The 144,179-nt window shown below is 34.8% G+C and overlaps 1 protein-coding gene across 1 annotated transcript; it reads left to right on the top strand.

Moving 5' to 3' along the window:
* Positions 1-29,236: 29,236 nt before the first annotated feature.
* On the top strand, positions 29,237-135,003 carry LOC118188460 (cytochrome P450 4c3-like). Its single transcript, XM_035358891.2, has 11 exons — positions 29,237-30,226; positions 47,907-48,019; positions 59,359-59,444; positions 61,591-61,781; positions 65,531-65,600; positions 72,722-72,848; positions 96,931-97,119; positions 100,791-100,964; positions 102,403-102,469; positions 119,085-119,264; positions 134,639-135,003. Exons 1-11 carry the CDS (start codon positions 30,040-30,042, stop codon positions 134,797-134,799), a joined length of 1,545 nt encoding a protein of 514 aa, XP_035214782.2. The 5' UTR covers positions 29,237-30,039; the 3' UTR covers positions 134,800-135,003.
* The last annotated feature ends 9,176 nt before the right edge of the window (positions 135,004-144,179 follow it).

Raw genomic sequence — 144,179 nt, 5'->3', positions numbered from 1 at the left:
CCTTACATGCTTTTCTGTATTTATCACTCAAGTTCATTGTGTACCTTTCTTTCATCTAACTTGTGAAGTATTCCTCTTTGAATACTAACATTTGAATTTGTTTAACTGATTTTAAAGTACATATATATTTTGGTCAATGCGTGGGGAAATGAGGAGCTGTGGCCCTGAGTGTTCTAAGCATTCCATACTACATTTTTCTTAAGAGTACAGTTCAGTTAAAAGAGAAAGGTGTTTCGTACTTTGTGAAAATTTTATTTACTTATTATGTGTCATGCTCATGATAAATAAAGATGTTGTGCATGTGCGCAGGACTGCGTGGCTCCAATGTTTAATTAAAATAATGCTTTTCAAAAAAGTGTGGTCTTTCTTATGGCATATTAGAAATGCGTTAAAATTTTTAAAGTTGGTGACTATAGTAGATCATTATATGGACTTTCTGTCATTATTACCTATTTTGTATAATTATTTGTGTGTAATTTTATTTATTATCTATGAGAAGTTAAATGTCAAAAATGCTGTAAAAGTTCATTAGTAAGCAATGTCAGTTTGAAATTTCTATCTTAAAATTATTTGTGTTAGGTCTTTTATGTTAATTACTATGTTAGATCATTATTTGGAACTTTACTCAATATTTCGTGTAATGTATCATAACTATGTAGGAGTCATTTGTCAGGCATGATAAATTAAATTTCGTTCTCAAAAGGCTGTAAGAGTTCAGTGCTAAATAAATTATTGACAATGGGAAATATGGGTATTTTTCAGTTACGTTACAATGAATACGTTAAAAATATTCCAAGTTAACAAATTTTTATATTCCAAATTTGGAGAAAGGCGATAAAGTTTCATTTCCATGACTGAATATTAATTCCATGTGTATTACAGACTTTAAGTTCTCCTTCACAAAATGTGACTATAATTCAAATTTAAAATAATTCATTACAATGTGGATATTCTTCTCTGTAGTTAAAATATAATTCAATCTTCTGTACCTTGTTAAGAGAGTTAGGCTGTGATAAGTTCAAATAGAGTAGTGTTTATAAAGTTCTGCGGTAAATGGTGGAATCATATTAAGAATCCGAGCGACGTTTTTTCACATGAAGGAAAAATCAAGGTTCAGTGTATATTTGGTGATTTAAGTAGGATGTGTGCAAGAAAATACAAGATATTTTCGTAAACTATTTCAAAGAGTTAGCAAAATTTGTGTTAGTAGTATAAATGAATCTTACTGAATAAAAGGGAGTGTTCTGAATATATATGTATAAATGTCTGTAGAGTAAAATAAGAAGAAATGAAGTACTATTGGTATGTATCTAAACTTAACTGGGTAGAAATGCTCCATGCATTGGTTTGAGTGGGCTTCATACCATGAAAATTTATTGCTCCTTGTAAGATTTGTTTTAAAGTTAGTAAATCTTACAATAAAGAAACATGTGTAAGTCTGTATTTATTATGGGAAAAAGGAATGAGAAATACAGGATGAATATGTTTTATAAGTTAAATATAAGGGTAAATGTGTAAATGGAAAGTGTAAAAATTACATTTGTCAGACATAGTTTGGTGAATCCTTTGAATAAAAGTAAGACGTGTAAAAGGGAATCAACAAAGTTTTGTATAATTGGCCAAAAAAGTTAATACAATCATTAATAGTTAGTACAATGCATTAGAAGGAAAAGTTCTGAGTATCTCCAACTTAGTAGTAAAAAGTAAGAAATGTAGTATTCCAGTTAAACTATATAGAAAGAGCATTGTGTATATTGGCTTAATGTTACAGAAAATATTATCTAGTGAAGTTATATGCATGTAAATTCCAGCTTAAAATTTCAAAGACACAGAAATGTAGGTAAGTTTACTTTTGGAGAAATAGAAATGTAACATCGTATTGTATTTAAAACAAGGGAAAAAAGTTAAGAGTAAAATAAAAATGTAACAAAAAAAAAAAAAAAAAAAAACATTTGTGTAAACAAAAACTCAAAAAATTAAAATTATGAAACTAAATATTACTTTTGTAAAAAAAAGTTAAGTTAAAAATGTAGTAACACCTTTTTTAAAAATAAAATGCGGAAAGGAAAATTAAATTTGGAAAAATAAATATTTCTTTTGTAAAACCAAAAAAAAAAAAAAAGTTTAAACAAAAAATTAAAATAAAGTAAAGTGAAAACACGAAAAGGAATAAATTTTGGGAAAAAGAAAGAGGAAAACTTTTGCAAAATAAAAAAGTGAAAAGGAAAAATTCAATTCGTAAATAAAAATATTACTTTTGTAAAACCAAAAAGAAAGTTAAACAAAAAATTAAAATAAAGTAAAGTAAAAATACGAAAAGGAAAAAATTTTGGGAAAAAAAAAACTTTTGCAAAATAAAAAAGTGAAAAGGAAAAATTCAATTCGTAAAAATAAATATTCCTTTTGTAAAACCAAAAAGAAAATTAAATATAAAAAAAAAATAAACTTTGCAAGATAAAAAGTAAAAAGAAAATTTAAATTCACTTTTGTTGGAAGTAAACGTCAATTTGCGAAATTTAAAAATAAAATTTATGTTTGGGAAAGGGAAAAAAATGAAATAAAAATTAATAAATTAACTAATAACTTAAAAAAAAGTAAGAATGAGATGAAAAATGAAAACAATTAAAAATATCTTAATAATAAAAAAAATTAAACTGTGGGAAAATCTTACATTTAAAACAGCAATGAATAAAGTAATGATTAAGAAGCCAAAAGAAATCCTAGCCGTCGTGTAAAAACAAATGTGTGACGCGGTTTTCATGTCAAAGCGCATGCGAGGACTTTCAGCCTTATGTCATCAATGGTGCAAAAAGTCAAAGGGCCAAATAGAGTTTCAAATAACAAGTTTGATAAGAGGCCCGGGTAGACGAGCGGTAAAGCGCTAGACTCCCATCCCAGAGATAGCGAGTTCGAATCCCGGCGGTGGAGTTTATTTTAAAATTCATTAAAATGGATTAAAATATAATGGAATCAGTTAAAACTAGTTAAAAATAATGACGGATTAAATAATTAAAAAGGATGATTCATAATAAATAATGAAACATAATTAAAAAATAATGAATAAAAAAGATTAAATGACTAAAATAATAAAGAAAAAATTGGTAAATAAGGAAAATAATAAAGTTGACGTCACGTGGTTTAAGCGACCATTGCTACAAACATAAAAAATAGTGTCGTTGCCACAAAAAATAAAAAACTTTGAAAAGATCGTTGCCACAGAATCAAAACGAAACTCAACATGATTACGTCATTCCATCACGTGATACAAGATGGCGCTGGTGTCGTCACTTCCGGAGAAATTCAAAATGGCGGAGGCCACGCCCCTTTTCTGTGACGTCACTTCCGCCGCCCGAGTACCCCCGCTTACTACTAACGTGACTAATATGATTTTTGAGGGCTTTTTAAAGGAAAATATTATCTGAGGAAGCTTCCAGCCATAAACTTGTGTACCTTAATGCAGAAAACCCTTGGGAACTCAAATGCACAACAGGCAATAGACAACAGAAGAACTCCAATAATCTGGATCGTTGTTTTCTCTTTCAAAGCCTTTGCTCATTAAACCTAGTTTTAACTTACTTACGTATTTTTAACTTTTTTTGGTTGATTTTAATAACAAAAAATGATTGAACGAAACACTACACACTGTTAAGTGCTTTTAAATTGATTTGTATGAACTCTTATGACATTTTCATACATTTACAATAAGTAAATAATTAAAGGCATATCGTATACAATCAACCTTACTTAATTCAATAAAATGTGGTCACATACAACATACCGATAACATCACCCCAGATTACATAGCAAATATGCTTCTTAAAAATGTTTCTAAATAAATGCAAAAATATTTAAAAGATTTTAATGGTCACCCAAAAGGGCTCCTTTAAAATTTAATGTGATTCATAAGCAGAGATTATCAATAGAGACTACCCAAGTGGAATAGCGAAACATTTTATAGGATACTAATGAATATTTATTTAGACTACCATGGAAGCGTTGTAAATCTTTTTATCTCTGAAAAGTGAAAAAAAAATATATAACGTAATTAGATATATCATGAATAAAATGCATTTTTATTTAAATATGTCAGATTTAAAAGTAGAAAATAATATTTTTACGAACTACATCTACTGCTTTTAAATAGCTTAGTTCGTCAATTAGTAACAGAGAGATTAAGTTTGAAAGATAAATATCTTACATTTTACTGAGTAACAAATGAAGCTATCTTTCAAACTGAAACTCTACTCTAATGAAAAGTGAAGCAACATATTTTATAGTGAATCAAGGCAAGATCATGTTTCGAAATTAACAGCCTTTTTAAACTAAAAAGCACTTACATACTTTAAACAGATCAGTCCTTTATTTAAACACAGAATAGCCATAAGACGTTGTGTAAGCAAATGAATCATTCTTGTTTTATCATTGTTGAAAGCCATGTAAAATAGGAGTATTACCACTGATTTATTGTCTTAATGTTATCTTTTTTAATATTTCGACATTGTATTTCGTTGCTGAACATTCTTTGGATTGCAGGTAAAAAAAAAAAATTCTGTCAGTCTGCTTAAATCTGGTCATTCGTATTACCGGTAAAAGTTTAAAGCAAAAATCCTAAAAAGAATCTAAGGAAAAGAAAAATTGTAGAGCATATTTTCAGTGCCCATAGTACCCTACTGTAACTAGCTCTTCCAAGTAGACTATGGAATGAAGCATAATAGAAATTTTGGACCAGGCAATCATTTTGGCACTTTCTTGCGAAGAAACATTTACTTATAAAAAGATCATATACAATATTTGAAAAACTTGTGTAAATAAGTACCTATTTGCTTTGTGGTCACAGGCCCGTATCACTTGTGCTTGCTCGGAAGTATTTACGTATTATTCATATACGAATTACATATACGTATTTTCCCTTTTTTGCCAAAACATCTCAGGCTTTAATCTTTAGAGATGGTGTCTTCATAATCTGTGCCTGGATCGTGGTGGGTTACTTAAGCAGACGACTACTATGAGCTTTAACCTTAATGGGTTGGCTCAAAGGCCAATAGCGTTAATTTTAAAATCTACTCAAACGTGCCGCAAGAAATTAAATAATTTCAAGCGAAAAACAAACAGTGTCAGCCAGTGCCACGAGATGAACGAGGAATTATTATGTTCATTTGAGTCATATTTAAAGAAAGTATAAGATTTGAACCGCTTCATTCTCCTTTTATCTCGATCGAAGGAGGTAAGTTTCAAAATGCCTATTTTACGCTTCGTAAGCTGGCTCTTATTTGTGAGCCGCCAGATGTCATAGCTAGTGAAAAAATGGTCTGTCTAACATCCCTTAACAACCGTTACTAATATTAAATGATTACATATTGTAAGTTATATTCATTTATAACTGTTGGAATCAAAATAAGGAGGGTTTTTTTTATCAGTAGGTGAATTCATTAAGGCAGAGTTATATCTGATTAAGGTAGCTCAAGGTGAAACATTTAAGGAGGATCATTTTGCCCGTTAAAATGGTCCCTCGGTCGTATTGTAGAGGTTTCCACTGCAACGGAGGGCAAAATAAGAGTAGTCACTATTTTGTTATACTCTTTATTTAGTTATTTATACAAATGCCAGAATTTGAACACTAAGCCATTAGCCTTTATCACAGAAGAGTCTTAAAGTCGAATTTTAAAAATATAGGCATTCAGACAACCGTGCCCAGTCAAAAGACGAAATAATTCCACGGCTACGGGACGAGGAAAATGTGGGATAACTGGCTTTGAACTAGTTAGACACTCCCATGCCTTTCCCTTAGCTTCATTTGATAGGTAAGAGGCAAACCTCCTCTTAAATTTTAATTTAATTAGGAGTTTTGCAGAATTAAAAGTCATATGGTTATTAGTGGTTTGTAAAAGAGTCTCTACTTTTTTTGCCAAGAAATCGGCTCTTTCATTTCCCTCAATGCCACAATGAGCAGGAATCCAGTCCAACACAAGTGAGTCAGCCAGAGTGTTGAGAATCTTGCTAGATTCGTATTTTCGTTCGGAAGTGCAAAATTTATTGTTGGAGATAACCTGAAAATCGGCTTTGTTATCGGGCAAAATAACAGCCCGAGGGAAATTACTCTTCTGAGCGCTTAATTAATTCAGAGTAATAAATATAGCCTCAACTTCACCATCAAAACTAGTAGTATCTCTCCCACTGCCTTTACAGAATGCAAAATATCTACAATACATTCTTGCTTCAGCTCCAGTACCTCGCTCAGTCATGGTTAAACATGGGTCTAGAGGTTACATTGATATCTTCTCTCAACAGCAATGGCTCTCATCTGGGCAGTGGGTATCTCACATCAATTTTCTCGTCAAGTTCAAAGTATACACAGAAGTCATTCGTTGTTATAATCTGAAACGTTGCCTCGTTTGTTATAATTTGAATTGATTGTTTCGTTGAACGAAATTATTAAACAGGGTGCAGAGTGTTGCTGCCTTAACTGTATTTGCGCCAAACTTTCACTCCGCATTTGAACGCCGCCAATTGGACGGGAAATTTCCCTTGTGAATAAGAAATTTGTTAGTTGCTGGCCCCAAGTCGCATCGCTGTCAGTTGTCAAGAACTTAGATTCTAACTAATGTTCTATTTCCATATCGGTATCTTAAGGTAAATACCGACACAGAAACAGACAGGTGAAACCGTAACTAACTAAATACCGAATTGAAACTCTTAAGAGCTAGTAAATTTCAACATTTTTAGTGATCATACAAGTAGTAAAATTATTTGCGTTGTGTTTATATTTGCATCCGGGACCGTGCCGTGAGAGGATTGTATAAACAAGAGGTAAATACAATGTACATAAGGAAACACATAAATAGATATAAAGAAAATCATAATTATAGGTTTCCAGATTAAAAATACAAGTTTATTCAGATTCCTCAACATTTTAAATTAAATTTCACATCCTAGGTAATCAATACTCAATTCCTTATTTTAGTTATACATGTGAACTAATCAATTTATATCATTTACACATTCAAATTAAGGGTTTACAAATTTCATTTTCTTTTCAATTAACTTAATGAAATTAATCTCAGAATTCACTTTATGACCCATTTAATTTAACTTTAACACAGAAGTACTGCAGTAAATGGTAGTATGATCAAAAAGTACATTACTTTCTTCAGGTACATCTCTGATATTCAACATCTATGCTAAGGATAATTTCATAAAACAAACTATATTTTTACCATAATTAACTTATTAAGATTTTCCATTTTAGTCTGCAAAGAAAAGGGGAAGGGGAGAATTTTTCAGGCATTTAGAATTGAATAGGAGATTCAATAAGAAGTATAAAGTCCCCAAAAAAGTTCTGGAATGTCCTTAAAAGTTCATAGGAATAAATGAAAACACAGGAAAAAACTTATCTTTAAGTAGATATCTTGAAGTGGAGTGGAACATTTCTTTCAAACCATCTAGACAACACCTGGCCAGTCCACACCACAGGGACTCGAAACGGCACGGCGATAAATTGCATTACATTCAAAGAAAATCAGCTACACCGTCCAGGGAAAATTGGAGTATTCGAAGAAAGGGTGAACCATTAGAAGGCAGTGCCATAAGGAGCAGTCCTGGTCCATTCCCGTAAGAATATTTGCCAGCAGCTAAGTAACTGGCGTTGCTTCTGATCTGTATACAGTTCAATCAGATATCGAAATTCAATTCACAAGAGCTGGAGAGAGCATATTAGCAGCTCCCTGCTCTTTTCGCAGTTGACGACCAGTAATAAATGTCTAATTCAACCGGATGAGAAATGAAAAATATAAGATGACAGTCGATAATTCAAGTCTTTCATTCTCAGAAGATCTCGCCTTTTAACGAAACACGCGGCCGGGGAACATAATTGCCTTTTACCTTGGCAGTCCCAAAACTCAAGTTTCAAAAGAATTTGCATAGCTCATTCTCGCATTTTAGCGAAACACGCGGTCGGGGAACATATTGCCGCTCCCCGCCGGAAGCACGACTAGCCGGCGAATTACATCTATCTTTCTTTTCTCACCTCACAACACCACAAGTCTAAAATCTGAGTGTCAGTCAACAAGTGATTTAAACTCGAATTTTCTTCGTCTCCTTCAAAACACGGACTTTCATTTCCCTCAATGCCGGCATGCCTCAATTCATAATGGCTTCATTTATCGCCCCCTATTTGGGACTAAATTTGCGTTTCATCCCCCGAATGACAGAAATAGGGTGATCACTAATGCGCGCCTCTCTTCACTTAACCAACAACCGGACATCCCGATCGCCAAACAAGATGACTTAGATCGAAGGTGAAGTGACAACCTCTGGCCTTTCCGTCCCGTAAATCCTGTCCAAAAGGTCAATTGCACAAAAGGAATTTGTTCTCGAACTTTCTAAGTGACAAAAACAACCCGCGAAAATCATGACTTAGCAAAATCGCCTCCCTTCCCGAATTCTTTTCACAATGAATCGAATCTTGGACAAAAATTGTAAATAAAAGGAAAATAAATAATATTCATAGAAGCAAAATAATATTCTTAGAAGCATCTGTTTTCCCCAAAATTAAGGCATTAAAATAATAATTCAGAATTAAATAAAATAAAGATTTTCTTAAATCAGAAAAAATAATTCACCTGTTTTTTTTAATAACTCGATCAGACAATTAAGTACTCAACACTAATGTATCATAGTTTGTTATTGTGTTTTTGAATAAAAGCACTGCGAATCCTGGCAGCCTTCCCCAAAGCTAAACCAGAAATACGGATTTTTAAAATCAATACCAATTTCAGTATTGAAGTTATCTGCTGAGATCAGGGCCTCTAGAAAGGTGTTAGAGTCACGTGATTCTACTAGCCAATAATTGGTTTCTGGCTTGACAGGCTAGGAAGGTTTCATACTTGTAGAGTAAATAATTGTTATAAACACAATTCTGTGCCATTTCACCCCTAAACAAACTTACATGTTGTTATAGAATCATGTCCCCATAAATTTGCTCTCTTATGGTTCCGATCTGAACATGCACATCTGTTCTGGAGCTCAGTATAATTCCACCCCATACGAGCAATACTGAACCACCACAACGGTATGGTTCAGTGATACCTCGTTTGTAGCTGATACCTGGAGTTCTCCCTTTTGAAAGTCTGACGTGAATCAGAGTGCAAGCAAGGATTCGTTGGAAAACATCACACAAGCCCACCGTGACGATGTCCACATTGCATGTTTTTTACTCCAGGCTAACCGCTGGCGACAGTGAGTTGCCGTGAGTGGAACACATCTGACAGGCATGCGAGCATATAGACCGATCTATTCAAACGTCTGCACATGGTTTGCCTTGAAACTCTCGTGCCCGTGGCTGAAGACAGCTGACGAGACAGGTCTCATGTTGTGCTCTGTCTGCTTATTTTGGCAGTTACTGCTAAATACCGGTCTTCATTCGGCGTTGTAACTCAGGAGCGACTCAAAGTTAATCCAAACCGTATTAAGATTAATAATTTTGCTGCAGAATCAGATTCATCTGTGTGTGTGCGCTTTGTAAAAACGTTCATCCATTGTATAAATGTTCGTTATTTTTAAAAATGGAACCTAGAGAAATATTTGATGTTATGAAAAAGCATAAATTGTGTTTAAACTGTTTAGATATATGGCACAAACTGAATTCTCGTACTTATAAATATTCCTGCAATTTTTGTAAAGGCAAACATAATTCGCTTTTGCATGGCAATCAGAACAATTGTCGTACAATGAACCACATTTTTAGGCTTCGGAATGTTCACTTACTAATCATCCTCAGGAGCCAGCAGTACTTCAGGTGACGGAATTTCCAATAGAATTAAAGGACGTTACGAAATCACAAAATTTCTCGACTCGAAATGAGTACGAAAATAAAATTGTTCTCTTAGCAGTTGCCATAGTTTGGGTGTAGACCCATAAAAATGCATGCTATAGTAAAGGACGATGTTTGTTAGACTCATGCAATCAAGCGAACTTTATAACTTCCGATTTTTCAAATAAATTTGCAGTTGAGAAAGGAACCAATAAATATGCCTGCTAGTGGCTTGGGTAAACATCTAACAATATTAAATTTAAATCTAAGGCGCTTATTACCAGTGAAAATTACCAGTGTATGATCTTATTGGTTTTATAGGGACAGTCATCTGTAAAGCAAAAATATTCCTTCAAAAGCTATGGCCTCTAAAATTGAAGTGGTATGATGGATTAATTGAAACATTTGACAGTGAATGGAATCGTTTTGTTTCAAAGTTATAAGATTTAGAAAACTTTAAGATAGAAAAATATGCTTTGCACTCTACAACCGATGTATGGTACTCTACAATATACCTATGTTTGGTTTGGTTATGTTGATCACAGGAGAGCACACTACGGCTATCTGCCTATGGGGAGAGATGTCTTCGGGAAGGAATTACTAAGGAAAGCTGGTTCATATACACGTTGGAGAAAACCACGAAAACGCCCATACCATTCGCCTGAAATCAAACCCAGACTAGAATTACCAGTATTCAACGATTTTAACTCTCGGCCATTGCTGGGCATATATGACAAGGGAATATATTAGTTTATATTAAATGACAGGTCAAAAATGAAAATCGTTGTAATTTAGTAGTATTTCTTCTGGAACAGTAAAGCATATATTTTGTAAGGTATTATCGATTTGTGAGACATAAATGTTTACAGACTTGTCCTCTTTAAATGTTTGTGGGGCAAATGTAGTGAAATATCTTGTGAAGCAGTAGACTTTTCTTCATGAAGTGGCTTCTTGTTTTGCTTTGATGTACGTGTGAGTAACACGTGCATACGAAAATATCCCTAACATTAACTAGGAAAGCCGAAATCTTAGTTAAGATAGACATGTTACAATTAATAATCAAATTTAATAAGGAAAAGTAACAGTTGCCGGGTACATTATAACGGCTTAAGAAATTCAGAGCACAGTACAGATGCGAGTACACAAGATCACATATTTCGGCGAAGCAGAGACGCACACATTTGTTGAAGTAGTTCCACTTGACTGCCGGGGAAAAATCTTCTCTCTCCGTCAGCCTGTAGGTTTGCCAAACGGGTTTACTGTTTCGCCAATTGGCGCTTTTCTGTACAGTTTTTAAGTCCGTATCGCCTGTTTGGCGCTGCTGCTGCATACTCCCTCCGCAGTGTCAACGAAATGTGACATACCGATGCGGGGGTCGGATTAATCGTCCAGAACGGGTGATACAATTGTCCGAAGTTTTTTTCACACTCTTGGAAGCAACTTGAGAAGAGTCCATGGTTACAAAAGCGGGTTTTATCTACGTTTTATCTCGTCTTTCTAGCACCTTAAATGGTCCATCATAAGGAGTTTGAAGTGGTTTTCTAACTCCGTCGTGTCGAACAAACACATATGTGGACTTGTGAAGGCGTGGATGAATGAAACATGTTCGCTGGCCGTGGCTAGAAGTCGTGGTCGGGCGGACACTGGCAAAGTGAGATTTTAAATCCTCCACAAACTGTTTGGGGGACGCATCCGGAGGTGTCGGATTGAAAAATTCTCCTGGGAGACGGATAGTCTTTCCATACACCAGTTCAGAAGTGGTTGCTCCTATGTCCTCTTTGAGAGCGGCGCGGAAACCCATCAGCAGCGTTGGAAGGGCAGCCACCCAGTCACTGGTATCGTGCGCTTTTAAGGCAGCTTTCAAAGGACGGTGGAATTCCTCGATCAGTCCATTCGCCTGTGGGTGGTACGGAGACGTCCTGATCCTCTTGATTCCCAATAATTGGGAAAGGGCTCGAAATAAGCCGCTTTCAAACTGTCGCCCTTGGTCGGTAGTAATAACAGTCGGACAACCAAATCGAGTAATCCAGTGGTCATAGAAAGCCTGTGCTACTGTGCGTGCTGTTATGTCTGGTAAGGGTACTGCTTCGGGCCATCTAGTAAATCTATCTATCATAGTTAGACAGTAATAATTATTTTGAGAAGGAGGTAGGGGACCAACAAGGTCAAGGTGGACGTGATCAAACCTCTGTGATTGGTCTGGAAACTTCATTAACGGGGTTCTAGTATGCCTGCTTACTTTTGCTTTCTGGCACGGAATGCACTGCCGTGCCCATTTCGCGCAATCTTTGCGGATGGAAGACTAAACAAACCGTCAACATACTAACTTTGTTGATGCGCGAATGCCGGGGTGAGACAAATTGTGCAAGGTGGCAAAAACTTTCTCACGGAATGCCGGAGGAATGTAAGGGCGGGCGTTACCTGTTGACACATCACAATATATCGGTAAGCTACAATTCGGTAAGGTAAGTTTTTTGAGATGTAGAACTTTTGACTCTTTAAGCAATGTTTGTAATTCTGGGTCGATTTCTTGCATTTTAGCGATTTCCTCATAGTCGATAGGGTTAGGCATGCTTATTGCTTCTATACGCGAAAGTACGTCGGCAGCGATATTCTCCGAACCTTTTATATGGCGAATTTCAGTGGTGAATTGTGAGATAAAGTCTAACTGCCTAGCCTGACGAGGTGAACACTTATCCAAACGCTGTCGGAATGCATACGTGAGCGGTTTGTGATCGGTGATTAAAGAAAAGTTCCGTGCTTCCAACATATGCTTAAAATGCCTAATAGCAGCATAAGCTGCCAATAGCTCTCGATCATACGCACTATAGTTCCTTTCCGCCTGCGAAAGCTTTCGTGAGAAAAATGCGAGAGGCTGTAAATTTCTATCAACTATTTGTAATAGCGTTCCACCGATCGCGAAGTCTGACGCATCAACCTGTAAAACCAACTGATCATCTTTCTTCGGGTGTGCCAAAAGAACAGCATTAGCGATTAGCTGTTTGCACTTTTGAAATTCACTCCGCGCTTCCTCAGACAAAGTCAGGATTGTCTTATCATTTTTCTTAGCCCCTTTTAAATACGAAGTTAAATGTATTTGATTCTGGGCTACGTTGGGTAAAAATCGACGGTAAAAATTTAAAAATCCTAAAAATCTCTGCAAATCTTTTACCGTTTTAGGAAGTGGGTAGTTAAGTATCGGTTCCACTTTGTTCGTCAGAGGCTTGGTACCATCTTTATTGATTATATGGCCTAAAAAAGATATTTCCGGAACGCCGAAAACACATTTCGAAGCGTTAATTGTCAATCCATATGAAGTTAATCTTTCAAAAACAGTACGTAGGTGAGATTTATGCTCATCTTCCGTATCACTAAATATCAAAATATCATCTAAGTAGACGTAGGCGAATTTTAGATCTCCAAGAATTTCGTTCATAAACCTTTGAAAGGTTTGAGCTGCTCCGCACAGTCCGAAATTTAAAAACGGAAATTCGAAAAGACCAAATGGGGTGCAAACTGCAGTTTTCGGTATATGATCTGGATGGACTGGTATATGATGATATGCCCGAACGATATCAATTTTTGAAAAAATTGTCTTTCCGCTAAGCGTATTATTAAAGTCTTGTAAATGCGGGATAGGGTATCTGTCGGGTTCGGTGCACGCGTTTAGTTTTCGGTAGTCTCCTACTGGCCGTATGTCGCCCGAACTTTTAGAAACTACATGAAGAGGTGATGACCATGCTGATTTTGATGGTCTACAAATACCTTGATCTATCATAAATTGAAATTCTTTTTTTACTGCTTCGTATAACTTAGGGCTTAACCTACGCGGTTCACTGTGCACAGGAGGACCGTTTGTTTCGATGTAATGAACCGTACTATGCTTTACTCTACCCGAATCGGATTTTAACTTCAATACTTCCGGAAAGTCTTTCAAGATTCTGTGATATGGTGAATCACCAGATATTAACTTTACCGAAAAATAATTTTTAGAATCGGAAAGAGAACCAATACGAGTTAATTTCGTAGTATTATCGATAAGCCTACCTCGTTTTAAATCGATTAAAAGATCAAAATGCCTTAAAAAGTCGGCTCCTATTATAGGCACTGGTACATCGGCGATTAAAAACTTCCAAGAAAAGTTTCGTCTAAGTCCTAAATTCACAGTTAACAATTTTGTTCCATACGTAGAAATTCTGGAATTATTCGCGGCAAATAATTGAAGCGAATCAGGATGCAGTTTCTTAAACTTAGAAGTCGGTGTCACACATGAAACATCCGAGCCCGAATCAATCAAAAAGTTTAAATTTAATCTGTTATCGTAAACATGTAAACGACATGAATGCGCGACTGCCGATGAATTTCGATCGACAGCCGCTACTGCTAGTTTTCCTGGGCCGTAGTGTTCTGAGAAAAGGAACAAGGTGCTCGACATTTTCGTGCATTATTACCGAATCGCGAATGAAAACAACAATAATTGTTCACATGCTCTCGGGAATGCCCACGTGAAAAACTACGTGCTGTGTTATGTTGATACCGGGGGAAATTATTCCTCGTTTTTCCGCGGGAGAGTCGCTCGACTTGTTTACTTAGGGCAGAGATTTCACTCCTTAAGGCCTTAAGCTCCTCGAGGGGGGCACCAGAATCGTTAGGGTTTCTGGGGGAACTCGCCGAAGCTGCCTGGACCGCGAACACGCTGTTGTTCGTTGGCGTGCGCACTTCAGCTATGTTATCAGCCATTTTTGCTAAATTGTCTAAGGATTCCGAACTTATTGATAAAATGGCATGCACCTCGGAAGGTAACCTTTGCAGCCATAATGATTTTAAAAATTCGTCAGTTATACAGTTTCCACCTAATTCTCTCATTTTTCTCAATAAGTGAGATGGTTTGTTGTCCCCTAAATGCAATTCAGAAATAAGTCTGCGTATTTGCTCGCTTTCCGAATCTGAGAATTCTACTATTAACCTAGCTTTAAGGGCATCATATTTAGCCGTCGCTGGGGGATTAAATAAAATATCTGATACTGCGGAAAGAGTTGCAGGGTCTATCGAAGAAACCACGTGGTTGTATTTTGTACTATCGCTACTAATCTTCGCTAAAGCAAAGTTACTTTCAACTTGAATAAACCGAAGTTTAACATTTTTTTTCCATAAAGGGGGAATTTTAACTGCCACGTGTGAGATTTGTGGCTCCTGAACCGCCATATTCGATTCCTCGTTGGTTTGGCCTTCCGATCCTGGCATGGTTGCCAATTATAAATATATCGTAAATCGTAAACTTAATGTTTTGCACTATACCTTATCAAAACAGTATCAATTTAGAATAAAATAATGAAGACATTCAATATCTCAATAAAAGTTTGAGCACAAATATTACCCAAAGATCAATTTTAAACAATCAATAATTAAATTAAAACTATAATTTTAGAGCAAAACATATCACAAAAACATAATTAAGACCAATCACAGATAATTAAAAAAATTTGACCACATACCTGTAAATCCTCCTTAAGTGTGATAAACCACGTGTAATCCGTACGATAAAATGAGGAGGAAATAAATAGGGTTGAGCCTTTATCAGTCATAAGGAAGAGCATTGGCATCAAAATAAGGCATATTTTTAGTTTTTAAACAAAGATTGAGACAGATAGTCATTAGGGATCGAAACAGAAGGAGCGAGGGACAGGGTCACCAATGATGTACGTGTGAGTAACACGTGCATACGAAAATATCCCTAACATTAACTAGGAAAGCCGAAATCTTAGTTAAGATAGACATGTTACAATTAATAATCAAATTTAATAAGGAAAAGTAACAGTTGCCGGGTACATTATAACGGCTTAAGAAATTCAGAGCACAGTACAGATGCGAGTACACAAGATCACATATTTCGGCGAAGCAGAGACGCACACATTTGTTGAAGTAGTTCCACTTGACTGCCGGGGAAAAATCTTCTCTCTCCGTCAGCCTGTAGGTTTGCCAAACGGGTTTACTGTTTCGCCAATTGGCGCTTTTCTGTACAGTTTTTAAGTCCGTATCGCCTGTTTGGCGCTGCCGCTGCAGCTTCTTTGAGAACAGTCGTTCATTGAAGGGGTAAATATCAAATGTAGTGCTGTGCCATCAACTTGTGAAACAGTAGCAGAACTGATCATTTTCGCAGTTCCTCCGTTCTCTGGTATTTCCGTTCTTAGCCGTTTAACAAACTGTTGCAACATTGACTTGCATTTTTCTAATTTTAATTTCCTTATATTTTTCTTTTTCGAACTGGCAGTTGCTTAGGTATTTTTAAAATAAGAAAAAAAATTTTTTGAACATGTTGCATGCATATGTATAAAATTGTGCTACGAAGCTGTAAACTAATTGTTATTTATAGAACGAATGCAAGCCCGTGACGAAATACAATTTGCTTAGATATTCTCATTTCCCCCATTTCCATGTTTTTTCCCGTCAACAATTTTCCAGAAAATAATAAAAGCCTAAAAACTATTGCATATGCAATTGATTTTTAACATTTTACTGAAAAACTCAAATGGTACATTAGAAAGTACGAAATGAAATGCATAAAACTTAACATCGCAAATCACTTCACTATACAAGTATAAAAGTACAAAATTACTCAGACAAATAACAAAAACGCAGCATAACAAAACTGACAAGGTTATCGAAATGCATTCGTCACGAGTCTGTGAGTGAAATCTGGAAATATTCCATTCATATAACCTTAACATTATTATCTGCATTCTTACCTGTTTTGACTAACACATACACTGAAGTGACAAGAGTCATGGGATAGCAGTATGCAAATATACAGATGGCAGCAGTATCGCGTAGAAAATGTATAAATGCGAAGTGCTTTGGCAGGCTTTCATTTGTGTTCAAGTTATTCCTGTGAAGAGGCTTTGACGTGATTATGGCCGTACGACGGGAATTAACAGACTTTGAACGCGGAATGGTAGTTGGAGCTAGACGCATGGGTAATTCCATTTCGGATATCGTTAGGGAATTCAGCATTCCTAGATCCACAGTGTCAAGAGTGTGCCGAGAGTATTTGATTTCAGGCATAACATCCCACCATGGACAGCGCAGTGGCCGACAACCTGCACTTAACGACCGAGACCAGCGACGTCTGCGTAGAGTTGTCAGTGTTCACAGACAAGCAACACTGCGTCAAATAACTGCAGAAATCAATGTGGGACGTACGAGGGACGTGTCCGATAGGACAGTGCGGCGAAATTTGTCTTCCTTGGGCTATGCCAGCAGAAGGAAGGCCAGCAGAAGGGAATGCTGGCATTCCTTGGGAATGCCAGCAGACTCGAGTGCCTTTACTGACAGCACGACATAGCCTGCAGCGACTCTCGTGGGCTCGTGAGCATATCGGTTGGTCCCTAAACGTATGGAAAACCGTGGCTTGGTCAGATGAGTCACGATTTCAGTTGGTAAGAGCTGATGGTAGGGTTCGAGCGTGGCGCAGACCCCAAGAAGCCATGGACCCAAGTTGTCAACAAGGCACTGTTCAAGCTGGTAGTGGTTCCATAATGGTCTGGGCTGTTTTTACATGGCATGGACTCGGTCCTCTGGTGCAACTGAACCGATCATTGACTGGAGATGGATACCTTCAGCTACTTGGAGATCACTTACAGCCATTCATGGAATTCACGTACTCAAACAACGATGGGATTTTTATGGATGACAATGCGCCATGTCACCAGGCCACAATTGTTCGCGATTGGTTAGAAGAACATTCTGGACAATTCCAGCGAATGATCTGGCCACCTAGATCGCCCGACATGAATCCCATCGAACATTTATGGGACATCGTCGAGAGGTCAGTTCGTGCCCAAAACCCTGCACCGTCAACACTTTCTTAATTTGTAGGGTTTATATTTATTTTAACTAACATTTATTTTAAGTTTAAACTATCTTTCCTGTCAAGCCTTACTTTCCCCTGGAACTGCCAATGCCAGAATATGTAAATTTGAGTAGAACGCGCAAGCATTCAAATTATCAGCGGAAGTAGTATGATTTAAATAGAAGGAAACGAGTTCGGTGAGAGAATTCTTCTTACTTCGCGAGCGCGGAGGTAGAAATCGAGAATTAAAGAACCCCGCGTTGCGGCCTATGTGCTTGGCGGGAAGTAGTTGCAATTGTTCCAGTGAGCTTCAAGTCTGCTGAATTAGCTGCGGTATTTGTAAAACGCGGTGAGTTAGTTATTTTAGAGAGCCTCGTAGTTAGAATCTTGTCTTTATTTTCTTTTCAGGTTATTATTTTATTTTGACTGCCTAGTTGGCAAAGTTTGTAAGCGTCAAGAGGACGCAATTGTAAATTAGTACGTTGAATAAAAAGGGACTTAAACCCTTTATAAGACTCTGTGGTTTATACAAGCTTTCACAGTCACATCTAGGTTGCGTGCTAGTTAGAGGCGCGCAACGTTATATTGGCGCCCGAACACTTATCGAACTGAAATGGCCGAAAATTGGATGGAAGCCGCTGGACAACACCAAGAAATGACAACGCAGTTAGAAGGATTTGGATACCTGGTCCAGACTTTGAGAGCATCAATCAAGCCAAACGTCTATTTCGACGGAAAAAATTCGGTGGCGGTATTTCTCGAAGGTATAGAAAACCACTTTCAGCTCTATCCTGTGCCTGAAAGACAAAAAGTCGCCATCGCCACATCAGCACTAAGAGGACAGGCCGCGCTATGGTGGAAAAATATAGGAAAATTTCTACTAGGTGAATTTGGAAGCCCGACGTATACATTTGAAAATTTCAAAAAATCGTTAGTAAAGGCCTTCCCCATAGTGAAAGATCGCGCACGGCTGGAAGCCGAGCTATATAGTTTCTATCAACGGGATACAGCACAATTGACGGACTTTATTTTACGAAAAATCAAACTAACGGATATGTTGTATGGGAAAAAACCCGATGCGGAGATAATTGAAATAATATTACCAAGATTGTTACCCGCTGTCCAAGACTACTTTGAAATTAGAAACCCAACCACATTGCAGGAACGTTTCGAATTGGCGGTGAAATTTTAAAATCGCAGAATAGCGGAAAGAGCGAGAGGGGAAACATATTCTCAAAGTACCAGAAGGAAGGAGGAAACAAGAAATGGAAATCGCTCATATGGGGGAAAGAACTATCAAGCTAACGCATCGAAACTTGAAGGGCAAGGCCCAAAAAAAAATTTGAAAATAAGCATCCGCGTACCCAGAAGACACAGATTGAAAGGAAAGCTTTAAACGACTAGAGGGGCCTGTGAAAGGGAGGGTCCAGACCCCGGAAGTTTTAGAAAAACCCTCAAATAGACATCTAAATACAGTCATCGTAAAAAACTCACAGCTACCAATTATACAAGTCCTGGTTGGCGATGTACCAGTAGAAGCCCTCATCGATACAGGGGCAGAAGGCAATTTCATGAGTGAAAAGTTCTTCAAAAAGAATTTTTATAGGATACGACTCTTTAAAACCAGAAATACGGAAATTATAGCGGTGCAAGGAAAAACATGTCACTGCATCGGGAAAGTAGCATTAAACGTACAGGTAAAAGAGGAAAATCTCAAAGTATTAATTTTTGTGGTGAAACACCTCCAACACTCTCTTATTTTAGGTATGGACTTTTTAAGGGCCGCGAGAGCCAAATTAAATTTTCAAGATAGTTCCGTGGTGCTGGAGATGGACCAGAGGGTGGTGGAACCTGCGGAGACACCTGAATTGGACCTTAGCCATTTGAATGACCAGGAAAGTAAAGCAATACAGCAAGTGGTGAGTAATTTTTCTCATTTGTTTTCAGAAAAACCGGGAAACTGTCAGATCGTGACTCACAAGATTCAATTAAATGCCGAAAAACCTTGTAGGACTAAACCTTACCGCTATGACAAACAAAAAGACGTAATCATCGAAGAACATATTCAGGAGATGTTAAAGAATAAAATAATAACGCCCATAAATAGTGAATATGCGAGTCCAGTCGTACTATGTAGGAAAAAGAACGAGTTTCCTCCTTCGGATAAAAGGGCTTGGAGGTTTGCTATCGATTATAGAAAACTAAATAGCATAACTAAATTCCCAGTTTACCCTTTGCCGGTTATAGACGAGATCATTAGACAGATCAAATCGACGAGATATATGTCTACTTTGGACTTAAAGTCTGGCTACTATCAAATAGCTATGAGACCCGAAGATATACATAAAACCGCGTTTATAACAAAATCGGACACTTATGCATTTTTACGCATGCCTTTTGGGTTGTGTGGGGCCCCATCAACATTCCAGAGAGCTATGGACATTGTTCTAAAGCCTGTCCTAGGAAAATCAACTTTAATTTATCTAGATGATATAATTATAACGAGTAGTACGTTGGAACAACACGTCAATGACCTCGAACAAGTTTTTAAATTATTAAAAGAGGCCGGTCTTACAATTAACGCCTCAAAATGCAAGTTCGCAACTAAAGAACTTAAATATCTCGGTTATAAAATTTCGCAAAAGGGTATAGAAACGCAAGATTCAAAAATAAAAGCTATTAAGAATTTCCCATCGCCCAACACCGCCAAGAAACTTTCGTCTTTCCATGGACTATGTTCTTACTATCGATCTTTCATAAAAGATTTCGCTAATATTGTTGAACCACTCTTAGTAATCAAAAGAAAAAAGAGTAAATTTACGTGGACAGCGGAAGCTAACACGGCTTTTGAAAGATTAAAAGAAGCGCTTATTAATGCCCCTGTTTTAAAATTCCCTGAGGGGGATGAAAACCTGGAAATTGCGGCAGATGCATCAGACTATGCGGTGGGTGCGGTTCTTATGCAAAATAACCATCCGCTGGCATTTTTTAGTAAAACATTGAATCAAACACAAAGGAATTATACAGCTACAGAAAGAGAAACATTAGCCGTATTAATGGCTGTACACAAATTTCGAGTTTATTTCGGCAAATCGCCAGTAACAGTCTTTTCGGATCATGCGGCGGTTGGTAGACTTTACTCGGGAAAAAACCTAACGCCCAGGTTAATAAGATGGGCTTTAAAACTCCAAGAATATAATATCACAATAAAATATAAACCGGGTAAGGAAAACAATGTAGCTGACGCACTTTCTCGTATAAAACTGGACGATGAAGGTAATGAACTTAAATGTGCTGTGTTGACTTCAAAAATTTTAGATTCTAGAGATACGGTTATTACTGAACTGAAAGCTGATCCTGAATTTGGAAATATCTATGCTTATTTGAAAGACCCCGAAAGCTTTGAGCACACAGATATCGATGCGATAAGAAATAGAGCAAAACACTATGAAATAATAGATAATTTATTATTCTATACGAAAACAACGAACGAAAATCTTGAGTATAAGCCAGTCATCCCAGCCTCGCTTCGATTAAGCATTTTGAAGCAGTTGCACGAAAAAAAAACAGCGGGCCACCTCGGGGTCAGAAAGACTTTAAAAAGGGTACGCGAGGCGGTATATTTCCCGCAATTATACAAAATAGTAACGGCGTATGTCAGGTCCTGCAATCAATGTCAGTTAATAAATGATATTAATTACAGCCCGGCCGCGTACTTAAATAGCATTCGCGCTACATTTCGAATGAAATTTTAGGCATAGATCTCCTTGGTCTCTTCCCCCAGAGCGAGTTAAATAAAAATCGTTTTCTTTTAGTAATAGTAGATCATTTTTCAAAATGGATAGAAATTGTTCCACTTAAACGCGCGTCAGCTAAAACAGTCGCAGATGCATTCTTACACAGATACATTTTAAAATACGGTGCACCGATAAAAGTCATTAGCGATAACGGAAAACAATTCATTAGTCAAATATTTGAAAACATATGCAATGGACTTGATATACGCCATATCAAAATGGTTCCGTATAGACCACAGGCTAACATAGCAGAAAGAGTTAATAAAAACATTGTAAAAATAATTCGCAGTTACGTTAGCACACATCACAAGCGCTGGGATGGCTACATAAATGAATTAGCTTATGCTTTAAGAACGGCACATCATGATACTACGGGAAAAACTCCAGCAGAATTATTTTTAGGCAGAAAGTTAATTACGCCTTTAGATAAATTATTCTTTGTGCAACAAAGAGAGCAGGAATTTAGACAAAAGGACGGGCAAAAACTAATTGATCAGGCGCTTAAAACTTCGGATACGGCAAGAAATAGACAAAAGTTATATTACGATAGAAAACGCCGTGAAGCAGATTTTAAAGTTGGGGATAAAGTATTGAAACGGAAATTTTCTTTATCAAGTGCCCCAGACAATTTTATGGCAAAGCTAGCTCCAAAGTTTGAAGGCCCCTATGTAATTCAGGAAATCAAAGGAGTAGTCTTATATCTTAAAAACGAGAGAGGGGAAATCTGTAAAGCAAGTCCCGACCAGGTGAAAAAATACTATAATCCAAATGATTTTGAAATCCTTAAAAGTTTCTTGCAGGACTCAAGTCTAAACGAAATAGAAGGGCCAGAGACTGCAACAACTATTCCACCACCCAAGAAACGGAGAACTGAAGAGAGACCTAGCACTTCTACAACCCGGACGTCGGTATCAAAAAGAAAAAATGAGTTTCAAACTCCGGCGTTTAAGAAAAACAAAAATACAGATGAACCGGGTAAAGAAACCGTGGTAAAGACGAAAACACCACCTACAAAAGATGGCAGGAGAAATTACACATCAAGGAGAACGCGCACACGGCCACAGAGTCAGGTGCCAGCAAGGCCGCCGTTCCGGAAACTGAAACGCCAACAGGAGGCACAGAAGTACGAGGAACAGAAGAAATTCAAGGACTCCAGACCGGAGGACGTCAAGACCAGCCGTCCCAGGCAGAAACGCAAAGGACAACAACAAGACGATTACTCCGTCAAGAGGCCAGCATGTAGAGGACGCAAAAGAAAGATCAACGGGGACGACACGCGGAGATCAACAAGGAGAAGATTGACATCCATGACACCTCTAACTTGGGATCAATTTTGTCAAAAACGGATGACGGAGTTTCAAGCATCGAAAACTCAAAGATAAGTTAAAACCTTCTATAATTTTTTTTTCTCTTTTGTTCCGAAATGTTATGCATAAGTACGAAGTTCTATGTTTTGACGAAAGTCAATATGTCTCGGTTGAGACTTAGTTTTGTTTTACTTTATTTAGCTAAGGCAAAAGTATTATTTTCTTTAAGTGTAAAAGCTAAAAACAAGCATTTTCTGTTGGTCGAAAGACTAATTCTGTTATGTTAAAGCCAAAATTTGGCCGGAGATAAAAATAACTTCGTATTCTTGTACTAATAAGAATTTTAGTTTCAGTGCCGCCAGCTTGGCGAAGAATGAGTAAAGTAAAAATTTATTTTCTCTTATTCATTTTATGGTAAATTGTAAAAAGCATATGTAGTAAACTTTTGTAAATGTATGTAAATACTTGCATGTTATGTAAAAGTAGAATTTAGTCTAGAAGCATAAAATTGTTGATGCTAAAAGTGAATGCTTAAAAGCAATGAAGTCAAAATTTAAGTATTAAACTGTAAAGTCATGCTTTAGAGCGAAAGCCTGCATGTTTAAAGATGAATGAGGGGGAAGCTAGAATGAATGTGTTTTGTAGGGTTCTCCACCTACATTTGAATTTTTAAGACTGTTAAAGTAGCTCATTGAGTTGTAGAATGTCGAGTAAGGTGTGTCTATTTGGTTGTTGAATTCTAACAAATCATGGTGGTTAGGGGAAGTGTTGTAAGACTAAAACACGAATATTCCCGTTTGACACCACACACGGTGGAGAGCCAGGGTAAAGTTAAATTAATGCTTGAAAAATTGAATGAATGTGAAGTAAGCAATAACTAAGAAAAACGAAACGTTAAAAACAAAAATTTATTGTGTCAAGAAAGTGTAAATTATAATGTATGTAGAAAGATACTGATACTTATTCCTTCCAGATGCTGGAAGGAAAGACCAAGATTGATTGATGAAGTCCAGGAAAAGTTGCTGTAAGAAGAAAGCTTTGTAACGACTAACAGAATTTTAATATATGATTACTACATAAGATTTTTTTTTGTGTAAACGAGGCTTTCGCCAGTTAGTTCAGAATTAGATAAACTTACAACAGGTCGTTTGTAGGACCTGCTTCCAAGTTTTCCAAATTCTGGCAGCGGCAAATGTAGGGTTTATATTTATTTTAACTAACATTTATTTTAAGTTTAAACTATCTTTCCTGTCAAGCCTTACTTTCCCCTGGAACTGCCAATGCCAGAATATGTAAATTTGAGTAGAACGCGCAAGCATTCAAATTATCAGCGGAAGTAGTATGATTTAAATAGAAGGAAACGAGTTCGGTGAGAGAATTCTTCTTACTTCGCGAGCGCGGAGGTAGAAATCGAGAATTAAAGAACCCCGCGTTGCGGCCTATGTGCTTGGCGGGAAGTAGTTGCAATTGTTCCAGTGAGCTTCAAGTCTGCTGAATTAGCTGCGGTATTTGTAAAACGCGGTGAATTAGTTATTTTAGAGAGCCTCGTAGTTAGAATCTTGTCTTTATTTTCTTTTCAGGTTATTATTTTATTTTGACTGCCTAGTTGGCAAAGTTTGTAAGCGTCAAGAGGACGCAATTGTAAATTAGTACGTTGAATAAAAAGGGACTTAAACCCTTTATAAGACTCTGTGGTTTATACAAGCTTTCACAGTCACATCTAGGTTGCGTGCTAGTTAGAGGCGCGCAACGTTATAAATTAATGACGTCTATAGAGGCAGCATGGCTCAATATTCCTGCAGGGGACTTCCAACGACTTGTTGAGTCCATGCCACGTCAAGTTGCTGCATTTCGCCGGGCAAAAAGAGGACCGATAAAATATTAGTAGGTATCCCATGACTTTTGTCACTTCAGTGTATACGCGAAAACACAAATATAATGACTACGTTGTTGTATTCACACTGTAACTAACCTAAATAATCGAAATTTATATTTATGTCGCGATTTTTACTGTAGGCACGTTAAAAATGTCGGTCAGTTCTGCTATTCATTCGAATGTTCACGTCGGTGAGCAGAGGCATCTAGGGTCTAAGACCAAAATCTAATTTCGAAATCACGCAGTAAAAAGGCAAAAAGTTTTTTAACTTAAAAGCATAATTTCTTGTGAACAGCATTTTGGGCTTTCCCCTCCCAAGCAGGCCTTGTTGGTGTGCGCCTGTTGCACCTGCATAGGTAGGGCTCAGTTAATAAGTTTATATGTTTGCTTTCAAGATTATGTGTCTATCAGTTGAAATTTACTTGGAAACAAAATTTTGAATCAAAGCAGGCAACATAGTTTTTAGAGAAATGCGAAAGATAGTGTTGTAATACCTCACTAGATGGCAACACCAACACATGCTTTAAACCAAACTAATAGACGCACGCAAGCAGATGGCAATGGAAGTCTTATTTTTTGACATTGTTTTAGGATTTGAACTGTAATAAATAAATACTGCACAGAAATTTTGAGATTCTCTCACATATGAGTTTGAAATTTAAGTGATTAAGCGAAGCTTCTTTCTTATTAAAATATTCACGCACGTTGAATGAACTGATGCTACGTTTTCATACGTTTTGTTCCTCGCGTAATAAATACAAACTAGTTCATTTCTTGGAGTCCTTCATTAAGGGAATATTATTATAAGGAAAGGAAATAAGAATAAGAAAATAAGGTATAGGAAATCGAAATTTATATTTATGAAATATTATTTAAAGCGAATATTAGACTTAATGGTGTTTTTAAACTCTTCAAGTCCATACATATCTGGATTACGTTACTGTATTTTCAATTTTTGTTTTACCATTTAATTTTTATGAAGCGTATTCATTTAATTTATTTTGAAATGGATGCTTTGTCAGAGAGCTTTCTGAGAGGAATTTTCTCGTGTTTACGTAATAATGAACTACAAAACTAGATAAAATTCTTGTAGTACGGCCTTGTCGCGATTTTGAAAATTGTCGCCAACACAAAAATGACTCGTTTACTGCTCATCATAAAATGTCTCCAAATCCTGTGTGTACCATATAACTAAGATTAAACTCAAAACTGTTCGGGCAGATGACCGATTCCAATGCCTGAAAGGTAAGCTGAGCCATGTACTTTAGTGTTTCAAGGTTTTAGTGTCAAAGGAAACGGTCAGCTTCCGAAATACACAAAAAAAGCTGTCAATTAGCCATATTTTAAATCAGAATTCATAAAAAATCCAAAGAACCACCTTCAGAAAAGTACTGTATCAATGTTTAGACTTTCATTATGAATTTTGAGAAAGAACTTTGAGTTTTTAAAATGCGAAGTAATAGTTTATCTCTAATTGTTACGCAAAAGTTCAGTTATGTATTGTTTATAATTATAATGTAGCTGGAAATTATTTTATTCATGCTGTATTCTTAATATTAACGCTCACAGGGTATCCCTAATCTCATTATTTGTAGAAAATTCACTATTTCATCATCTCCCTTTAGAACGTTTATCACGTGCTGTTGTGGGATTTGTTTCAAAAGCAACTGGTAAATATCTTCTGCTGTCATTGATGCAGCAACTTTTTTCATCGATATCCACCCATTCTTTAAATTCTTCACAATTCATATTTAGCTGGAGAGAAGTTTTTTCAGTTCTTCAAATCCTTCTATTTGATTATATATTAAAAGGTTGCTAGTTTCTCCTTTTCGTACTATACGTGTATTATCGCAGCATAAAATGAGCACACGATCTTTCGAAATTTTATATGCTTTAGTTTAAATAAATATATGTGTTGGGCAGTGCACGATAATATAGATCTATTTGTCGGCATTATAAATGTTTTTAGAAAAGTACTTCGTCGACAATTTAGTTCATTCATTTGACAACCATGCTCTTGCAGCAAGTAAATAAGCATCTTTCTTCTTCACCATGAATTACGTTTGTATACAATGTTTTCTCTTTTCTTCCATCAGCTAAACCATCTATCTAGCTGTAGCTACAAAATCATCTTTTTCAATTTTTCAATTCTCTGCCGCACATCTTTATGGAAATATCTGCTCTACTAATCTTCTTTGATTTTAAAACAAGCTATCTCAAAATGAAAATCGCAATGAGGATACCTGTTATATCTTCCAGATACTATTTTTCTCTACTAGTAGGCGTTGCCAATAATTTTAGAATTCATCATTTTTAAATTTTTAAATTTAGCATTCTTGAGAAAAGTATCTGTGTTGTTAAGCTAATTTAACCTATAGTCTTTTTTATAATGTAGTCTACCCTAACGTGTGCAAAAATCTCAAACGAACACATCCTGAAGAAGATCCATAATTAAGTTGTAGAAACATTAGGTTATTTCGAAGCAGGAGACATGAAAAATGAGCAGTGCCCTCGCCTGGACTCGAACCTCGGATCTCTTGAATACGCGCCTAGTGTGCTGACCATTACACCACGAAGGCATGCTAAAAAGGCGGGAGAACTACCTTATATACTTCCCTTTTAAAGGGAGACTGGGGATTAGGGGACCCAATCGCCAAATCCTGTTGTTGAAGAATCATCATCCACCACCATTTTTAGTTCAAGTTCGGGCACCACTGTAGAGATATTAGGTATTTTTTGGAAGCAGGAGATGTGAAAAATGAGCAATGCCCTCGCCAGGACTCGAACCTCGGGCTTCTCGAATACGCGTCCACTGTGCTGACCATTACACCACGAAGGTGTGCTAAGAAAGCGGAAGAAATACCTTATAAATTTACTTTCATATTCGCATAAAAATGTGTAATTTTCAGAACGAATTTGTCACTTAAAAGGCATTCACCAGAATCTTTAATTTTTTTTTTCTGCCCATGACCATATACTTCCATGAAATTAATAATTCATGCAAACTCGGCAGTGTTTGTCTTTACACGAGATATAAAAATCGTTAGTCCACGAATTTTATCCTGGACAGGATTGCTCCTCACTGGCATTGCCTTGGGAGCCTTACAGGTACTATTAACAAGTAGGTTGGTGTTGGCAGGTACTACTTACAGATAGTATCAGTACTACTTTCTCCATCTCCGATGAATTCAAAAATCTCCCAATCCTCTTCCTCTAGCTTCAAATTACTAGAGAGGACTTTCCGCTTACCGTGTACCTAAAGTAAATCTATGCCACAAAGACACTACGCACTTACAAACTCGAAGCTGCTCCTTAATTCGAACCCAGGCACAACGATGCGGCAGTCAGCAACGCTAACTATTATACTGATCAGGACTGCATAACTGCTTAATAAGCTGAATAATTTAAGAATTAAGAGCTATTTTTAATCCAGGCTATGCTCAGTTATAAAGATCAGAAACATTGATCCCTTTCATGTGTGACCTCTCAGGAAGGGTTTACTCTACTGTCAATCCCGATTAATCAGTCCCCGTTTAAAAAAAAAGCTTAAGTTCGGTTACTGCGAAATAGTGAAGATCATATTCACAAATCATCACAGTAAAACAAAACTGTCTATGGAAATTAGAAAGGGGGGAAGCGTGGGATAACAGCAGTAATAACAAAAGACTAACATTTGAAAAAAACGTTTCATCTACAACAATACGTATACATAATATCTACAACAATACATATACATAATATCTACAACAATACATAATTTAAATATGAGAGTTTGAACTTAATGACCTTATTCGAATTTTTTTGTGAATGTTTCTCTTTAAAGGGCCGTTCCCACTGGGATTTATCTGAGCTAACGGAGTCAGTTCCCTGTGTCGACTAGCTCCGCTGTGCTTGCAGCTCAGATTTTTCAACTTGCTGTACTATTGGAAAAAACTGGTTTTGGAGATGGGTCGGCTACGTTAGTTGTCTCCGTTAGCTCAGATAAGCCTTAGTGGGAACGGCCCTTTAGGCAATTCGATGATTGGTCTTCCCTCTTTTTTTTTTTTTTTTTTTTTTTTTTTTTTCATATCCGTTATTCCTTTTGTTATATTTTCCGACTGCTCTCGAACTGACCATAATTTTGAAATATTCGCGGACTTCCGTCCCTGCTGTATACTGGAGTTAATCAAGACTTAACTGAATTTAAATATATATTTTATTTTCTATGTAATAAAAGCGTCTACCTTATATACTTCCCCTTTTAAAGGGGAATGAGTTAAAGAGGAATAAGAGGCTTAAAGAGGCTGCTTTTAAGAGGAATAAGTCTTATATTATGTAATTCCGTGAAAAATCCTTTTATTTTTTCCATGACTTGAATTTTGGTGTGATTTATCCTCATTGAATGAATTTAAAGCATAATAATTACAATAACTGAAAAGACAACTAGTTACCGATTTGAATTTCCGTGCGGATATTGCGTTTCAGACAATCAACAGACGTCTCTTTTGAGATAATGTTATCGGATTTGTCTGTGAATATTTTCTCTCACAATCTTAAAAATTGATGGAGGAAATGATATCTCAGCTGAACGAACGTCGGAGAGAGCGCAATTTCTCGACCTCCGTTTATTTTTACGAGTCGAGAGTCTTAGTGGGCGTTGCGCCAACGAAAGAACAATCTACATTTCTCGCCTCTCTCGTAAAACTGTTGAAAAAAGCAGTATAATTTATCTTTCGTGGATCTTATAAAGCACTTTATGAAAGATAATCGACCTTATGGATGCGTGAGTTTACATGTTTCGCATAGTGGTTTTATTTTTCCATTGAAAGTCTCTTCAAATTTCAGAAAGCCCTGAAAGTTGCACTTTATACGTTAATGCAGTGTCGGTGGACGTACTATTTAATAATTATTGAAATATTGTTCTAATAATATTCTAGTGGTGATTTCGACCATATTATCGTATATTTCAGATTATATTTTAAATGGCATTTTCTATATCGATGAAATAGTTATAGATATACTCATCAACCAATTTGATTTAATATAATTGTAGCGATTTCAAAATCTTTACTGAATTTCGGAACGTTTTAAAGATAGCATTTTCCTCGTCTGTGAAGTGATTATAATTATAATATTCGAATAAATTTATTATATTTTGTATGTCTACTAATAATGCTGAAATCTCTTAGTGATTATTAGGGTAGGAGAATTCAACAGAATCGGCTAACCACTGAAGCTCAACTGTGTAACATGTTAGTACAACTTACCTGATAATTAAAAATGAAAAGCAATATTTCTATAATTTTTGTGTTTAAGAGAAAAAGTGTCTGCAACAGAAATATTGAGAAATATTAGAAGTTAGTTTACTGATCAATAACAACATCATTGCAAGATCAATAAGCCAAAGATAATTCTTTCCAGATATGTTGTGTTGGTTTATTTTGTGGTCAGCCATCTTAGCCATTTACATAATACAATGGCATATCCGACGGAAGGAACGTATAGCTATTTTACGAAAATTACCAGGAACACCACCCACTTTTCTTATAGGAAACCTCTCCTGGGTGAAAAGCATATATTCCAAAAAACTGGATTTTCATCCTGGTGTATGTAAGTATAGTTACGTTCTCCTAAATTTTATCTTCCACATTTTAATTATAAGATTTGTTATTACATTTACCTTTAAATGTTTAAATAGCAATATTTAATTTTTGCTTTATCTTATCTATTCTGATTATGTAAGCATAACAACTCCCTGCAGAAGATGTAAATAATGTAAAGACTTCAGCTGACAATTAACTGATTATGTACGTTAATTAATAATCAGTTCAATGATTCGTATAGAAATTAATCATTATTATGAGCATTTAACATTCTATAATTTGTTGCCACGTGATATTGTCTGTCTGGAACGAAATGCAAGTGGTAAAAAGTCAATACGATTTGCGGCGAAGAATTCTGGAATTGAACATTATTATCTGATAACCAGATGTAATATCGATACACCTGAAAAGTTTGATTTATTAAATTAGAACTTTAAGTTATGCAATGGGCTTATAAATTGTATTACATTCAATTTAATTGCCAAGCATTGATATTGCATGTTTACTCTGCATAAGAGGGTGTTAAGTTTCAATAATTAGTACTTTAAGAAAAGAGGTTGTAAACCTTTCGTTACACTAAACTGAGTGGAACGTGTTTTAAGAAAATTTCCCAACTTTTATTCTGTGTCTGCAAATATTCAACACATATCTTTGTGACTTTTTTACTAATGCATTATTGATGCATGAGAACATGTGCTTTACGTACAAACATGTTTTATCTGTTAGTAACACACTGAACAGGAGTTTTAGTTCCTGAAAAAATCACGTATGTTTATGCTAAAATCACATTTGTCATAAGTCCATCGTTAATCGATGTCGAATCCTTTATTTATTTTAAATGTTATGAAAATGTATTAGTCACTATTATAAAGTTAATCAGTTAGAAAATCAATTTATATCTAAATCAGTTCAATTCAATGTAGCCAAAGTCCTGTTCCACTATATCACAAATTTTGAGTGAAATCGTAATTTCAAGCAAGCACTCCAGATAAAACAAGTTCCGGTATTTGACTGTGCAAATGGGTCGTACTGTTAATAGAAAATTATTTTATTAACATAACATTTTATTTAGCATTTACTAAAACTGATCTTGGTGCTAGATGCTGAATGAATGTCTGAATTTTCCTGAGAAGAACTAACGGGAATATTAAAAAAGCTGAGGAAGAAAATTTTCTATGTGAAAATGTGATCTTGTCAGGAAAAGAAATTTTTATGGGCCATAGACATCTGGCCAAAATGGCTTCAAACGGATTCGAAGCCAAAATTAAAATACAATTTTATCTGACTACGAAGAATGCAAATCAAAATGCTTACCCTTTTTTTCAATCCTCAGTATCATGTTTTGTTTCTATTAATTTACTCACCTTTCACTATTTTGAGCTTTTCACTTAATTTTTATGAATCTTTTAAAATTTATTATTATTGATTTTTTTCATTTTTCATTTTTCACTTTTCAATGTGAAATATATTATACCGAAAGGAATGTTAGTGCCAAATGGAATATCTGTCTTGAAACGGCGTACCGCTTTTCAAATTGTTACCACCAAATATTACCGCCTTGTTTTAGATTTAGAGAAATTAAATAATGAAGAATCTGCCTGAATGTATGCATGTTTATCGCATTGTGAAGAAAACAACTGTACCAAGAGACTTCAAATTTTGAATAACATAGTTCTCTAACCGAATATGAGTATCTGCAAGCTCGAATTTGGAATTCGTTTTTTTATTATTTTTTTTTCGTATTTTGTAAAAGTTTAACGAATTTTTGATTAATAAACTCAACGATTTCAAAGCGAGCAGTGGCAACACTGTATGGGAAAAAATTATCTCCAACGCACGAGACTGTCTATCGGAAATTCTAAAGATATGCTGTTTTTAAATATTTTTTAAGCCAAAGAGACATTAGTGCAAATGCTCTCGAAACGTGTATACGTATGTAGATGGAAAAAAAAAAAAAAAAAAAAAAAAAAAAAAAAAACGCCCCTTTGGGCGAAATATAAAATCTGAAAGCTTTCAGATTTAATTTTTTTCTTTCTTTTTCATTAATTTAATTTAGTTCATTAACACTTGTAACCTTTTATATTTTACTTGATCTTAATTATTCATTGCAATTATTCAAATTGTTTTATTTATTACTATTTTATTCATTTATTTTTGTTCACTCTTACAGGCGGCTCACATAAAGCTCCATCATTTCTGATTTTAGAAATTAAGCTATGGTTGTAATATTAGATATTAGAGATTTTCATGCGTGAGCGATCAAGACAAAGTCTTCAGTTAAATAAGCGAACGGAAATAATCTGTAAAACTTCATAAAATATGGCTGTAAAAACAATGAATTCTTTTGTTATCAGTATCAAATTCAGAAATGTATGTATGCATGTATGCATGTATAGGTTAATGTATGCATGCATATATGTTGTATATATGTGTGTGTATACACACACGTATAGGCACATATACACGTGCGTACTTTACATACATTTCTGAATACAGTACCGATAACAGAAGAGTACTAAAACAATAAAATTTGAAGTCGAATGATAAATCATATACATTTATTTCTCAAAAGGAGTGCTGCTATTTAGAGGCCTTGATGATATGCTGGTTGCACAAACTGATAAAAAAATATAGTATTTGTATTGAAAAATATGAAATCAATCGTACTGTGAAACTGTAATACGTCCAAGCAAACGTAACAGAATCCTTATTTTTATAATGAGTTTGAACTGGCGATGTTTCTTGAATAAAGATAAATTTCCTTCGACTATTTTTTTTTTTTTTTAATTTTGTTAAATAAACTTAACACTACGCTGAAAATTATTTGAGTTCATATCTCTGTATTTCTGCCTTGACATAGAAAATAAACTTGTATATGAATTTATATTTAATATAAACAGCAGTTGTATTTGTTTTATACCTAATATAAACAGAAGTTGTATTTTTGCCATTATCAGCATCACCACACAAGAGGGTGTTAAGTTACATAATTATTGTAACTTAACACCCTCTTATATGGAGTAACCATGCGATATCAATGCTTGGCAATTAAATTGAATGTAATACAATTTATAAGCCCATTGTATATCAATTTATACCTAATATAAACAGCAGTTGTATTTTTTGCCAATATCAGCATCAAACTCTACCACAGTCCATTTTCGTTAGCACTACAATAAATGGGTGCTTGAATAACTGATTGTACATAATGTCATGTGCTTAAACCAAGCAAAATTGAATTATGATTCTCTGATGTAAATTGTTTGCAAACCTTAACTAAAAAGATTTCTAATTCAGACTTAAACTCGTAAATTTTAAACTGCACATTTTATTATTTTATATGCTGAGAAGCGTTTAACAATATCGCGAAAATATTATTATAACTATCTTATAATATTATTTTCGCGATATTGTTATAAATAACATATAATGCTAACTTCTATTCATTAATATTGTAAGGTATATCTCCCTTCTTACCTAGTGTCTTCATGTTGTAATTGGAAGCACATCCGCCTAGCAATCGGGAAATCTGAAGTTTCCGGCGAGATCATTGCTCATTTTTCGTATTTGCAGGCTTCAAAAAAATTTGGTTTTGGCAAAGCTTGTGACTCTGCTCTATAACTTTAAAAAATATAATGTGAAGTAACATGAATTTTATGAAAACTCAGGGTAAACTTGTATCGTAGAAATTTTTCAATTGATCCACATTTGTGGAAATCGTCTTTCCAGCTTCGATTTACAATATCATCACTTTGCCTTTAATATTCGCAACTACAAAAGGCCCTTACAATTTGTTTTTATTTTTTCGTTGGATGACAGCTCATGTTTTATTTTTAATACTTTGTTTTCAATATTTATACTGGCCTTCCTTCATCTTTTATCGCAATGCAACTTTTACTTTACTCCGGTTTTATCCGTCATTTTGAGTGCCTCTTGGATGAACATTTGAATGTTAATCTTCTTCCCTATTCTGCAAATAAAATAATTTAACTAAGATTGTCATAAATTTTTGTCTCCAGAACAACTCTCCTGGCGCATTATCAGTCATCTCGTGCTTAACTGACCGCAGTGCATTAGCTAAATCCTCAGTGTGGACATCCTAGCAGTTGTGATTCATCTTAACATAGCAACGAATTATCTGCATTATATTCCCCTTCGCGTACTCAGCGATGTTTGGTTGAGGTCTGAACGGGTAATTTTTATATACGTTATTTCAGATCAGTCATAGCTTTTAAAAAATATCACTAATAAATTGCAGTTCATTTTCCGAAATTATTTTAAGTGAAATCCCAAACTTAATGCATGTTTTTAACAGTGAATTTGCAACTAAATTAGCTGATGTACAACGCAATAGTATTAATTAACATCATTTAAAAAAATTATTTATGAGTGCTATCAGTAATAGTAAACGTGTGCTACGAATTTCGTATATATTTAATGATTTTAGTGAACTTATATGTAAAACTGTAGTCTCTTTTGTATAATGTAACATTAAAATCTGAAGAGGCAATGTTTTCCCGAAAAAAAAATAAGAATACAGAGAACAGTCTGTTTAACACTGTACAAATTTCTATCTTGCTAAATCGGCGATACGTGGCCGAGTTGGCGACGGTTTAAAAAACTAATTTTTGCCTCTAAATTTGGCGAAATATCGCCAAAAGTTTGCAAACTTGGCGACAAGTTGTTTGCTTGTTTGTGTAATTATGGCAAAGCCTCGAGGGCTATCTGCCTAAGGGGAGGGATGCCTTCGTGGAGGACTTTCTAAGGGAAACTGGCTCGTATACACGTTACACATAGGGAAAACCACGAAAATGCCCATGCAGCCAGCCCGTTCGCGGAATTCGAACCTCGGACCGAACTACCAGTGTTCAGCGACTTTACCGCTCGGCCGCTGGTGGGCCGGTGACATGTTGATCCGGTCCATGTATAACTGTAATCAGTATTTTGAATGAATAAATGTAATTTATATATGTAACCTTAACCGTATCCGGCCCTCATATACCCTCTAGTAATTTCCAGAAGCAGAATTCTACGACTTTCCATTTCTACGACTCAGATTATGCCAAACCGCCAAGTTTTGTAAAAATCGCACGAGTAGTTTTTAAAAAATTAGCTCTCAAAATTTTAACTCCTCAATGTTAACTAAATTTAATATATATTTGTTAATATCTCTTTTTTATTAAACTTATTTGTTTCTTCCTTTCCCATTTCGAAATTTAGGTTCATTCCAAATAACAGTCACCCCTTTTTTATGATTTAATTTTAAAATTTGTATTTTTAAATAATTTTTATAAATTTTTCGAAAACAATTTTGATTATACCCTATAACATTTTTACAATCATCTTAAAGTAGATGTTTTTCTAAGAATACCTGCAAAAAATTGCAGTTTTTATTCAAAATATATTGGTCCGAAGATATACGTGAATTTATATATCGGTGCGTTTTGAAATTTGGCATATTTGTTGAAAGCGATAATAACATCAAATGGGGTGTAATGTATTTTGCAGTAATTGACAAAACAGGCAATCTTCTTATTAGAACATAAATTTTATTTCTAATTCACGGAGATAGATAATTTGAAGAAATTCTTTAGTGGCAAAACTTTCATACTACTACTAGTTGGTAAAAAAAACTTCAGAATTCTAATTTTTAAAACAATTTCTCACGTTGTTGAGCAAAGTTTACATAATTCAAATATGGCGTTGCCACTTTAACAATAAATATAGTTATTTATTAAATAACAAGATATTACAACCTCTCCCCCCTCCAGATAAACGTACAATACAGAATTGAAATACAAGAAATACCATAATTCCATATTCTGAGGTAGAGAGGAGGAAACAAAATAATCTTTTTATCTATATAGAGAAACAAATTATTTAATCAGGATAGGGAGTACGAATTAATGCGTCTACATTTTTATGGTTTTTACCACTTCGATGATCGTGTAATTGTAGGGTTGTAGTACTAGTACCCATCTCATAAGTCGTGGATTTAGACTCACATTATTTTTGAGCCAAACTAAGGGATTATGATCGGTCATGATGAGGAATTTAGTATGCCCGTCTAAATAACATTGAAGTTTCTTTACAGCCAATGTTATCCCGGGGCATTCCCTTTCTGTGGTAGAGTACTTTTTTTCAGTTTCTGTAAACTGAGGTATAATACTGGATGTTCATTGTCTCGCTCATCTTTTTGAGCTAAAATGACACCCATACCAGAGTTTGAAGCATCAGTTTGCAAAATAAACTCCTTATTGAAATCAGGTGAATGTGATAGAGGCTTTTGCGGCAGTTTTACTTCTTCAACAACTCCCTCTTCTCTGTTTAAAAACTTCTCCTTGACTTGCATATCAACTCCAGAACTTGGCAATTCATCTAGAGCTCTTAACTGAAAATCGTTTAATTTTATCAGGTTTTTTTTTTTTTTTTTTTTTTTTTTTTTTTTTTAGATAGTTTTCGCTCGTTGCGAGATGAGCCTTTTTACTTATCTGTTACTTTTATTCTCATTGAATATGGCAACTTTGAGTATCCTTTATCATGTTTATGGCCTTTTTGCTAAGTTTTCTGACGCGAGCTTAGATTCTGAATGTATTTTTAATTTCTCAGCTTTAGACGCACCTTCATGAGTTCTTTTATAAGAAGTTCTTTGATCTGCTGTTAACAAACTGTCAAAAACATCTTTACTTTTTGGGTAAGAAAGGAACTGAGGAACTTGTAGAGGAATAATCACACACATTATCCATAGACGATGAATCACCAGGTAAATAAGGTGAGTCAACTTCCATATCAATAACTTCAGTTTTCTCATCAAGATGAGATGAACGCTTAGATTTTTTGTCAGATTTCTGTGAAGCATTGACAGAAGCTTGACTTTTAGGAGGGTGAGTATTGACCAAATTACCTTGAGTTTTAGCACTTGTAGGGTTTATATTTATTTTAACTAACATTTATTTTAAGTTTAAATTATCTTTCCTGTCAAGCCTTACTTTCCCCTGGAATTGCCAATGCCAGAGTATGTAAATTTTAGTAGAAAGCGCAAGGATTCAAATTGTCAGCGGAAGTATTCTGAGTTAAATAGAAGGGAAACGAGTTCGAAGGTGTGCTTTCTTGCTTCACGAGCGTGGAGAGGGCTAGTTAGAAATTGAAGAACCACGCGTTTCGGCCTGTGTGCTTGCCTCGGCAGTTTGTTAATCTTTCACCGTAATATTCAGAAGTTTGCTGAATTATCAGCGTTATCTTAGAACGCGGTGAGGTTAGTTACTTTTAGAGAGCCTCGTAGTTAGAGTCTTGTTATTATTTTCTTTTCAGGTTCTTATTTTTATTTTACCGCCGGGTCGGCGTAGTTTGTGAGCGTCAAGAGCACGCATTTGTAATTTCTAAAGTTGAATAAAAAGGGATTTAAACCCTTCTCAAGACTTTGGTATACTTTCCAGTTCTTAGCAGTCACCACTATTGTTGCGTGCAGGTTGGAAGCGCGTAACGTTACATTAGCGCCCGAACACTTGTCGAACTGAAATGGCCGAAAATTGGATGGAAGTTGCTGAACAACAACAAGAAATGGCAAGCCAATTGGAAGAATTTGGATACCTGGTCCAGACGATGAGAGCGTCAATTAAGCCAAACGTCAATTTCGACGGAAAAAATTCGGTGGCGATATTTCTAGAAAGCCTCGACAATCACTTCCAGCTCTACCCTGTGCCTGAAAGACAAAAAAATGCCATCGCCACATTTGCACTAAGAGGACAGGCCGCGCTATGGTGGAAGAATATAGGCAAATTTTTATTAGGGGAATTCGGAGGCCAGACATATACATTTGAAAATTTCAAAAAATCGTTATTAAAGGCCTTCCCCATAGTGAAAGATCGAGCAAGGCTAGAAGCCGAACTATATAGTTTTTATCAACGGAATATAGAAGAGTTGACGGACTTTATTCTGCGAAAAATTAAGCTGACGGATATGCTGTATGGGAAGAAACCCGACGCGGAGATTATTGAAATAATTTTACCAAGATTGTTACCTGCTGTTCAAGACTACTTCGAAATTAGAAACCCAAGGACATTGCGGGAGCTCTTCGAATTGGCGGTCAAGTTTCAAAATCGCAGAATAGCGGAAATAGCTAGAGGGGCATCGTATTCTCAAAGTATCTTAAGGCAATCTTCAAATGAGCAGACCAGAAATGCAAACCGCTCTTATGGGGGAAATAGCTATCAAGCTAACTCATCGAACCTCGAAGGTCAAGGCCCAAAAAGGAAATTTGAAAATAAACGTCCGCGTACCCAGAAGGCAGAAGTTGAAAGGAAAGCTTTAAACGAGTAGAGGGGCCTATGAAAGCGAGGGTCCAGACTCCGGAAATTTAGAGAAAACCCTCAAAAAGACACTTAAATACGGTCATCGTAAGGAACTCGAAGTTACCAATTATACAAGTCCTGGTTGGCGATGTACCAGTAGAAGCCCTAATCGATACAGGAGCAGAAGGTAATTTTATGAGTGATATTTTTTTTAAGAACTTTAATAGGTTTCGATTATTTAAAAATAAAAACACAGAAATCATAGCAGCGCAAGGACAAACTTGTCAATGTATCGGAAAACTATCTTTAAAAATACAACTTCAAAACGAAACCCTTAAAGTATTAATTTTTGAAGTAAAAAATTTGCAAAATTCACTTATTTCAGGTATGGAGTTTTTAAGGGCCGCGAAGGCCAAACTCAATTTTCAGGACAGTTCTATTGTACTGGAGATGGACCGGAGGGTGGTGGAACCAGTGGAACAACCGCAAGTCGACCTTAGCCATTTGAATGTCCATGAAAGTCAAGCCATCAAGCAAGTGGTGAGTACTTTTTCAAACTTGTTTTCAGAACGGCCTGGTAGCTGTCAAATAGTTACGCATGAGATACAGTTAACTGCCGACAAACCCTGTAGGACTAAACCTTATCGCTATGATAAACAGAAAGAGCTAATCATAGAAGAACATATTCAGGAAATGTTAAAGAACAAAATAATAACGCCCATAAATAGTGAGTACGCGAGTCCAGTCGTACTATGCAGGAAAAAGAACGAGTTTCCTCCTTCGGATAAAAGGGCTTGGAGGTTTGCTATCGATTACAGAAAACTGAATAGTATTACTAAATTCCCAGTTTACCCTTTGCCGGTTATAGAGGAAATTATTAGAAAGATTAAATCTACTAGATACATGACTACTTTGGACTTAACGTCTGGCTCCTATCAAATAGCTATGAGATCCGAAGACATACATAAAACCGCGTTTATAACAAAATCGGGCACTTATGCATTTTTACGCATGCCCTTTGGGTTGTGTGGGGCCCCATCAACATTCCAGAGAGCTATGGACATTGTTCTAAAGCCTGTCCTAGGAAAATCGACATTAATCTATCTAGATGATATAATTATAACGAGTAGTACGTTGGAACAACATATTAAAGATCTAGAAGACGTTTTTAAATTATTAAAAGAGACCGGTCTTACAATTAACTCCTCAAAATGCAAGTTAGAAACTAAAGAACATAAATATCTGGGTTATAAAATTTCGCAAAAGGGTATAGAAACTCAGGATTCAAAAATAAAAGCTGATCCAGAATTTGGAAGTATCTATGCATATTTGAAAGACCCCGAAAGCTTTGAGCACACAGATATCGATGCGATAAGAAATAGAGCAGAAAACTATGAAATAATAGATAATTTATTATTTTATACGAAAACAACAAACGAAAATCTCGAGTACAAACCAGTCATCCCAGCCTCGCTTCGACTAAGCATTTTGAAGGAACTACACGACGCGAAAACAGCGGGTCATTTAGGGGTCAGAAAGACTTTTAAAAGGGTACGCGAGGCGGTATATTTCCCGCAATTATACAAAATAGTAACGGCGTATGTCAGGTCCTGCAATCAATGTCAGTTAATAAATGATATTAATTACAGCCCGGCCGGGTACTTAAATAGCATTCGCGCTACATTTCCGAATGAAATTTTAGGCATAGATCTTCTTGGTCCTTTTCCCCAGAGTGAGTTAAATAAAAATCGTTTTCTTTTAGTAATTGTAGATAATTTTTCAAAATGGACAGAAATTGTTCCACTTAAACGCGCGTCAGGCAAAACAGTCGCAGATGCTTTCTTACATAGATACATTTTAAAATACGGTGCACCGATAAAAGTCATTAGCGATAACGGTAAAGAATTCCTTAGTCAAATATTTGAAAACATATGCACTGGACTTGGCATACGCCATATCAAAATGGTTCCGTTTAGACCACAGGCAAACATAGCAGAAAGAGTTAATAAAAAAATTGTAAAAATAATTTGAAGTTATGTTAGCACACATCACAAGCGCTGGGATGGCTACATAAATGAGTTAGCTTATGCTTTAAGAACAGCAAATCACGATACTACGGGAAAACCTCCAGCAGAATTATTTTTAGGACGAAATTTAATTACGCCATTAGATAAATTATTCTTTGTGCAACAAAGAGAGCAAGAATTTAAACAGAAAGACGTGCAAACACTTATTGACCAGGCGGTTAAAAGCTCGGATACGGCAAGAAATAGACAAAAGTTATATTACGATAGAAAACGCCGTGAAGCAGATTTTAAAGTTGGGGATAAAGTGTTTAAGCGGAAATTGTCTTTATCAAGTGCCCCAGACAATTTTACTGCAAAGTTAGCTCCAAAATTTGAAGGCCCCTATGTAATTCAGGAAATCAAGGGAGTCGTATTGTACCTTAAGAACGAGAGAGGGGAAATCTGTAAAGCAAGTCCCGACCAGGTGAAAAAATATTATAATCAAAATGAATTTGAAATCCTTAAAAGTTTCTTGCAGGACTCAAGCGTAAAAGAAGTAGAAGGTCCAGATGTAACGTCACCCGTTCCACCACCCAAGAAGCAGAGAACTGAAGAGAAACCTAGCCCTTCTACAACCCATGCGACGGTACCGAAAGGAAGAAATGAAAGCGGTCAGACTCCAGCATTTAAGAAATACAAGAAAGCAGAGCCGCCGCGTAAAGAAACCTTGATAAAGAGGAAAACACCACTTACAACGTATCGCAGTAGAAATTCTACATCGAGGAGAACGCTTCCGGGCCAGAGAGTCAGGTGCAAACAAGGCCGCCGTTCCCGAGAACGAAAAGACAGCAGGAGGAACGAAAAGACCACCACCAACAGAAGAAATTCAAGCATGACTCCAGACCGGAGGACGCCAAGACCAGCCGTCCAGGGGAAAAACGGAAAAGACAGCAACCCGGCGACTACCACTCCAAGAGGCCAGCATGCAGAGGACGAAAAAGAAAAAGACACGTGGACGACACTCGGAGGACACTAAGGAGAAGACTGCCGTCGATGAAACCTGTAACGTGGGAGCAATTCTGCCGCAAGAGGATGTCGGAGTTTCAATCATCGAAAACTCAAAGATAAGTTAAAATCTTCTATAAAATTTTTTTCTTTTGTTCCGAAATGTTATGCGTAAATACGAAGTTCTATGTTTTGACGGAAATTGACTCGGTTGAGACTTAGTTTTGTTTTACTTTATTTAGCTAAGGCAAAAGTATTATTTTCTTTAAGTATAAAATCTAAGAACAAGCAGTTTCTGTTGGTCGAAAGACTAATTCTGTTATGTTAAAGCCAAAATTTAGCCGATGATAAAAATAACTTCGTATTCTTGTATTAATAAGAACTTTAGTTTCAGTGCCGCCAGCTTGGCGAAGAATGAGTAAAGTAAAAATTTATTTTTCTCTTATTCATTTTATGGTAAATTGTAAAAATCATATGTATTAGAATTTTGTAAATATACGTAAATACTTGAAAGTTATGTAAAAGTAGAATTTAGTCTAGAAGCATAAAAGTTTCGATGCTAAAAGTAAATGCTCGAAAGAAATGAATTCAAATTAAGTATTAAACTATAGATAAAATCATGCTTTAGAGCGAAAGCCTGCATGTCTAAAGATGAATGAGGGGGAATTTAGAATGAATGCGTTTTGTAGGGTTCTCCACCTACACTTGAATTTTAAGAATGTTAAAGTAGCTCGTCGAGTTGTAGAATGTCGAGTAAGGTGTGTCTATTTGGTCGTTGAATTCTAACAAATCATTGTGGTTAGGGGAAGTGTTGCAATACTAAAACACGAATATTCCCGTTTGACACCACACATTATGGTGAACCAGGGTAAAGTTAAATTCATGTTTCAATACTTGAATGAATGTGAATTAAGCAGTAACTAAGGAAAATAAATCCTTCAATATTCAGTGTCAAGAAAGTGTAAATTATAATGTATTTAGAAAGATACTGATACTTATTCCTTCCAGATGCTGGAAGGAAGAGAACAGATTGATTGCTGAAGTCCAGGAAAAGTTGCTGTAAGAAGAGCAAATTAACTAAGTATCTACAGAAATTTATTCTACCTTTTGTGAGATAACAGATTTCTTTTACGTAAACGAGGCTCTTAAAATTTAGTTCAGAATTGTGGAAACTTTTCAACAGGTCGTTTCTAGGACCTGCTTCCAAGTTTACCAAATTCAGGCAGCGGCAAATGTAGGGTTTATATTTATTTTAACTAACATTTATTTTAAGTTTAAATTATCTTTCCTGTCAAGCTTTAGTTTCCCCTGGAATTGCCAATGCCAGTGTATGTAAATTTTAGTAGACTATTTAAATTTTAGTAAATTTTAGTATATTAGTAAATTTTAGTAGTTTTCAGTTTCTTATTTTTATTTTACCGCCGGGTTGGCGTAGTTTGTGAGCGTCAAGAGCACGCATTTGTAATTTCTAAAGTTGAATAAAAAGGGATTTTAACCCTTCTCAAGACTTTGGTCTACTTTCCAGTTCTTAGCAGTCACCACTATTGTTGCGTGCAGGTTGCAACGTTACAAACTGTTATTTGTTTGGTTCTGTATCAAAGATGTATAGTTCTGCATTTGATCCCTATATTTTTCAGGAATAACAATTAATTTCCGTTATTTCCATTTTTATCTAATTTCTTTTTCCTCAACAGCCCGTTTTCCTTTACTTTGAAATCATTTCCGAAATTTTCACTTTTAGCTTCGCTAAGCAATGAGGCTACATCTCTGCTTTGATTCTGAGATTCAATTAATTCCTTTGAATTAACATTAATTATTTTCTTAATTTCTTTGTCTTTCTCATCAGCTTGTGGTAAAATATCTTCATCAGTCTCAATAACAGACAGTTCTTCTTTTTTCCCCAGTTCGGTGTCTCTATTTCGATCTTCTTCAAGAGATCGTTTTACTTGAGATCGTGTCAAAACCGCATTTATCCTTTCTAACTTTAAGAATTGTTCATCTTTGAACAACTGAACAGTTTTTTTACGCAATACATATCTGCCAGGATCATTCGTAACAACAGCTGCCTTTGTCTTTATATGGCCAAGTTCACAATTAATTTCAACTTCAGCTAACAGTAGACATACTAAATAGTCGTTTAAAAGATATTGTACCCAGACATGTTCTCCAGTCATTTTTGCGTTACATCTATGTATTTTCGAGAAATAACATCTACTGTGGCTCCTGTGGCTCGAAGAATAGGTATTTCATAACCATTAACTAAACCGTTAGTTGTATATGTCTTTAACAAATCATCATTCGAAAATACGCAATTTACTTTTTCATTTGGTTTTAAGCGAGTGCACTGAGGCTTAAAATGTTGGTGTGATCCACACTCGAAACAACGTGGTCGATATCTTTTGTCATACAAATTTTCTTGGTTCTTGTTTTGAAATTGACTTCTTCGTCGGTGATCTTTCTGGTATTTTGAATCATCCCATTTATCAGAATGCTTAAAATGAGGCGGATACTCTCTTTTTTTTCACTAAATTATCATAACGAGGTTTAAATGATACTTTGTTAATTTTCTCAGTCTGACTGGCAGAAAATTTCGGTTTTATTGTTTTTCTCACATCTTCAAAATCTTCAATTTTCTTAACCATCTCAGTGGGTAAATTAGGGTAGTCCATTCATCCATAAAATGTTCTTTGAAATCAGGAGAAGTACGCTTTTTAATTTGATCAACCACCATGAAATCTTTTAGCTGTTCAAAAGTTTTAATGTTTAATCCGTTAAGCCGTCCTTCTAAATAATTCTTTAATTCATAGTAGAAATCATACCAAGTACTTTCAGTAGATTTTTGGTGTTTATTAAATAGTTGCCGAAATTTTTCCGCACTCAATTTAAATCGTTGAAACAGTAAAGTTTTTACATATTCATATTTTTTCGTGTCCTCTTCTGGTTCTCTAGCAATAAGCTGAACAATGTCAGGAGGCAGCAATGAAATAAGTTGAGTCACTTGATTTTCAGCTGGTATATTCATTATTTTAGCTTGACGCTCAAATAACATCAGAAATAAACTTATTTCGTCTTCTTTAGGGTTGAAACGTGGCATGACATAGTGAATTCTGATTTTTAAGGGCTGCTCAGGTAACTGCGTAATTTCTACCGGCTGTGCTGTGGCAGCCATTGCTTCCAACTGAAGTTACTGTAGTTCAAAGGCTCTAATTCGCTCTTCTCTTTCACGCTCTTCTTTTCTTTCTCTTTCTTCTCTTTCGCGTTCTTTTTCTCTTTCTTCTCTTTCACGTTCCTTTTCTTTTTCTTCTCTTTCGCGTTCTTTTTCTCTTTCTTCTCTTTCACTTTCTTTTTCTCTTTCTTCTCTTTCGCGTTTTTTTTTCTCTTTCTTCTCTTTCGCGTTTCTTTTCTCTTTGTTCTCTAATTGCAGCCAGTAGTTCTCGAGTAAACTCCTCATCATAACCGGGACTTTCAGTAACCAGTTTATGTAACTCAGCAATCTTAAATTCAGGTTTCACGGTTAAACCTAACTCTTCTGCTAGTACTTTTAAATCCTGTTTTTTACTCCTAGCTAAGAATGACATGTTGACACAAGTTACCTTTATTAGGCTTCCTTTTGAAATTGAATCTGAAAGATCGTACTTGTTTTAAAAATGTATAATTTCTGGCGAAACTTAATTTCTCAAATACGAAATTCATACTAACCAATTGAAAAGAATTATTTAAACAACTTTGCTAGGTTGGCACAAAATAATATAATACTACGCCGGGTTGACGTTTTAACTCACTATTCACAAGCCTCGTTAGCTATAACTATATAAACACCTTTGCCAGTTAGGCAATGCAGTGGAATTTTACCCACGTCAGTTTGACGATTTTACTATCTATCTCCACGCCTGGTTGGCGATAACAAAAAAATTTTTGCCATTTTGGCAGTACACTTTTTACAACGTCGGGATGACGTTGCTATCTACCACACGCCTGGATGGCGAGAACAAAGAAAAAACTTTTGCCAATTTTGCAGTATAATCAAATTACACTACGTCAATTTGACGTTACTACTTGTTTTCTACGCGCCTGCTTGGCAACAAATTCAAAAACTCAGCTAGCAGTTCTTTTTTTTTATATATATAAATGCCGGGATAGCGTACATATATCAATTATCAACAAAAAAAAAATCAATACAAATAACAGTAAAGGCTAAATAATAATTTAAAATACTTTTCTACCACAAATATCAATTATAAATTACTCTTAATATTTTTAGTATTAGTTATTTTACACAGAAACCTTTACTATTTAAATATAATTCTGAAATGAAATACTAAAATTCAATAAATACTTTTTTTTAATGAAAACCAAAAGTTAATCTTATCTTCGAAGATCAGCAGTATCCTGTTTTTGACAATTTTTTGCTCGGAGGCAAGTTATAGAAACACAGAAGTTAACCTTTGAATGATCCGCTTCAAATCTGGCTTTAAAACGGCAGACTTCTTACATCCATTTCTCCTTGAAATAAACTTCAATTAGTACTACCAAACTTGTTCTTAAAAATTTCTGCAACGTTCTGGGATTAGGAGACCAGCATCATCGAAATTGATAATTGCACTCCTAATTTCCAGTATCTCGGTGGAACCTCCAATTAATTACGACTGTAATGTATTTAGCAGTAATTGACAAAACAGGCAATCTTCTTATTATAACATAAATTTTATTTCTAATTCACGGAGATAGATAATTTCAAGAAATTCTTTAGCGGCAAAACTTTTATACTACTACTAGCTGGTAAAAAAAAAAAACTTCAGAATATTCTAATTTTTGAATCTGAGCAACGTTTACATAATACAGATATGGCGTTGCCACTTTAACAATAAATATAATTATTTATTAGATAACAAGATATTACAGGGGTTTAGGTACTTTGTTAAAATTATTTGAAAGTAGGAATGATGTGACTTTTTTCCGCTCATGCACAATGTAAAAAGGTAGGAACGATGTGACTTTTTTTTTCTTTCAACACAATGGAAGGGAAAGAAAATTGGTTGCCATATATTAAGAAGTTCGCAAACTGAAAAAAAAAAAAAAAAAGCGCCAAGATAAATTTTTAACTTTCTCCGTAAATATCGCACCAAATTTTACAAAATTTAATAGTTAGGCAAAATTTGAGTCGTAGAATATGAAAAAAGAACAATGCTATATATTAATGTAATATATATCCGAAGTCACGGTTTCGAGACATGAAAAACGGCATCAATCGACCTAGTATAAAGGGATATATAGAATTGTCCCCCCCTTTTTTTTCGCGGTGTACGTGCGAGTTCGTGGATTTGGAGTGAATAAGGACAACAGTTGAAGGAAGTGTTGAAACACTATTTATTAGCCAGTATTTTCAGGACAGCTCCAAAATCCCGTTTACAGACGTCGAAGAGTACCGTAAACACGCTGAAACAATCAGCGACACAGCCTTCAGACTATCGGGCTATAACGGTAAAGGCACCTTCACGGCAAAGTACCAGAGTACAGCTTTCGGCTCTGCTCTGTCGTTCTCGGAATTCTACATACTCTCGAGACTCTCCACGCTACAGCTCGCGATGCACTCGACGATACACTAGAGTACAACTCCCGACTCGGTTCGGTCGTTCTCGGACCTCAACACGCTCTAAGATGAAACTCGACAATGCACTAACTGGCGATACACTAAGAGACTCTCTCAATGCACTTGACGACCAACTCGGTACTAGACTACCAGACACTCGCTCACTGACTATTGACTGCTCGACTAGGCACTGACTTTCCGCGTGGCAGCAGGATTTATATAGCTTTTGGCCTGCGTTCGAGAACAGTCTGGGTCAAACTGGTAAGAATTCATTTCAGAAGTTTCTCCATCCGTCTATGGCATATCGCCAATTTTCCCGCCAAATGGGCGATTTCTACCCAAATATGGCAGCCCTGCCTTCCCTTGCCATTTTCTGGCAACCGTAAACCTGCTTTACTGGGAAGCTATCTTACTGCGGCCGGGCATTTCATAATAATATATACGTACGTACATAGAGACGTCATGAAAAACTCCATTTTTAATTCATTTAACAATTCGTTTTGGAAAAGAAAAGAATATTTTATTCTGTCGTTACATACAGAATGAACGCAAAAAATAGTCAAAATGGATTTGGGAACGGTCAATTTGATATTTGCGTTGAAATTATGATACTCGAAATTTTTTGGGATTACAATACTTTCTTTACTCCGTACATGTAAATAAAAATAAGTTAATTCGAATCATTTTAGTTCGAATAATTGTATTTAATGCTTTGCATTTACGCAGTCTAAGAACAAAACAGCCGTTAAATTTCCCCCCTCTTTTTTTTTTTTTTTTTTTTTTTTTTTTTTGTAGATATTTTTGAGCGCATCCATGGCAGTTGCGTGTTGTTTGAAAAGTACGGAATGCATGCTTTCTGGTTCGGTGTCACGCCTATCGTCAGCGTCTTCCGAGCAGAAATCATGGAAGTAAGTAATTCAGTCACTGTTATTCTATATTAATAATGCATATACATAATACATTTCTAATGCATATATACACGTTGAGGGATCTGGAGATTTTAAGAATTTAACACTAAATCCTTGCATTTATTTAACTTTAATGTATATGATTACATTTTAAGCATAAAGCAACGGTATAATTTACAAGTTCCTAAGAGTTTGATGTTTCCCCAAGGGAAATTTGGAAGGCTGAAAAAACAGAAATTGTTGCTACGTCATTGACGCGAAAGGCTTGTGCACAGGTGACCGAGTAGAAAAGAAACGTATAGCTGTTTCTTGAAATCTTTTCTTTCTTAAATATTAAGTGCCATGGTTTCCAGATAGCGTCTGTTTATGATGGAATAATACTGTAATGTATTTTTTAATAACCGGTTGGCACTGCTGTTTTGAATAGCTTGTTTCAAATAAATAATCTATGTCTTGACTTAAGCTGAATCTTAAACTTGTTAGCCTGTCGTAACTGTTTACCTAAAAACTCCTTCAAATTTTAACTTAAAATCAGTTTCAGTTTTCACCCTTATACTAATTAACCAATTGTTGAGCGGAAAGAGGCAATTTTTTTTTCGATGATTTTTTTAACAAATGAACAAGAGTTTACTAATGTTAGAAAACAATTTATTAATGCAATACTCGTAAACGTGTAGAGACATTAGGTATATTTTGAGGCCGGAGAGATGAAAAATTAGCAATCGCCTTCGCCGGTAATCGAACCACAGACCTCTGGAATATCGACGCAGCGTGCAAACCAGTACTCCACGAAGGCTCGCTGAGAAGGCGGGAGAAACACCTTATAAACGAAACATGTTGAGAACGAAAAGCAAGAATAATTTCTTGCGTTCGCATTGACTCGATGCATGATGTTGTAAACTCCAGAAAGTCACGAGTCATTCCGCAAACATGAACCACTCTATTGAGGCACATAGCACAACATCCAAAACGTTCTTTACGTTTCTTTTTTCCTACGCTCACTGAAGACTGACCTTTTGATTCTTATACATTCTACAAGCTGAAGTCCCAATAACCCAGCTTCAATTCATTTCACTTCATAACACCCTCCCCCCTATTCAAAATTGGGTATAGTTTCAAACTTATAAGAAATACAATGAAAAAAATCCAGTCTTTTAGGTGCTTTTACGCACGTACCAGAAGAGGTATACCTTTCCATTATTATATCAAAAGATAAACTAGTTGTAATTCCAGATGATTTCTGAGAATTAGATTCCTCCTCTCCAGTTTTCTTTTCCAACAGTTTGTAGCTCTAATGGAAATCCTCTGCAGCGGTCGCAAAACACCTCCGTGTTGTGTTTTGAGCCTTCTTCGCTCGCCATATCCGTTTCACACAGTAAATATAGATATTATTGGTGATATTTCACCACGTTCAGGAAGGAAACAGAGATATTGTTTGTGTTTATTAAGTAATCTTTCAAAATAGCCGTAAGTTATATCTTTAAAAGGTTCTTTTTGCTACCCCAATTTTGATGATTTTTAGAAATTTTTATGCGAACAGATATTCCGTAAATTATTTGCAGCGATCAAGGTACTAAATTTACCTCACAGTTGACTGAAGAGTTTCGAAAAAAAAAAAAGTCAGAAACTTATCCTCGGTTTTTAACACCAGGTTACTCTGCATCAAACGACTCACCAGGCAAATTGAATCGTGTATTTAAACGAATGCAAATCCTGTCAACTCTCACAAATCTTGTTAATTGGGGCAAGCATACTCTATCTACTTTTTGCTTGCTGCGATGTTCCAATACAGGTCTATCTCCATTTAAGCTTATGCACTGTCGTGAAGCTAGAGGTCCCTTAGCTATATCATCATGATCCGGTGAAATACCTTAACATCTTAATTTATGTAATTCAGCAGCTACAAAATTCATCGAAAAAATGAATTTAAAGAAAGCAGCTGATCTTGCATCTTTATCTGCTTCTTAAAAACGCGAAGCTTACGCATATAATATCAACCACCAGGAAGGGCATGAAAGAATTTAAAAATGGTCGTCTAGGTATACTTTTGCCAGACTCTTGCATTTAAAGAGAGCTAATTTTCACATGCGGTGCATGTTTATGCATATTTTTAGACGTACAAATAAAAGAACTATTGATGCTCAGATTATTTATTCTGTACTTATTTATTTATTTGTTTTGTATTTAATTTTTTAAATCCTTTTTCCACTCGGGCTCCAAGCAACGGTTTCCTGGAGCTTTTATTTATAGTTCTTTATGGAATTACTGCTCGATTCTTAAAGATAAGACAGAGCCGTTGGTTTACATTGTTTTGGGTTGCAACTTTGGACAGTCATATTAAGTCTCCAGCAGCTTCGCTGCCAGCCTTCGTCTGGCTTTTAAATGTACCGGAAAACTGGCTGAAGGGAACACCAAACGTTAAATTTAAAAACTGCATAGAATTTTACTCTGTAGAACAACTTCATAAAAAAAAGTTATTACGTATAACAAAATTACAATGAAATAAGCAATATCCCTTAATACAAATATTAATTATCCTAATAAATAAATTAACCAACTTCCCTTTGCAAAATCTTAAGAACTCAAATGGTATAAAGGAGGTTAAGAACTTTGTTTCTTAAAAAATCGCTCAAAACTTTTCAATATCTTAAAAACAGTGAAATGAGCAATAAATAACATAAAAGAGTATAAAAAAGAGAAAATTCTGAAATTAATGATATTCTAATTAATGATATTTTATCTTATATTTTCAAGAGAAAAAAATTACAATGAAGTAAGCTAGTATATCCCTTAATACAAATATTAATTATCCTAATAAAAAAATTAACCAACTTTCCGTCGAAGAAAAAAACTCATGCAAAACATTTCAGTGTCTTACAAACAGTGAAATAAGCAAAAAATAACATGAAAGCAACTCAAAAAACATAAAATTCCGCGCAGTATTTTACTCTACAGAACAACTTTATAAAAAAAAAATCAATAAAACGTGTTATATATATATGTAGAATCGGTACTTACTGTCTAGGAAAATGATGTTTGTAAACTTACTTCTTAGGTGGCTGTCTAGGGGCTAATAAACTAGTCCGATTTACAAATAACTTGAATATTTAATGAAACATGAATAGTTGCAACAAACTACAAAGTAATTACATACGTAGAAGGAAATAGGTGAGATTATTTACAGATGAAGAGAAGGAATCATCTTTACATTCAAACATCTTTTAATCGCGTCATCGTCTTAATGGCGGAATCGTCTGCCTTCTATCATCGGAAAAGTAAAAGATTTATTTTTCACAGCTTGTCGCGTCATCTGATTATAATGAACGATGCCATCCCACAAATGCTCGTCCATCCTGATGGAATGCGGCCTCGCATTCTCGTAGCACCACCATCTACATCTAGGGATCTGAAAAATAAAAATTAAAAAAAAAAAAAAAAAAAAAAAAAAACAGAAAAAGAGATTTTTAGTTACTATTGAGGGAAAAGACGTCTTAAATGGTTTATTTCAGCCATCTTCCCTTATCATCTTAACATCTTCAGAAATAACGGCTTTATCTCTTCTTCAATGCTCTTTCAGTGTTCGTTCATCTTTAACAGTATATCTGAATACATACATTTCACAAACACGTCTAGATTTGTCTTCGTATTTACGTCTTTTTAAACATCGTCTGAATACGTCTTCTGAATGCGTCTTTTAGATACCGTCTGGATACGTCTTCTGAATGCGTTTTCTTAGATACCGTCTGGATACGTCTTCTGAATGCGTCTTAGATATCTTCAAGATCCGTCATTCGAATGCGTCTTCTCAAAATCATCTTCTTTAAGCCGTTTTCCTTCATACATTTCATCCTTAGACATCATCTTCAGTCTTCTTTAATTAGTTCACGTCTTTAAAATAATAGTCCATTAGTCAAATCGGGAGAAATTCGTCTAGTCGAGAAAAAGTCTAAATCCGGAATCATCAAAATTGATATTTCATTATCAAAGATTTTCAATTTTCTTCCTGGATCTTCTGAATCTGCTTTTTCGCTTCTTTTTTCTCACCTTCTTTACTTTCTTATGTTCCGTCTTTGCTTTCTGTATCAACGTCGTTGTCGTCAGGTCTTTTGATCGTCTTCTCCTTTTCAATCTTCTCCTCTTCGTTGGTCTCTGTAGTTTCTTCGTCTCCAGTGGCTTCTTTTGCTTCTCTATTGCAAGGTATTTTACTGAAATTGTTCTAGTAGAATTCGCATTTGATTCATCATCTTTAGCAAATGACTCTTGTTCGGGGAAATGCTTCTCTTCAGAATCTCCTTCTGCAGTGGCGTTTTTCCTCATTGCTTCAGAGCTAATTGCATTGTGCTTGAGTTTCCTTTTTGCACTAATTCAAATTCATCTTTAATAGCATCACTTTTACTTATATCAGAATCTGCATCACTCGGGACGTCGTCAGAATTCACAATCAGGGAATCAATGCCACTTGCTTTGATTGTAGATGAAGTGTCCAGTTTGATCACATTCTGTACTGTAACAGGAACTATACTAACAAGATCAGTTTCTGGTTTTGGAAGTAAAACACCATAAGTAACAACTTTTCCATATCCTTCTTCAGAACCATTTCCATTGCAATGAGCATTTTTATGCTCTTCAGAATAATTCTCAGATTTCTTGTTTTCTGCGATAACGCAAATATTTGATTTAAATAAAGAACCATCGATTTGGAATTCACCTTCAAATCTCTCTATAGGTTTGTTGCCAAATTCCGTTAACTGTAGCTCTGCCGACTTCAGTTCAGGAGAACCTATCTTCTTATGTATATCTTCTCGGATTAATGTTACCTGACTACCAGTATCTATTAAAGCATCAAACTGCGAATTACCCAAATTAATAGTTTTATGCATATCTTTCTGACAAGTCTGAGTTATTGGTGTAACAGCTTTGGCATCTTGGATATTTTTAGATGATGGTTTCAAACAATCTACGGCTTTGTGTCCAAACAAATCGCATTTAAAACACTTAAATCCTTTACTCTTATTGTTACATGAGTTTTAGATTTATGACCAATACTTCCACAGTTATAAGAACTTGGTTCTTTACTCTTAGGTACAGCGTGTGTTTTATTTTGTGTGTTAGTACTTAAATATCCCTTATTCTTCGTATCTGGAACGCGAATTTTCTCATATATTTTTAATTTCTCTTTGAATTCAGAAATAGTTTTACACCCATACAAAATAATTTTGTTACTACTCTGATCTGGTATCCCATTCATTACATAATCAAGAATTGATGAATCATCAACAGAACCGCGGCTGGCTATTTCACACATGGCAATTAAATATTCGGAAAGTGATTCACCAGGTTTTAAGTGTCGTTTCTGTAACAAATTATGAAGTTGTGCACTGTTTATTTTAGAACCAAATTCAGATAAAAGATTTTCTTTTAATTTGTCCCATGATATTATACCCTTCAAAGACCTAATAAATACTTTAGCAGAACCAGTAAGCAATTTTTTAGCAAACACAATTTTCTGTAATTCCGATAACTTAAATAATTTAAAAGATTCTTCTAAATCACCAATGAAGGATTCAACTGGATATGTATCAGTGCCATTAAATTCAGAAACAGTTTCTAAGATATAACGAAAATGTAGGGAAATATTGCTTGGCATTATAATGTTTTCATCCACTGAGTTATTTATGGGAGGTGATTCTGACCGAACAGAATTAATATCATCATTTTTATCAGAATCATAAACACTTTCGTTTTCAGATAACTCGTCTTCGTCATCACTTTCGGATTTTAAAAGCTTAAAATCACACAGACTATTTAATATTAAAACACAGTTTTTATCAGGATTTGAATCATAATTAAGATGTAACAAATTACACACAGAAATAAAATCATTTGCAGTAAGAGTTTTAAGTAATTTTTGTTTTGTTTCTTCAATATTAAAATCAGATGGAAAAGCACAAAAGTTGCGCAATCTAGCTCTATTTTTTCGATCACCCAAAGTTCCAAACACAATTTGATGTAAAAGTTTAATTGACTTAATAGGCCCAGTCTTTAAAGAATTTGAAATTCTAGGAATAGAATTTAAGGTAGTCATCTTAATTCACAGTATCATAGAACACTATTCTTAGAAGTAACAATGTGGAAATAATCGAAACAAAACTTACTTCTCTTATTTTGTAATATTCATAATGCTTCTTCCTAGGCTCATCCCGGCCTGAGCGCCCAAATCTGTAGAATCGGTACTTACTGTCTAGGAATATGATGTTTGTAAACTTACTTCTTAGGTGGCTGTCTAGGGGCTAATAAACTAGTCCGATTTACAAATAACTTGAATATTTAATGAAACATGAAAAGTTGCAATAAACTACAAAGTAATTACATACGTAGAATGAAATATGTGAGATTATTTATAGATGAAGAGAAGGAATCATCTTTACATTCAAACATCTTTTAATCGCGTCATCATCTTAATGGCGGAATCGTCTGCCTTCTATCATCGGAAAAGTAAAAGATTTATTTTTCACAGCTTGTCGCGTCATCTGATTATAATGAACGATGCCATCCCACACATATATATATATATATAAATGACAATGAAATATGCCAATCTCTTAAAAACAGTGACATAAGAAATACGATGAAAAATTGTTGCCAAACCCATATTTCTAAAAGAATGAAGCTATTCAAAATGATGAGATTTCATCAAAAATCTATCAACAACAAAAAGATAAAAAACAAAATCTGAAATGTTTCAGATTTTAAATTTAGTCCAAAGGGGCGTTTTTTAACATTTTGTGTGTTACCTTTCTTTATTAAATATCATGTTCCTCGCACTTAAACCATAAGATCCAGTGCAACAGCAATATCGCAAAATAGTTTTAAAACGAGCATATCTTTAGAATTTCCGATACAGAGACTCACGCGCTGGAGATAAAAATGTTTTTCTGCACAACGTTGCCATTGCTCGCTTTGAAATCCTTGAGTTTGTTAATCAAAAATTCGTCAAAGTTTTAAAAAATAGGAAATCGATCATAAAACAAATTTCAAATTTCAAATTTGGTCTTCCACATGCTCATATTTGTTGGAGGATTACGTTATTCAAAATTCGATGACTCTATGTACCGTTGTTTTATCACAATACGAGAAATATACATACATTTATGCAGATTTTTCATTATTTAATTTCTTCAAATATAATGCAGGACTCTAACATTTTGTGGCAACAGTTTGAAAAGTGAACCGACATTATTATTACTCAAAATGCCAAAACGAAACTAATAGTCCTTCGGGATTCAAATCCCTTTGGACTAATAAGACAGGAAAATTGTTGCCAAAATCACATTTTTAAAGATGTGAGATGTGAAAAGTGTACTCGGAAGCTTCATTTAAAAAATTTTTTAAAAATACAAAATATCATTATTTTTCCAAAATTCTTTTTCTAAAAGCAGTCGCAAGGATGAAAGTTTAACGTGTCCAAAAACCAGAGAAAAATAAACTGTATATTTTTTTAAATAAACGTTTTTAGTAAAATCCCTTTGAAAAGGTGTTAAGCTCCCTTTGTTAAATAAATTCGTATTTAATCGATTTATTGAAACACGAAATTTATTTTAAGTTCGTAAAATAGCTAAGTGCCTGCGTTTATGACGATGTGAAAATGGAGTGTGTAGAGTAAAATCTCGCTTTCCTATAGCCCATTATGTCTCAAAATGAAGCGAATTCGTCACAAAACATAAAATAAAAAAAATTATAATTCGAATTTCGAAAAATTCGCTTCGAGGTGCACTGGCTCTTGTCTAGATGCACCTATGTAACAAATTTCGTAGCTGTGCGTCTATTAGCTTACGCGCAGCGCGAACGAAAGACACGCACACACACACGCAGAGACAGACTCTTTTATTTTTACATGTAGAGATAAGGCTTATTTTATGGCTAGGTGGGCTGGCTGTTCTACTTCAGTTTACCAGGCCCTAGCAACAAGCTATACACTATGGACAGGGCCAAATGAAACTGTTAAAAGAGTGAAACCCCTTCTTTACAAAGTTTAAATTACCAGATGGTAGTATGCGACATTTTCATGCAAACAAGATAAGAAAATTCCCCATTCGAGCACAAACAGTGAGAGTAATTTTTGAGGATGATTCTGTGTTTGGAGAAATTCATCCGATGCTAAATAAACTGGACTATGTAGCAACCAAAATTGACATCGAGGTGTATATTTTTCGTTTAGAAGATAATAAAGAAAAGGAGTTGCACGAGTTGTTACATCGCTTTGCTCTCCGGTATAGTCCAGATAGCCAATGTTGGTGAACAAAAAATTCGTTTTTTACCCTGGAGCTGAAAGAAAAAAACTATACATTTATAATATCCCTGAATCTTTAAAACCTAAAACAGATAAACAGACCATAGAATTAGAGAACTTGGGTCGTATTGAGCCAAGGAAAGCTGAAATAACATACCCATTTATAATAAGAAAGTTGGACGTATGCGTTTATGAATAAACTTCGCATTGTTGAATCTAGTGACCAAGTCCGTTGATTTTCCAATGGATAATATGACTTATTTAATTAATCATATTGGACGAGCGAAATATTATTGCTTACTTAGATGTTTTAGAGTGTTACTAAACGATGCCTCTAGAATAACAGATTCGTGATTTATCGCCATTCATTGATTTATCGTATTGAGGACAATGTGTCTGTTTTCAATACCTTTGGAAGATGATATGTTTCGGAATGAAAATTGCTGCTGTTTTGTGATCTCGAATTTACTGTGAATGTCAAAAAATGTGTTTTTGCACTTTCAGAGATAAAAAGAAAAAAAAACTTCGGATTTATAATAGGAGCAGGAAGACATGAACATGAGCAATCGAAATTACGGAAAGTCCTAAAACTCAGACTGCTCTAAAATGTATGTTATATATGACCGTAACGTCAGATCCGAAGAAACCGTACACTGTCCAGTGGGGCGCTAGTTCTGTTGAGTTGGTGCTTGTTTATCACAGAGAGACGATAAAGTCAATTTGCGTCCCGTCAGCTTTACCAACCAAAAATTTTCAAAAACTCATCAGAACTGGTCGACTCTTGAATATGAGTCTTATGGCGTTGTGTGCTCATTAAGAAATTCGAGGGTTGGATATTTGGGTTAAATATCGGACTGATCGACACTAATCATAACCCATTACTGTACGTGTAAAGATACGCATCGAATACTGCAGAATTATATAAATGGGCAATTAACTTCAGCGTTACAATATTCATATTTCGCATTGCTCTGGTGCACAATTAAAAACTGCTGATAGTTATGCACGACGACGAGTTGGTGAATGAATTGCATATGAACCAAATGTGAACTGATAAAACTTAAAAATTAGCATTAATTGTTTTTCTTTTCTACCGGAATTGTACGAGAACTAATTTCCTTATATTTTGAAAATTTGGTGTTTCCTATTTAATGTTGCCCACCAGCGGCCGAGCGGTAAAGTCGCTGAACACTGGTAGTTCGGTTCGAGGTTCGAATCCCGCGAACGGGCTGGCTGCATGGGTGATTTCGGGGGTTTCCCCATGAGTAACGTGTATACAAGCCAGTTTCCCTTAGAAAGTCCTCCACGAAGGCATCCCTCCCCTTAGGCAGATAGCCCTAGTGTGCTTTGCCATAATTAAATACACCACACCACACCACCTATTTAATGTTTTACTTTATTATTGTATTGGGTTTTTTGAATATGATTTCAGGTATATGTTATATGTTTAGTAGAAATCCGGTATTGGAAAATAGCATCTATTCATCTATTGAGAAATGAATGATTATTGCCCGTATCGCAAAATTTGCATAATGTATGGATCGCGTATATTTTGATTTTGTTTAGCTGAAAGAATTAATAAGATGATAAGCAAATATAATTGCAGGAGTATTCATATACCGTTTATGTACATAATTTGTTTGCATTAGTATTAGAAAATCTGAATGTAAATTGTGTTGTGTTATTAAGTATTATTTTTATGAAGTATTATCATGTAAATTTGTGAACTCAATTGCTAGTTCATTTGTCAGAGGATGAGAACAGGCCATGGGAGAATAGGAATTTGAGAATGATTACGAATACAAGTGTGAGAGTTTGGCCTGCGATCCACTGCCTTGCCAACTAAAACAAAATCTGTTGGTGGCTTCAAAGCTGGTCTTGCTGTGAATATTGTTGACAGAAGCCAAATGCAGAGTTGATTAAATCTACATTTGGTCTCAGTCATGTGTTTGAATTTCTGTCGGGGTCTATATTAAGCTTGTAGTCTCTGCCCGGGTTAGAGAAAAATTATTGAATTTGTAGAGTCATTAGGATTTTTAGATGCTAGAGACGTGAAAAATGAGCAATGCCTTTTCCAGCATTCGAACCTAGACTGCTGAAATACGAGCCGAGTGTGCTACCGTTACACCACGAAGGTATACTGGCAGGAGGGAAAAAATACCTTATATACTCCCACTTTTAAAGCGCGAAGGGGGATTAGCGAACTAAGTCGACAAATGCTGGTGGTGACGAATTATTATCCACTACCTTTTTAGTTCGGGCGCCATTTGTAGAGTCATTAGGATATTTTGATGCTGGAGACTTGAAAAATGAGTAATGCCTTCGCTGAGATTCGAACCTGGACGTCTCGAATACGCGCCGAGTGTGCTACCGTTACACCACGAAGGTATGCTGAAAGGAGGGAGAAAATACCTTATAAATACATAGGAATTGCGAAAAAGCAAATTGTGCCGAACCCAGGTTCAGGTTGGTTGGTTTCATATTTTAATTTAATTGCTCACAAATGTTGAGGTATAGTATAAATGCAAAGTGCTTTAATTCTGTATCTGTTTGCTTGATAGATATTCTATCTGTTCCCTTGATAGATATTCCATCTGTTCCCTTGATAGATATTCTATCTGTTCCCTTGATAGATATTCTATCTGTATGCTTGATAGATATTCTGATGGTGATAATATACTTCATAGACACATATGTAGCCAGCTTACTTTTACTGAAATTGATCTTAGTTATTTGGAGCCCACAACAGACGTTATAACTACAGTATTTTTCTTTTTATACCACTTTACATTAAAAAAAGCAAGGAATCAACAAAGAAACTCTGAAGTTTTTTAAGAGTTTTAAATTTATTCAACCAGAAATATGAATTGGCAACAGCTGATATTATTTTAACATCAAAATAAAGCGAAATATTTTCATAATTTTTTGCATTTTAAAATATTTCCCACATTTTAAAAAGTGCATTAATCATTAATGATAAACTTCTTGTTGTTACACTGTTACGTAAAATTTTTAGATTCAAAACTTATATTTATTTATTCATTTTAAGGAAATTTTAAGCAGCAGCGTGTCTTTAGAAAAATCATTCGAATACAGCTTTCTGCACCAATGGCTCGGACGAGGACTGCTAACGAGGTGAGAGAAGCTATGTTGAATAACTACATTTTAAAGTTTAAAACTGAACTAATTTAACCATAGTCTATCCAGATATCAGGAAAATCTGAATGTTTGGTTTGCATTTTTTCCCGTAAGCCGTATTTATTTTAATGCAGGAGATTAAAGCTAATCAATGGCCAAGCGAGTAAGACTACTAAATACTGGCAATTTGACCTAAGTTTAAATTCAGATGAAAGAACTTGCTGAAAGGTATTTTTTTCGGGGGGGGGTCTCATCCTCATGTTTGAAGGGAACACAAGCCATTGTTTCTTCAAAAGTCCTCTACAAAGACATGCCTTCGCACTGTGTGTGTTTTAGCTTAACCAACCAAACAAATAACAAATGATTAAATCTATTTTTTATTCCTATCATATTTGATCCCTGCGGAAAATTTGCAGTTAAAGAGATAATTAATTTTTTTAATAAAACAAAATACGCAATTTTTGGAAATGCAATAAAATTTCAATCAGCTCTAGATTAAATACTGGATACGGTGTCCTCCGGTTAATACGAAGATCACGGTAATACGATGGCATTTAAATACACACAGAAAAGCGGACTAACCCACATTGTAATTAACAGAAAAATGCTCTTAACAATTAATGCGAACTTCAAAGCGATTTAATGCGGAGGAGAATTTGGTTAGTTTGTGCAAATTAAATCAGCATTCAAAATAAAAAGAACACATTGTAAATTAAAAATAAAGTTAGAAATGGCGTAAAAAATAATATCGCAAAAGCGCTTGAGAACTATTACTGAGTTAAAAATGGTGTAAGAAAGTAGAATTTTTTTTTTTTATCATAATTCAATTCAAAGATGTTGTTTGCTATCATGCTCTTTATCATTTACTTCAACTTGCCTTTTGCATTCTGTTAAAAGTTTTGCTTTATTAATAGTTTGTGACTATACTTTTTCCAGCGTTGGGCAATAAACAAACTTAATTTGCAACTCGGTTCTAAGAAGTCTGATGTAGATACCACTGGACTTCCTTGTACGGCCTATTAAAATTATACATATTTTTTGCTGCGCTTCATTTGAATTTATTTCTTCGAATTATTCTAACTTAATTAACCGAGCTTCCTTGAGCAAATTGAAAATGACACGAAAAATTGCAAATTTTGAAATTAAATACATCCGTCAATTTTTGTCGTACGAGAATCAAACTTCTTCTAATTTCATTTTTTCATAGCAAGTATAAAACTTTCCTTCATTAAGTATAGGAACCGGGAGACCGCATTAAATGTTAGATTGTGTTATTTGTCGATTTTTTTTTTTTTTTTTTTTTTTTTAAATTTTGGCATTACAAAACACGAATATTTTCGTCATTTAAAACACTTCTATAATTGGAAGTATATGACTACGACCAACGATTTCAAAATAAAGGTCAGGTAAGGGGCGAATAAATATATATAATAAATATGTTTGGATCAGCCGATTGCTGCAACAAAGGGTGGTGCACAACTACATGTTATAGCAGTCTCATACATGAAATTTCAACGCTTTACAATACAACTACATGTTATAGCAGTCTCATATATGAAATTTCAACGCTTTACAATCTATCGTTGAGTTAACCGAAAACGTCCGTAAAAAATCGTGCAAAGAGATTTGGGAACAGTCAAAATGGATATTTCTGTTGAAATATGATACTCGAAATTTTTTGCGATTTCAATACTGCCTTAAATTTTAACAAGAAAGTAATAAGTGAAATTAATTACCATTTATGTAGGCTATAGAACAAATGATATAATCGTGTATCTGCATAATGCAAAACTATATATATGTTTAACATACGGCCATTGCAGCCCAATCTGTGCATTGCACTCATTACTGTCAGTTATTTAAAACTTTCTTAAAGTACAAGCTGTATTTTATTTTATTTATTTACGATTTAAATTAACAAAAAAGTTTAAATCACACGAATAAATAAATTAATAAATGTTTATTTTTTTTCCTTGCTTAGAAAGGATATTGTCACCCAGATAATTATAATTATCGGTAATTGGATTCTGGATAAATTAGAGTTCTAATAATTTTTTATTTATTATACTGTGTTAAAAATACTTTTTAATGCATTTTGAGATTAAATTCTCACTTTCCGAAAACATGATTTTCCCCCCCCCAGCACTGGGTTAAAGTGGAAGTCGCGGAGAAGACTTCTAACTCCTTCTTTTCACTTCCGAATTTTGGAAGACTTTTTGCCTGTTTTTAACAATCATGCAACGGTTTTGGTTAAGAAGATACGAGCACAAGCCGACAAAGAATACATTGACATAATACCCTTAGTGATACTCTGCACTTTAGATATTATATGTGGTAAGTTCTTAGTATTATTTATTAATTTTCCAGTTTTGTGTACTTCATAGTAATATAACTCTATTACATCCAATACAGTTTCAGCGATTCTTGCTATAAATCAATATACAGGATGTCTATCATGGAGGTAGGTAGTAAGAAGGAGAGGCCCTAACCGGTTTTGCCCATACACTGCTTTGAAGCACTGGCGATCCCTTCGTGGTGACCAAAACATTCAGTGTCTTAACATTAAGATCAATGGGCTTTGAAACACGATCTGATGTAGATATTTTGTAATTACGTCGTAAATATACATATAAACGTACATATTTTCTTTTTATACAGTATTTCAGAGTCCTAAGAACAGACTCAGAACTGTTTAATTTGGATGAAGTATTTTTACAAGTTTTCGTTAATTACATTTGAAAAAACTTTTAAGGTACTAATTCGATTTTATTGGGGTAAGGATTACAAAAATTAAGATCAAAGTTTATTGTATTAGTAATATTAACATATGCATCATTTCTTTTCTGTTTTGAAATACATTAAATATTGGTTCTCATTTTCATGTATTTTCCCTGAATATTTCTGAAAGGAAAGGGAAAAAAAATATTTTTTTAATATTATTTAAAACTTGTAACTGAGTTATTGTAAAATGTAACGGAATAATTCTTTTGCTTATCAGAGTTTTTCCCCTAATTTCAACAATATATATTCTAAAAACTCTTCTTTTTTACTTCCTTAAGTAAGCATCTCATAGAATTTGCTTTACAATACCTTTTAACAGGTTGCTTTCCACCATGAACAATTCTTGCTTAAATAGTTTTATAAACGTATTTGTCAGCAAGATTTCAATTTATGTTTACAATTCACTGTTAAGGTTATTATATATTTAGATAATATTTATAATCGTCATAAATTTAAATGCATTTAATAATTAGATTTCTTCACAGTAATTTTCACAGGAATTAATGAATGAATAAATCCATGCATGCTTCTATATTTACATTTAGCCTTCAAGTTTCAAACTTTTGACTTAAGACACGTTTTAGAATACATTCATTATCAAATTCAAATCTTCTAGTAAATATATTTTGGTAGAGCACTCAATACCTGTTTTAGCGATTTTACCCAGTTTAATAATTTTCTGATAATATAATAAATAATAACTATCCATTTCACATTTAAACACTAACCGCATTGTCATCAGATCGCTATCTTGATTGTCTTGCTCTGTATAATATTGCTTCATTCGCCGAGTTCACAAATGTGTCCATGTTCTGTTCCACACATTTGTGTAGAACTGTACATAATTTTACACAAATGTGTGGTTACAAATCAAGGAAAGGTTAACTTATTGGCATATCTGTGTGTATATTTATTAATTTTGACGAGGACTGCAGCATTTGGTAGTAGTTTTAGTTTTTTAATTAACCCAAATAAATAAAAAGTGTAAACCCAAAGTGATTATTTTTCAATTATATAAAAATAAAATGATGAGTTTAAAATGAGCAATTATTAAGACCTCTCCTTTAAAATTTTTTAAAGAGTACATGTTACAGTAATACGTGGCTGACGAAAATCATTTATTTTATTACGAACATTTTGGCGTTTGGAACATAAAGTAAAAGTAGCAAAAACTCTGTCAAGGGTATCGAAAGACGTATACAATTTTAAACGTACGGTAAGGTATTTTTCCTTCTTTAAGCATAACATTTTTGCTAAAATCTATATTTTTGTAGTTCAACAGCTTAGAATTTTATAAAATAAATTCATAATCAATATCGCTGTTGTTAGTTATCGAAAAATAACCAACATGTAATTTTTGCGTAAATATCATTAAACTATACAAATTGCAATTATCCATCACACAATGAATGTTTCTTTTATACGGAAGTGTAACGTTTTTCGATTTGTAGGGAGCTGTCATGTGTCGAAATACTATCAAAGCGTTGTCAAAGGAGCTTCTGAATGTAAACAAGAAACACCCCATCTGGTGACCGAAGTCTCCGAGCAGAGCTTCACTTGTCGTGCGGAGTCTACCCCTCCTTCCTTTCTTACCTCCATAGTGTCTATAATTAAAGAACGCTATTTGAAAGCTGCCTACGAGCGAAACTATTGATGAGAAAATTGAGAAATTTTGCGGCAGACTTAATTAAGGAATGAGAATTTCTTTCAGCGAAAAAAAAAGTTACAAATAGTGTCACCAGAGGGCATTATATTAATAAATTATACATTTAGTCACACCTTTAAAATAGTTTTGCAATTTTACAAATTTTGTTACCAAAAACCAAGTTCCACATGATGGCCATCCTTTTCAGCTACCATTTGAAATCGCAAGATGGCATGTTCCACAGTTGACAGAAGTGTGTGCTGAGAAATGCTCAGCACGTAGCGTGAAACGCTGGCTTTAAGATCAGGTAAAGTTCTTAGACTGTCACGACTTACCAGATGTTTCAAATGTCCCCAAAGCCAAAATTCACATGAATTGAGATCTACTAGTCGGAGCGGCTACGCATTACGAAAGTGCCGGCTAATGACACATTGTTCTGTAAAATGATATTTAAGAACATTCGTAACACACCGTGCTATGTGAGGAGGAGCTCGTGCAAGACACTGACGGAACAATATCGTTGTCTAACCAGTGATGCATATCGTTGCCCGGTGATCGAGCACGTCACTGGACCTATGGAACTTAACTCGTCGAAGAAGTACGCGCTGAGAATAAATGACGCAGAAAATCCAGTTTTGAACATTATAAGCATCGGCATTGACCTGTCTAAAGTAACTGTCCCTACAGAAGTCTCAATCTTCTAGATATGCGGAAGCTCGTCTTAGAAAAGGTTCCTTGTATTACACCAAGGTTCGATAAATAAAGTGGGAAATGGGTGCATAATAAAAATTAAGATGCAAATTTAAGTGCAGGTGCATTTTCAAGCTAAAAATTATAAATTTCGAGATTAAACTTTTATGATATCCCATCGATACGCCATTACTGATGATACGTCAGTCAGATGTTTCCGATGTTAAGGATTCTTTCTGGAAGTGTACACATAAGCGGTGTCTACTGAAACCCAGTAGCAGAAACTCACGTGGATATACTAAAAGATTTACTTTTATAATTTACTATAATATTTTTTTTCCAATGGCAAATTGTGAACAATTACAAATGTAACCCAGTCCATTAATCTATACAAGGCCGGATGTGGTGGTCTCTTTATTATGGAGGTACCTAATAGGTGGGCCACCATCGCCTTTCCTATGAAGGGACGGACAGTTACAACCATGCTTTCTCCGGGATTCAAATCCAGGTCCTTCGGCATCGCAGTCAGCTTCCCTGACCACGATACCGACTGGGCGGCTTTATTATAATAATTGATGTTTTTATTTTCAGGGAAATTCCTTAGTATAGGCGGAAATTTCAGTTGGTATAATCCGTCAATGAAGGTAGACTCTTAGATAATATTGTGATAGATTTCATATAGTATTTGGCCAAGGAGTTAGCAGATCACTATTTTTGCATGCAATATACTGCAGTCATTCATACAAAGTGTGCACGCGGTTTTAATCCTGGGAAAATGAACGAAAATTTATTTAAAAAGAATAACTCTCCTCTTTTAAATTTTCTTCGCCTTTTCGGATGCATGGGATTTCATTTTATGAAGTTTTCAGGTTCGAAGAGCACTTTGTTCATCTATTAACATAACTTTAATAAATAAAAATATGATTTGTTTGCAGAATAAATGTTGATTATTGATTTTTATTTTAAGAAACGGTAATGGGTGTTCATATCGGAGCTCAGACTGGCGGCAATTCCGAGTACGTTAGAGCCGTTCACAAGTAAGTAAATTTTAACTTGCCTACAGTCTATTTTAACAAAAAAAAAAAAAAAAAAAAAAAAAAAAAAAAAAAAAAAACTTGTTTGAATCTTCGTGTTTAGAAATTTATAATTTTTTTTAAACTAAGACGCCTGTATATAAGAAACCTTGAAGCGCCCGAAATCCTATCACGTAATGTGAAATTGCCAAGAGTTTATCTTGTTCAAGTGCAGGGTATCACGTTTTACTCTTTACTGCTACAGCTTTAAATATCTGCCAGAACATTAATAGTTCTGTATGAACTGATACTCGAAGAATCGTTAAAAGTTTCGTTTCTATGATCTCTCTCCATATAGGAAAAAAAAATTGCAGTGAATCCAGTCTGAGACGATCACTCCTAATTCCAAGTGGTTTTTGACCTTAGCTCTTTCAGTACCAAAGTCCCAGTAGATGTTTAAAGAAACCTAAAGGGAATTAGATGCATCAATTTGTTACGTTGTAGAGACATTAGGTTAAATGCTAGCAGGAAAGATGAAAAATTCGCAACCGCCTTCACAGGGAATCGAACCACGGTTCTCTGGAATACCGGCCCAGCGTGCAGAACCACTGCTCCATGAAGGCACGCTAGGAAGGCGGGAGAAATACCTTATAACGTAGTTGATGTCTTACTGGTAGTAGGCCCGCATCTTCTTATAGATTCTTATAGAGGCTTAGTGAATTTGTTTATTATAAGGCAAGCATGTGCTACGCCTTTACGTTTACACAAAAAAATTGGAACTAAAAGGGTTCAAGTCTCAGAAATGCTGTCTTCTTAGAGAAATAATTGCTTCAACAGAATTCAATGAACTTAAAATTGTCGCAACAGCTTTCTGTGCAATAGACGAAACACAAAATAAAAGTCCTGTCACTGGAGATCAATAATTTATTTCCAAACAAGTGCCTGCTATAAAGCTTTGAAACTCAACACGAGATACCCAATGAAGGCTCTTATAGTCACTAGCCCGGAAAGTTATTAGTATTTCTAAAAATGCTAATGAATATCGGTATTTAACAACCTTTCTAAGACGGCTACTTCGGAAAAGACCAAAATTATGTGGAACTGTGGATGGTCGTCAAGGAGGTTTTACTGCATTCGTGCAGCAGTATGATACAACATTATTCCTAGTGAGTGAGTGAGTGCACCGCTATGATGGCTTCCGACCACGGACATGAACCAAACGGAATTATATACCATCACGGCGGGAAAGACTCTAGAGTAACAAGGTTGAATATTATAAACTAATAATAGTTTTTACATATTGTTAACTGCAAGGCACTAAGCGTTATTATGGTTATCTGCTTTAAGTTCTGAACTTTTGAAACATTATAATATTATCCACGGTTGTTTCTGCTTAGGCAGTGTTCTGAGATTTTCTCTATTTTATTAAGGGCTATTCTGTTTTTGAGTGTGTTAGTCGTCCACATTGCCCAGGCACAGTCCGCTGGTTTCTTCAAGTGCCAGGTTCTTGTATGTACACAATGGAAGTAATAATGGTCCGTGTCGCCTTCCTCTCCGCATTCGCAGAAAGGAGTATCCCTAAGTCTGAATCTGTTCAGGTATACTGGGAATGGTCTATGACCTGTCAAGAACTGTGTTAGGCTAGCACAGTGGGTCTTTATTTCCATGTTAACTTTTGGCAGTAAGCGAAATACATTATTCCTAGTAATGCAATATAGCGAACACTCTCTCAGACGTTCACCTACGGTTCCAGATGATTTGGATTTCCTCTGAAAGTATTCCTTTCAGAAAGGTGACGTTCAATACAGATGTTTATTTATGTTTTCAAAAAGATGATCGTCTCAGGCGACGTTTCTCAGATTTTCCTCATCACAGAGCACTTTTAAAGTTCTAAACTTTTTAAGGAATACTAGTTAAATCTGACTGTTTCATTATTATAAATGATAACACAAATATATTAGATTAACAAAATTAACATTTAATCTAATTTTCACCTCATAACTATAAAACAAACGTTTTACAATTTTTAATTATACAAAAAATTGGCACATAAAACTAAATAAATTTTATGTGGTGTAAGTGCGAAGAAAGCAATGTTTAATAATAAAAAGACGAAAAAATTATGCTCTCAGAGGTCAGTGCAAGAGCAGTTAGGTAACTGCGAGCTCAGTAAGAGAAAACATTAATAAAGAAACTTTTATAAAACCTCTGGTACGGCATTAAAATCTGCATCCTTTCAGATTTTTAGTCCAAAGGGGCTTTGTTCCTGAAGGACTATTGTTTGCGTTTTGCGGTTTTGCGTTGAATCACTATAAATGTCCGTTTCACGTTTCAAACTGCTGCCACCAAATGTTAGAGTCCTACATTATATTTGAAGAAATTAAATAATGAAAAATCTGCATAAATGTATATATATTTCTCGCATTGTGATAAAACAACGGTACATAGAGACATCGAATTTTGAATGAGGTAATCCACCTACGAATATGGGCATGTGGAAGACCAAATTTGAAATTTGTTTTATGATCGATTTCATATTTTGTAAAACTTTAACGAATTTTTGATTAACAAACTCAAGGATTTCAAAGGGAGCAATGGCAACAGTCTACGGGAAAAAAAACCTTTTTATCTCCAGCGCGCGGAACAGTGTATCGAAAATACTAAAGATAGGCTCATTTTAAAATTATTTTGTGACCATTGCTATTGAACTGAATTTTATGGTTTAAGTGCAAAGAACATGATATTTAATAAGTAAAGGTAACACTCAAAACGTTAAAAAAAACACCCCTTTGGACGTAATTTAAAATCTGAAACCTTTCAGATTTTTTATGCTGTATCATTGTTGTTTCTAAGCATACTTCTGTTATAAAATTTGCATACTTTTAACTAGTGCCAGTTTATACAAAATATAGGAACTTTCTGTTGCATTTGTACCTATTTGAAAAATGTACTTCGTAAAACCCTTCATTTAGGCCCACCGTTGCTTTTGAACCCATCTGTACAAACGTTGGTGTACTTTCTCCAATCAAATTTGTTTTCATAATTATTAATAATTAAATGCATCTTCTCTAGTTGCCCTTTTTTACAGATATTCACCAAAAGAGTAAATCCTTCTCAGTGTTGTTGCTATACATATAACACACAAGTACCAGTAAAAAAAACAGTTCTAGGATATCTTGCATTTGTGTCATGCAATAAAACAAATTTATTGCAAAGCTTAAATCGATTAATTAACTATGTCTGTATATCGGTGGAAAGATCAGCTGGGAGGCCCGAAGAAGTGTACTAGATGATTATAACGAATCAATTCTTTTAGCGGACGATTCACTAAATATGCAGGACACAATTGTTTTCACACCAGTGCCTCCAATCACATGAACCACCATTACGTGAAATGCGGTAGCTCAAGTGGCTGGATGCTACTGTTGCCATTTCGTTTCTTGCTTTAATAGCTTTTATAGTTTGAAGTGAAATTTTTCTAGGGTCTTAAGTCGTCTTCTAAAGAAATGTGTAATTTTTCCTCTGTAATCATGGTGCTTCATTTCGAAGGCCTATGAAATTTAGGTGGAGATAAAGAAATGTTAACTAGAATTTTATTACATGGAGGAAAAAAAACCCTCTTGTCACATTTTTGTTTGGGAACGTTCTACGACGGTATCAATTTTTGGATGGGACCGTACTTTCTTCTCCAATCGCATATGCATCAGAAGAAGTACTTGCTTCTCTTTCTTACAAAATTCCCATTTTTAACCAAGAATCTATATTTTAGAACTAAAATGGACGCAAAAAAAATCGGTAATAATAGCAGAAAGAAAAAACAAGAGGAAATAGGCTATTTTTATATTAAACATTTTTTTTTAATGATTGTGCAGTGTTGGTTAGAAAAGACAGGCGAAAACAGAAGAATAAACTTACATAACTAGAAAAGACTACAGTAGCAAAATTTTTGAACGTGGTATATGTTAAAATTTATTTAGGTAATTTTTAATCATATGGAGAAACTTCACTATTTCTGAAAACTCATCACATTATTGACCTGAAACACTCACTTAGCAAAGGAAACGAATTTATTTACACATATGAAAGGTATTTAAAAGGCCCGGGTTCGAATCACTTTACGTCATAAGGGCACTCTAAATATATAGTGAGTTGAAAGTCCTCTCATGTGGATTGGTGCTAGGGGAGAAGGGTGGGAGACTCTCGGACCAAGCCCCCTCCCGGTGTGCTCTCCCTCAAAATTGGAGTAGAAATAGAAGTCCAACCTTCTTGAGGCTCTGGCAACCATTCTTTCATGAAATTCATTAACAAGACAACAACAACAATGAAAGAACTTGAAAAAAGAGTGAGAGGAATAATCGTACTCATCATTCCGCGGTAGCATTCGTCCTCATCTCTCCCATTTAACAGCTCACTCATCTAAGTATTATAGCTACAAAATTCAGTTACAGTTGCATTACCATTTCCGGCATAATTCGGCCATTCTACATCGTCTTATGCCCTCAGAAGACATACACAAATAGTGAAATGTAACATATTAAATACACAACTAAAAATACTTATAATATTAAACAATACAATTTAAACGATAAAAATGCTACAGAAAAATGAAAATAGAACTGAATGAGGAAATATATTCTAGAAACAGCACCTAGAAAAATAAAAAGAAAAGTCAGTAATCATTATCAAAAAAAAATTGGCTTTGTTAAAAGTCTGAAGGCGTTGATCAGTTCACGTGAAAAACTGTCTATTAAACACTGAAGTCCAGGGTTTTCATAAATTCGGCACAAAGGCTTGTTTTCATAGGTCCGTCGAAGAAATCACATTTTTCGGCATCATAAGTATTATTCGGCTTGATTTTCACGATTTTGCATGGTCTGAGAAATTTGGATTTGAGCATACTTTCCAACATATTATTTACATGTATTTGAGCATACTTCAAACTATACCATATTGTCCACGCTTGATTGCCACAACGCCATGATGCTGGAATTAAAGAGATAGTTTGCGTCTTGTAGGTCTTGCGATTTTAAGTTTGTACTTTAAAACCCTCTTTTCCTTTAGCTTTCTTTCCAAGATCATAACTAACGTTGAACGGAATCTAACAGGATTTGGGCATTTAGCAGTTCTGTAATATTGCAATGCTCAGAAGATATCATTTTAGTACCAAAAATGAGTTCGAATAAAGTTGTATTCATACTCCTTGAATAAGTGGAATTAATCGCTGAACTTTGCCAACATGTATAGACCGTTTTGTCACTTCTCAATGCATAAAAATTATGAAAAAGGACAAATATTATGATAGAATTTAATTTCTAAATTTTTCATTTGGCACGAGGTAGTCCAGAGCAATTAGGATATACTGGATATTGTTTTTAAACAAGAATCCTGAAAATCTATAGAGATAAATGCTGAACCTTTACAAGATATTATACCGAAGGTTTTCCAAAGACAAATTTTTGATTTTCCAAATTAGATGCTACTTCGGTGCTCTTAACAGACTCTGCAGCACCGAAGTAATAAGTGCAAGTTACTTCTGTGCCTATTTGTTGGGTAAAGTCGTATAAATTTTGTGAAAGGTTCAATAACAGCAAATATATATACTTGTAATTTTTATGATTACTTGCATGTCGTCACCAGTGTTCTACCAAATTTAGTGGCATTTGATCTAATAGATCAAGTAATAGATGCCTCTCAGTATTGTCAATTTAAACACAAAACAGACAGTGCTTCGTTGTTCACTAACTTTAATTTCATAATTTTTCACAAAACACCTTAGTGACTGTTTGTGAAACATCAGTGTCTCGCTGAAAGTAGTTTGGGAAACGCTAGCGGAACAATGAGTTCGCCATGAGAGATTTACTGCATTTTAGTGCTACTCAAAATTCATAAGATTGCTAATAAACTATTATCTTCTTTTAGTCTCAAACTGTTACATTGTTATATAAAAACATCTCAATGTTGTAGCTATATCCCTGAAATGTTAGCGCTTAAAAATAATCGATGGAAGAGCAATAATACTTCGGAAGGTGATGCTGCCAAGTGGACACGGAACTATTTTCTGCTTAGCATAACTCATTTTACGCTTCATAAAGTTATGAAACTTTTATATGAAATAGAATAATGCCGATTATATGAAATTTGAGAAACTGCCCCAGAAAGCTTTATCAGGACTTGTATTCCTCTTTACTTGCTTTGGAAACATGAACTGTCCTGACTCGGAACAGGAAGCTTACTCAAGCTATGTTCAATAATTTGTGAAGTAGACAATACACACAGGAAGGGTATACAAAACCCTTTATTTTTCTATCTTTACAGCGATTTCCGGAACTTGGGAATACAGAGACCAACCACTTGTGGTCTGAACGTAAGAATATAAAAATATTAACTAAAACTCTAACTAAACTAACTTTGGATTAATATACAAGTGCCTAACTTTAAGATTGGCCGTTATTTAACAAAAAATCCGTATGTAGTACAGAGAGCTGCTAAAACTACGATACGTTTGAGATTATCAAGAGGACTAAACCTCTGGCCTTGAAGGCAACCAGCAAACGAGTAAAATTACTATGGCCAGCGGCCTGCTTCTAATAACTCCTTCCTCTCTCTTGCTTGGCAAAAAGCCACAACTTAAGTACTTGGCGTTAGCAAGACAAATTTGCATAAATAAGTTAAAGCTTTTAATTCTGGCCGGAAGTAGAAAATAAGAAGTGATAGTAAAGATTTAAAACAAAATAAACGTTAGTAAAACTTAGGATCCTTACAGCTTCATTCAATGGCAAGAAAAGATGTACTCATTTAGTCTGGTTTAATGCCAGATTCAAACGTCTGTCTGCTTACTGAACATAATGCTCCAATAAATATTTCAAATTACCTTGAATGTAAACTTAATGTCATGTACGCATTCTTTGTTGGTATGAGGTATGACAAAACTACTTGCATAAACTAATGTTTTCCACAATATTAAGATATTTTAGAAATAATGATAAAATTATTTTGGGGCAATGCATAAAAACGAACGTAAAGATATTCGAGAAATAAAAACGCTTGTAAAAAAGCGAACCTTAGTTTTTTTCCCTTAATTAAAAAATGAGAGCACTTTTTAAATATTTTCAAGATTGAAAATATGAGAAAAATATGTTTATCAGCTTAGGTCACATATTCAATCTGAGAACAGTTAGTCCATTACTTTGGTCAGACTTCACATTCGGATTATCTCGGACTGGGCGACAGTTCGCCAAAGACTTGGAAATAATGCATGGATTCACCAAAAAGGTAAGTAGTGCTTACGTTCAATTTGTTAGAAATAGTAATTGTATTTGTGAACTTAATATAAAAAATAGTTTGTTTTAAATTAAAAACGAATCTCGTACGTGAAAATTTAGACTAAAAAACTAAATGAATTGTTTAGGAAGGTATTTAAAATATAACATCAAAAACAAATTTTATCACTTAAAATACAAGTATCAATGTTCATAAAAATTATAAATTTGATATAATGCACGTTAGTTCAATTAAATCTGTACGAATGCACGTTAATTCAATTAAATCTGTATGAGTTAATCAATTAAATCTGTACGAGTTAATCAATTAAATTTGTATTGTAGTGATTTAATTCAATTAAATCATTTAATTCAATTAAGAGATTCATTTAATTCGATTCAAAAGAGAGCATTTATTTCAATTAAATCACTACAGTGCGAGTTAGATATTCTCTCCAGCTGCAAACTTTTACCCTGCAAACCTTTAAAGTACATTCAAGCTTATTGATATATAAGGTATTTCTCCCGCCTTCTTAGCGCGCCTTTGTGGTGTAGTGGTCTGCATGCTGTGTGCGTATTCCAGAGTTCCGTGGTTCAATTCCCGGGGAAAGGCGTTGCTCCTTTTTCATCTTCCCTGGATATAGTTGTTTTTATGCAGTTTAATTGCCTAACATATATTTATTTAGAAAGGATTTTTTTAATATTATTTATTTTTAAATGATTAAAATTTTCGGAATTTTTCTGATATACTGGTAAAAAGTACATATGTCTCCTTCCATGAACTATTGTATACGTTGTAAGGTATATCCTAATTTTATAATAATTATTTTAAGTTTATACGACTTTTCTATCTCTTTCTCGCTTCAGCTTACAATTCCTTACCAGAATGAGTTTTTAGAATCGCGTTAAATGCAAATGAGAAGCAGAGTAGTATTTAAGTTCCATTGACTTCGAGAGAGAGAATTAGGATTCCTGAATAGTGCGCATTTGCCTTTTGCCTACGTCTTCTCTAACTGTTACTACGCTCGGCCTTATTACAGGCCTTTTGATAGCTTCGCTAGCTAATTTAATATTACGGGCCAACTAGTTTAGAATTTGTGTTACCTTCGGCTAAGTCTCTTTAGTTGGTGATTAGTTAGTTCTTATTTTGTAAGCCAAAGCGAAAGCTTTGTTGTACATCCTGAGAAAGGGGCCATCTGTGAATCTTTATTTTGACCAATAAAGAGTAATTAACCCTTCTTGAGTTTACGTTTCTGTTCTTGGACTTAAGCGATAATTCGCTTAGTAGTTCACTAGGTTCCTAAACACTTAGTTAATATCTAAAAGAGAGCATTTTACAAGCATTTTTTTTATGTGATGATAATACAAAATATTTCTAGCTTCACTAATATACCTTTATAAAAACATTGAGTTTTGTTCCATTGAGAAATGAACCTGATTCTAACAGAATAATTTTTAGTTTTGTTTGACGCACTATGAAGTTAAGAAAGTGGATGTGGGAATAAATTTTCCAAGCACTTGAAGCACGTAGTATGAACGGATTAACGACCTTGGAATCCCCTTTTTCGAATAACGAAAATACAGAACAGCCACATAGGACTTCTGACTCGCTTCTCTGAAACAGTGTAACTGTAAAAGATCATTCCTGTCCCTTTTCCCAGCACCTGCAAACTGATGTCTTGATTTCAAAACTAGAAAATGAGCTAATTCAGCAGACCAGCTTTGCCAATTCTTTATGTGATTTTCTGGTATTTCAGTGTCCCATGCTATTTTTTGTTCCCATAAATCTTGCAATAAAATCTTAGCTTGAATTGTGTATGGATTTAAAAACCCCAATGAATCAAAGGAACGTCCTAGAAATCTCAAAATTTCTCTTTTAGTTGGTATGATATTTATCCTTTTGGCATCTTTTACCAAATCTTCAATTTCTATCAAAAATGTATCATTTGACTTATTCCATGTATACCCCAATACTTTAGAATAAGTCTAATCTTGCGCAAGATCTTCTTCATTCCATACCTTTTGTAAATTTATTTCATTCGTTTTCCATTTTCGCATGTTAAATTCATTTTCTTTCAGTATGCGTTTAATATGTTCCGATTCCTCGAATGCTTCTGATTCTTCATCTGCTCCAGAGATTAAGTCGTCAACATACATATTTTCAGTCAGCATGGAAAATGCGTTTAGATACTGTGGCTTGTACTTCTCAGCGTGTACATTAACAGTTGTTCTAAGAAGAAACGGACTAGATGTTGCTTCAAAAATTACCATTATCATACAAAGAGCCTTCATTTGGGTTCCATATAATTCACCATCGTTCTTAGAAACTTAGACCATAGAACACAGAAACTAGATTCCAGGGAAGGCGAACAATATAACGATTGTTTTCGAATTTCACAGACTTTTGAAATTCTCGAAAACTGAATTATCTTCTAATTTGTGCTCCTTAACCGAATCGTAATTTATCCCCATAGATTCGAGCTCCCACAGATTCTTTAACAAACTAGATACTGATTCGTTCTGTTTATCTTCATTATTATATGAACCACAACCTTCATAGTTTTCACATTAGGTGATGAAACTCAGTAAGCCCTTTCTGTTCACCAATGGTCCAACCTAATTTTGTTTTACCTTGATTAATTAGTTGAAATGAAAATAATACTAATAATAATATTGTGGCGCCACAACGTGGGTCCACTGGGTTGAATTTTAATTAAAATTTAAGAGATTTTGCATTTGAGAGAGCAAAAATGGATCTAGAAAAATTTAAAAAGAAACAATCTGCAATAAGAGCACACAGAAATTGCCAATGAGGGGGATAAATGTGTAGTTGAAAAAACGATTGATCAGTTAATTAGTAAAAAAGAAGAACTTATATTAGCGGATAAAGATATTGAAACTTTAATTGATGTAAATAATTCAGAAGATGAAATAATTTCTACAGAAGAGTATAAAGGTAGAATTATTGTTTGGAAATTACGCGCGGAGAGATATTCAGATAATAATCCACATAGCGCTAATTCTGCTTCGTATGGAACTTCACTGAATCGCAAAACAAAACTGAACTCCCAAAACTGGCCTTGGAAATATATTCGAGAAACGATGTGTGCAGCTGGCCCGGGTTTTGCGCACGATTTGAGATAGCTGTCCACAAAAACGAAAGTCTGCATGCAGTAAATAAAATTAATTATTTAAAGTCAGTTCTTACTTCCTATGCAGAAACTGCAATACAAGCAGCATTAACAGCAGAAAATTACGAGAAGACTGTGAAAATATTAAAAGATCGCTTTGGATGCAAGGAACTAATAATAGATTCCCATATGAATAATTTGTTAACTCTGACTCCGGTTAAAAGATCTTGCGATGTGACAGCACTTCGAAAATTATATGACCGTTGTGAAGTACAAATTAGAGGATTAGAATAGTGTAATATTTTACCAGATTCGTATAGAACTTTATTGTATCCGATATTAATAAAGGAGATTCCGAATGATTTAGCTTTAGAATTTAATAGGAAGATGCTAATCAGACAAAAATTACTAATTTGCTAAATTTTCTAAGAAAGAAAATAGAAAGTCGAGAGCGTACCGCATTTTTAATTACGACAACAAATTCTGAAATTACTGAAAGAAAATAAGCGGCAGTTTCGAGAACGCTTTCGAGACAACGAAAGAAATCGGGATTACAATAAGAGTATAATTTCTTCAACGGCAGCGTTAAACATATGTCTTTCCAATAGCTGTTTATTCTGTTCTGAAAATCCTACTTTAGAATCATGTCCAAAAATGGTTCCAGTAAAAAGGGAAGAGTTAAAGCGAAGCGGGAATTGTTTTGTGTAGTGTTATTTTCAGTTCAACTAATTAATCATGGTAAAACATAAGATGCTTACCTTGTTCCAAATGGTTCGTGCCAGAGCCACTGGTTGATCCTCCTTCTCTATATGCAATCCTATTAATCCAGTCTGCAATCGTAGATCTTTGCACAAAATATTTTGAATACGTCGAAATGGTTATTTATATCAGAAAATATATAAAAAAGGTTTAAATTTCTGGCACGACGCAGCGTGCAACTTTTCCCTTCAGAGTTCTCGAACGATCTGTGCCCGTGAGTTCACAGCTCGTAATGAAGTCACACGGCAACATGGGACAGCAACAGCCATTGGGCAAACAAACAGAACAAGCTCTCACCTTGCCATCCCTTCCTGGAAAGATTCCCATAATGATATCTATCTTCCACCTCAACCTTGGAATTTTATCTTCACGGACCTTTTTTTCAAATAGGTGTCGGTTTTTGTTAGTTTGGACGGAAAATCAGATTTTAAGTTCATCAAATAATCCTGTCTCCACCTTTTCCAGATTCTCTGTACCAGTTTTTGTAGGTGTTTAAGTCGACGTGTAAGACTCTCCTTTGTTGAAGTTAATTTAGAGCTTCCCTGCGACAATGATAGTAACCGTCTTCCTATTAAGAAGTGATCAGGGATCAAAGATTCTGGCTGTCCTAGATCCGAGTATATAAATGTTAAAGGTCTGGAACTATTATGACTGTATCTAATTCCCTGTATGTCAAGGATGATTTGCCCAGCATTCTCTTTAGAAGAGTTTTCAGAAACGCTCCCAAAAGCCTCCCCACCAGGCCGCCCTCTCAATTATAAATTTCTATTTGATTCCTTGTTTAGAGAACTCGTCTTGAACTTTATTATTTTTTATCACCTGGTTCTTACTCTAATTTTTTTTCGCTCTTTTAAAGATTTTGGCATTATCTGCGTACACTATTCGGCACAAACCTCTTCTCGCTACGAACCATCTAAATGCAAGCAAAAATTTTTCTGTTAAAAGGTCAGCTGTAAATTCTAATGCATGGCTCTAGTTAATCACAGGTAAACAGTAAAACGTATGTCTTAGATCATTCTCTTCAATTTTTGGATCCGTGTAATCTATCCCGGAGTTTTCAAACGGGAAGGCTTCTCGACATCTGTCTAGTGAGAGGGGTGTTATATCTTGCATGACAGGTTTCGTGCAAAATATTGTACAGGCATTGCAGTTGTACAGAACACTTTTAATTTTCCTACGAGACTTCAGCAACCAAAATTTGTCTCTTATTTGATTTAAAGTGTCTACTATTCCTCCATGCCCTACCACCTGATAACTGTGCAGAATAATTAGATCAGTCGCGTTGTAATGCTGAAATAATTTGGAACGTTGATGCACTGTATCTTTGAAAACAAATCACTTTTAATATACACATTTTGCAGGATTAATTTTCGCAGCGCTACGGATGATAAGAATTGTTTTCTTTTCTTTATCTCCCCTTTTTTCTTTTTCCATTTCTGATAGCTCTTGATCATTCATTGAATAGATAACAGCGTTATTTATTTATAGCAGCAAATGGGAATGATAATGTGGATATTGGTAATATTAAGCCCAAGTGGCCATCTAAAAAGAATAAGTGGTCAGCTACCGGAATTACTTTGTTCTGCCGAAAACCACGGCTAGGCCAGCCAAGTTAATTAAATGTAATGTGAATATCCCAGTTAGCAATAATTTAGTAGCTTGAATGTAAATGATAATAGTAACGACAATATGGATCACGGTGAGTATGAGATTATTGAAATTGAGAAGCCAAAAGTTAAACCTATTATGCTAAAACCAGTAGAAAAATTTTCTGATTTTGTTAAAAAATTAAAAAATGACATAAAATTAGAATTTGCAGCCAAAATTAATGGTGATTTCTTGAAAGTACTCCAGAAAACTGAAAGTTACCACAGGGTAACTACAAAGTATCTGGAAGATAAACAAATTGATCACTACTTAATTATCAGTAAAGTGGATAAAGCCATTAAAGTTGTTTTCAGGGGCTTCCCCTTAGATTGTCCCAAGGACGAAATACATGAAGAGCTTGTTGCCCTTTTTTATAAGGTGCGCAAAGTTTCGAAAATGCATAACCTCAAAACAAAGGTTCCGATGCCACTTTTTCAAGTACAGTTGGAGAACGTACCAGGGGTGGAGGGAATTGATAATATAACTTATTTCATGTGTTTTTATGTTTCTGTCACCCCTTATTATACTGTCGGAGATGTTGCGCAGTGTCATAACTGCCAACACTTCCACCATTCATCAGATAACTTTAAACTAAAGAACCATTGTGTGAAGTGCGCGGGGCCGCATAAAACTGAGAATTGTAAGGCTAAACGTATTGATAATGTAATGTGCTTTAACTATAAACAACCAGGGCATGCGGCCAATTGTCGTGGTTGCCCCAAGTTGCCCACTGCTTGGAATGTCAAAATCTCACAAGATAATGAAAAGAGTAAAATTAATAGGTCAAAAGAAGAAAATAATGTTAATAGAAATCCTGTAATATCAGGCGTTAGCTATGCTTATGCAAATAGCGGAAAGTCTGCAACTGTAAACAGCAAATTTTCGGATCACAGTGTTAAAAATGCACCTGTTAGTAATAGAAGCAGGGGAAAACCTGCTGAAGTAGGCCCGAAGGTTTTTACTGATATGTTTAAATTTATTAAGGAACTTGTTGACATTTTTAAAGGTTTTTCATTTGCCAATATTATTAGAAAAATTACAGATAAGATGTCTGAGCTTCGAGCTGCAGAATACACTATTGATAAGATGTTTATTTTGTTTGAAATATTCGAAAATATTTTTGGTTCTAAATGTGATGTATAATGTATAGTGTTGTAAACAATTATGTAAACATTTTTACATGGATCGCAAACGGTTTATCTCGTAAGATCAATGAATTGCGAGATTTTATAAATAAGCACAACTCAGATCTGTTCTTCCTACAGTAACACAAACGTGGCCCCTCAAACCTAATTTATGTTGCAAATTACTGTGTTTATAGATCCAACAGAGATATAACTGCTGACAGGAGGAGAGGAGGTGGCCCCACAGTTTTCAACCATTGAAGCTACAGCTATTTCCATCAAAACAAACACAAATACAACATACAAGTTTGTCTCCACTTACATACCACTATCAAAACTCCGCACAGCTGTTGAAGTAAATCTCAACACATACCTCACACTTGTCACACACTTAATTATGGAGACCTGAACACTAGACACCGCGCATGGAACTGCTACAATTCTAACACTATCGGCAATGTCATATTCAATTTGGCGCCCAGGGTCCCATTTCAGATAGCAGCTCCAAGTACCCCAACAAGGTATACACTGACTACCAATAAGTATTTGGACACCTATGCAAATGACGATATCTGCCGTCCTATGCTACGTCACGGTCCGCCGGTATAAATCGTGTAGGAAACAGCATCAGCTTTAGTCGCATGCAAGATGCCTCGCAGTTCGGAGCTCTCTGATTTCGAGAAAGGTATAATTATCGGGTATCACAAATGTGGCCGATCCTTAAGGGACATATCTAGCGATCTGAAGTACCCAAAATCGACAGTGGCCTATGTGATTAAGAAGTGGAAGGTCAGCCGTGATTGTCGGAGTGTGCCCCGAGTCGGCAGACCAACGAAACTGGGAGATAGAGACCGACGAGTGCTGCCCAGAGAAATTCGGAAGAACCGCACCCAAACGATGGCCCTCATCCGCGAAGTGTCTCAACAGGCATCCGGGAGTATTGTTTCAATGAATACCATCCGTAAGGAAGCACATCTGCTTGGTTTTCATGGTCGTGCTGCTGCCCATAAGCCTTTGATCACAAAGTCCAACCGCGCTGCTCGGTTAATGTGGTGCAAAGCACATCGAAATTGGACCGTAGATCAGTGGAAACGGGTTGTTTGGAGTGACGAATCAAGGTCCACCCTTTACCGTTCGGATGGCAGGGTCTGGGGCTGGCGTCTACCTGGAGAACGTCTCCTGCCAGAATGCATTGTGCCAACAGTCAAGTTCGGCGGAGGTGGAATTATGGTCTGGGGGTGTTTCTCCTGGTATGGGCTGGGACCCTTGGTCCCCATTCATGGTAAGCTCAACTCCGATGCCTACTGCACTATTTTGGATGACAATGTGCTTCCTACATTTGGCAGTTTTACGGGTTGGACCCCTGTTACTTTCAGGACGGCAATGCCAGTTGTCATGTTTCGACGTTAACCAAGGCTTGGTATGGTGCCAATGAAGTTCATCGAATGGACTGGCCTGCCCAGAGTCCAGACCTGAACCCTATCGAGAACCTCTAGGACGAGTTGCATCGCCGAATTCAGGGGTGCACTACCCGTGCAAAATCGGTGAAGAAACTTCTATGTCTTCTCCAAGCCGAGTGGAAGAAAATACCACTAGCTGTCAGACAAAGACTTGTGGAAAGTATGCCCCGGAGGGTCCACGCTGTAATTACCTCTCGTGAAGGCTCTACCAACTATTGATTTTGAATAAAGTTAGTTTTTCTTTTCTATCACAGGTGTCCAAATACTTATTGGTAGTCAGTGTACTACTGGTTCCGCTAGTATCTTAGACTTCTTCCTCCTCAAAAACGCCAGTGTTCCGCTGGATGTTTCTGTGTTGGACGAATTATCTTCCAATCACGATCCGGTCCATTTGATACTGGATATCAGTAGGTATACTAAATTAGTCAAAAGAGCTTTTAAAAACTGACTGGCAAAATTATGCCAAAGCTCTAAACAACATCCAGTACACAATCCCAACGATACACTCAGGCAATGACATTGATAGTTTAATCAAGGAGTTTACCTATGCAGTGCAAAATGCTTATAAAAATACTCAAAGAGAAGAGAAACAGCTTAAACTTGTCAGGTCCAAGGAACTTAATCAGATCATCAAAAAGCGCAATGCTACCAGGAGGCAATTTTGGAAGACCAGATCCAGGCAGGATAAAACCCATCTTCAATAGGCTGTGTGACGCAGTCAAGTCTCGCACTAGTTATTATTAACAACTCCGCTGGGCTAATTACCTGGAGTCCCTCTCTGCTGACAATATATGGTTAGCGGTCAAAAGGTACAAAAAATGCCACAACAACATTCCGCCTCTTAAAGGCCCTCAAAGGATCCTTTACACAGAAATTGAGAAAGCAGAACTTTTAGCGCAGCATCTGGAATCTCAGTTTCGCACAAACAACATTCATCATCCCACAACAGAACAATTAATTACTGACTTTCACAATAACTCTACGACAAGCCCCCACACAGACAATACGATCTTAGTCATGCTGTCGAAGATCTGCTCGTATGTAAAGAAGCTGAAAAACAGCAAGAGCCCTGGGTACGATGCTATTAGCAACAGGATGATCAAGAGATTCCCAGCCAAGATCCTACTTAACTTCACGAGGATAATCAACCTTTTACTCAGATGGCAGCATTTACTGGAAAGTTGGAAGTTGGCTCAAATCACACCGATTCTGAAACCCAGATAAGCCTATTGTCCTCACTTAGCAAAATTATGAAAGCGGTACAACTCAACAGTATCAACCAAGATCTGGAACAAAATAGTATAATCCTTCCTCATCAACTTAGATTCTCATTCTACGGTTAACCAACTATATCGGGTTGTGGATCTTATAAGCGAAGGGCTGCAGAATAAGAATGTTACATGAGGTCTGTTTTCGGATATAGCAAAGGCCTTCGACCGCGTATGGCTTGACATATTCATATACAAACTACACAACCTGGGCTTCCCAGGTTACATCACAAACATAGTTAAATCCTACCTAACCGGTAGACAATTTGTCGTTCACGTCTCAAATACACTATCAACAAGTAGGGCAATCCTTGATGAGTTGACTTGTGAACTAAGATCACATTTTTTCGAATTTAGAGCGCCCTATCTCCTTGTTTTTGAAATCCAGCAATTGTATTTCAAAGCTACCAATGTCAATTTCAAAAGGAGAAAATTTAAATTCGGTTATCGTAGCATTAAGAGGATTTTTGACAAATGCTAAAGTTGCTCTGATGTTTTTAAATTCCTGAAACCTGCTGAGAAATGCTTCCCTCATATTTAAAATTATTGTTTTAAAATGGTGTTTATCAATAGAGGAATTATTTTCTTGGCGATACTTCACCAGGGTCGAAAAGTGAAACAATGTTTCCCTTTCAAAATCCTGTGCAAAAATGGATAATTTGTTTTCGAATGTTATTACTTCTTCTAACATCGAAAAAATTAAGTTTCCTTTCCCTTGTAGTTTACGATTAAGCTGATTTATATGAGACGTAACGTCTACTATGAAATAAAGGTTTTGGATCCACTGATCATCTGTTAGTTGTGGATAGTGAACGCCCTTCTCAAGGAGAAATTTCCGGTAAAAGGGACGCGAAACGTTTTAAAACGTTCCCGCTTGATAACCAACGTACCTTGTTATGAAGCAGAAGACCAGCGTACTGTGTTAAGGTCGCATAAATCTACGACGAATGATTTCAAATTGCAAATTCAGAGTGCAATATCCGTGATGAAATCACGGGACTAAATATAATTATTTAATTGTTATTAAAATAATATTAAGTTGCAAAAATATAGTTGTTATTAAAATAATATTAAATTGCTGGCAATGTTAAAAACGCAGGCTCGAGAGCCACGTATGGCTCTCGCATGATTGATGTATAGAATTTGATTTTTGAAAAAAGATAAGTTTGTCTCTTGTTGTGGATTGTATGTAGCCATTTTTTAGCATTCAATAAATTTTTTATGCTGTGTTTTGTTTTCAACCTGATGTCACAACCCAGGGTTTGCATAGCGGTTTCGGCCACTACACCACAGTACTTACTCTCCATTTCAAATAAAAATTCTTTGAATTGGCGATGATTAAGAGCTTTAGCTAAAATTAAGTCGATAATGGTAATCACTAATTTTATAACTTTACAAATTTCTTGCGGAAATGTTTGCGCACAAAGCGCTTCTTGGCGAATGATACAATGGTAAACAAGTATCTCGTGATTAATTTTTTCTTTCAAAATAGCAACAACCGCTTTTCTTACGCCGGTCATACTTTTGGCCCCATTTGTTGAAATCGACACAATTTTATCGAGGGGAACTTGATGGTTATCCATACACTCAATTACAGCGTTGGCGATATCTTCTCCACGCGTCTGACCTTTGAGTGGCAATAATCCTAAAAGTTCTTTAAGGCCTGAATGAGACATAAATCTTACAAAAAGGGAAACTTGCGCTGTATCATTTATGTCACAAGACTCGTCAACTGCTATTGATAAAGTCGAAACCGATTTCAGATTTTCAATATGCTGGGTGGTTATATTCGAACACATTTTAATTGTTCTATCTTTAATGGTTTTGGCAGACAATGGTAACTCTTCAATTCCTTTCAGAATATCTGCTTTGTTCTTAAAATCCCGAAATAGCTCTTCGGATGCATTTATAAAACAATTTTTTATGTATTCGCCGTCTGTGTACGGTTTTCCTCTCTTAGCAATCTCTTGGCTACAAACAAAACTTGCCATATTAATATTGCTGGAAGATTGCATCCAGTGATTAAACACAGAAGTTGACGACTCTTGACTCTTCTGAAGTTCCTCAACTGCTTTCTTTCTTGCATCACCGGTAGGATATTTAGCGCTAAATGACGCATGCTTTCTTGTAAAGTGTCTCTCTAGATTTGACTTCTTGTTATGCGAGAATTTCTCCTTACAAATAAGACATGTCGGAAGTCCATTCAAGTTTTGAATAAATGCAAAATTCTCGGTCCACTCAACTTTAAATTCGCGGTTTTCATCTTCCGTTTTTCTTTGCTTTTTCTTGGTAGCTATGTTAATTGCGGTGCTTATAAAAATATTTCAAATATATTTTTTTCTAAAGCCACCAGTATTATTATCATTATATTAAACTGATGAAAATAAAAATTTAAAAAATCTTTTTAAAAAATACAATTTTATTAATATATGTAACTGCACTAAAAAGAAAAAAATAATTTTTCCCATCATCAGAATAACAAAACTTTTAATATGACCAAAATTGGAAGAAAACTTCCAACATTTGGATACATAGCAGTTATCGAAAAATAGATTACAAATTTTGTACCGGAACCACAAACAAACAAAGCAGGTGTAATAAAATCGTATAAAAATACCTGTAAGATGTGCAGCTAGATTAAAAAATACAACTTTTTAAAAATACAACTTTTTAATAAAACAGGACAACGGCAGACACGGTAGATAAGACAAAACTGTTCACACTGCAACTAACTACTGCTCTGTGATGCCAATTTGTATCTTCACTACTTTATAAAAAGCATGCACGCTCATGCCGGTAGCTTGTACATGGTTTATGTTTACGTTTACGAAAACTAATAAAATTAAACTCAATGTTTGTTGCGTATTTTTACAATATCAAATTTTAATTATCTATCTATCTTTTTACTCAAATAAAAAATTATACATGTTCTCGATTTATAGAAGAATTTTAATTTATCAAAATAAGATGTCATTTTTTTTCTTACCAAATTTTTTTTTTAAATGAAAATATTATTGCGCCTTCCGTGGATATTTGTACCAGAGCCGCACTTAAGGAAGCAAAGAGCCACATGCGGCTCTAGAGCTGTACTTTGCCGACCACTGCTCTACGGCATGGCACATCACAACGGGGACAATCTGCACTTCATAATTTTGATTATGACTGTAATGTATTATGCAGTAATTGACAAAACAGATAACCTTCTTATTAAAACATAAATTTTATTTTTGGCATACGGAGATAGATAATTTTTATACAATTCTTAAGTGGCAAAATTTTCATACATCTACTAGCTGGTCAAACTTTAGAATTCTAATCTTAAAACAATTTCTTACGTTGCTGAGCAACGGTTACATAATACAAATATGGCGTATATAGAGAAACAAATTATTTAATCAGGCCAAGGAGTACGACTTAATGCGTCTACATTTTTTATAGTTTTTACCACTTCGTTGAACTACCGTGTAATTGTAGGGTTGTAGGTAGTGCCCATCTCATAAGTCGTGGAGGGGCCCACCAGCGGCCGAGCGGTAACGTCGCTGAACACTGGTAGTTCGGTCCGAGGTTCGAATCCCGCGAACGGGCTGGCTGCATGGATGTTTTCGTGGTTTTTCCCATGTGTAACGTGTATACGAGCCAGTTTCCCTTAAAAAGTCCTCCACGAAGGCATCCCTCCCTTAAGGCAGATAGCCCTCGAGTGCTTTGCCGTAATCTAATAAACGAAACCAAACCATAAGTCATGGATTTACATTCACATTATTTTTGAGCCAAACTAGGGGATTATGATTGGTCATGATGAAGAATTTAGTATACCCGTATAAATAAAATTGCAGTTTCTTTACAGCAAAAATTATGGCTGCGCATTCCTTTTCTGTGGCAGAGTACTTTGTTTCAGTTTCTGTAAACTTCTTACTTCCGATGCTTGGCTCCATTTGTATGGATGCGGTGATTGAACTGCTGAATTTATTAACGTCAAGAAGAAATGGAGTGTTGAGAAGAAATATATATCTGCATAATATATCTATGTACTTATATACATGAAGACATAATTGGAAGGCATTGGAAGATTATTTTGTCAGTGTTTGAAGTTACCATTTTTGTTTTTGAATATGACCGCTGCTGTTGAAAACGCAAATATGAAGACAACATCGCACGAAATTACTGTACACTTGGAAGAAAATGGGAACATTTAGTGAAATTAGTGGATTTGAAAGTTGTGGATTTGAAGTCCGAATTAAAAAAACAAGAGCAGATGTATGAAATTTTGCCTCTTACGAATTGTATACAAATTATCTATCTCCGTAAACTAAAAATAAAATTAATATTCTACTAAGAAGATTATCTGTTTTGTCAATTCCTGGAAAATACATTACATGACATATTACGTTTTCACAGTGAACAGAAGCAGCCAAGCAAGACACGTCCTTTAGCTAGCAAAAGCAGGCTGCAAAAGATCGTGCGTAATTAGTTGCAGTACTATTTATAAGCTTTGGAATTCTTTGTTTTAGTTCTGGATAACAAATGGACAAAAGTTTACAACAGTATACTGCAGGGACAGAGTGCGGAAATGAAGGGGCTTGTGCTTATACTTAAATCAGAAATTAAAAGTCTATTGTCCGTTTATTCAATTAAATTTAAATTGTCTAATAATTTTTTCTTCATATTTTGATATCTTAAATGTATATGTATGTGTATGTGGGTGTGGGTGTGTGTGTGTAAGAGAAAAATTAGGTCAAATAAAATTACAGCTTAAATTAGAAATAGCCACGTAGTTCTTCCTTTTAATTTGGATATTCCCCTCTCTGTTCTAGAAATAGAAATTGCTTAATAACTAATATTCTGAACTGCGCCATTTCCAGATTAATCCATATCATATGACTTTTACATAACAATTATGAGGTAGTTAATTCGGAACACGAAAGTTCGAAAACCCAAACCTGTCTGTCAGTAATCTTCCATAAGATAAGTCGCATTTTGCTTCTGCTCCTCAGCGAAGGTAGACTGCTGCTTGCTGCTTCGGCTTCTTCCGCAAACCTAGCGAAAATGTAAAAGTTTTAAGTCAGGTTTGATTTGAAGTGGCAAGTGAATTATAGCCACAAATGTGAATTGAAATAAAAACGAATATTTAATCTGCCTCGCTTGTCAAATTTGCTGTTCATTATGAATCGATACCTTCAGTATCTACGCTATGAATATTCCTACAACATCCTTACATACATATATTTATGTAACCTTATTGTAAGAAGGTCGCTAGAGAGAGGCGCTGCTTAAGCGATCAACTTACTAAGATGACAGTCTATAAAACCAATCAGTATTTCTGAAAACAAAAATTAACCCCACTATTGAACTCAAATTTCATTTCGGGCATTCCTGATTCAGGTTTTTTTTGAAAGATGGCTACAAATATCCTCCATTTCAGGCTGCCTTACTCGCTCTGCAGTCGTTCTGGACGAGGACATCAGAAAATCATACCATTTCAGCATTTCTGTTTTTAACTTTTCATTTTAGTTGGTGGAGAGATTAAGGTGCGTAAAGAACACTTATTTGAGCCGGGAAGAAAGCCATATTCTTTGTCTGAATACCCATACAGTTAAGCAGATAGTCATGAGAAATCCATTCCCCTATAACAAGAGATAACCAACCCGCGGTACGCATGCGCAGTATGGCACGGAGGAGTTTTAACAGTGGTACGCGACAACTTATTGAAAAATTTAAAAATTTGAAAAAACAATCATATCGTCTGTATCAACTCCGTCGATAGATGCATACACAAACACATTAGAATAAATGCAACAATTCAGTTTCTCTGCAGGACGTTAATTGTTGCTCAACTGAAATACAATTTGAAATTTTTGACATACAGCACCATGCTAGACTGAAAAGCAATGATAAGGAACTTATTTCAACTGCAAGTGATCCAACTTATATTGAATTTTGGTAATTTGTACCAACAAGCAATTTTCCAAACTTACACGAATTGGCTTTAAGGTATTGTTGTTAGGTTTGTATCAACAGATGTTTGTGAACAAATGTCTTTTATTATGACTATAATAAAATCAAAATATCATTCAAGATTAACTGATATGCACCTAAAACACTAATTTTGTTCGCATTCCCAAGAACTAATTCTAATACAAATAACATGGTAAAAAGCAATTTGTGGTGTCAAATAACTCTTTTGTTTAACATCTAAATGTGTAGGAACGTCATGAACAGGTAAGCGAATAATCGCTTTAGTTCAGACACAGAAACGTAAAACTCAAGAAGGGATAATTACCCTTTATTTCTTAAAATAAGAACTTAACAGTCGGCTCCTTTCTCAAGAGGTACAGCAAAGCCTCCACTTGGGCTTGAACTCAAAGTAATAAGAAATAAAACTTAACTAAAAAGATATCGCCGAAGCTATCAAGATTTCTAAGTAGTTGGCCCCTAAATATCAAATAAGCTGGCGAAGCTATCAAGGACCTGAAATACGGCCGAACATAGAGAGAGACGTAGCCAAAAGTCGAACGCGCACTACTCAGAAACTCTGCCTCTTTAACGTGGTGGAACTTCGTAGTGGTTTAAGTCAGTGGAACTTCGACTTAAATACCATACTCTTACTTATTTGCATTAAGCGCGATTCTAAAAACATATTCTGGTAGGAAATTGTAAGCTGAAATTAGGAAGGACAGGAAAGTAGATTTAACTTAAGATAACTGTTAAAAACTTAAGATAAACTTTACGAACTACACATTCAAAAACCACATTAATTAAGTACTGACTGTTTAACAGTTACTTAGAATTAAATGTTTCAAATTGTTCATTCTTACCTTATACATAACCTAACTGACTGAACCTTTAAAAATGTTTATTAACAAAAAAACTCCAATTTGTGCATTTATTTTCCTTATTATATTGTTTTTTAAACGTCTGCTACTCAGACTTACATAAAAAACTCATAAACATACTCAGACTTACATAAAAAAAATGTGCAATTTGCGTAAAAATCCCAAAATCAACCTATAAATAACATTTTTTCGACTTCTTATATTTTTTATTATGTTGGAAAAGTTGGAAATGGCCCGCATAACTTTTTTTTCTTCCTTCTACGAAGTAAAGGAAGTATTGTAATAGCGAAAAATTTCGGGTAGTATATTTCAACGAAAATATCCATTTCAACCGCTCTCGAAACCATTTAAACGATGTTGCGTTACATCTGTACGTACGTACAGAATGAAAGACTGTTTTTGACAAAAAGGATCGTAAAATGGATTCAGAAGAGATTTTTTTCTTGTGTATGTATCTCGCATAACTCAAGAACGAGTAGCCGTAGAACATTGAAATTTTGTACATGGGACTGCTACAACATGTAGTTGTGCACTTACCTTTTTCATTATCAACAATTTAAAAGCTTAAGTGGCAACTTAGCCTAACGAACCGCCATTCGTTTCCATTTGAAACTTAGTAATCTTAAGCAATCTTTAGCAATCTTGCTTTTAAGCAAGAAGAAAGGAGATGAGGACTTTCGCGAACGCCGTTTCCTCCAGTACGTGAGGGAAACTTAGCAGAACAGTAAATAAAATCGGTTTCTGCATCTTTTTCAATGACTTTTTGCCGAATGGGATCAAAAGTACACTTTCAGTTTTGTGCACTGAAAAATATGCCTTCTAGACCGCTGGCTGAATTACTTTGCGTAAAAAACTCTAATTCTAATGGTAATTTATTTTAACTGCATTTGGTGTTTTAGATTTTTCTGTATATAACAATTTTAAATGGACATGTTTTAAGTTTTTATGTATTTTTGCTTTGCCGTGAAGTGAGAACTGAATTAGTTGAATGAGAAATATATCTCTAATGAAATTCGACGAAATAAGTTTAAATTAAATGCAGCAAAAAATGTATATAATTTAATAGGCCATACAAGGAAGTCATGTGGTGTCAACATCAGATTTTTATTTTAAGTTAACATTTCCTTAAGTTTTTATTATTATTATTATTTTGAGTCATGCCACAAATTGCGGTTCAAATAAAATTTCAGTTATTTTTTATTTCGTTGGATTCGAGTTCTCAGTCCTTGCCCAGTGATAAGTTTCCCCGACAAGTTTTACACCTTCATTAGTTCGTTAAACTGATTTCAAATTTAAAAGTAAAATGCTTACTATTGAACAACAAGAGCACATGGGATGAATGCATTTAATTCTTATCGAAATGATTAAGCTTTAAAGAAAACAAAGGGTTCGAAGTACGTGCAGTAAAACATCTGTCTTTGCGTGATGTTAGTTTGCTAAAATACCCTAACTGCCCTTGAATATGACGATGTTTTTCGTTTAAGCCAATTGTAACGAAGCAAAACAGAGCTGAAGGTCAGCGCATTGTAACTGGTGGCAAGTGGAAAGTAATCAAGGGTTATAGTTTCCGGTTCAGTCGAAAAATTGACGTCATCCACTGGCTACTACTATTGAAGTCTCTCATCAGAATTCTTCATTGCTTTCGTAATACCACTTCAGCTCAATGTCCGATATAACGCAGTGCTTGGAATCTAAAAAATTTATCCTGACATAAACAGATTTCTGATATTCCAAAGTTTTTTTTTAATATCAAGTCCGTATTTCTCAGACTTTTTAATATTGCGACCCATACATTTCAAGTAGGAAAACTACGGTAAACGACGTTAGAATTATCATTGATTAATTGAAATAATGTTACAAATGTGCATAATTATCAGTTGACTGTATCGTAAATTAAATTTACTTTAAATTACATCAGTTGAATGCACAATACTTTATATCAGTTAGATGTACAAAAGAATAAAACAAAGATTTAATTTATTATCAAGTATCTAAATTTCTTTTAAGTTTAAAACTCTTCGATTTGTGAAGCAATTGCAGATTCGGAAAGATAAAGGTTTTATACTCTGCAGTGTGATAATTGTTTGAGGACTGGCTATTTATAAGGTCAGATATATCTTCTCTTTAAAGAGGGAAATCAAAAGGCTCTATATTTTGCGCATCGGCAATATTTACTATGTCATTGCGCAAAATATAAAATCTTTAATTGTCCCGCACATGGTGTGTATTCATCTCTCCTGAATTATTAGAGTGCGCTGCAGCGCAAAGCATAAAACTCCAAATTCTTCGGTGAAGGTTCTCACAAAAATCTTTCAAATAATAATGAAAAGAGAGAGAAAAGAGAAAAAATTGATAATACAATTGTAATAAATAAATGCATAAAAAAGTACGCATAATTACATAAAAAACTTTCAAAAGCTTTATTAGCCCATCAAAAGTTTTCTGAACCCTTACTTTAGCAATGAATGGTTTAGATTTTTTTTTTTTTTTTTTTTTTTTTTTTTTTTTTTTTTTTTTAGCCCAAAGGGGCAATTTGTCCAGAAAGGCTATTGATTTCGGTTTGGCATTTTGCATTAATTCACTATCGGAATTTGTTTTATTATCTATTTCATATTTGGTAATGCGTTTATGAGTTTTTGATTAAGAAACTGAACGATTTCAAAGCGAACAATGGCAACACTGTACGGGGAAAAAAAAAAAAAAAAAAAAAATATCTCCAGCGCGCGAGAATGTGTATCGGAAATTCTACAGATATGCTTCTTTAAATATTTTGTGATATTGCTGTTGAACTGAATTTTATGGTTTAAGTGCGAAGAACATGATATTTAATAAGTAAAGGTAACACACAAAACGTTAAAAAAAAAAAAAGCTTCTTTGCGTGTAATATAAAATCTGAAAAGCCTTCAGATTTCTTTTTTCGTTTCTTTTTTGTTTTTTAATTTTTCACTCCTCGTTACAATAAGCTGCTTCAGCATTAATCGTCCACGTTGCCTGGCGAATTGCAATGACAACTGCTACCAGTTTTGTACATGAAAATCTTCAATTTTGTTTTGGAAAATAGGAAAACGTTTGCCATATTGCTTTCATAGTGATGCACCATTGTAATGTAGCACCTTTAATATGATAGATTTAAACGCGAATATACCAAAAATAATTATTTTTACTTTATTTTGTTTTTGACATTATAAGCGTCTTTTTATCAATCTTTCTATCTGAGGATCATATAGCGTTCGAATTATATAACATGCAACTTTGGTATTATTACTTATGCTCGCGGCCTGGCATAGTGCTTTGAAAATATAAACGGTATTATAAAGTGAGATATTTTGAAAATGCTATATCTCCTTTTTAATTATTTTTATTTTGACTTTACTTTTATCAATAGATTTAATTTATATTTTAATGTATCAAACTGATAACTTTTATAAGCCCTTAAAATATGAAAACACGAGTGTAGTTTATGGAAGACGTTTCTGGGATCCCGTTTAGGAAAAAGAGTTACATACATACCACATAGGCGTACGTCATTCAAGGTCAACCCTGCCGATCAAATAAGATAGTTGAACACATTAGCGCTTCATCCCAAACCTACCTAATAATTTAAATATGCTTATGCACAAAAGCTCAACCCTTCAATCATCATCACGATATCTTGCGGTCCTCTCTTGTGACTTCTTATTGCGTATCTCCTTGCAGAACCACGCCTAAGAAAACAACATAGTCATGGGCCCCAGGGCACCTCTTCAACTGAACTAGACAACGCCATACCTATTGCACAATATTCCAGCATAACAAAGGAACTTGGAATTAGCTCTTCAAAAGTTTAAAATGTGCTATGATCATATACGTACGCTACACTTTGGTCGGGTTGATCTTGAAAGACGCACTCTTTTGTAACGCTTTTTTAATAAGCGAGGCCAATACCGTACATTACATATTCGGTTCTTTTATGTAATCTGTACCTCATTCATGGGCCGATTGGCTGATCTGACTGAAGCAGTCACTTTTCAAAAAGATGCCACAAGTTTTTTCAAGTTGGCCAACACAAAATTCGTCACAACAAAAGAGTTCAGATTAAGACTTTTAGAAGCCTTAAGCCCTTAAAAACGTTTTGGTGCCCCACATACATTTACGCCAGTTTTTCTCTCTCGATCTTAGTTTAGCTGGCTCGGATATTTCGTGGTAAAACTAGCAATAAAAGAGATTTTGGTGCTTCCTTTTCCCGAGTTCCTAAGTAACTTTTTGTGTTGCCCCTTTTCCTTGAGCCCCTAAACACATGCTTATTTTGGTTAATGTTTAATGCAGTTCTGGTGCTTCAACACGAAGACTCTAAGGTACATGGCACCCTTAGGAAATTAAGCTCTATCAAGAAGAATGCAATCTTCATTAAGATGTTGGGATGGCCGTGTGAAGTCTTATCAAGGGGAATAGTCACCGATTACCATAAAGTTGCCGGCGTTTTTATGGCGGAGTGTAGTTGTGAAACCGTCTGGAGAGTAAAATTCCCTACTTTAATGCTATTGAATAACGGCTTAGATCTAATATTACTGGTGAATTTCCGGTGAGTTTACGATGATAGGGTTAAGTACATTTACCATCAATTTATGCTTTTTTTTTTTTTTCTTTTTTTTCTGAAAAGTGGGTTGCTATTGAATATTTTTCTTGCAGTGGGTTTATTGGTATCTGCTGCATTAATCCTACAGTTAGAATTAACGTTTGTCCATTTTTAAACTATTCATGGTGACTAGGCACGAAGCAGAGCGGTTTATATGTCTTTTCGCCCAATTTTCATATCCCTTATCATTTGCACAGGAGTGTCTTTTCTGGATTTTCCCCTCTGTGCTTCTAATCTGAGCCCTATTTTCATTTAGTTAACGTTAAATTAATTTAGTGAATTTAATAAAGGTTATTATTATTATTATTGTATATTTTTCTGTGTCACAGCGGTCCGTTTCGGAATGATTGTACTTTTCAGATATTGTTAGGTGTCACGCAAAGGATTAATCTGTACCATGGTAGATAATATGGATGAATCACTCATACCGATACTAAGTTGCGACAATAAACCACGGAGATCCCGATTAAAATAAATGAAAAAGGAAAAATCTTTAAAAAAATTACTAAGCAACGAAATTTTATTAGAAAATTATTTGGATGTTGTGAGCTACTACATTCATTTAGAAGCCTAAGCGCTGAAATGTTAATTTTTTTATTTAGTTTCATGTCATAGTTTTGCATATGCATTTTTCAAACTTGATTTTGTGCAACGTACTACAGCTGAAAAATAATTTTTAACATAAATATTTTAATACCTCGAACATAACAATTTTAATCTTAATTTAAAAATTTATTTATTTATTTATTTATATAGTATATATAGTTTTAGATAATAAGCAGTAACAAAAAAGCTAATTAATTCCTTATAATTATAGTTAAATAAATACAATAATATCATTAGATTCATAAATTAAACTTCCACGTACATAGAACAATGCTTATTTTTCATGCAATAATGTGACATCATTTTTCACACGCATCATCTCTCTTTCTTATTTCAAATGGGATTAATGAAGATTAACATTCCGGGAATGGGTATTTTAAATACTTAATAGAGGGGGGAAATGAGCCATTTCATTAGTAAAGGACAATATTTTGAATACGTCAATTTAGTCGCTCATTGAAAAAGAAAAATCATTTTACTAGATAATTACTCTGTCTAAAACTCTTATTAATGAAAGCAATAATATCTTTAAAATTATCGCTTTAGAAACATTTGAATTTATGCATGAAAATTAATCTCTTAACGAAAAGATTTCGGCTGATAGTTCTCGTGTTTCAACAAAATCAAAAACCAGTCTTCTTTAAAGGTAGGCAGCCTAATAAAAAATATAATACTTGAATTAAAATTCAGTCTTAAATTAAATAGCGGATCACATTCGCTTTCGTCTTCTAAACTATTAGGGTACTATCCCTTTATCCCTGAAATATGTGTGGGAAAATTTTTGTCCTTTCAGGCAATGCTAAGTAATATCTAGAAAAAGAGACGACAAAATTTCGATCCTGAAGTCATTGGACGATTTTTGGTAGCTCACGTAAAAATATTTTCCTTTCAGCTGGTATTAAAAACCGATTTAATAAATGCATGATTATATAATAAATTCAAATCATAGATGAATAACGCTGTAAATTGCCTGAAAACTAAAACTATTCGGCTGCATACGGAATAATCCAAACTGAAATGGAAAACTATTCATTCAGCTGCATAACAGAAAATTCGCCAGAATCATTACTGGCTTGCCTCTAAGCCCACAGCTTAAACTGCGGAAATTTGAATGTTTGCCTCAACAGAAAGTTATTTCTTTGGCATTTTCAAAGCATTCGTCATTATAATAGAATATGTAAATTTGTAAAAGTGATTTGGGAGAAAAAGTGTCAGAAGGAAAGATAATCATCAATGAGAGGTCCAGCTGTTACTCATTTATGGGGGGGGGGATTTTTGGTCGAAACGTCGTTGAGAGAAAAAACGTATACTTCGGCCATGCTATGGCCACCGGTATCTGGGAAAATTTCTCATAGCTCCATGAGCCCTTACCCTCATTCCTATTTTCATCAATGTTTAGGCCGTTGCAAGCAACCGCCAAACATGATGTACTAAAGAGTTCGCTATATTTTTAGTGACAATTTTAAGGTTAAAAATTAAAAAACAATAAAATAAAAATCTTCAAATTGTATAATACAGGTAAATGTTCATAAAGAGATGCATTATCCGTTTCGTTATCACTGGTTAAATCAAAAAAGAAATGTAATGGAATTTTATCCGCATGCCAGAAATTCGAAATCCCATCTGGATCATTTATTGTTCCTTTTAGGCCAAGTAAAATTAACTTGGTATTTTTTTTATTTTAATTAATTTTTTCCTTAACTTGAGTAATATAAAAATATAATACAGTGAAAATACATATTTTAAGAAGTTAATTAATTTTTATGAAAGTATATGACAAACAGTAAAATTGGTTTAAATGTTCAGCAAACTTATAACTCGTAAATAATTAATTAAGATACACAAGCCTATCATTTTTTCGTATTTTATTTAGCCTATCATTTTATTGCTTATGTATATCATCGGGAGTTTCTGCTCGATTGTGCGTGCTACTTCTCCAAAAATACACAAAACAGTTGTGATAATGTTATGCAAGTCTCGTCTCGATCCATGCAACGAATATTTGTCTTTTCAGGTTGCTGAGTAAATATAGTCGGTTATTTTCTGTTATACTATTGACGAAAACAAATAAAAAGAAACCATTACCTAATATCGCTAAAAGTGTAAATTGTACAAATAATTGCAGTTCCTTAATTCAAAATTTTTGTTTAAAATAAGTGAAGGTGAACGAAAAGCAAATTTCCAGAAATGGCGTTGCACGTGCCGCACGAAATAAAGATTGTACGATCGTTCGGATTTTTCACATATCGAAATAGAATTTTTCTGTGAATTCGGACATTCGGAGTTCTGTAATATTTAACTATCACTTCTTATGTTAAATGTCTGATTATCGCTTGCTGAGAAAGAATGATGCCAAAGTTTTCTCCTACATCTAAATGTAATTTACTTTTAGAATAACTTTAGGTTTTATAGAAAAGTTCTGTATTTCGAAGGAAGCTAAAAAGCAGTAAACTTCTGCGGAGATCAAAGTGCTTCGGAGATCCTCATATTGGAACAGTAAATTAAGTGCAAAGTGCATTTGCATTTGACCTAGTAAATACAAAGTGCATTTGACCTAGTAAATACAAAGTGCATTTGACTTAGTAAATACAAAGTGCATTTGACCTAGTAATTATTTAATCGTCATTTAATCTGCATGTTCTCTTTACTTTTAAGGTTATAAAAGAAAAGAAAGAATCTATGCTGAATCACCTTGTAAAAAATGAAGAGCCTGAAAATGTCCCAGACAGTTACCAGGGTAAAAAGAGGAAAGCGTTCATGGACCTGCTTCTGGACCTGCATATCTCTGAACAGCAATTAGATGAACAGGACATTAGGGAAGAAGTGGACACATTTATGTTTGAGGTAAGATTGCATAAAATAAGATGTTCCTAAATTATTCAAGCAACAACGAACAAAAGTTTCTTCATTTCAAAAAGTGTTTCACAAAGGGGTTATTCATGCCAGATTATTCATTGTCACGCCAGGTTATTCAGTGTACGTTATTCTGTTAATTGTATAATAGACGCGAACATGGACGCAATGGTGGGTAGGTACCGTTAATGTGCCACAGCGAATCGTATTCGACCATGTGACTGTTTTTAATGAGAAAACAGTATCATCAGTTCAAAACATTCTTATGTGACTGTTCGCCAATTCATCACAAGAACAGGCCGTCCAACTTCAATCTATTCGGATAACGGTAAAGATTTTACTGGCACATACAACGCCTTAAAATCCATTGACTGGAATAATATAAAAAATTTCGCGAGTAAGAAAAATTTCAGGGAAATTCGGCCTTCCATCTTCCCCTTGGTGAGAGGATATTGGTAGAGGTTAGTAGGAATACTGATGAACGTTCTCAAAAAAGTACTCGGAAAAGCATGTTTAAGTTGTCGAATCATTTAGACGTTTTCAATATCAGGAGACTGGAGAAATCCACAACACCCTTGCCCGGATTCGAACTTGGGAAATCCCGAATACGCGTTGAGTGTGCTGCCAGTCACACAACGAAGGCATGTGGAAAGTAGAGAGAAACTGCCGTATATACTCCTCCCTTTTAAAGAGCAACTTGGAATGACGGGATCCAATCGCCAAATTCTGGTAGAGACGAATTATCATCCACCACCTTTCATTATCATCCGACACTGTACCAAAAAGTACAGTGTCGTTTTCAAAATATCTTGAATAACTGGAAGCATAGACCTGAAGATATCCGTAAAAGGGCATCACTATAGAGTCATTTAGAATTTTTTGATGTCAAGACAGTGAAAAATCCACAACGCCCTAGCTGGGATTCGAACTTTGGACCTCCCGAATATGCGTCGAGTGTGCTTCCAGTTACACCACGAAGGCTCATGCAGAAAGAAGGGAGAAATTACTTTATAAAGTGAAGAGGAATTTGTCACCGTATTATGTGACGCAGAAAGCCTGATAAATTCCAGACTTCTTACTTATTTATCAAAGAATGCTGCGGACATAGTAGCATTCTCTATGAAAGATGGTGAAAAGAGAACCATTTGCATTTTGGCAAAAGTTGTAAAGACAGACGGATGAATTTGTGCAGTAAAGGTGAAGACACATTTTGGTACCTTCGTGAGACCTGTTCAAAAGCTTTGTCCATTAGAAGTCAACATATTCGATACCTGTAACATTCGCGAACGAATTCCTGAAGGACAAAAAAATTCGTACAATTTCTCATTCTCGTTGTGGACGAACTCTTCCTCAGAGACACGGACCTTAAGATTTTTAGCAGGTTAACAAAAGGGTATATTTTTATAACAAAAGTACATCTATTCAAGATAACAAAATATAAAATTAAAGAAAGAAAGTACACCTCAAACAAAAGTGCCATCTGGCTGCAGAAGATCCGAATCTATTTTCAAATAAGGAGCAGGCCTGGGATAATATACATAAGTAAGAATTTTTACTTTTGTATAAAATCCGTAACGTCACTTTGGAGATTTCTTTAGTTGTCAGTTAGGCGGAGTGACAAAAAGGGAATATCATAATCCCTTACTTAACAACTGTTACAGTAGTTTATAAAGGTATTTTTCCCGCCTTCTCAGCGTGCCTTCGTGGTGTAGTGGTTCTGCACGCTGGCCCGATATTCCAGAGGTCCGCGGTTTGATTCCCGGCGAAGGCATTGCTCAGTTTACATCTTGCCTGCTTCTAAAAGTGCCTAATGTCTCACCCCCGAACTAAAAGGGTGTTGGATGAGGATTCTCCACATCCAGGATTTGGCGATTGGGTCTCCTAAAGACCCCAGTCGCCCTTTAAAAGGGGGAGTATATAAGGTATTTCTAACGCCTTTCTAGAGTGCCTTCGTGGTGTAGTGGTTCTGCATGCTGGGCCGGTATTCCGGAGGTCCGTGGTTCGATTCCCGGCGAAGGCGGTTGCTCATTTTTCAATCTCTCTTGCTTCCAAAAAAATCCTTATGCCTCTACAAGGTCATCAACATACGCAAACTTCGCTCTCACGTACGCAAACTCCATCAACATACGCAAACTTCCGTCTCAAAAATGTAAAAGATAATCATCTAAATCTTTCTTTCGCATTCCTCAAAGTCTACTGATGTTAAAGACAATTATGCTTTTGCATTGGGGCGAAAAATGCTCTATAAATGCAGATATAAATTATTGTGTAAACTACGAAAAATAATGGAAGAGAAATGGAGCAAAATGCTACAGTTAATTATTACTTGTCGCGGAACTCAAGATATACATTTAAATCTAGTAAAAATGCCATCGCACAGAACACTTAAGGTTAACACATAAGAATTACCACTTTTATTTAAACCATTAATTCTAATGCAAGCATATTCGTTCTAAAAGTGCATAAACAACAGCTGAAGTGCTTAATACGCTCCTATTATCATCATACGCCTTACATTGTCACATTTACGCGTGTGTAGCCTTTACTTTCTTACGCTAATTTTTTTATCAAAATTAGGTGACAGGTAATGCATAATTTTAAGGTAATATAAAATTTTAACTCGTTTTATTATCTTTATTTATCTTAAGACTGTAAAAACTGTAATCAAAGCCTTCATTTGAAACTGACAACCATTGCATTCTTCTACACTCGCCGTCACTAACAGCGCCGTTAGAGTCTTGACTCTCAGTTCGCTATTTGCAATTTAAGCTAGTTCAAACTTCGCTATGTAACTCATTCTCCTTCGAACTATGCTTTGCCATTGAGACGGGGTGTGGGTCCCCTATGGGCCTTTGGTTCGTTGAACTGCCCGGGGTGGATCCGGCGTTGGGCTTGGTCTCTCTGTGCGCGGCTCTCGTGTGGCCTCTTTGGCTGCTCTAGATCTTGGGGGGCGCGGTGCTGAACTGATTCATCCTATGGTAAAGGTACAGTGCTCGCGTCTTCCGTCAATGCAATGCAATGCAATGCTTAGCCATTGAGAAGGCACTCAACAGTAAATATTTATCATCAATTCATCGATTTGTCTGGATATTGTGATGTTGTCATTTTTTTTAGATCTGTGTCTCTAATTTCGTCCTTGGGGGAATTCTAAAATTTTTCCCTGAAGTGAGATGATGAATTGACGACGAATTGGGAGCGTAATGAGATGGGTCATGTTGAGAAAAATAAAAAGACGACGCTTAAATAAATGCCAGTAAATATGAAATCTGATAGCTAAAACTCGGTCGTACCTAAAATACTAACTACAGTACGCATGAAAAGAGTAAATGTGTAAATATGACTATTGTACTACAAACACAGTAGTGCAGTGAACCCTCTTTGTGATGCCCACCTACGATTCCAGTAGATTTTGTTCTTCTGTGAAGGTCGTCGCCGTAGAAAGGTGATCTTTAATACCTATATTTATGTTCTCAAAAATATTGCTAAGTCGCATACTGGTATGGGTTTTGCCACGTTTGTTAACTTTGTCAAATATTCGTAAAGACAATATTGCAAATGAAAGATTATTTACTATGTCAAATGAATAGTGCCTTCAACATGAAAATTCCGGTTAATTACGAAATACAGTAAATTGAAATACTGTCTTTTCTTTTCTCCCGCAGGGTCACGACACGACAGCCATGGGTATCATTTTCGCTTTGTACTGTATTGGCTTGTATCCAGAAGTGCAGAAGAAAGTGACGGACGAATTAGATGAAATTTTCGGTGATGATGTCGAGCGTTCGGTTACACATGACGATGTCAGAAGAATGAAATACTTGGAGTGTACTCTCAAGGTAAATTGTTCAGCAATCTAGTATTTTAGACAGCATCATAAATCATAATCTGAGTTATCTGAGCCTCGATTAATAAAGTGAATCTACAAGCTTCTTAAAACACCTTATAAAAAACATAAGATCGAACAGGAATCGAACCCACATCTGCTTGACTTGTGGGCAGGTACTCTGTCAACTAAGTTAATCCGGAACACTTAACCATCTTAATGTGTACTGAAGCGTTGACATCTGAATAACTGACAGGCCATGTCTGTCCATGGGCAATATTTGAAAGATCAAATCAGAACCCATAGTTCGATCAGAAGGCAAGATCTTCTGATCCACGAACAGATGCTTTGCCAACTGAGTAATCCAGACCTGTTAAACAGGCTGCAAGTAATTTTGATTATCCGTAAGACTTATGCTTTTTATCCTTAGACTAATACACGTATTGTCGTAACCATTTTGTCAAAAATAGCGTAAAGAAACGCAGATAATCCACTCAGGTTTCTCATAAAAAATTTCAGTGATATCAAAATGGCACTTTTGCACTTGGAACAATAGGAATATATTTTTGGAAAATAATTTGATGGTAACATCACTGCAAATACGGGGACAAAGATTCAGACTATACTATAGATACGGAAAAAGAAAAAAAAACCTAGAAGACTGTTTTGAAAATGATCGATATAATAACATGCATTACAAAATAATTGTGTTCTTGTAATCCTTCAGGATCTTAATTTCAATATGAGACAGATCATTTGTATTTGAGGTATAACTTTAACAGTAGAGGCATTTCATCTCAAAGCATCTGTAATTATTATATGTATATGATACTTTATGCAACTTACAAACAAGCGTGAACTTGTTTTATCCTCTAAATTTCTTTCTATAAAGGGCAGTGAATAAAACATCGAGTAAAAGATGTGTGAAATCTATGGAGGAAAATGATCCGGTCAATTGCTAAGAAAGTCACAGTTCTGAGGAAAGTAATAAACTTCAGCTCATACATGGATCAGGAGAGAAAAGAAGTGGTTGCGGAGGATTGAGAAATGCACTCATCGAAGCAGAAACAGCGAACTGCAATGTGGTAGTTGATGAGGGAAGCATATTTGTCATTATTCTGTGGATCTTACATATTCAGAGAATTGCAGTCGGTATGTTTCTATATTAACGGGAATTCACAGAAGCGTACTGATTGTAGTCTTCTAAACATTTTCGAAGGATTGTAATCGGTACGTTTCTAAATATTTCATCTGATTCGCTTTTTAAACACTAATGGGGGAGCACTTTTACACTATAGGAGATAAATCAAAAGTCTAAAGCTTCGTCAGTTTGCAACACTTTCTTTTGATTTTTATCTGTAAATCATTAAATGCAAACAATAACAGCCATTCCTAGTATTAAAATACTGAATCTCTGCCAGTATAAAAATGATTGCAAACTTCCACTTTAGGAATCCCAAAGGATCTATCCGTCTGTCCCGTTAATAGGAAGGAAAATGGATGAAAATATCACTTATGGTAAGTAGAGGTTCACAAAAATACTTCTTATTTTGTTGGATTGTATTATTATGCTATATTTACTTTCATTTCCAAATTTCTAAAATAAAGAAAACTGAATTCATTCGTAAGCATGAGAGTCAGTTTTATGCATTAAAGTCTAAAAGCAAAGTATAATAGAACTCCAGTGAGATTTGAACTTCCGATGTTGAAAAATCCCTTTATTCAAATCGCTGGTTCTTTTTGCTAACAAAGTAAAATTAAACTTGATATTTATTTATTTACGTTTCCTATTTTTTTTCTTATTCATTTAAATATTAAAGAAATATTGTGCAGTATATATCACACTTCTTAAAAAATCAATTAAACTAATTTAGATGAATATGAACGACCTGTAGTTTGGCCTATAATACTAAGCCTAAAGCACTAAATAAAAGTCAGTTGCCTGACGTCCAAGCAAATCGAATGTCATGTCAAGAAAAGGAAGTAAAAAAAAGAGAGCAACTTCTGATGTCACTCCTGTAACACATATTTGTATATCAGCATTTATGATTATCCATTATTCGTGCAACCGCTTAACAATTCAGAAAGATCTTTCAGAAGGTTCGGAAAAAGTCTCATATGAAGATATAGCGAAATAAAGTTATCCAAAACTTCAAATCATTGGACACCTTACATTCTTTATTTGATTCTTTGATCTCTAATATATTTACCGTGACCGATATTCCAGTATTCATCCATCTTACACTGCTTATCTAAGTCCGAAATTATTTCTTTAATTCATTTTTTGCATTTGGACCAAAAATGGCACTTCATGAGCGTATTCATTACGACGTATAAATCAAAAAGAATTATACCTTTAATTAAACAAACGTTATCAATTAACGATTATTTAGAGAAAATGTGAACCAGTGAGCTGAGAATCATGATGCGGCGAATAAATAAGGGATTGCATACTAAATTTTTCAGCACAAAATTAGATTTTAAAGTCGAAATTAAATATAATGGGCAATCACATAGCGACTATCTTCCGTACACAACTCTCTCTGAAAATGACCAGTATTTCTGGGAAATAAATAATCATCAATACTGAACATCTCCTCTCTAAGGCGATCATTTACATAGAACACCTATGTAACATTTAGCGGTTAACTGAATTACGAGGTAGAGTTTACCCTGAGAGTGATTTGAAGAACATTTACGATTCATGTTAAGGCAGAAGTACTTCATATCCGGTTTTTCTTGAACTATTCCAGCTAGATATTATGCTGTGTGTGCTACTAATTGCGCTTATTTTCTTAATAAATTGTACATTTCTCCCTGTTTATCTGGAGTTACTATTTAAACAGTGATGTCCAACCAGTGGCTCTTGGGCGCTTTTGATAGACTCAAACTATCCCTTTACACTCGCAGATGCCAGCCAGCCACAATCATAGTATCGCCATGAGACAAAATCTGTGCTCTAATCTTAATGTAAACAATCTGATGGAGATACCACATGCCTTCCTTGTACGGCCTACTAAATTATACACATTTTTTGCTGCATTTCATTTAAACTTATTTCATCCAATTTCATTAGAGATATATTTCTCATTCGATTAATTCAGTTCTCACTTCGTCGCATGGCAAAAAAATTAAAATATATTCATTAAAAATTGTAAAATACAGAAAAATATAAAACACCAAACACAGCTAACAACAGTTAAAAAAACAATTTTTTAAAATTAAAATTAGAGTTTCTAGTCAAAAATAATCAATTCGGCCAGCGAGTAGTAAGACAGATTTTTCGATGCATAAAACTGAGTTTACTTTTGGTCCCTCTCGGCAAAAAGAACTTCTCACGGAACACAAAAACAAAATGCAAAATGACATTAGATACCTTCTTGATAATCAAAAAAAAAAAAAAAAAAATTGGAAATGCAGAAAAATCTTAATAATCTAAAATTTTATTTATTTCCATATATTATTTTTTAAGTTTCAGTATTTGTAAGAAATAAGTTTTTATTTTGTATTGCTATAAAAAAGATATTTAATTAACTTTAATAACAAAATACTTGAACATTTTTTATAAAATTTTATACCCGTTTTCCTCTAACCCTATTAATTATATGATGAGATGACCTGGTTTAATGCTATTTCATATAACGCTCTCCCTTGATGGAACATAATCCCCGCGTTAAGCGGAGTTTTACTGTATTTATTTATTAATTATTATTTTTTTACAATGGCATATTTGTTAAGAGCGATACATTTTTTAATCAAAATATTTAATCCTTCGTCATTAGCAGCTGCATAATTTTTAATGCAGAAGAAATGGAAATTGCCGCATTGAATCATTTTAACGAAACTGTTACCTTTAAAGAGGGAAGATATGAGGTTCAGTTGCCTTGGGTAACAGAAAGGGACTGTTTAAGTCAAAATTTCGATATTGCTAGACAGCGTTTAAACAGTACGACACACCGGTTGATACAAAAGGGCAAATTCGAGGATTACAAAAATGTTTTCACAGATTGGTTAAATGAAGGAATTATAGAAGAAGTTCCTGAACACGAAATGAATACTCAGTGTCACTACCACATAAAGGGGTATTCAAAGAAACTTCGACCACGAAATTGCGACCCGTTTTTGATGCTTCCTGTAAATCAATCAATTTTACTCTCCACTCCTGTAATTAAATTACAACTGTGGGAAACCTATGACTCACTCCCGGTCTCAGTGGGAGGAGCAGGTGAGAGGACCGAGTCGTTGCGTTCGTAAGTGGTATGGTATCCACGTAGACACTATCACTTATCCATCCTCCGTATCAGGCGGGAGGAGATGATAACCATTTGAATGATATTAATTTGGTCTTAGGTGCCGTAAGTAGTTTTATGCCAAATAGCTAGGTTAAGTGCGGGCGGAGAGCCTGAGGCTAAGTTTCCACCCGCTTTAACCACCCTACGATCTCATCTGACTGAATGATTTTGCTGGGGAGAGATGTATCGTTTTACTTTGGGATCTCAACCACGATTCTCTTAATTTTAATTAACTTTATTAAACTTAAATGAATACAAAGAAAAATAGAACAATATTTACATTATTTACTCAAAGTCTCATTACATGAGTCGAAGAAAAGTTGGAAAACATAGACTTCGATGTCCTGTAGCATTAATCATAGAGTAGACCTTGGACTTAACAGGAGTCGAACGATTGCTACAAAAACTCTATGAAATGGTGATGGGTGTCTTGATCCGTGACTTTCTTAATGATCTCTCTTATCCCTTTAATTCCTATTGGGTATTTTTCCAAGTGTTCTGTCTCTAAGGAGGAGAGTGAGAGGGCGGGAACAGACGTTTTCTATCTGGCGCTGTTAAAGGGCAGGTCTTTATGTAATGAGCTGCGTCCGCGAGGCTTCCGCTAGTGCCGCAGGCACATCTTACTTTCTTCTTGTGGAATCTTACTATGTAAGATGGGAAGTTACAGTGATTACTCAATGCTTGATTTTCGTAATAGTTGCTCTTTAGTCTTGTTGTTGAGACTTTAGGGAAAATTTTATATGTCATTCGACCTGTTGTTCCCTCGTCCCACCTTTCCTGCCATTGTAAAAGCGCTTCTTTGTGTAGTCTGTTCTTTGCTACTTCCTCTGAGAGACGAATGTGTACGTCTACTACTTCTTTGTCTGTCGCCTTCTTAGCCTCTTCATCCGCTCTTTCATTATCCAGCGTCCCTTGGTGAGCTTTGACCCAATTAAGGGACACTTTGTGCGTTGATATAAGCGTAATAATGATCTCTCTTAAACTTTGTATACATCTCTTTGAGATTTTGCCGCTGTTAAGGCTGTGTAATGTGCTCAGGCTATCCGTGAAGAATGCAACCCTGGTGGAGGAACTTGCGTTCTGTCCAGCCCAGAGCAGCGCGCTTCTGAGGGCGTGAACTTCTGCTTGAAAAACTGTTGCGTTGTTGTTTAGGCGTATCCTTTCTTTGTGTATTTCCTGACTGTCTTGGAAGATTACCCATGCGGCTCCCACTTTGTTGTGCATTTTGGAACCCTCTGTGAAGACCTCTATGTCTTTATTCGTTGGCGGGTCCTTTCCCCATTTAATTCTTTTTGCTTTGGCTGGATGATATTGTATTGTAGGGAGCCTATCCTCTATCTCATTATTCCAGATTATTGTGTCTCCCATACTTATGTTTTCTTTATAGTGAACCGCTCTATAAAATTGCGCCTCCATGTCTGCTTTGATATCCAGGGGGATTGTCCCGGCGAGTATTTGAAGCCCTGCCGTAGGGGACGTTGTATAAGCCTTTGTGATACACAAAAGGGCTATCCTTTGTATCTGATTTAATTTGGTCTTTACCCTTTCAGTGCCGGTGTACCAGATTGGGCACCCGTATAGTATCATTCTTTCTATTGCTCTTATATATAGCGATTTAAGGAGGTTCCCTTTGAGGTTCCATCTGTGTGAGACCATTCTATTCAGATTATTGATTAGTTTGAGTGTTTTGTCCTTTATTCCTGTCAGATGGGGAATCCATGTTAGTTTTTGGTCTAGGGTGAACCCTTAAGTATTTTAGGTGTTCACATCTTGGGATCGCTATGTTTTCCCATTTGATTCTTGGTGGGGACCTCAGTAATTTATTCCCTTTTGGAAATAGAATGAGCTTTGTTTTCTCAATACTGAAGTTTAGCTTATATGTGTTGCTCCATTCCTTTATTATACTGAGCGCTTTGTGCGCCTTTCTTTCTATTACTAGCCGGTTCCCTCCTGCTACGATTATTATAAAGTCATCGGCATATGCTTGTATGCTTACATGATCTTCAAATTCTAAATTTAGGGCGGTGTCTGCTATTAGATTCCATAAAATTGGTCCTAAATTGGACCCTTGGAGAGCTCCTTTGTAATACTTATGAGTCACGCAGACCCCGTCTCTATTATATATAGGATTTAGGATTTAGGAACGGGGAAGACGGGCACCACGCCTTTACCATTTGGTTAATTGGTTTAGCGCCGTCTCCCCACTACGTGATCCCAGTCGTTTATTGATATTAGCAAACAGATACATAATTTGAAATGAATACAAAATTTGCAATGATACATAATTGAAATGAATACATAATTTGCGATGATACACAGTTTGGAAGGTAAAAAAAAAAAAAAGCATATGAACAGTAGGAGAGTACGGAACAAACAAACAAGTCATCTGTAAAAATACTAGGCTCAAATATGCAATAGTTAAACAAAAACATAAACAAAGACAGAAAGTTGCATACAAAATAAAGAATTTGCGGAAAAAGCTATACTTGCTGACTGAAACTATCCATATTGTCAACAATAACTATAGTACCGACAGAACTATTTTACTGACTGAATGCGATATTTGCAGATCGACTAGAATTATTTACTGATAATGCTATACTTGCTGACTTAAGAATGAAACTAGCTAACATGAGACAAGAAACAATGATATTGAAATTGTGTACTAAATAAAAAGTAGACAGATTCTTACAACATGAGACAGATTTCAATGTAATTAGATTAACATGATGCCATCAAATAAACATTTACAATTTCTGTTATAGTACAAAGGCTCACTATACATTACAATACAACATACCAACATAATTTACTAATAATACTATACTGAATGAAGATACTTGTAAGCATGATACAATGATTAAGATAATGATTGTCTTATAGACAATCAACTTAATAAGAAAAGCATACTATCGATAGAAGAGTACAGTACAATCAAACCAACGTGAGAACTATGTAAAGGCATAGCTTAAATATATATATATATGTATATAAATAGATAAATAAAAATAAAAATAAAAATTTATAACAAACCTGAAAAGGTGATAGATGGAGTTCGATACACACAAACTAACGTGATGCAGTCAAACTTATATTTCATTTGTTATTAACAGTCTAGCTACAAAAAGCAGATAGTACATGGTTAATATATTTCCTGAAAACCATTTAGATTAAACTTGACATAGGTCAAGCCCAATGCTGGAGACTTTCTCCATTACGCAATTTAGTTTGCGGATCAGGTGTCTTTGCTTAACTAAGAGTTTGCAAAATGCCTGACGATTTTGCGTAGGAAATCGTATGTGTAGGCCTTCTGTCAGGGGACAATTGGATAAATAGTGCTCCGGAGAGCCGAGTTCACCACAACTCCAGACATTCGTATCACTTATGCCAAAGCGTGCGAAGAATTCAGGAAAAGGTCCATGCCCCGAAATGTAACGGGAAAGATGGGCATTGCCACAGCAGCGATCTGTCGACACATATGAAAGATGATAGAAAGTACGTCGACCGGTGAAGCTATTGTCCCATTCCTCTTGCCACTTACTAATTGCTCGAAAAGTTCGCTTGAGAAAAGAATGTGGCCAAGGAATGGATATATTCTCATCAGCATCACCAGAAGCCGCCTCCTTGGCATAGGCATCTGCAAGTTCGTTACCATATTCTCCCACATGCGCTTTAACCCAAACAATATGAATAGTGAAAGACGGAGAAGCACGTAAGTCCTGTTGAATGTCTTGTATAATTGGAGAGGAATGCTCAGGATTGCCAATGGCGTGGATGACAGAAAGGCTATCAGAATTGATTGTCGCTTGTGTTATATTCTGAGTCAGCAAGTAGCGGATAGCGCGTGCTATCGCCACTGCTTCCCCTTGAAAAACACTATTCTGCATAGATAAATGTCCCTTCCAGTGGGCTAGAGAAAGATTATCACGAAAAGCAACAAAAGTGCTTCCTACGTTATCATTTATCTTTGATCCATCAGTATATATCACGTGGCTTGAAGAATTATGAAACACTGATGGTGGAATATGGAGCCTAACTCCAACCCCATAGTCTGCTGGATGAATACTAAAAGGTTTCAGTTTTGCTTCATAGTCATCAGGCAAATAATGTTCTCCATCAAATGTGATAGGCCTGCGTAGTTGCACAAGTAACTGACGAACAGCCTCTTCCTCAGTTCTAATATGAAGAGGGAGTAGACCGGCTAGAACATTTAGTGAGTCCGAAGAAGTTGTAATATATGCCCGAGTTATACTCAGGGCAAAAGGGCGTTGGATGGTTGAAAGATGTTTGACTTTTCTCCCCTGCATGGGGAGTGCCCAAACAGCAGCGGCGTAAGTAACAATCTTTTCTGTGACAGTAGTATATAGAATTTTTTGGATATGGTGGTTTAATCCCCATCGATATCCCTGAAGATAACGAAGCTGTTTGGCAATCATCTGTGTTCGTTTTTTAATGGACAGAATATGTGGGATCCAGGTTAACTTATCATCAATGATAACTCCCAAATATTTGATTTCTCTAAGGATTTGCAACCTGTGGCTATTGAGGACAATTCTTGGTCGCCTGACCAAGGAACCTCCTTTCTTAGGTACAAGAAGTACCTTGGATTTGTTTTCAGCAATAATCAATTTCAGATCATCCCAATGCTGTTGAAAGAGTTGAAGAGACTCATTGCAATTTTGCTGTAAAACTTCGCGAGAATGTCCCCGGATAACAAGAGCCACATCATCGGCATACGCATATATATGCGTATGATCAGGCCAGGGAGCTTGAAGGATCTTATTAAAAGTGAGGTTCCAGAGTTGAGGACCTGCGCAAGAACCTTGCGGGCATCCTCTTGTCTGTACTTTTTCGATAATTCCCGCTGGATGTATGAAGATTGTTCCTTTTGTTCTCATGGATTTGCGTGACTAAGCTTCTTAGCGCATCTATTGTGCTTGTGTCTGGTGTGAACCCAAACTGCTTTGTGTTGAGTATTTTATTCTTAATTAGAAAGAATGTAAGCCTTTTTGCTAAGATCTTGTCTAGGATTTTGTCCCAGGCTGAAAGAAGGCAAATTGGCCGGTATGCTCCTAATGTCTCTCTGTCTTTACCCTCTTTATGGAAGAGAACTAAATTAGCTTTTTTCCATTGTTGGGGAAAATAGCCTCTTTTGAGGCATTCATTTAGTATTCTTACGAAGAACTCCTCATTTGTGAGAAATTTTTCTTCTACTATTTCCAATGATAAATCGTCTTTTCCCGGGGCTTTGCCCTTTTTGTGCTCTTTATTAATTGACGCACTTCTTCTATTGTGAAATCTGGGTCGTCTCCCGAAACGGGGGGAGTGTCTGCTTTATTTCTTATTGTTGTATGGATCTCGCTGTCCTCCTCCGCTCTATCCTGTGGGAAGTGATATTCTAAGATCGCCCTTATGGTGTCTTCTATGTTTGAAGTCCAGACTCCCGGACTTTTCTTTATTCTAGAGATCTTTAAGGGGGAGTATGCCTTGCCCTTGACTATGTCATAAAATGTTCCGAATGGGGAGCTTAGTCTTAGACTTTCCCAGAAGTTTTCCCACGAGTCTAGTTTTGCTTTGAAAATTTTCCTTCTGTAGAGTGCCGCCTCTTTGTTAAAGTCTTTCTTTCTATGTTTCCTTTCTTCCCCCCTTGAGTTCTGGAAATCTTTTCTTAACCGCCTTACTATTCTTCTCTGTTCTGTGAGGACTTGTGTCCACCACGTTTTACTTTGATATGCCCTTGGTGATGCTAGCCTATGTCCCTGTGTGTTTTTAAGGGAGGGCTTTAGGTATTTGAGATATGCTTCTCTTAATTGATGCATTATTAAGTTTATATTGCTATCTATGTCCTCTGTTTGAGAGATTGGGATATGTTCTTTGAATATCCTATGAAAGATTGTTCTTAATTTGAGCCAGTCGGTGTTTAGCATTTTCATCCTAAGTCCCTTTGGGGGTCTTTCTATTGTTAAGTTTATCTCAAAGTTGACCGCTTTGTGGTCACTTAATGTTTCTCTCTCATCTACTTCCCTTTTGCCTATGGAAAGGGTACTTGTGTTCCTGGCAAGTGTGATGTAAATCCAAGAATTGCCTCGGGCTCCTACAAAGGTTGGGGAGCTATCTGATTTATTTAATACTGTGGCATTAATTGAGGCTGAAAATTCGCCTACTTTTGTTCCCCTTGGGTCTGTTGGTCCTAGGCCTCATATTGTGCTTTTTGCGTTGAAGTCCCAGCAAATTATGGAGGGGAGTTCTTCTTTTTGTTGTATTATATGCGCTATTTGCACTAATATCTCGTCTATTTCGTTGTGGGGGGACAATAAACTGTTATTAATACAAAGGGGTTTGCCCCATCGATTTGTATTGCCACTATTTCTGGTGACGAAACTATCTCTAGGATAGAAAGTCCTGAGTCTTTAATTATGATGGCCGTCTTGGCTCCTTTGTCACTTTGGTAAATTTTATATTTTAATGGAAAACCGCAAATCTTGTCCTTTATGAGGAACGGTTCTTGCACACACGCGATTTTAAAATCATCACTATTTTCTAAATCTTGCCTTAGTTGTACGCTGGCACACCTTGAGTGCTGTAAGTTTAATTGAGTTATGAGAACTTTATCCATAATTTATTTTCTGTTTGATTAATTCAAGTTCCCTTTGTTTGCACGGACAATTCTTATCATAACTTGTATGATGAGTATTTAAATTTAAATTAAACTCTTGGTTAGCTTTTCGGCAGTTAGCGCACCTTTCTTTGCTATTGGGACATTCTTTTTTCATATGCCCTGTTTTGCTGCATTTTGTGCATCTCTGGGGTTCTTTACACGTTCTCTTGGTGTGGCCTAACCCTAGGCAGTTTACGCATTGGGTGACTTTGATAAATTCCCTTAAGTTCTTTCTAGTCCAATTTATATTAACTTTTCTAGTTTTCATAATCTTTTGAAAGGCTTGGGGGTCTAAGGAGAGAACCCAATTCGTCCCATATTTTCCCTTCATGTTAAATTTGATTTCTAAGTCTGATTCTTCTAACTCATAGTTTTAGGTCATTAAAATTTTCTTTAAGGAATCCCCGTCTATGTCTTCTTTTACGTTATATATTATGATCCGAGGATTAATCATTTTGGGCCTTTGAGGCTCCACTAAGTCCTTTAATTTCTCGTTCTCTTTAATCGCGTCTTCTAATATTTTTAAGTCATCTTCTTTGACTGTTTCTATGACCACACCTCCCTTTCTTATGTTTCTTACATTTTTTACTCCTATTTTTAATGAGTTAGGGTTTAAATTTTCCATTAATTTATCTTTAACTTCTGATGAGGTTGCCCCATCATCCTTAGGATAGACTAACATAACGTGTTCCTGTTTCTTTACAGATTTAGATCTGGATCTTTGTCCTTTACTTAAATTTTGATTATGCGATTTCTTTACTTTATCTGCATAAGTCTCTTTCTCCATTTTGGTATCAATTAAACCTGATATATAGTCCTCTACATTTTGAGTTTGCTCAAGTTGTCCTTCTAATTTAGCAATTTTAAGATTTTTCTTAGTTAGGACTTTCAAAATATTTACAAATTGTTCCTTTATTTCTTTGCTCACTCTCTTAGAGATTTTCTCTTTATTCAATAGCCCGTCTAGATTTTCTAGACAATTATGAGCTTCACTTAGGAAGTCTTCTGAACAAAAAGTGTCCTCACATGTCTGTGAATCACTACACTGTCTTTGAGCCGGGACCTTCCGGTTCCCTGGACAATTCGGTCTCTCTTGCCCGTGTTCTCCTGTAGCGGTCATAGCACTTTGTAATTGTTAGACGTGCTATGAGCATGTGGGGGATGTGAGCCCTACTCGGAAGCCACTGCGTGCACCGTTAGGGGTGCAACAAGTGCAGTGGTTGCTCTTCGCGGTGACCGGTACCCTGGGGTTCTCACCGATCACCAATCACTACTAAGCTGTGGAATTAGTTGGACCCTCTTGCGAGGGAGCCCCCAGACCACAACAAGGTCAATTCCACTGGAAAGCGATTTTAGCAAATAGATCACCCGTCGACGACGTTTAGACTCAGATAGTACTGGACGGCACCCGACGTTCTTTCTGAGATGCGTCAACAGGCTCAAGGACTTCAACGTTTCCGTATCAATCAAACTACTATAATCGCTTCGCCCTGGGGGATGCTTCCTGTAAAGACAAAAATTCGCGCTCACTTAATGATTGCCTAGAAAAGGGTCCAAATTTGCTGGAACAAATTATTCCTATAATTTTAAGATTTCGCAAAAATAGAATAGGAGTTATTTCAGACATAAGAAAGGCTTTTTTGCAAATGTCAGTAAATAAGAGTGATCGAGATTTCTTACGATTTTTATGGGGGAAAGACTTTGACAAGGAGGAACTTAGAGTTTTTAGACATAAACGCGTTGTTTTTGGATTGAATTGCAGTCCCTTTTTATTGGCTGTTGTATTAAGTCATCACATTGATCTAATTTCGTCTAAATATCCTGAAACAGCGAAACATTTTAAATAATCATTCTACGTAGATAATTGCATTGCATCTGTTTCTGATGAAGAGACACTTACGCGATTCATCGAGGAATCGAAACAGATATTAGATTCTGCGTCATTCGATCTGAGAGGGTGGGAGCACACTTCTCTCTTGAAATCTGAAGGCAGTATAGAACCTACTCCTGTATTGGGAATTTTGTGGGATAAGAAAGATGATAGCATTTTCTGTGAGGTGAAGACTGCTACTTACAAACCAGTGAATCTTATTAGAAGAAATATATTGTCTGCGGTACATCGCATTTTCGACCACATGGGTTTTCTCTGCTTTATAACGCTAACACCTAAACTACTCATACAAAAGACATGGTTGTTAAAAATTGGTTGGTATACAAATATACCCGAAGACCCGAAGACTTAGGAAAAGAGTTCTATTCGTGGATTGATGATTTGTCACTTTTATCCAGTGTTAGAATTTCAAGGGCTTTAGATATAAATGGAAATGAAAGTCTTAGTCTTCATATGTTCTGTGACAAAAGTAAACAAGCCTATGGATGTGTGATTTATTTAAGAAAGAAAACAAGAGAAAATGGATCGGTGTATTTTCTTCTAGCTAAAAGTAGAGTGAATCCATTAAGAAAAATAACCATAAATCGTCTAGAATTATTATCCTGCTGTATAGGAGTCAGATTAGCAGCTCTTTACAAACACTCAAATTAGACAACGTTCCTAGAAACTATTGGACAGATTCTAGTACTGCACTTTCTTGGATCCAAAGAGATGACCATTGGGCGCCATTTGTCGCAAATAGAGTGAAAGAGATACAAAAATTGTCATCGGAATCTGAATGGCTTCACATTCCAGGAAATTCGAATCCAGCAGATATACCATCACGAGAGTGTTCGATGAAGAGTTTTGTGAAAACTCGCTGGTGGCAAGGGCCAGAATGGCTTATGAAGAACGATGAAGAGTGGCCAACTAGTGAAGTGATTACTAACGAAGAAGAAATTATGAAAGAAAAGCGAAAGAACATTATTTTGACTTTGGTTAATATCACCCCTGAAAAATGGTATCTGATTTACTTTTCAAGTTACTTTAAAATTGTGAGAATGATTTCTTGGATTCTAAGATTCATAAATAATTGTAGACATAGAGGAAGAAATTATGGCAAAATCCTGAGTTTTGAAGAATTGGACATTGCTGAAAAGAAATTAGTGAAGATCGTTCAACAAGAAGCATTTTCTAGTGAAGAACAGTTGAAGGGACATTTTACTTTCAAAGATGAAGAAGGGATTATAAGATTGAAAAAAGATTTTGAGAAGACATGATGATGAAAACTTCCGATGCCCCATTGTACTTCCATCCAAACATGAATTAGTAGAAAGAATGATACGAGACTACAATTTACAACTTTTAGATGCTGGTACTCAAGTTCTTTTGACCAATATTCGTCAAAAATTTTGGATAATAAAAGGAAGAAAAACAGTACAAGGAGTCATATCGAAGTGCGTTCAGTACAAGAGACACTCGGCGAAAGCTCTTGATACAGTGCCTTGTCCTCTCCCAGAAGATCGAGTCAGAGATGCTTATGCATTTGAGGTGACAGGTATTGATGTAGCAGGACCACTTTATTTAAAAGAAAATAGAAAAGCTTGGATCTTGCTTTTTACTTGTGGAGTTTATCGCGCAGTTCATTAAGAATTAATTGAAAGCTTATCGACTAATGGATTTTTTCTCGGATTTACAAGATTCATAGCACGAAGAGGACGGCCTAGAGTAGTATACAGCGATAATGGCACAAATTTTGTAGGGGCAAGGAATTCGCTCCGATCTGTTGACTGGAACCAAATTATCAAAAGTTCTTCGATAATGATAATTCAGTGGAAGTTAAATCCACCAACCGCTGCATGGTGAGGCGGCTGGTGGGAGAGACTGGTTCAGATGATCAAGAAATTATTGAGAAGAGTCCTGGGAAAAGCATTACTTTCATATGAAGAAATGTCAACTATCCTATGTAATGCAGAAGCAAATATCAACTCCAGAGCATTAACATACGAGTCAGAAGATTCCACCGATTTATGTGCACTCACTCCATCTATGTTTATTCAGGATGTGCGAACTAAAGGTGTTCCGGATTTGGACACTTTGGATAAAATCAACTTATCGAAAAGAGGGCGATACCACCAAAAGTTACGTATGTAATTTCGTAAGAGATTTAGAGATGAATATCTTGGTATGTTAGTATATCGACCAAAGACTGTACCTTCGCGAACCATCAAGAAATCATCAAGATTCAAATACTGCACTTACTTGGATCCAAAGAGATGACCATTGGGCGCCATTTGTCGCAAATAGTGTTTGTAGAGGACGATAAAAGGAAAAGAAAAGACTGGCCTATGGGTCGTGTGATCGAAACATACCCAGGAAAAGACAACAACATCATAGTGGTGAAAGTAAAAACATCTAATGGTGAACTGTTAAGACCAGTTCAAAGAGTATTTCCAATGGAGATAGACAATAAAGAATCTATCTTCGAGCTTAAAACTACTGAATCATCCACATCTCCGAGAAATACTGGTAAAAGGAATGATTTAGTAATTGATACCAAAGACTGTGAACTTTAAAATCGTGATAAAAACATTCAGTTTAGTAGATATGGCAGAAAAATTGTTAAACCAAAGAACTAGTTAGTTTAATTTTGTTTTCAGTACCACTATTATTTGTTTTTTTATTCCTTTCTTTGAATTTAAATTTTGTATACAATTTGATTTTCCAGTTTAGTGAATTAATCTCTTTACTAGTATTTTTCAGAAAACAATTTTTTGCCTGTTGTTTAAAGAATGTAAGTTTGCAGAATATTAAGTAAGTTAAAAATATTCAAGATATTTGTTACGCATAGATAAAATTGTTGATTTTGATAAGATTTAAATTACTCATCTTATATTCGTATTTCAATTTTCGTTTCACAACTGTTTTGATTTTTCATACTTTGTCAAAAATCAAAATGTGGGAGAAATGCTACAACTCGAACGCGAAATGAGCGAAAGTTTCTCTTCTGCCAGTGGCAACGAGGATTCGGAAACGAACTTTGAAGAGAGCGGTCGCTCACTCGGTTTCTCTTGATAGAATTTGATACGAAGGGGGAATAATTTCCATCTTTTGATTTGAAATTAATCTCGAATTATGTATATATTGTAATATAAAAGATGTGTGCAAATAAAAGTCATTAAGACTTAATTGAAGTAGTGATTTGAATCGAATATACAAATCAAAAGCTCTCCCAAATAGAACTATGGATTATAGAAATAACATGTGCCATACATGCGGGTGTGTAATCTGGCTCGGTTGCCAAGAGAAATTCATAGATACAAATATGAGCCCTGGATACCAAAACTGAAAAGGAGACGTTAGAAATAACCAAATTCAAATTCTACGCTAACACTCAAGAAAGACTTAGAAAATGGAAACGATTATTTGATGAAAAACAAGCAGATAAAATTATCAATTTAACAAGTTAAACAAATTTTAAAATAAATTCATTCATTATTATTTGTGACAAAATTTGTAGTGAAATACAAAATACAAAAGTATTAAAAAATTAACAAAATATTTCTAATTTTTTTTCAGAATTTTAAGATTTAAAGAACATATCTGATTACTCAAGGGAAGTAAAAAATTTACTTCTTTGGGTACTGATGTTGAAGAATAAGATGGTGATTTGACACAATTTATTATAATGGCGAAAAAAGCTAAATTTGCGTTACCCTAACGATACGTCCCAGCTCATAAAAATAAAACACTGCATATTCTTTTCTCAATACTTAAAAATGTGTTAAAAATTCAGTTACCTATACCTGTAAGTAATGCTACGGGGAAGAGCTATTTCTCTGTTTTAAAAGGAATTGAAAATTATTTAAGCTATTCTCTAGGACAAGAAAGACTTGGCAATGCTTGCTAGAAAAGGTACTTATAGCGGCAGATAGGAAGACACTTGATCAGTTCTCTGAAATTAAAATTAATTTTTTAAATGTTAATTAATGATAATAATTGTATATATCTTTCGTCGCACCAGAAACCTTTTATTGGACTTATTATTGTACTTTTATATATTAATAAGAGTTTTAAGTGATATTTAAGATTGCATTAGAAACGACTTATACAAATAAGGCCAAAATTTAAATTTTGTCATTCTGCTACTGTCATACATTTTCGCATTTTAGCAGATTTTTCTTTATCTTTTCATTCCAGATAAGAGTGTTCGTTTATCAGGCAAATACACATTCTTTTATGAATATTCATTTACTAATTTGAAATCAGATAAATAAGTCGTCTTCCGTTTAAAATATTAAGGTTTGGGATTCACTCCAGGCAAAGCACGCATTACGGCTCTCTGTTTGCCCTCGTGGAGGATTTTGCTAATGGAAATTGGCTCCTATTCATGTTACGCATGAGGTTAAGGACTTGTATTTTCTACTTGCAGCAATATTTAACATCTACAAATGACGATACGAATAAAAAAAATTTTCTCCCGATCCGGATCGATTTTTGCCGGAGAATATTTTCTCCCACAAAATAGTATTTATTTACAAAAAGACCTTCAGATCACTTCAGATCTAGAAGACATGGGGGATATAGAAAATTTTCTATAACAAAAGTAGGAGAAGTTAGTGACCAAAATAGACAGCGTCTGTTCAGAAACTCATGGAAACTAAGTGAAACGAGTGGATAATCATATTTTGAGATGAAGGATATGGCATCGGTTTAACAAATTTTGTTAACGTTGTACCCTAATTCAGAATTTGGAGACTTCAGCTTTTATTAAAACTAACCAAAATTTCGGATTAACGAAAGCTCATTGGCGCAGATTACTAATTTTGTCGGAGCGGGAAACATAAATGACTGTCCGTTCGCCGGGATTTGAACCAAGGATTTTGCAGTTACTAGTTGGATGTGCTAACCATCTATACCACGAAGCACGCACGGAATAAGGCGATAATTTTTTACATACTACACTTAGTAGTTTCCCTCATGTGGAACGCGAATGTGATAAAGTATCTTTCAAAAAATCCTTCAGGATATCTGAAAATAAATGCCTTAGTTGAAATAAATAGCATAACGTTCAAGAACAAGCGGTTTGTTTGAAATACTTATTTTATTTAAACATGAAAATCGGTTACCTGAACAACGCATTTATTTTGATTAATCATCACACAGCGTGAATAAAACAGTACGAAACAAATGTTAACCTCCCTTTTTTAAATAAAGAGTCCCTTTATTTGACACAACTTTAATTATATGAATTTGCTTTATTGATTTAAAACTGAAAATCGTTTAATTTTCCAACTTCTTTTTGAAATACAGAGGGGCTGACCATTCCTGCTGGAACTACGGTCCACTTGAACATTATTGGTCTTCATCGCAGCGGAAGGACGTTCCCAAATCCCGAAAAGTTTGATCCGGATCGATTTTTGCCGGAGAATATGTTAGACCGCCATCCATATGCCTATATTCCCTTCTCAGCAGGACCAAGAAACTGCATAGGTAAGTCAACTGGTTTCTGTAATTTGCACTACTATTCGAATTATTCGAATTAAAAATGTATCGTAACGTTCTCGTTAAACGGATCTAGAAAATAATTCAATTTTGGTATAATAATATAACTTTTCCAGAGAATTTAATAATCGGGCTGTAGATATCATTATTAGTAGCTCACTGAAGAGCTACGTTTCGAAGAAAGTTGATAAACGAAAGATAGACGTTTATAAATTGGTAAGAAATTTGCTCATGTTTAAAGTAATGACCAATTAGCTGACATCTAAAGTATGTATTTTACCTCTCAAATGTTTCGATAATTTCTCAAGGCCATTATTAGATTGATAGATTGGAAAACTAAGCTTCTTCTCAAAGAAATTTGCTGCGGTTGTTTTGCAGTTTTAAACTGTTTTAGTATACTTCTCAAAAAACATTTTTAAGAAGGAAAAGATTCCACATCCAAGCAAAAGGGCTTTGAAAACTATAATTTTACGCACAGGAGAACAAAACATAAAAGGTCACAATGTAAAATTTAATACTTCTTGCTACATGCATGTCATCCATTCTCATTACCACTTGCCGAAGTTTCGAGTTTCAACTAAAAAAGAAATTATGACCATCGTTAAATGCGAAGGCGGAAACAAAGAATGCATTGAAAGAAGCCTAAGATATGATCTCAGCACTTCGTAACAACAATATTACTTAATACATAATAAGGAGAAGAGCGTTCAGTGCTCCGTAACAACTAAAAGGCTTACCAGGCTCATTATGAAAAAGACTTAAAACCATCTTAATCATCAGCTGAGAAATCGAAAACACTAAGATCTAACACTTTTAATGTAGTAATGAAGAGACTACAGTATTCAGCAATATACAGAGGACATTTACAGAATTTTAGAACATTTAATTAATATTTGAAGTGTAAAGAGTACTTCTTTAAATGTTCGATCTAATAACCTTTTTCCTGGATCATAAGTCTACATCGTCATTTCCATGACAGAGGGGCTTTTCGTAAAGTTTTCAGGGGTATTGATTTCCATTTTGTTTCTACTATTTTCCAGAGTCCATCAATCATGATCGGTTTGCGCTTAGAAAGAGCTCTTTTCTAGATATCAGAAGCCTGATAGTTCACAGGCGAGTACTGCCAGTGGTAATTTCACAAAAGAAAATTGAGTATTTGTAGATAGCTAGAATATTTTTAAGTAAATTAGTTTGTTGTTGCAAATATTATAATATTACTAAGAAGAATATCTATTATTTTTAAATCATTTAGTTTTCTACATTTATTTCTCCGTTTTGAACGATCTATCAAACACATTATGAAATATAGAATGGCAGCAGTTCGTAGAATCAGCACGTTTCCAGGCCGCTTAGAGGTTAACGCGGTAAATAGAAAACTTTATCTGTAGTGGAATAGTGCTATGTTACACAAAATACTGAAAGATTGTAGAGATTGTATGTTTTTTTTTTTTTTTTTTTTTTTTTTTGGAAGGAGGAGACGTGAAGAATGTACAATGCCCTCGTCGGGACTCGAACCTTGGACATCTCGAATACGCGCCGAGTATGCTTCCAATTACACCTCGAAGGCCTGCGGAAAGGAGGGATAAAATACTTTATATACTCCCCCTTTTAAAGGGTGGCTGGGGATGAGGGAAACCAATCGCAAAATCCTGATGTTGACGAATTATCGTCCACCTCCTTTTTGGTTCGGACGCTACTGTAAAGACTTTTAGAATTTTTCGAAACAAGGAAACTGAAGACATCCGTATTACCCTCGCCGAGATTTGAACTACAGACATCCCGGATTTGCGTCGTGTTTGCTTCTAGTTACACCACGAAGGCATGCAGAAAGGAGAGAAAAAATATCTTACAAGACTAGGTAGTAGATATTCCTCCACATCGAAAAATGCATTCTGCTTCCTTTTTCTCGCAAGACGTTTTTTGCAAAAATATGTTCTTCGAAGATCATGCTTTATAAATCCATTGTTGTGTTTGGATTTTAATCAATTTTACGTTCAGCCATATGTATCATGGAAAGAGAGTTTGAATGCACTCGTAATCACATGCACACAGATTTCTGTTATGCTGATTCAAACTTTTATTCTTAATTAGCCAAGTTTGCAAAAGCATCATAGTATCGATGAATTCACGGAGCAGTCTAGAAGGTTCTCGTAGCAGAAAATCACAAACTTTTACTAAGAGTTATTTGTGAGATTCATTCGGATATGTCACTAAGGTGTTATTCGAAATAATTAACTGTTTTTAGTCCAAAGGGGCTTTGTCCTTGAAGGACTATTGTTTTCGTTTTGCGATTTTGCGTCGGACTCATAAACGTCGGTTCACTTTTCAAACTGTTGCCACAAAATGTTACAGTCCTGCATTATATTTGAAGAAATTAAATAATGAAAAATCTGCATAAATGATTGTCTATTTCTCGCATTGTGATAAAACAATGGTACATAGAGCCATCGAATTTTGAATGACGTAATCCTACTGCGAATATGGGCATGTGGAAGCCCAAATTTGAAATTTTGAATTTGTTTCATTATCGATTTCATATTTTGTAAAACTTTAACGAATTTTTGAGTAGCAAACTCAAGGATTTGAAAGCGAGCAATGGCAATAATCTACCGGGAAGGGAACCCCTTTTTATCTCTAGCGCGCGGAAATGTGTATCGCAAATTCTAAAGATAGGCTCATTTTAAAATTATTTTGCGACATTGCTATTGAAGTGAATTTTATGGTTTAAGTGGGAAGAACATGATATTTAATAAATAAAGGTAACACATAAAGTGCTAAAAAAACGCCTCTTTGGACGTAATTTAAAATCTGAAACCTTTCATATATGTAAAGTATGCACATTCTAATTTGTGGTTATCTTTTTTTTAATAAACTCTTCCCAAGGTCGATTGTCTTTTTTTTTTTTTTTTTTATTTTTTTAAATCAATTCTTTTCTATCCTTTCTGTTTCACAGTTGGCTTTCACCGAAAATGGAAATAAGGCATAATTTAAAAGCGTGTGTATGTAGATATCACGTGGATCCTAAGACAACCACCCACAGTTTCAAATGATTTTCTGATCTTCTGTAAAAATGGTCGTCTTTAACAAGTAATGCCAATACCGATGCATATTTATGTTTTTAGAAACATTCAGAGATTCGTTGTATTTAGTTGCATTGCATTGACAACAATTGCATGATCAACTCGAACAGATTCAGTTATTTAGTACACTGAAGTAAACTCATATTTAATGAGTGTGAAATCTATTCTTCTGAGTCTAACACTCAGCTAAAAATTAAGTTATTAATTCTTATAGCTGAGTTAAGAATTAGATGTTCGAGCTATGAAGTAAATTATGTAGAATAAAATTATTGACTGGATATATGGAAAATATTAATTAGATCGGTAGATAAGGTTTGTAATTTTTTATTGTAATTGGAGGACAATGGGTAGATTCCATGGTGTCGGCTTTACCCACTGTGCACTTCTCTTACTTTCTTCTCACTCACATATCACAGAAAAGAGTCTGACTAGAGAATGAAGCCGGATGAATGGATAGAAGGAGGGCCAAAATGGCTGTGGTGCACGACAATTATTCCTAAATTTTCTGCTGGATCAAAGCATAAAAGTCTGGAATCTAGCCTTTCACACAGCTGCTATTATCCCATAATAATAGCAGCTTTCTTATCTACGTCGAAACATAAATATAGTAATCATTAATAGTTAAAACTACTACTCCTTGTTATTTACTATTGGATAATATCAAATATGCCAGTTAACTCTGATTTAAATGTGATCACTAAATCGCTTTCAGACAGTATTTATACAGATTATCGATTTCATCATATTTTTATATTATATTATAAAAACTAAATAAAATTTTGTGATACTTCATGCTTTTTCTTTACTTTCACCTTGCTTCATCAGTTAACTCGGAGGTCTTCAGTGTGTTAAATCCATGCTTGTAGCTGCTTTAATGCCAAAAATTATAGAAATAAAGAGACTTTTAAAACTAAGAATTCCTGACTAAATTTCTGGAGTATTTATATCATTTAGATATTTTAGTGAAAAGTACATGTTTTTTTTTTTTTTTTTTTTTTTTGTAGCTTCTGTCTTTAAATTACATAAATTCAATGATATTAGTTCTTCATCAGTTAGAAACTGAAAACCGGAAAGTGTTTCTTTTCATTTGTGAGATTGAAATGTAACATTTCTTTACTATGTAAAAATTATTGAATTTATTATGTAAAAATTATTGAAGAAATATTTTCGTGACAAATTAGTTCTCTTACTGATCGATACCTGGCAGTCTAGTTTACTAACTTTTCTTTTTCGTTTTTTTTAAATTCTGTTAATATATTAATATCTAAATTTTTAAATTTTTCAAGAAAACATTTAGAAAAATTTTTCTCGGCTATTGTAGATAAAGACCGTAATCTTTCTCTTACGCTTACGATTTTGTAAATAGTTATACACAGTTTTTGCGTACACGGACGTATGTTCTTTTATTTTTCATACAGTATTAAATTTCACTTAAATAACACACATAAAAATTTTAAATTGATTTGTTTCAAAATGCTACCTGTACTATAATGATTTATCATTTGATGCAAATTCTTTCATTATTATTATACGAATATGGTCATGTACACGATAGCTATCTGTCGAAGGGAAGGGATGCCTTTGGGGAGGACTTTATAAGAGAATCTAGCTCGTATTCATGTTACACATGGGAAAAACCACGAAAACTAACCATGTAGCCACCCCCTTTTTTTTTTCTGAGATGGAACCCAAGCTGAGTTATCAGCAATCAGCGGTCATTAGCACTCAGCCACTGGTGGGGGCCTATTTTTTAATAACCGATGTAGTATTTCGATTATCTGTAGATACAGTTATTCAGCTGCTTTAACTCTTAATGTCCATCTCGTATCCGTGTTACTTACCTCGAAAACAAGAATACTGTTATAAGAATAACACCTTTAATTTAACGGTGACTAATAGGCACCCTGAAATATGCGACTTTCTCTTAAAAATTGCTTGGCATTAACGGAACATATCCCAAACTTGAATATGACTTAAGGTTTCGTTGAATAAAATTTGCAATAAGTTAATACCACAATCATTTTATTAACCTCCCAAAATCCGAAACTGTTTTGCATGAATAATTCTGCGTAGAATGTAACACTGATGTAAACGAAACATGATTTTCATGCTAAAACTGCTTGATTTTCCTAAACCTAAATGAACAACTTAAAAGAATCGGATGACGAGGGACCAGGTAACTCGGATATTAACTCGTGAAGCAGCACGTAATATGAACTTTTATTACAAATAACTTTGCAGGAGAAACTGTATTAAGAACTTCTAGAACTTTTGTTGTGGGAATAAAAATCTGATGTGTACATCACATGACTTCCTTGTACGGAATTATTAAGTTATAAGCATTTTTACTGCATTTCATTTAAATTTATTTCCTCGAATTTCATTGGAGATACATTTCTCATTCAATTAATTCATTTCTCACTTCGCGGAAAGGCAAAAATACATAAAACCTCAGCTCGGAGTAAATATTTTCAATAAAAACTGAAAGATATAGAAAAATATAAAACACCAAATACAGTTAAAGCAATTTAAAGAACAATTTTTATAATTAAAATTTCAGTTTCTACGCAAAAGCAAGCAATTCGGTCAGCAGGCAAGAAGGCAGATTTTTCGGTGCACAAAACTAAAAGTTTCCTTTTGGTCCCACTCGGCAAAAAGACACTGAAAGTGCAGAAAGACTTAATTCACTGTTCTGTCAAGTTTCAGATGTAAACAAATATGCTGCATTTGTGCTTTTGCAGCTGAGGATGATGTTTCGGTAAAACCATCGGAACTAGACCTGCTAAAATTTAAAAACATAACGCTGATTTTTATTGTTTGACTTTTAAATTAATATTTGCTCGGCGCGTTATTGTATCTTAACTTTTTAATTGCTGATAGTTCTACAACTATTACATGCACATTAACTAAAGGCATAGAAAACTTAACCGGAAGATAAGAGCAACATAATTTAATCATTTTTAAAGCAAAAAATACACAATTTACCAACATATAAGAATAAAAAAGAAACTAAATTCACTGAGCCGAGTACGGAGTGGGTATATATATATATATATATATATGTAATGTTTTCAGTTATTCCAACGCATCGTGGGTGAATGGTGAGGCTAGTCCATTTCCTGTTTTGGCAGATGGTTGACGAAGCTGGGATGATTGCACCACGGAGAAAAATGACGACTCAGGACTTTTCACTTTTAACAGCATATCCTTATTTTATTTTAGACCAGATGATTTTTTCCAGATGAATTTACAGTAATTGAATTATTAGATACGACTAACTCACGTTTAAACGTTTTAACAAAATACGTTACAATGTTCTAACAAAGAAAGAGAAGCATAGCGGAGGCGATAGCAGAACGAAGGCGAGAAGGCATCTGTGTAGGGGAACTTATGACGCAGCATTTATATGAAAGGTTATGTAACAGAAAAGCTTCTAGAAAAATGTAGGAAAACTTATGACGCAGCATTTTTATGCAGAGGTTGTGTAATAGGCGCGAATGTTCAAGAAGATACTGGTCTACGGAAAGATCCTGAATTACAGAAAATTAATTAAAGGTTGCTGGTTCGCAAAGAGCAAAGCCATCGTATGCTTTTTATGTTTTACATCTTCGCCCCCTCCCGTCAAAAAGAGAGGCCGGGGTGAGAAAAGCATTAGTACAGGAGTAAAGCAAAAGTATGAGAAAAGACATGAAACATCCAGGACATAGCGTACACGCTTTAACTATGGCCTATCATAGTTCATGACTATCTCATATAAAATTTTGGCTTTATAGCATATGAAATTTTGAACATTAAAACTATGAGTTATAAATAAATATACAATATATGACTAATTTTAAAACTATAACATAATAAATATGGAATACTGATAAATAAATAAGTTATAATTACAAAAGTCCTCAATTTTGTTAAAAATGTCCATTTTGTTTTTTGAAAGTCCTTTTCATAAAAAGAGTTCGAATAGAATGAAAATATCTGGTAAAATCTCTAAATGCCAGATAGTCCACAAATTTGATGCATGTTGATATTTCACAAATATGATGCATTTTTTTCGCTGAATATGTTTTCATAATAGTAATCTTTGATTAGAAAATATTTAAAATTTTTCTTCCTTCAGATAAAACTTAGAAAAGAAATAGATTATACAATTTATGAATAATATATCATGTGCATTTTTTTCCTCTCATCGCCGGCAATTAAAGATTGACATATTTTACGCTTCAATACAAAATATTATAATTATTCAAAAAACAATTCAATATAAATAAAACAATTATACACTAGAACATGAACACTTTGACTTTAAAACTATGGCATGTCCTCGCCAACAGATCAGCGTGATTACTTGCTGAAGGTTGGGAAGTGCTAGGTACAAATATCGAAAAACCTCCGTTGCCTAATACAAGGTAACTGGTTTTTGGCATTGTACATTACCTCAAAGTGGTTTAAAAAATAAAAGATCATATAAAATCAAAATTATAAGACAGATAACTTGTATAATCAAGTTAAAGTCTTGGGGGAAGATTATAGTACTTTCATAGGAAGAAGGTTGGGAGTGGGAAAGTTTCAGTTCACAGTTTTGGTTTAGAATTAATTTGATTGGACAAGAGGTATCTGCATTAAAACGTTACGTAAGACAGAAAACTCTGGAACCTGTGAGGAGAGATGAGTTTAGGGGTAGATCATCAAATTTAGAATGTTAATTTTGAGATCATCAATTATAGTTTGAAACAGCTATCATATTTTGTTATATCTTACATATATATATGTATACATATACATATATATATATATATATATATATATATATATATATGTATACATATACATATATATATATATATATATATATATATATATGTATATGTATACATATATCTCATATATATATATATATATACACCCACTCCGTTACTATGTGTATATATATATATATATATGAGACATTTTAGACATTTATTTTAAGCCATTTTAAGACTTTTTTTTAATTTAAATTTAAATTTTACTTTAAAACCTTTTTTCAATTTTAAAACATTTCAGTTTTACTTAATTGCTTTTTAATTATTACTTTTTAATTAGCAATTTTCACAAAAAATAATTTTTTCACTTAACGTTATTATTTGCATTATTTACACAATTTTGCAAAAGAACCCACATTTAACATTACAAATAAGTTTACATTTATTAATTCACAATAACCACTTAACTCTACTTTACTTCAATTAGAGTACTCTTTTTATGATTTTTGCAGAGCAAACTTACATCTCTCGATTGGCTCAGCTACTAAACTCCCTAACATAAATAGTTGGTCAGTTTAAATTAAAACTTGAATTACATACTTTTAGGATTTTCTTTGATTTTTTCTAGATTTATATTATTTAAATTTTTAATATTAAAGTTTACAAAATTTTTAATAAAACAAAAATAGCAGCTTGGTACTCAACTTTACTTACATAAGCGCCATCTATATACGTTTTGAAGGACACACTTCACTTAGGAAATACTTTTGCATACCCCAACGCTAATATGGTAGGTAAGTTAGAATTAAAACTTACTATTTACTTAAGTATTTTTTATGTAGTGTTTAAGTAAGATATGTAATTATATTTTTAAGTATATATTTGTTTTTTATAAATTATGAATTAGTCCTTTTAGTTTATCATTGGTTTATATAAATTATGTCTAGTTCATTTTAGTTTCTTTTTGATTGATATGCATATTCGTATTGGGGAGGTTTCTGTAGACAAGGGTTTCTAAAATGCATTGGTTTCGAAATTAATTTTTCTGGAAAATTTAATTTTTTAAAAAATTTAATTTAATACCTGACTTTACATTGCTTATTTCTCAAAATACTTCATTATTGGTATTTTCCTTTTAGACCTTTAATTTTTAATTGCTAATTTCTCAGGTACCACTTTATCGGTATTTCTTTTTGGACATTCTTCACTATGTATTTACTTTTGGTTTTGACTTTTACGCTTGCCTGCATGAATGACGAAACACGAATTGAATGATTGAAGAGATAGGTTTGGAGGCAACTTCCCTTTGATAAGTCTCTCCTGCCTGCTCAACAGTCATTCACTTATGCATTTAAAAAAAAAAAAAAAAAAAAAAAAAAAAAAATTAGATTAATTTTAATTTGCTAATTGGTGAATTTATTTTCATGGTTTGGTTTTGCACTTGATTTACTTATGCTATCTGAATTTAAATGATATTGTAGATTAGTTCGAAAATTAAATCTTTTATATATTTGCACATTTTTTAAAATTATTTTAACTTTAAATTTGCTTTTTTACGTATATACATGTTTGTTAAATATGTTTGTTAAATATTATATATATATATATATATATATATATGTATGTATATATATATATATATATATATACGTATATATATATGTATAAAATATACCAGAGTTATATAACTTCTGAATTACCAATAGCCTATAGACCATATAGAGCATCTCCTAAAGATAATAGTGGAATTAAAAAACAAATAGATGAATTGTTAAAAGCTGGAATTATTAAACCTTCTTATAGTCCTTATGCTGCTCCTGTAACTTTAGCTTATAAGCGAGACGAGCAGTCCAGAAGCAGATAGTGTATTGACTTCAGGAAGCTTAACCAAATTACTAAAACTGATTCTGAACCTATTCCTAGAATTGATGCTGTATTAGATCAATTAACAAATGCAAAAAGCTTTTCTACATTGGATTTGGCATCAGGCTATTGGCATATAAAATTAAATGAAAAGGATACTGAAAAATCCGCATTCACTACAAATTTTCAACTGTATGAGTTAACTAGATTACCTTTTGGTTGGAAAAATTCCCCAGCTGTTTCCCAACGAGCTCTTAGACAAATTTTAAACAAATATCAGATTCAATTTGCTTTAAATTATTTTGATGATATTATAGTATTCTCTCCAAATTTTGATGAACATTTAAATCATCTTAAAATAATATTTGATATATGTGAGAAAGAGAATATAAAATTAAAACAATCTAAATGTAACTTTGCTAAAGAAAAAATAAATTTTCTAGGATATGAAATTCAAGCAGGTAAATACCAGCCCAGTAATTCAAATACAGAGGTTATTAAGAAATTACAACCCCCTAAAAATATCAAAGAATTACAAAAATTTTTAGGAAGTATTAATGTTTATCATAAATTTATTCAAAATTATGCTAAAATTAGAGCCCCATTAACAAATTTACTTAAGAAAGATACTCCGTATAATTGGATTGATGAATGTCAAAAAGCTTTTCAAAAATTAAAAGATGCATTGATTTCTAGACCTATTTTAACTTTGTTTAATCCTAAATATCCCTGTCATGTATTTGTTGATGCGTCCAAAGAAGCTGTTGGTGCTGTTTTAAAACAAGAACATCCTGATGGTAGTTTACATCCAATTGCTTTTAATTCTAGAAAATTAAGATTTTATGAACAAAATTATGCCATTACTGAGCTGGAATGTTTATCTGTTATTGATGCAATTGATAAATTTTATTATTATTTACATTTATGGTAACCATTTTACTGTACATACTGATCATGCTGCTTTAATTTGGCTTAAAAATATAAAACACCCTACAGATCGTCTATTTAGGTGGTCTTTAAAATTATCTATGTATGATTTTGATATAAAATATAAAAAAGGATCTACTAATGTTGAAGCTGACATTCTCTCTAGAAATCCTATGTGTCAACATTTAAGATTGCAAGTTAATTTATTATCATTAGAAGAAATAAAAGAATATCAAAATTTACATAATGTTTGTAATACTAAGTATAGGAAAATGAATGATGTCTTAACTATCAAAAAACAGGGATTGTACAAAATTGTGATACCCATGTCTCTACGTACGAAATTACTTGAAAATGCCCATATATAATTTGGTCATAATGGGGTATCATCTATGCTAAATTTGTTATCTCCACAATATTATTGGCCAGGAATTGTTCAAGATGTTAGAAATTATTGTAAACATTATTAAGTATGTCAGTTTAATAAGAAAAGTAAACAAAAGAAATTTGGTTTAATGCAAAATTTACCATCAGTTGGTGAACCTTTTGAAATATTATCTATTGATATACTGTAGGTGGTTTAAGGTATTTTAATTCTACTAAAAAGTATATTCACATAATTATTGATCATGCAACTAGATATATCTGGACTTTTGCTTCTAAAAGTGTAACTACAGATACTTATATAAATTGCTTAAAACAAATTTTCCAAATTCAGGTCCCTAAAAAGATTTTAAGTGATAGGAACGCTGCTTTTACATCTTCAAAATTTAAGCACTTTTTAAGGAATCATAATGTAAAACAATTGCTAACTACTGCAAATAGATCCCAAACTAATGGTAAAATTGAACGTGTTAATCAAACTATTATAACTAGATTAAAATGTAGACTAAATTCTTATCAAGGTAATATAGCATGGACAAAATTATTACCCCAAGTAACTGAAGAGTGTAATAATACCCCTCATTTTGTAACAAAATTCCCTACATCATATTTAATGTATGGAAAATTACCTTATGATTCCTTAATTCAAAATCAAGAATTGTATCCGTCAATAGAAGAAGCCAGAAAAATAGCTCAAAAGAGATCTGATGATTATCATAATGTAAATAAAGAAAGATATGATATTCATTTTAAACCTAGTAATTTTAAAATTGGTGATTTAGTAATTATGAAGAATTTCAATACCCTAATACACGTAAATTATCTCCTCCATTCTCAGGACCTTATAAAATTTTAAAACAATATTCTGAAGTTACTTATAAAATTGATAAACCTAATCCTTTAACTAAAAAGAAATCAGAAATTGTTCATTCAACTAGATTAAGACCTTTTAATCCACCAAGTGAGTTTAAGTTAACTGTCAGAAATAGTAAAATTCCTATCTCAGTTCAAAATTAAAATGAATTTTTTCAAAATTCTCTATTAAAAATTTTCCTGATTATGACTTTTAATACATGATTTAGACTTAAACCCTAATTATAACAAGTTATTTTCCCGACTGTGACAAATAATTCTCCCGATCTTGACCTTTTATATTTTTCACATAATTTGAATTATTTTGTAGCAAAAATTTTCTTCTTATTGTAGGATAATATTTGTTTCTAATTTACAAAATTATAAAAAAGACTTTAAAACTTGATTATACAAGTTATCTGTCTTATAATTTTGATTTTATATGATCTTTTATTTTTCTAAAACCACTTTGAGGTAATGTACAATGCCAAAAACCAGTTACCTTGTATTAGGCAACGGAGGTTTTTCGATATTTGTACCTAGCACTTCCCAACCTTCAGCAAGTAATCACGCTGATCTGTTGGCGAGGACATGCCATAGTTTTAAAGTCAAAGTGTTCATGTTCTAGTGTATAATTGTTTTATTTATATTGAATTGTTTTTTGAATAATTATAATATTTTGTATTGAAGTGTAAAATAAGTCAATCTTTAATTGCCGGCGATGAGAGGAAAAAAATGCACATGATATATTATTCATAAATTGTATAATCTATTTCTTTTCTAAGTTTTATCTGAAGGAAGAAAAATTTTAAATATTTTCTAATCAAAGATTACTATTATGAAAACATATTCAGCGAAAAAAATGCATCATATTTGTGAAATATCAACATGCATCAAATTTGTGGACTATCTGGCATTTAGAGATTTTACCAGATATTTTCATTCTATTCGAACTCTTTTTATGAAAAGGACTTTCAAAAAACAAAATGGACATTTTTAACAAAATTGAGGACTTTTGTAATTATAACTTATTTATTTATCAGTATTCCATATTTATTATGTTATAGTTTTAAAATTAGTCATATATTGTATATTTATTTATAACTCATAGTTTTAATGTTCAAAATTTCATATGCTATAAAGCCAAAATTTTATATGAGATAGTCATGAACTATGATAGGCCATAGTTAAAGCGTGTACGCTATGTCCTGGATGTTTCATGTCTTTTCTCATACTTTTGCTTTACTCCTGTACTAATGCTTTTCTCACCCCGGCCTCTCTTTTTGACGGGAGGGGGCGAAGATGTAAAACATAAAAAGCATACGATGGCTTTGCTCTTTGCGAACCAGCAACCTTTAATTAATTTTCTGTAATTCAGGATCTTTCCGTAGACCAGTATCTTCTTGAACATTCGCGCCTATTACACAACCTCTGCATAAAAATGCTGCGTCATAAGTTTTCCTACATTTTTCTAGAAGCTTTTCTGTTACATAACCTTTCATATAAATGCTGCGTCATAAGTTCCCCTACACAGATGCCTTCTCGCCTTCGTTCTGCTATCGCCTCCGCTATGCTTCTCTTTCTTTGTTAGAACATTGTAACGTATTAAAGTCAGTCGTATCTAATAATTCATTTACTGAATAAGTTATTTGAGTAACTTCATCTGGAAAAAATCATCTGCTATAAAATAAAATAAAGATATTCTGTTAAAAGTGAAAAGTCCTGAATCGTCATTTTTCTCAGTGGTGCAATCATCCCAGCTTCGTGGATATGTGTTGGAATAACTGTGATACGATGTGTTGGAATAACTGAAAACATAACACACACACACACACACACACATATATATATATATACATAGAATCTAAAGGTTAAAAGTAAACTGGAGTCAAAGCAAGGTTATTTCTCAAAAATATTAATAATAGCAATCGTGTATAAGAGGTATAACACAGTATCCAAACATATCAAAATTTAAATAAGCATTCATAGCAGTCCAAACTCTGAAAATAAAAATTAGATATGAAAATGGAAAAAGGAAATAATTGCATGATAATAGAAATATAAAAATAAAAACTAATGTCCTTTTACTGAAACACCAATTCAGAACTCATCAGGGGAAAATGAATTAAAATTTCATAAAAGCCGATTAATATATTTCGAAAACGTGTTTCGTTCTCCTGGTTCATTTGAGATCAAAAACCGAAAAAAGAATCTATTAAATTTTCATTTAAAATACTAAAATTTATATAAAAACGAAGACTCGAACCTCAAATGTACCAAGATTTTCCCTACACGCCTTCGAAACACTTGGTAAAACGAATAAAACATAACATTGTTATATATTTGTTATATATATAGAGAGAGAGACATCTATATATGTATATAGTTTGTTATATATAGAGAGAAATATATATAACAAACATTCTCTATTCGTAAAAAGCAAATTTAAATTAAATTTTAAATGAAATTGAATTACAAATAAATGATTAATTATTGCTGCGAACTAATCTACAATATCATTTAAATTCTAAGAACATATGTAAAAGTAAAGAGGGAGCTAACCTACAATACAAGTGAATTTTTAAAGTAAAAATTCTTAACTCAATTTTTGGACAGGAAAATTAAAAAAAAAAAAAAAAAAAAAACGGGAATTTAAATGGTATTGCTAATTTAATTCACTAAAATTTAATTGAACTATATATATATATATGTATGTATACTTTTGGTACGGCCGATTACAACAAAAGGGGGAGATTCATATCTACATTATATAGCAGTCCTATATACAAAATTTCAACGTTCTTTGAGGCTACTCATTTTTGAGTTATGCGAGATACATGCATACATAAGTACGTACAGACGGCCACGAAAGAAAACTCTTCTGAATCCATTTTAAATCAATTTTATAATTCGTTTGGGGTGGGAAAAAAAAGAGTCCTTTATTCTGCATTTTCATTGCTATAGGAAACCCGGAATTTTTCGTAATTACAATACTTCGTTTACTTCGTACAAGGAAGTAAAAAGAAATTTATAAACTTAATAATACATTAAACGGAAATTTTTGAAATAAATTGTCGGAAGAAAATAGTTAATAAATCGAAAGCTAAGCCAGGTAAAAGAAGTTAGGTTCACGTTCCCTAAACCGTTTTTGTTGACGGAAGGGGTTTCGCTATCTCATAAATTGATTTTTCAAAAAGAGAATGAAAGAGAAAATAGGAAATCGAGAGAGGACGACAGTGGATGAATTGGCACAAATTTAAGGAAGCGATGTATGCAAAGGGAGAAAACATGAATTCTGCATGCATATTTCACTTTAAGTTTCATCGAGATACCATTCACAGGGCTTTTCTTACAAATTATTGAATCTGCATACTTCTTTTGTAATAACATTACATTAGAAGTCAAGGAAAAGAACAAAATTTGTTCGAACGCTTTAAGCTCATATATTTGACATCACTTTATTTGATGTATATTCCCTATCAAAATTAGCTACATATTTTTTTTTTCTTTTTTGCAGGTCAAAAATTTGCCATGTTGGAAGAAAAATATCTGATTTCCAATATTTTGCGACACTTTAAGGTTGTTTCTCTTGACCATAGAGATGTGATGCACGTCAAAGTTGAATTCACTCTTAGACCTGCCCAACCAATCAGACTAAAGTTTATACCCAGGAGATGAAGATACTGTTGCCATTAAAAGGATTCGAATGTTTTATCATCATCCAATTAAATATTTAATCGCTTAATTAATTCAGAAAGCAGGATGACTGAATACGTTGCCAATAATTATGTTGTTTTAATTTTCAGCGTTAGACTGATGCACAGTTTCCCCTGTTTTTCTCTTGTTACATTATTTTCTGGAATAAAATATTTTATTTGTTAATAGCTCTCTGCAATAAAACCTTAAGCAAATTATTAAGTTAGGTTAATTTCGATGTGACAATGCGCTATAGAATTATTTAGCGCAAGCCTTCATGGAGAACTTTGTAAGGAAATCTGATCTGTATTTGCATTTAATGACCGAAAAACCACAAAAATCCTTACAAAGCCAGTTCGTGTATTCCGTAATTATCGAACCCATGATTAATATCACTCGAGTGATAGGGTTTTGTAATGAAAAGCTTTTTAATTAGACTGATAGGGATTAATTAGACTGATAGGGACTTTTAATTAGACTGATAGACTCGACTGATAGGTTTTTGTAAGAAAAAATACAACCTTAGTCTAGAGGCTGTCGACAAACTTCAGAAACGTATAAACGCATCAAAGAATAGCAATTTTCGTAAACATTTACGGTCAACTTATCTACTCAGCTACACATTTACCCGGCTTTGTAATCCATGTGCAGGGACTTGCGATTAAAAGTTTCCCTTTTCTGAATCCTTAATGAACATATAATAAATAACCAAAACCGAAATATAGGTTCTTTATACCAAAGGGAAATGAAATTCAAAGGAAAAAAATAGTTAAAATTTTTGCCACTAGTTGGGCTGTTCAATAAAAATTTATTCACAGTAGAAACGATTTTATTTCAGTGCAAAATACGAAATACTAATAGAAAGCAAAGCTAAATTAGATTACAGCAGTGGTTCCCAACCTATGCGCCGTGGTGCCCTGGGAAGCTGCGAAATATTGTAAAAGCTTCATAATGAATTAAGCCAAGATATTTGGATTAACTAAGCAAACACAAAATGAGAAGCGAAAATATCTACATTTTTTGTGTGGTTTGTTTTTACTTGACCCTGTATAAAAGTAAGGTCTCTGACGCAGAATATCTTTTCACGTGGGCCGTGGACACTAATTTCTTATGTTCTGAATTGATCTGGAAGATCTTGCGGAAAGCATGTAAGCAAGCGTTGTCGGCTGGATTCCGTCAGCCGGCTTACAATATAGTCTGATAAAATTAAACTCAGAACTTCATATAAATAAACAGTGACATAAATTAGTGTATACAGCATAATAAGTGTAATATTACTTGTTTGCTGTCTTTGATAAATAGTCGTGCGACTTTTGGCTCTAGTATCTTCGATGATGAACCGATTTTTGAACAACAGTAAACGTAAGAGTACAGATAAAGAAAGTATAATAATATGTCTACAACCAGTGGCACGAATATGAAGAAACGAAACTGTCGTAAATATGATGACTGTTATTTATATTTTGCTTTTACGTTAATAGAAACGAATGGTGAAGAGAGATCACAATGTGTAATATGTATGAAAATTTTGGCACAGGAGTGTATGCTTCCGAGTAAATTGAAGCGAAATTTTAGAAGCTAATCACCATACCATGGTTGTCAAACATTGTGATATGTTTGCCAGGAAGTTAAAAGAACTGAAATAACAAAAAACACATTTTTTAAGACTGCATCAATATCAAACAATGTTTTGCTAGCACCTTACAAAACGATCAAGTTATTAAAAAATTAAAAGAAAGGAATTTGGATTGCAGCTAGATGAGGCTAAGGGTAACAATAAGGTTGCTCATTTGATATCCTCTGTATGGAAGATACATGGTTATAATATTAAAGAACACTTTCTGTTTTCTAAAAACATCACTGCAGAATCAAAGACTCACGACATGTTTGAGATTCTTGATACATTCACATATCTGAAAATTAGGATAAGCGCGTTGGTGCCTGTGGCAACTTACCTACTACAACTCAACGCTGCCAATCACGTAACCCATAGCAACCAAAAACAAAATAATGTTTTATTCTATTGTTATCATTATTAACGATCTGTCTCAAAAATTGTACTACCGGCGGCACAGGAGCCTCCGTCTCTAGTAATCTTTGAGTTCTAGCACAGCATGTGCACAAGTACTTTAATATTATTGGATATAAGTTACTCGATTTCTCAAGCATTTAAAAATGAAGTATAATGTATTGGTAAATGCCGTTAATGGTCGATTGCCTCTTACTAAGTGATAAGACATAGACATAGGCAACGTTTTTATCGTTTGAAAGCTGTTTACATTCTTTTTCCTGATATCGCTGTAGTAAGTTTATCGATGTAGTTAGTCCCGAACCCACTACCCAAAATGAAAAAAGAGACGGTCCTGGAATCTATCTCTGCGCTATCATTTTATCTATTATAAACAGGTTTTTATTCTTCATTTTCGGTAAAGTTGATTAGCATCTGAGTGGCGCGGAGCTCTAGGCTCAAACTTAGCTACTCTATTTTCTGGCGCAGATGATAAAAAGTTTTTAATTTTTAATACTTTTTGACCCACTGAATGTTCTACCTCTTGTCTATTTCTGTCATAGTAGACTTTCTGTTTCTGCCTCGCTATATCAGAATTTTTTACTGCTTCATTAATGACTTCCTGAATATCATTTAAATTCTTCTACCCTTTACTGCACAAAAAAGTATTTATCTAAGGAAATTTAAATTTTTTTCCCTAAAACGAGTTCTGCGGAGGGTCTTTTGCACAGTATCATGTTTCGTTGTTCTTAAAGCAAAACCTAATTCATTGACGCAGCTATTCCAACGATTATAATTTTTAACATATACGCAAATAATTTTAACAATATTTTTGTTCACACGTTCCGCTATATTATATTGCGCCCTATATGGTGCCATTTTTAGATGGCGTATGCCAAGTCCTGTGCAAATATTTTTTTAAATAAGTCACGAACAAATTGTTTTCCTTTACCAGATATTACGTTTACTGGGGGCCCGTATTTTCAAATATATTTATTTAAGAACGATTAGATTTTTATTCTGACACTATTTTTACTGATGCTCGTTTAAGGAGAATTATTTCCACCCACTTCGAAAAGTGATCAACGATAGTTAAGAGATATCTATTCTTAGTTAATCTTGTTGTAGGATAAGGTTCGAACAAATTGATGCCCACCAGTTCATTCGGGAAAGTGGTCTTTATGTTATTTAAGTACCCGGCCGGTTTATAATTAACGTCGTTAATTAATTGGCCCATATGACATGACCTGACATACGCCGTAGCGGAAAATAAAGCGCTTCGCGGACCCTTTGCAATGTTTTCCTGATACCTAAGTGACTCGAAATGGGCGAATCATGCGCTTCCATTAAAATATTTAACCGTAGACTCGCTAGGATCACTGGCCGGTATACTTGATTCTCGTTAGGTATTTTCGTATAAAACAGCAATTTATTAATGACTTCATAGTGGGCCGCCCTTTTTCGAATTGCCGTTATGCCCGCATGCTCGAAATGTTCAGGGTCTTCAAGATACGCATAAATATCCTTGAATTCAGAGTTGAGTGGGGAGCAATCCATCAATCTTATCCGTCTTCAGTTTTGAAATTTTTGTTTAAACGGGACTCAATTATTTTCGAACATCTGACAGTATTTCCCTTTTCAACAATCTTAATTCTTTATAGGGCATCCACGACAACGTTTTCCTTGCCCGGCGTGTGTTTTATAATTAGATTAGGCTTCTGTAGATTTAACGTCCAACGTAAGCAGGGGTGAAAGATTTTTTCCCGAATATAAGCGGCCAACCGCCGCATGGTCTGAGTGGATTGTTACCAAGGCGTTTCCAAAGTAAACTCGGAATTTCCAGACTGTTAGTAAGACAGCGAGAGTTTCTTTTTCTGGCGCGGTATAGTTTCGCTGAATTTGATTCAGCGTTTTACTGAAGTAGGCAACTGGCTGCCCATTTTGGGAGAGGGCGAACGCCAATTGTGAAATCCCGGGCGTCTGCTGCAATTTCTAAATTCTATTCCCCTTCCGGGAACTTGAACTGGAGCGTTAATTAATGCGTGTATTAATTCTTCGAACGCAGTGTTCGCCTTTGCGGTCTACGTGAACCTAACTTTTTCTTTTCTTTTCTCTTTTTTTCGTTTAAGAACCAGCAAGAGTTCAACTGTCTTCGCAAAGTCCGTGATGAATGATTGATAGTATGAGCAAAAATCCAAAAAGGATGCTATTCTTTTGGCTGTATTGGGAGATAGATGACTCTTGATTGCTACGATTTTTAACATTATCGGTTTCGATTCCCTTTTTTCGAGATCTTACACCCGAGATATCTCAGTCCCTTGGCCGCAAACTTGCATTTCTTAGGATTCACCTCGACGCCGTCGTCATTTAATAATAAAAAAAACATCTTTCAGCTTCTCAAAATGTCCATCTATAGATTCTCTCGTTATTATTATATCATCGAGGTGAATAAATGTACTCTTGCCTAAGGCGGGTCTTAATACGACATCCATAATTTTTTGGGATGTAGCCGGAGCTCCTCTTAAGACAAACGGCATTCTCAAAAAGGCATACACTCCTGAATTCGTTATACCCGTTATACCTGCTTACGTTAAGCTGTTTTCTCGACATCCTCGGGTTTTGCCACAATTTGTAAATATCCTGAGGTCAGTTCTAGCTTAGTCATATATTAGTAGATCGTATTTTTCTTAATTATCGGCAGGGGATACATGGGATATTTCGTTACACTATTTAATTTACGGTAATCAACGGCGAATCTCCACGAATTCGGATCTGACGGCGGGACGCCGTTTTTCTTTCTGCATTACACTACATTAAACTACTTTCTACGTTACAAAGATGTCTTACTAAATTTTCCATTTTCTTTCCTCTTCTTGAAGGTAGTTCAGATCCACGTCTGGAATGGCCCCCTCTTCTTCTTCTACAGCATCCATTTGAACCTGTAAGGCAGAGTTCTTAGAATTTAATTTAGCGCTTGCTGCGCGTAAAAAGTCGACCCCCAAAATAACCGAATTTAGTAGGTCCTTCACTACCAGAAAATTCCCTTTTTGTGTCTCATTCTTTATTTGCACTTGCAGTCCTACTTTGCTGATGCAAACTGTTTCCCTTGGGCGGCAATAACTTTCTGTCCCGCAGTTTTAAACAATCTGTAACGGCATATATTCTTTCTAAAGATGTCTTGCACCAAAAAGCTGCATTGCGCTCCAGTGTCCAATAAGGCGGTAGTAGGGACGTTGTTCAATAAAATATGAATTTCCGGCAAGGCCAAATTTTGTACAACTACCGTATTTAATTTAATTTTCCAGGGATTTTTCCTTCCAGTGTGTGACCGGCTCCTCTACTCGCCCACCCTTATCAGTTTAAATCCTTTTTTTCCGCCCCTTTGCTGCTGTTGCTTCTTACTGCGATATCTAAATGATTTCAACTGACCAGTCTTCTTGTTATCGTTTTTTCAATCTCCCCCAATTGCCGATAAGAATACAGCTTGCTCTGAGGTTTCTGTTGAAGTGAAAACCACGAATACTGGCGGAAGTTTGCTGAACGTGCGTTTTCAGCAGCTCATCTGCTTTGGAACTTCCCGGTAAGCTGAAATAGGCTTTTAGACTTTTCAAGGTCAGGGGATTTCTTACCTCCAAGAAATCTTGAATCGACGGAGGTAGACGCCGCAAAATTACTTCATTTCGCTATCCGGCCTCTTTCTATACAACAAATTAAATACTTGTATCTTTTTCAAGATACAGTCAGATCTTAGGTATTCTTCTGATATTTACTAAAGAGCTCTGGTTCCAGCTTGGCTCGGTCTTTGCCTGCAGGAAAAGCTTTCAGTAGCGCGGTTTTAAGATTTTCCCATGTGTAGGTTTCGGAGTCTGTATCCCAGAACAGAAATTTTTTAATACTCAGGGTCTGGCCTTTTAAATTAGCTGTAGCAATTGTTACTTTGTTACAATTGTTACTTTTTTACAATTGTTACCAGCTGCAGCTGGTTTACGAGATGTAGTGTGAAATGCAGGTACAGTTGCTCTAGGAAAGTCGTCATAGAGCCTTTGCTATCAAATGTCGCGGCTGGCTTCGTAGCTGTTCGCACGGTTTCTACGATGAAACCAAATCCCTTCATAGGATTTGCTGGTGGCTCAGAGATTCGAAAGGTCGGAGGGGTCAACGTAAATTTTCCTTTATCTAACGACATTGTTCGTCAAAATGCTTCGGTAGACAATATTATGTTCCTCCCTTTTATCTATTAGCTAAGTGTTGAGAAACTAGTGAACTACTAAGCGAATAATCGCTTAAGTCCAAGAACAGAAACGCAAATTCAGGATTAATTACTTTATTGCTCAAAATAAAGATTCACAGATGGCCCCTCTCTCAGGGCGTACTACAAAGCCTCCACTTGGGCTTAAACTCAGAAATGTAAGAAATAAGAACTAACTAAAGAGATTTAGCCGAAGCTAACACAAATTCTGAACTATTTAGCCCGTAATATTAAATTAGCAAGCGAAGCTATCAAAAGGCATGTAATAAGGCCGAACGTAATAACAGTTAGAGAGACGTAGCCAAAAGGCAAACACGTGCTATTCGGGAATCCTAACTATCTCTGCCGAAGTCAGTGGAACTTAAATACTGTTATGCTTTTCACTTGCATTTAACGCGATTCTAAAAACTCATTCTGGTAAGGAATTGTACGCTGAAGCTAGAAAAGATAGGAAAGCGCTATAAACTTAAAATAACTGCTAGAAAATTAGGATATACCTTACAAGATATGTTAATGAAATTTGGGATTATATATGTTCACAGGAGCTCTATTAGACACATAAAATTGCAAGTTTGTAAGTTTAATATTTTTTGAGTAATGCGGGCTCGAAAGTAGCATGAAATGGTTTCGTGTAAGATACACATGGCCGATGCCTCGCTGTTCCTTTTCCGTCTGTTCCTAACTTGTATGACACACGGTCATGTGTCTAAATTTTGCAACTTGGATATCATTATGACAGTCAGAAATGGTGAATGTTTTGCTATGATTCCACTTATGCATTTCGTAAAGGGTCAAAAATTGTCTGAAAGCTCAGACATGTTTACTTCCAGTGGCATACTGTCAATGAACTAGTGTCCCATCATTTTATATATTAACACTTTAAAATGTGTTTTTACATAAGATTCAAAAGCAATAAAGGGGACATCAGTAGAGAGAATATACCACTTTGGAGCCACAGGGAGCGGGGAGCCGATGGGCGGAGCCTCCTGAGGCGCAGAGAGGGGAGGGAATACAGTACGTGGGAATACTACGTTACCAACTACGGACGCGCTGCATCCTGTTTGTGACGTCATCGCGCATTGTCACCGTCTTACTATTGCTACGTCAGCCACATGTTTCATGCTGTTTGTGTTGTAATCCGGTTTCATGTCCGCGCTTATCGATTGACGTAGAACTCTCCACTGCTCTGATGTCATACTAAATCCGCATTCTGATTGCAGATACATGTTAGAATTTCTGGAACATTCTTTTTAGTTCAGCAACGACCACGAGAGGGCAGTAGTCTCATCCATAGCGCTCTCTGATTGGTCCTCGTGGATCCTGACTGAGGCCTATATAGAAAGACACTGGACCCTTTCATATCATTTCTGTCTGTGCTGTAAGCTTCGCTCCTGCTTTCTCCCTTCCTGTTTGAACCAAGACAATGTACTTCGAGGCAGTCACTCTTACCATACTCACTATGATTGAAAAATTTGACGATCAGTTAATACTGCACTACTTTAATGATTTTCACGACAAAGAAAAAGCAGATTCCATATTTACGGATTGTGCGCTTATCCATTCCAGCCTTTAAACCTGAATATTTATGGACGGCAATACGTTCCAACTCGATTTTGCTGCGCCTTCGGGGATGATGACGGACTCACTTACAGTTTTTCGGGAACGTCGGTCGCCGCCCAGCCCTTGACTTCTACGCTGCAGCAAATTAAATATGAAGTTGAAGCACTCACCCACGAAAAATATAATTACGTTCTGCTCAACAAATACCCTGACGGAGAAGCCAAGATCTCCGCGCACGGAGACGCTGAAAGCGCGCTAGACCCTTCGTGCAGCATTCCCACACTGAGTTACGGTTCGACGCGAGAGATGCATTTTATGAAGGAGAATTATATGACTCACATTCTGAGTCTGGAACACGGATCGCTTCTTGTGATGAAACCCCCAACGAACACAGTCTGGAAACACAGTATCCCAAACCAACCCGAAGTGAAGACTACTCGAATTCGTCTGACGTTCAGAAAAATTTTACTTCCGCAAGGGAAGCGTTCGTGTGTTGAAATGGACTTTAATCATTACGGTGGTATAATTAATTCCGTAACCCCCAAACCGTGTATGAATAAAAAGAATTTTCCACGCAAGAAAGCACGTTTAGAACACGAGATACGTCAGGATGACTGGCTGAGAGGACATGCAAATTCATGTTTATCATCAAAAATATTTCGCTGTGCTTCAAATGATGAAACTTTGCTGAAGCTTGATTCTTTGCCAAAGAATATGTTTCATCTCGGAGGGGATATTTTTGTGACTATCGTGTTTCATAGGTTTTGACTCGTGTTCACGTCCGGAAATATGTGACTGATGAGAATGATCTGTTACATCCTACCAAAGATGGAGTTTCGCTGTCTCCACTAGTATGGAAAGAATTCTGCGATCATGCAAATACATTTGCTTTCTTTGAAGACTCGTAAAGAAAGATGTATGTGTTTCGAAACAAAATGTCAAAGATGAAATAATTATATCACTACAAAGATTATTTCAAAGAAAAGATTTTAGACTGGAATTTGTACCGGAACATGTTCTGTTGAGGAAAGAACATTTACTTAAACTTGACTCAAAATATAGCGAAATATGAGCCGTCCTGAAAGAAACCCTTATTTCTAAAACTCTTAACTATTTCGTCAGAAAGCAGTTGGTTGCTGATATACATTTTGAACGTGAATATGCTGGTGATCCTGACCGTCCAAATGGATTTCATGAATTGCAGGACTCTTTGTGTAAGTGTATTGAAAAATTTATTTCTGACAAAATTACAGAACTTTTTGTATGTTTTGGTTATCAAGTAGGCTACAACAATCAGCTAGGACATGAATGCTTATCAACAAGCCGTGCCCAAAAGTGTGAAAATTATTTTGATATAATTTTCACACTTTTGGCACATATATTAGATATGTGATCTATTTCAGATATCTATTTCTATAAAGGACTTCATTCTTCAAAATAAAAGCAACATAAATTTTAGTAACCTAATTGTTACTGATGACTTTTTTGATGTTATTAATGTAAATGATGTACTGACTAATGTTCAAAGTTTGTATGTAGGTGAAG

Source organism: Stegodyphus dumicola, chromosome 1 (assembly GCF_044657685.1).
Source record: "Stegodyphus dumicola isolate Sdum_Otavi_A_Nest chromosome 1, ASM4465768v1".
Classification (NCBI taxonomy): domain Eukaryota; kingdom Metazoa; phylum Arthropoda; class Arachnida; order Araneae; family Eresidae; genus Stegodyphus; species Stegodyphus dumicola.
Note: the sequence above shows the minus strand (reverse complement) of the source record. Positions and strands in the feature narration are given on the sequence as shown.

Coding starts and splice junctions, on each gene's coding strand:
- LOC118188460 (XM_035358891.2), top strand. CDS start 30,040: ATGTTGTGTTGGTTTATTTTGTGGTCAGCCATCTTAGCCATTTACATA. Junction 100,965..102,402: donor ACTTGGAGTGTACTCTCAAG/GTAAATTGTTCA, acceptor CTTCCACTTTAG/GAATCCCAAAGGATCTATCC. Junction 102,470..119,084: donor GGATGAAAATATCACTTATG/GTAAGTAGAGGT, acceptor TTTGAAATACAG/AGGGGCTGACCATTCCTGCT.